At 45.7% G+C, this 143,379-nt stretch overlaps 7 protein-coding genes and 1 non-coding gene across 11 annotated transcripts; 5 read left to right on the top strand and 3 right to left on the bottom strand.

Moving 5' to 3' along the window:
- The first annotated feature begins 31,372 nt into the window (after window positions 1–31,372).
- LOC124661186 lies at window positions 31,373–33,450 on the top strand. Its single transcript, XM_047199044.1, has 4 exons — window positions 31,373–31,852; window positions 31,958–32,039; window positions 32,689–32,903; window positions 33,200–33,450. Exons 1-4 carry the CDS (start codon window positions 31,410–31,412, stop codon window positions 33,318–33,320), a joined length of 861 nt encoding a protein of 286 aa, XP_047055000.1. The 5' UTR covers window positions 31,373–31,409; the 3' UTR covers window positions 33,321–33,450.
- Window positions 33,451–34,209: 759 nt separating this feature from the next.
- Window positions 34,210–37,025, top strand: LOC124661811 (vegetative cell wall protein gp1-like). Its single transcript, XM_047199696.1, has 3 exons — window positions 34,210–35,613; window positions 35,723–35,858; window positions 36,512–37,025. Exons 1-3 carry the CDS (start codon window positions 34,271–34,273, stop codon window positions 36,701–36,703), a joined length of 1,671 nt encoding a protein of 556 aa, XP_047055652.1. The 5' UTR covers window positions 34,210–34,270; the 3' UTR covers window positions 36,704–37,025.
- A 3,987-nt stretch (window positions 37,026–41,012) lies between these two features.
- On the top strand, window positions 41,013–44,580 carry LOC124665828 (putative exosome complex component rrp40). Of its 2 annotated transcripts, none has more exons than XM_047203196.1 (10): window positions 41,013–41,112; window positions 41,213–41,287; window positions 41,389–41,475; window positions 42,109–42,165; window positions 42,459–42,551; window positions 43,247–43,319; window positions 43,470–43,545; window positions 43,628–43,718; window positions 43,829–43,950; window positions 44,250–44,580. In XM_047203196.1, exons 1-9 carry the CDS (start codon window positions 41,065–41,067, stop codon window positions 43,946–43,948), a joined length of 720 nt encoding a protein of 239 aa, XP_047059152.1. In that variant the 5' UTR covers window positions 41,013–41,064; the 3' UTR covers window positions 43,949–43,950; window positions 44,250–44,580. The 2 variants fall into 2 exon arrangements, with proteins under 2 accessions (XP_047059152.1, XP_047059151.1); XM_047203195.1 differs by having other exon boundaries at window positions 44,206–44,264.
- Window positions 44,581–50,858: 6,278 nt separating this feature from the next.
- On the top strand, window positions 50,859–54,840 carry LOC124666036 (AMSH-like ubiquitin thioesterase 2). Of its 3 annotated transcripts, none has more exons than XM_047203382.1 (9): window positions 50,859–51,073; window positions 51,615–51,660; window positions 51,780–52,083; window positions 52,192–52,281; window positions 52,376–52,446; window positions 52,570–52,644; window positions 53,309–53,371; window positions 54,142–54,194; window positions 54,408–54,537. In XM_047203382.1, exons 2-9 carry the CDS (start codon window positions 51,647–51,649, stop codon window positions 54,428–54,430), a joined length of 693 nt encoding a protein of 230 aa, XP_047059338.1. In that variant the 5' UTR covers window positions 50,859–51,073; window positions 51,615–51,646; the 3' UTR covers window positions 54,431–54,537. The 3 variants fall into 3 exon arrangements, with proteins under 3 accessions (XP_047059338.1, XP_047059335.1, XP_047059334.1); XM_047203379.1 differs by having other exon boundaries at window positions 50,863–51,073; window positions 51,615–51,657; window positions 52,376–52,438; window positions 54,408–54,840; XM_047203378.1 differs by having other exon boundaries at window positions 50,864–51,073; window positions 52,376–52,438; window positions 54,408–54,840.
- Window positions 54,841–55,878: 1,038 nt separating this feature from the next.
- Window positions 55,879–55,952, bottom strand: TRNAE-UUC. The gene has a single exon. It is a non-coding gene; the product is annotated as a tRNA-Glu (tRNA).
- A 410-nt stretch (window positions 55,953–56,362) lies between these two features.
- On the top strand, window positions 56,363–60,640 carry LOC124666368 (phosphatidylinositol-glycan biosynthesis class X protein-like). The gene is made up of 4 exons (XM_047203702.1): window positions 56,363–56,510; window positions 56,939–57,305; window positions 57,386–57,540; window positions 60,255–60,640. Exons 1-4 carry the CDS (start codon window positions 56,424–56,426, stop codon window positions 60,507–60,509), a joined length of 864 nt encoding a protein of 287 aa, XP_047059658.1. The 5' UTR covers window positions 56,363–56,423; the 3' UTR covers window positions 60,510–60,640.
- Window positions 60,641–61,164: 524 nt separating this feature from the next.
- LOC124663084 (C-type lectin receptor-like tyrosine-protein kinase At1g52310) lies at window positions 61,165–64,900 on the bottom strand. Its single transcript, XM_047200830.1, has 4 exons — window positions 64,730–64,900; window positions 63,646–64,074; window positions 62,960–63,530; window positions 61,165–62,111 (listed from the first exon to the last, which is right to left on the bottom strand). The coding sequence occupies exons 1-4, from the start codon at window positions 64,812–64,814 to the stop codon at window positions 61,529–61,531; spliced, it is 1,668 nt and encodes a 555-aa protein (XP_047056786.1). The 5' UTR covers window positions 64,815–64,900; the 3' UTR covers window positions 61,165–61,528.
- A 44,494-nt stretch (window positions 64,901–109,394) lies between these two features.
- On the bottom strand, window positions 109,395–110,369 carry LOC124667604. The gene has a single exon (XM_047204863.1). It carries the CDS (start codon window positions 110,239–110,241, stop codon window positions 109,516–109,518), a length of 726 nt encoding a protein of 241 aa, XP_047060819.1. The 5' UTR covers window positions 110,242–110,369; the 3' UTR covers window positions 109,395–109,515.
- Between the last annotated feature and the right edge of the window lie 33,010 nt (window positions 110,370–143,379).

The following is a 143,379-nucleotide window of genomic DNA, read 5'->3' as shown; positions in this document are numbered from 1 at the left end:
CTCCATCGGATCTTTCCGAGTCAGTCCTCCTCTTCCCGCGAGCCGACACCGGAGCCGAACCGGGGAGGAGGTCCACGCGGCGAACATCCGCCGCGCCATCGAGCCGGGGAGGAGTCTAGCCATGACTTCTCCATCTGGTCGGAGGACGACAAGTCCACGACCAGACGGGGAGAGCGACCTCCGCTTCCTCGCCAATGGGGAAACGGAGGAGGAGAGCGATGACGATCGCTTCTCCTGCAACGACTTCACCTCTCCCGAGGAGGAGGAGGAGGAGAAGGAGGAGGAGGAGGAGGAGGACGACACCCTGATGGCGTGTATTTCACACGTTCGTTGGGCAACCCCAAGAGGAAGGTATGATGAGCACAGCAGCAAGTTTTCCCTCAGAAAGAAACCAAGGTTTATCGAACCAGGAGGAGCCAAGAAGCACGTTGAAGGTTGATGGCGGCGGGATGTAGTGCGGCGCAACACCGGAGATTCCGGCGCCAACGTGGAACCCGCACAACACAACCAAGCTACTTTGCCCCAACGAAACAGTGAGGTTGTCAATCTCACCGGCTTGCTGTAACAAAGGATTAACCGTATTGTGTGGAATATGATTGTTTGCAGAGAAAACAATGAGAACAAGTATTGCAGTAGATTGTATTTCAAGTAAAGAGAATTGGACCGGGGTCCACAGTTCACTAGAGGTGTCTCTCCCATAAGACGAACAGACATGTTGGGTGAACAAATTACGGTTGGGCAATTGACAAATAAAGAGAGCATGACAATGCACATACATATCATGATGAGTATAGTGAGATTTAATTGGGCATTACGACAAAGTACATAGACCGCCATCCAACTCGCATCTATGCCTAAAAAGTCCACCTTCAGGTTATCATCCGAACCCCCTCCAGGATTAAGTTGCAAAGCAACAGACAATTGCATTAAGTATGGTGCGTAATGTAATCAACAACTACATCCTTAGACATAGCATCAATGTTTTATCCCTAGTGGCAACAGCACAACACAACCTTAGAACTTTCTGTCACTGTCCCAGGTGTCAATGCAGGCATGAACCCACTATCGAGCATAAATACTCCCTCTTGGAGTTAAAAGCATCTACTTGGCCAGAGCATCTACTAATAACGGAGAGCATGCAAGATCATAAACAACACATAAGCATAACTTTGATAATCAACATAACAAGTATTCTCTATTCATCGGATCCCAACAAACGCAACATATAGAATTACATATAGATGATCTTGATCATGATAGGCAGCTCACAAGATCCGACAATGATAGCACAATGGGGAGAAGACAACCATCTAGCTACTGCTATGGACCCATAGTCCGGGGGTAGACTACTCACTCATCACTCCGGAGGCGACCATGGCGGTGTAGAGTCCTCCGGAGATGATTCCCCTCTCCGGCAGGGTGCCGGAGGCGATCTCCAGGATCCCCCGAGATGGGATCGGCGGCGACGGCGTCTCCGCAATGTTTTCCGTATCGTGGCTCTCGTACTCGGGGGTTTCGTCACGGAGGCTATTTGTAGGCGGAAGGGCAGGTCAAGAGGCGGCACGGGGGCCCACACCACGGCCGGCGCGGCCAAGGGGGGGCCGCGCCGCCCTAGGGTTTGGCGCCCCGTGGCCCCTCTTCGTCTCTCCTTCGGACTTCGGAAGCTTCGTGAGAAAATAGGCCTCTGGGCTTTTATTTCGTCCAATTCGAGAATATTTCTTTACTAGGATTTCGAAACCAAAAACAGCAGAAAACAAAGAATCGGCACTTCGGCATCTTGTTAATAGGTTAGTTCCATAAAATGCACGAATATGACATAAAGTGTGCATAAAACATGTAGATAACATCAATAATGTGGCATGGAACACAAGAAATTATCGATACGTTGGAGACGTATCAGCATCCCCAAGCTTAGTTCTGCTCGTCCCGAGCAGGTAAAACGATAACAAAGATAATTTCTCGAGTGACATGCCATCATAAACTTGATCATACTATTTGTAAAGCATATGTAGTGAATGCAGCGATCAAAACAATGTGTATGACATGAGTAAACAAGTGAATCATAAAGCAAAGACTTTTCATGAATAGCATTTCAAGACAAGCATCAATAAGTCTTGCATAAGAGTTAACTCATAAAGCAATAATTCAAAGTAAAGGTATTGAAGCAACACAAAAGAAGATTAAGTTTCAGCGGTTGCTTTCAACTTGTAACATGTATATCTCATGGATATTGTCAACATAGAGTAATATAATAAGTGCAATAAGCAAGTATGTAAGAATCAATGCACAGTTCACACAAGTGTTTGCTTCTTGAGGTGGAGAGAAATAGGTGAACCGACTCAACATTGAAAGTAAAAGAATGGTCCTCATAGAGGAAAAGCATCGATTGCTATATTTGTGCTAGAGCTTTGATTTTGAAAACATGAAACAATTTTGTCAACGGTAGTAATAAAGCATATGCATCATGTAAATTATATCTTATAAGTTGCAAGCCTCATGCATAGTGTACTAATAGTGCTCGCACCTTGTCCTAATTAGCTTGGACTACCTGGATTATCACCGCAATACATATGCTTTAACCAAGTATCACAAAGGGGTACCTCTATGCCACCTGTACAAAGGTCTAAGGAGAAAGCTCGCATTTGGATTTCTCGCTTTTGATTATTCTCAACTTAGACATCCATACCGGGACAACATAGACAACGAGATAATGGACTCCTCTTTTAATGCTTTAAGCATTCAACAACAATTAATTCTTTTCTCATTAGAGATTTGAGGATGTTTGTCCAAAACTGAAACTTCCACCATGGAACATGGCTTTAGTTAGCGGCCCAATGTTCTTCTCTCACAATATGCATGCTCAAACCATTCAACTCAGTGTAGATCGCCCTTACTTCAGACAAGACGAACATGCATAGCAACTCACATGAAATTCAACAACAAGTTGATGGCGTTCCCAGTAAACATGGTTATCGCACAACAAGCAACTTAATAAGAGATAAAGTGCATAATTACATATTCAATACCACAATAGTTTTTAAGCTATTTGTCCCATGAGCTATATATTGCAAAGGTGAATGATGGAATTTTAAAGGTAGCACTCAAGCAATTTACTTTGGAATGGCTGGAAAATACCATGTAGTAGGTAGGTATGGTGGACACAAATGGCATAGTGGTTGGCTCAAGTATTTTGGATGCATGAGAAGTATTCCCTCTCGATACAAGGTTTAGGCTAGCAAGGTTATTTGAGGCAAACACAAGGATGAACTAGTACAGCAAAACTCACATAAAAGACATATTGAAAGCATTATAATACTCTATACCGTCTTCCTTGTTGTTCAAACTCAAAACTAGAAATTATCTAGACCTTAGAGAAACCAAATATGCAAACCAAATTTTAGCATGCTCTATGTATTTCTTCATTAATGGGTGCAAAGCATATGATGCAAGAGCTTAAACATGAGCACAACAATTGCCAAGTATCACATTACCCAAAACATTTATAGCAATTACTACATGTATCATTTTCCAATTCCAACCATATAACAATTTAACGAAGGAGAAACTTCGCCATGAATACTATGAGTAGAAACCAAGGACATATTTGTCCATATGCTACAGCGGAGTGTGTATCTCTCCCATGAAGTGAATGCTAGGATCCATTTTATTCAAACAAAACAAAAACAAAAACAAAACGACGCTCCAAGAAAAAGCACATAAGATGTGGCCGAATAAAAATGTAGTTTCAGGGGAGGAACCTGATAATTTGTTGATGAAGAAGGGGATGCCTTGGGCATCCCCAAGCTTAGACGCTTGAGTCTTCTTGATATATGCAGGGGTGAACCACCGGGCGCATCCCCAAGCTTAGAGCTTTCACTCTCCTTGATCATGTTGCATCATACTCCTCTCTTGATCCTTGAAAACTTCCTCCACACCAAACTCGAAACAACTCATTAGAGGGTTAGTGCACAATATAAATTGACATATTCAGAGGTGACACAATCATTCTTAACACTTCTGGACATTGCATAATGCTACTGGACATTAGTGGATCAAAGAAATTCATCCAACATAGCGAAAGAGGCAATGCGAAATAAAAGGCAGAATCTGTCAAAACAGAACAGTTCGTATTGACGAATTTTAAAATGGCACCAGACTTGCTCAAATGAAAATGCTCAAATTGAATGAAAGTTGCGTACATATCTGAGGATCATGCACGTAAATTGGCATAATTTTCTGAGCTTCCTGCAGGGCAGTGGGCTCAGATTCGTGACAGCAAAGAAATCTGGAACTGCGCAGTAATCCAAATCTAGTACTTACTTTTCTATCAACGGCTTAACTTGGCACAACAAAACTCAAAACTAAGATAAGGAGAGGTTGCTACAGTAGTAAACAACTTCCAAGACACAAAATAGAAACAAAGTACTGTAGGTAAAAACATGGGTTGTCTCCCATAAGCGCTTTTTTAACGCCTTTCAGCTAGGCGCAAAAGTGTGTATCAAGTATTATCGAAGGGTGGTGCATCAACATTACCTTGGGCCTTACCCTTACCTTTATTATTGTTTTTCTTTCCCTTTGGTTTAGGAAATATACGAGTTTCTCCTGGTATAGAGGTGAATTTCAAAGTGCCTTCTCCAACATCAATGACTGCTCCCAATAGTTTCAGCAGGGATCTTCCGAGTGTGAGTTTTCCTGTTTCAACAACAAGATAATCAATGGATATTGTTCTCCCACAAATAGTTGTATGCACACCTGCGGCTATTCCTTTAGGGATTATAGTAGAGTTATCAATGAGAGTTATCTTTTCTCCTCCTTCCTCAACTCCCCAAAGTTTCAAAGATTTATAAATACTTTCGTGCATAAGGCAAAATTCATACATAATATCACAAGTAGGCATGGAGTGTTCGATCACCGATAAAAATTTTAACTGAAGGATCCCACAATGAGAGTTTAGAGTTCACTAAGACTTGTTCAAGACGATTACGAACGTGGCAATAGTTATCATTCAAGCGAGATGTACTTATCTCCGCAGTATTTAATCTACTATATATGCTAGCGAGGACTGAATCAAAGTTATTAGCTGAATCATATGATGCAACCAACTTCTTTATGGCATTAAAAGCTTGATCCCCATTGCAATGAAGGAAATCTCCTCCCACTAAAGTATCCAAAGCGTATCTATAGCGAACCATAAGACCAAAATAAAAATTACTAAGGAGCAAACTTAGAGTCATTTGAGGTTCAGTTTCACGATAAGAAGTAAAAATTCTAGACCAAGCATCCTTAAAACTCTCCTCATCCCCTTGTTTAAAAGTGAAGACTAATTCTTCAGGCGAAGAAGTAACGGGTTCAGAGCTAGACATGGTAACAAAAGTAACTAAAATTTTTTGTATTTTTAATATAGAGTGCAAGACAATAAAGCAAACTAGATAAAGTAAATGCAAGTAAACTAATTTTTTTGTGTTTTCGATATAGCAAACAAGATAGCAAATAAAGTAAAACTAGCAACTAATTTTTTTTTGTATTTTGATTTAGTGCAGCAAACAAAGTAGTAAATAAAATAAAGCAAGACAAAAACAAAGTAAAGAGATTGAGAAGTGGAGACTCCCCTTGCAGCGTGTCTTGATCTCCCCGACAACGGCGCCGGAAAATATGCTTGATGGCGTGTATTTCACACGTTCGTTGGGCAACCCCAAGAGGAAGGTATGATGAGCACAAGCAGCAAGTTTTCCCTCGTAAAGAAACCAAGGTTTATCGAACCAGGAGGAGCCAAGAAGCACGTTGAAGGTTGATGGCGGCGGGATGTAGTGCGGCGCAACACCGCAGATTCCGGCGCCAACGTGGAACCCGCACAACACAACCAAGCTACTTTGCCCCAACGAAACAAAGTGAGGTTGTCAATCTCACCGGCTTGCTGTAACAAAGGATTAACCGTATTGTGTGGAATATGATTGTTTGCAGAGAAAACAAGAGAACAAGTATTGCAGTAGATTGTATTTCAAGAAAGAGAATTGGACCGGGGTCCACAGCTCACTAGAGGTGTCTCTCCCATAAGACGAACAAGCATGTTGGGTGAACAAATTACAGCTTGGGCAATTGACAAATAAAGAGAGCATGACAATGCACATACATATCATGATGAGTATAGTGAGATTTAATTGGGCATTACGACAAAGTACATAGACCGCCATCCAACTCGCATCTATGCCTAAAAAGTCCACCTTCAGAGTTATCATCCGAACCCCTCCAAGTATTAAGTTGCAAAGCAACAGACAATTGCATTAAGTATGGTGCGTAATGTAATCAACAACTACATCCTTAGACATAGCATCAATGTTTTATCCCTAGTGGCAACAAAGACAACACAACCTTAGAACTTTCTCGTCATCGTCCCAGGTGTCAATGCAGGCATGAACCCACTATCGAGCATAAATACTCCCTCTTGGAGTTAAAAGCATCTACTTGGCCAGCAGCATCTACTAATAACGGAGAGCATGCAAGATCATAAACAACACATAAGCATAACTTTGATAATCAACATAACAAGTATTCTCTATTCATCGGATCCCAACAAACGCAACATATAGAATTACATATAGATGATCTTGATCATGATAGGCAGCTCACAAGATCCGACAATGATAGCACAATGGGGAGAAGACAACCATCTAGCTACCGCTATGGACCCATAGTCCAGGGGTAGACTACTCACTCATCACTCCGGAGGCGACCATGGCGGTGTAGAGTCCTCCGGGAGATGATTCCCCTCTCCGCAGGGTGCCGGAGGCGATCTCCAGGATCCCCCGAGATGGGATCGGCGGCGACGGCGTCTCGCAATGTTTTCCGTATCGTGGCTCTCTGTACCGGGGGTTTCGTCACGGAGGCTATTTGTAGGCGGAAGGGCAGGTCAAGAGGCGGCACAGGGGGCCCACACCACGGGCCGGCGCGGCCAAGGGGGGGCCGCGCCGCCCTAGGGCTTGGCGCCCCGTGGCCCCTCTTCGTCTCTCCTTCGGACTTCCGGAAGCTTCGTGAGAAAATAGGCCTCTCGGGCTTTTATTTCGTCCAATTCCGAGAATATTTCTTTACTAGGATTTCTGAAACCAAAAACAGCAGAAAACAAAGAATCGGCACTTCGGCATCTTGTTAATAGGTTAGTTCCGTAAAATGCACGAATATGACATAAAGTGTGCATAAAACATGTAGATAACATCAATAATGTGGCATGGAACACAAGAAATTATCGATACGTTGGAGACGTATCACACCCCCTCCGACGAGCCGCCGGCCAAGCGCTTCTGCCCCTGGCCGGGGAACCTCAGCGACTTCGACAGCGACGACGACGACGCTGACGAGGAGGACGAGGACAACGAAGGCCCGGTCGGCGGCCGCCGGGCAGCGGCGACGACGAGCCCGCCGGGAGTAGCGCCGACAGCGGCGACGACGGCGACGACGAGGGCAGTGACGGCCCATAGACTAGGACCATTAGCATAGGATCAGTAGTAGTAGATGGGGCAATGTACCCCCTAGTACTTCCTTTTGAGAGCAATCAGCTCTATATGTAAGAAATCTTGCTTATCAATGAAGAACTTATCCCAATTCGATTTTGCCGATTCCTTTGAGCTTAATTTAGCCGACTTCCCCTCATGCTGATTTTGCCGATCTGTTCCCTTAGCCAATGCGTAATGAGCCGATAGCAACACGTCGGTCCTTTACAATTCATCCTTCAATTCTTCAACTGATGACCTTGAGATCTGGTAGACAATGTAGAGTCTTCAAGAGAGCCTTTGAATTCCTCCAACCAGGCCTAATGGTCTTCTTCAAGCGCTCATCATTTTGTGAAGAAGGTTGCGACGAAGGATCAGCCGATGGTATCCCCAATCGGCTCCTAAACAGAGCACCTACCGGGCCTGCTGCCCCCGAGCCTTGCTCAAGGCGAAAATAACAGTGAGGATGCACCAAAGCCGATCACCTTTCTTCCCTCGAAAGCCGATGTATCTCTTCTGACAGCACTGCTGAACTAGCACCAAGGGTTGAAAATCCTTGACAAAAGGGTTCAGGCCCCAGAATCGGCTCAAGGCAGCTGAGGAAGCTCTCATTGTTTTACTCCCTCGAGGGAGCAGAAGGTCCCACAGCTGAACTGGACTTGGTGAAGATCCGTGCTTTGAACACGCAGCCAGTAGATCCTGCGTAGTTATACTAGAGTCGATGGCTGTGCATCGGCTTTGTGTCATAAAAATTTTAAATTTTTACTGGCCGATTTTTCTATCGGCCCCCAATGTTTCACTGCACACAGGTTCATCTGCACCTGTTCATCTGATTAGATGCCCCCCGAGCCGAATCCGCCGGTGATTCGCGGATATCGGCTTTGTGGTTAGCCAAAGCACTGTATTTGCACGTCGGCTCCGCTAGGATTCGTGTTGACTCTCATCCGCCGACGTGACCGCTGCCCAATAGATCAATGTTGAACGTAAGCAGAACCTGTGGTGAGGATAATTTTGGCCGATTGCTGGAATCGGCCTCCATATTGATTGAAGCGCTCAATGAAGGCTCTGTAATGTTCCTTCATAGATCCTTGGGGCCGATCCAAAGGATCGGCCTCGCCACGTTTCTCATTGATTTGTTCTTGCTACTCGGTTAGGCCAGTGGATAAGACCAGCCTAACCCTGCCCTTCGTCACGTCGATGCGCTCGCAGTCGTCCAAATTGATACCTGAGAGTGGCTCTTGGCCTGCTGCTTCCCAAGCGTTCATGCCAGCCGTTGAAATTTCGGCTGAGTCATCGGCCTGGACGACCTCTACCTCATCTCCATCCCACTGTATTATGCATTGGTGCATCGTGGAGGGAATGCAACAGTTGGCGTGGATCCAATCTCTTCCTAGCAGAACAGCATAGGTGCTCTTGCTATCGACGACGAAGAACGTCGTAGGGATAGTTTTCCTTCCTACGGTCAGATCCACGTTCAGAACACCTTGTGCGTCAGACGCTTGGCCGTTGAAATCGCTCAATGTCACGTTGGTCTTGATTAGATCCGAGCTAGAGCGTCCCAACCGACGTAGCATAGAGTATGGCATAATGTTGACTGCCGCTCCGGTGTCCACCGGCATCTTATTGACAGGCCTCCCATCGATATAACCTCGCAAGTACAGGGCCTTCAGATGTCTGTAGCTTCTTTCTCGTGGCTTCTCAAAGATAACCGGCCGTGGGCCGCAGTCAAGTTATGCCACAGGTGCCTCATCTAATCCTGGAGCATTGAACTCTGAAGGAAGGATGAACACCATGTTTGTGCCAGCCGATGTTTCATCATCGGCTTTCCTCTGCTTGGGGCGCCACTCCATCTTTCGTGGACGACCCTCTTCATCCAGGGTTCGCTGAATTTTTGCAGCCAGGTCAGGTCGCGCCTTCCTTAGCGTATGCAGGTATAACCTTTCGGCCTCCTCCAAGCCGCGCAATCGCTGAACCCTGCGCTTTTGGGAACGGCTGAGTCCATCAGGGCACCACCTTGGCCGGTGGTACCTGTCTTCTTCTTCTTCTCCCTCGTCTTCTGAATCCTCGAGATCTTCCAACCGAGGGGACTCCGCGCGTTCGCTTTGTGTTGGGAGAGGCCCTAGACGTTTGAATACGGACACGTTGGCTGCCTCCTTCTTCTTCTGGTTGCATTCTGGGCAATTGCCGATTGTAGGCAATCGGCTCATTCCTGAATCCCAGCAGTGTCTGAAGAAGGGGCAGTCCCAGTGCCTATCCTCGTCGTCTTGCTCCCTTGACTTTTCCTTGGCACGGCGCTCGTACTCCTCCTCTTTGCGATCATGCCGACGATGTCTTCTGGCTTCCCTAGCCAGACGATCTCTTTCGTCTTCATCGCTGGATCGTCGGCGTTGGTCATACTGACTCACATACTTGTTGAGGAGGTGATCAGAGAGGGGTCGCTGATATCTTATGTTCTTCACTTCTCCCTCTGTGACGTAACGCTTGCCATCATGACGGAGCCGATCGCGTGGAGCGGCCTCCTCTGTGTCCTTGCTACGAGAGCAGCCTGCCCTCGTCTCCATCCTTGCCGAGTGGTGCCCGGGTCCTACCATGTTTATACTGAACGAGGACCCTGGCTGGCAACCTTCAGGGTAAGTGCACTCCACCATGTTAACGGCGGGGAAGGGGTGGGTGTCGACCTTCATGGCGTACTGGTTGAAAATCAGACGTCCTTGTTCTATCGCCATTTGGATCTGCTGACGCCACACCCTGCGGTCGTTGGTGGCATGGGAGAGCGAGTTATGCCATTTGCGGTATGGCTTTCCGTTCAGCTCTCTGTACCGTGGGGAATTTGAGACCATCGGGTATCTTCAACTGCTTCTCCTTGAGCAGGAGGTCGAAGATTTGCTCAGTTTTGGTTACGTCAAAATCAAACCCCCTGGGCGGACCTGGTGGCTTAACCCATTTGCAGGACACGGGGGTTGCCCCCCGAGTCCATTCAGCCATTGCTACCTCTTGATCTCCCGCAGAAACTTCGTCTTCCTCTGCCTCGACCAGGACTACGGCACGCTTGAATTTGTCCTGGTATAAGTCCGGGTGGCGCTGTTCATATGCCGACAGTTTCTGAACCATGTGCGCCAGTGAGGGGTAGTCTGCTTGGGAGGCCATGTCCTTGAGCGGCGCTGCCAGGCCCGCTACTGCCAACTCGACTGCTTCCTTTTCAGTCACACGAACCGAATAACATCGGTTCCTAAGATTCCTGAAGCGCTGGATGTATTCTATCACAGTTTCTCCACGCTTATGACGTATTTGTGCTAGATCGGCAAGGCCAGACTCGGAAGCCTCTGAGTGGTACTGCATATGGAACTGTCCTTCCAACTGCTTCCAAGTCCGGATCGAGTCTGGTGGCAACGAGGTGTACCACCCGAAAGCCGATCCCGTGAGGGACTGTGAGAAGAACCTCACGCGTAGTGGATCCGATACTGAGGCCGTTCCTAACTGTGCCAAATATCGGCTCACATGCTCGATGGAGCTGGAACCATCCGATCCACCGAATTTGGAGAAATCGGGGAGCCGATATTTAGGTGGTAGCGGGATCAACTCGTACTCGTCGGGTACGGCTTGGAATAGCCGATTGCCCTCCTTTTCGGCACCATGCCGAACTGGTCTCTCGGCATGGTAATGATCCGATCCGCCGTGCCGGCTACAGGAGTTGAACTCGAAGATTCGCCGGGGTGGCGTACTTAGCCAGCCATGCTTGCTTTTCCAGCTACGAGCCAAGCTGCAGGAGCTGTGCTCCGGAGGTTCGTCGGGGTGGCATATTTAGTTAGCCACGTCTCGCTTCTCAAGATCTGTTGTCGACGTTCCTCCCTGCTTTCCCGAAGTCCCCGATGTTGCGGCCTGGTTTGTGAGCGCCCAGTTACCGCAGTCTGGCACGTATGTGCACATATACCCGTGAGGGATCTCCTTAGGCGCCTCATGCAAGAACTGGCAGTCACTAGGGTCACCACCGATCTTGTAGACGATGAATGCTGGTGAATTCGGCACTTCTGGTGCTGCCAACGCAAATGGCAGCGGTGGACGGGACTGGAGTGGCATCTCTCCTTGGTGTGTCCCGAGAGCTGGTCCTGACGGAGAGTACTAGTGCCTCATGATCTCCTGGATCACCCGGAGAGCGACACGCTCCAAAGTGTTCACCAGGTTCTCAGAGTGGCGGTGCAGCGAGTGAGCCACCAAGTAGTTGATCTCCGACGTAGGGACCCGGTGCGTTCTTCCGACGGGGCGGAGAGGTCTATCCCATCGAGTGCACCATCGGGCGAGAACCCCTTCCACCCGATGCCATGTGAACGGGTTCCGTGGAAAGAGCCGATGAGGTCGGCTTCGAGGATGGCTTTGACCTCGTCATACTTCTTCTTGAGCTCGTCGGTCGGATCCTCGTACGTGATCGGAGTGCCGTCCGCCATCTCGGATGTAGATGGCGATGTGGTTGATGACGAAGCTTGTCCCACCGGGCGTGCCGAGAATGTGTTGCGGTCAAAACCCACCGGCGGGCAGCGACGGGCAACACGAGAGAGCCGGGAACAACTTAGGGCTGCGGCTGGCCCCGGTCCCTCCGAGCGACGGCCCGCAAAGCCTCTGGTACACACGTCCGATGCTGGTGCAGGGCGTGCCACCTGACCTATACCTGGTCAGGAAGGTGATGGAGATGCCTCGCTTAGTTTCCTGCATGGCATACACGTAAACATTAAATACGAGCCTCGATCGGCTCTCAGGTTATCCCGTGAATCGGCTCAAGGAGCCGATCCACCCATGATTCGTACGAGGTGCACGAATATATGGTGGTCCTGCTTGATCAAGATAAAGCTAATGTGATCTACGACGATTTAGGGTTTTCACCGCATAATCGGATCATCCTACTCACGATTGGGCCTCGCGGCCACGCACGGTGATCGTAAGCCGATCCTAGACAAGGCCTAAAAACCAACACGAGGTTGATCCCCGGAACATCCTCGTCTAGGACTAGCAAACGACACCCTACGTGCCGCTGGATCCTCCAACCCTTTGTAAGGCCTAACTATTGCAGATATTAAACTAATCCTTGAAGAACAAGGAGCAACCGTAACGGATCGGATCTACTAAATAATGATCAAGCGGGTGCCGCCCCTACACCTAAGATAGGTGTAAGGGCGGCTAGATATGCAAGGGTTGCACTACGATAGCATATGATACGAAGAACAATGCTAACCCTAACACATCTATGATAACTACGTTGCTCGCCATCAAAAAGGCTTCGAGACGAGCAACGCATGAACAACATGAAGCTTAGTGCTGCCTAGATCGCAAGATGCGATCTAGGCAGCATGATGCTTACCGGTAGAAACCCTCGAGACGAAGGAGTTGGCGATGCGCCGAGATTGATTTGTGGTTGAACGTTGGTTGTTGTTTATTCCATAAACCCTAGATACATATTTATAGTCCAGGGGACTTTCTAACGTGGGAATAATCCCCACCGTGCACGAGACAAACTCTACCTAAACGACAATATTACAGATACACGGGCCAACTAGCCCAAACTTTGCATAACAGGCCGATTCACGTATTTCTTCCATGTATATTCTTCAAATCCATCTTGATCGCGGCCCACCTCTGACTCGGTCAAATTCTGGTGATAACAAGGTGTATACAAGATACAACCAAGAGTTTTGCTAGTCCGTGGAATACTAGATAGGTATACGAACTTCAATTGGATGAAGTAAGTATCGCGGAGTTGGAATCTTTACGAGATGAAATAGTCAAAGAGTTTTTTTTATTTCATCAGAAACAATGAAGATGCTTGCATTTGCAAGAAATTAAGTGGGAGCGCTGAGACATATTTATAATACTTTATGTAGATGACATATCGTTGATTATAAGTGATATAATTATATACTTGATGTGAATAAAAGGTTTCATTGTGAATTAACTTCAATGAAAGGATATGGATTGAAACATACGGATGAATCTCGGTGATCACATGGGTACGTGAGCACGGGTTCCCTATCTGACACGTGTCTAACACCGTTATTTCTGCCGTTTTGTGATCGTAAAATAAAAGAGGGGAAATGATACAATGAGGCGCTGCACGCTCCGCTCAATCGTGCGATGGTGCATGAGGATTCGTGATAGTGCATCACGGGGTCACGACCACTCAGCCTAATCATGTCTACGTTATCCCTTCACGGGTTCCTCCTGGACACTCATTTCCCTTTTCTTATCCTCTCGCTAAATCACCATGGTACTCGGGAGAGGAACGGGGTCGCGGCTCGCGGGATGCTCCGCCAGCCGCCGCCGACGAGCACGAGCAGGCACGTCGCGGGAGGCGCCGCCGCCGACGAGCGCGAGGAGGGCTGCGCCAGGCCACGGTAGACTCCGCCACCTCGCCGCCAACGAGCTAGAGCCGTGAGGAGGAGGCGCGTCGCGGAGAGGACTCCGCAGGCCGCCGTCGACTCCGCCACACCGACGAGCTCGAGGAGAAGGAGGCTTCCGCCTCGAGGGCGGGGACGCCACTGCCGAGCTCTCACCGGCAGGCGCTGCGCCGCGGCGGAGAGACACAAGAGTAGGAGGCCGCAGCCGCCCGACTTGCATCGGGGAGGCGAGTTGCCGCGGAGGTGGTGGAACGCTGCCGCCGAGCTTGCATCGGGGCTGCGCCATATAGGGAAGAGAGGAGGATGTAGAGCGTCGGTGCAGCAGGGGAGGCCGTCGCCACTGAGCAGGCCGCGACGGGGGAGGCTGTAGAGCCACCTAGCACGGAGAAGCAGGGGAGGGTGTCATCGAGCGAGAACGATGCAGTAGGAGAGGCCATCACCAAGCACGCCGGGACGAGTGAGGCCACCACCGGGCATGCGGCCACGGGGGAGATCGTCGCCGCGACCGAGCTGCAGGGGAGGGCGTCGCCACAAGAGTGGGCTCCCCCTCGATTTGGGCAGCCATGGTCACGCCCTACGAGCCTGTTGACTCGATTTGGAGCTCCGCCTCTCCTATAGCCGGGATTTGGGAGATGGGAGAAAGTGGAGGAGTGCGGGTGGTGGTGTGGTGATGGGCATGATTAGAGGATAACGAGGACGGGCCGGCTTTTTAGGCAGAAAAGCTATTCACGCCGTGTAATCTCTGTGAGATAGAAAACGAATCTCAAAGCTGATCCAACGATGCTTAGACCGTGCTCACGTACCCATGTGATTACCAAATTCACTCTCTTGAAACATATTTAGTGTCAAGATCTATGAAGATAGATTGAAACACATAATAAGTTTAAGTCAAAGTACATATAATGGATATTGAAGTAGTTCAATATAGAAATATTAAAGAAGGTGTTCTTTTCATGCGAAGGTTTTACAAGACTTGAGTGTATATGACACTCAATGATTAAAAACACATGAGTGATTTCAGATCACGATTAATATGTACACAATCAGATATCCTATGCTCTAAAGTGTTATGAGCATGTGCCAGAATGATTCATGTGATGATCATTGATCAAACAGTAAAGAATATCCCTGAGTGCTTTAGAAGAACCAAGGATATTAGTTTTGTATGGGGAAATGACAAACAAATCGATGTAAGGTGTTGCACCGATATTAGTTTGGTCACATATAAAAATAAAAATTTCAATCTCAATTAGGCTAAGTGTTGTTTAAAAGGTAGCACAATGAGCTAGAAGTTGTCTATGCTAGATTTAGATGAGTTCTAAATATTGTGACGGATTCTACAAACGAAGGCAGAGTATGTCATTGTTTTGACAATGACTGAGGATGTTTTAAGTCGAGGAGTTCTTTGATAACTTGGTGTAGTTCCGATAGTGTCAGAACTTTGAAGCTATATTGTGTATGACAATATTAGTGATATATTTCAGACCGCGGAATTAAGGTTCCACCAGAAGACCAAACATATTTAATGCCGACTCATTTGGAAAATGAGTGATGCGTGAAGACGCAAATGAATTGCAAAATACATACGTTTCTGAGCATGTCAGATCCGTTGACTAAAACCTCTCCCGTGAGCAAAACATGATAAAGCACCGGAAGGCCAAGGTGTTATATCTTTACAAATGTAAACTAGATTATTGACTCTAGTGCAAGTGGGAGACTCGTTGGAGATATGCCCAAGAGGAAATAATAAAATGGTTATTATAATATATCTTTGTGTTTATGATAAATGTTTGCATACCATGCTATAATTGTATTAACCGAAACATTGATACATGTGTGTTATGTAAACAATAAGGAGTCCCTAGTAAGCCTCTTCTATAACTAGCTTGTTGATTAATAGATGATCATGGTTTCGTGATCATGAACATTGGATGTTATTAATAACAAGGTTATGTCATTAGGTGAATGATATAATGGACATACACCCAAATAAGCGTAGCATAAGATCACGTCATTAAGTTCAGTTTGCTATAAGCTTTCGATACATAGTTACCTAGTCCTTCGACCATGAGATCATGTAAATAACTTATACCAGAAGGGTACTTTGATTACATCAAACACCACTGCGTAAATGGGTGGTTATAAAGGTGGGATTAAGTATTCGGAAAGTATGAGTTGAGGCATATGGATCAAGAGTGGGATTTGTCCATCCCGATGATGGATAGATATACTCTGGGCCCTCTCGGTGGAATGTCGTCTGATTAGCTTGCAAGCATGTGAATGGTTCACAAGAGATGATATGCCACGGTATGAGTAAAGAGTACTTGTCGGAGACGAGGTTGAACGAGGTATAGAGATACCAATGATCAAACCTCGGACAAGTAAAATATCGCGAGACAAAGGGAATCGGTATCGTATGTAAATGGTTCAATCGATCACTAAGTTATCGTTGAATATGTGGGAGCCATTATGGATCTCCAGATCCCGCTATTGGTTATTGGTCGGAGAAGAGTCTCAACCATGTCTGCATAGTTCACGAACCGTAGGGTGACACACTTAAGGTTTGATGTCGTTTTAAGTAGATATGGAATATGAAATGGAGTTCGAAGTTTTGTTCGGAGTCTCGGATAGGATCCAGGACATCACGAGGAGGTCCGGAATGGTCCGGAGAATAAGATTCATATATAGGAAGTCACTTTCCAAGTTTGGAAATGATCCGGTGTATTTATGGAAGGCGCTAGAATGTTCTAGAACCTTCCATATGAAATCACCATGGAAGGTGGAGTCCCGGTTGGACTCCACCAAACCCAACCAGTCAACCAAGTGGGAGAGTGGAGTCCATGGAGGACTCCACCTCCTTGGCCGGCCAAACTAAGGGGGAAAGGGATAGTCCCTGTCCCTCTAGGTTTCGTCCATATGGCAGTTTTGGAGTTGGACTTCAGATTGGTTTTGGGGCAAACCCTATGGGGTTTCCACCTATATAAAGAGGAGGAGAGGGGGGCTGGCCGGCCACATCAAGACCACCATGGCCGGCGCCCTATCTGCTCCCTCTCTCCCAAACCCTAGCACACCTCCCTCCTCATACACCTCCTGTAGCGCTTACGGCGCCACCACCTCCACCACGTTGTCGTGCTGGCGGGATTCCGAGGAGGATCTACTACATCCGCTGCCCGCTGGAACGGGGAGAAGGACGTCGTCATCAACACTGAACGTGTGACCGAGTACGGAGGTGCTGCCCGACTGTGGCACCGTTAAGATCTTCTACGCGCTTTCGAAAGCGGCAAGTGATCGACTACAGCAACAACGAGATCTAATCTTGTAGGCTTTGGAAATCTTTGAGGGTTAGTCTCATGATCTTCTCGTTGCTAGCATCTTCTAGATTGGATCTTGTCTTGTTATTCGTTCTTGCGGTAGGATTTTTTTTGTTTTCTATGCTACGAATCCCATCATTAATATCATCGGAGAATAAATTGCTCAAAGTAGAGAGTTCATTCATATGTTTCATAGAACTTTCATTTTCAGTACCAAAGAAAGGTTCTTTCTCAACAATAGATATGTAAGATAAATCCAGAGAGAAATCATAATCCTTATCCCTAATGTTTATGGGAGATGTGGCAAACTTAGCATCAGGAGACAAATTATATCTAACAGCTCGTCTTGCAAGAAGACTTTTCATAGCACTTGCATCTCTAGTAGCATGACATTCTTCAATGAAGTCATCATCAAGTTCAATATAAGTTTCATCAAGATCATCACTAGGATCTCCTCTATGCTCAAGTGAACTAACATGTGTAATAGTATTTTCAGCATTTTCAATTTGCTTAGCTCTAGCAATTGTAGTATCTAGGAAAGGACCTAACGAATCACTCTTATCAAGCACAGTACAAGAATCATCAAAATCATCAATGTAGTTGACGCCTTTGCCTTCGAGTCCCACGGTAGTTTCTCCTTCGGTGACTTTAAATCCAAGAAGGGGGTTCAAGAGGGAACGAATGAGAACGAGCATACTCAACAAGTTCATTATAGGAAATAGGTGTATCATGCACTAACTATAGCCATAGACCAGAAAGTCGTAGGAAAATGCAAGTTTTCGTAATCATTTCTTCAAAAAGATTTATTTTATTCTGAAAAACTATGTCCGTTAGTCTTCACAGGTTGACTAGAACTTCATGGAGTTCCTTTCCTGCCGCGTTCGCAGTTCCTTCCCGAAACAGGGAGTGAGAAGTCACAATTCAATACACTTTGCAGAGGTGTGTTACTTTATCCATAAGAGAACTTATCCTTGTTACCAACCGGGCGAATCTTTCCCATCCACACTTCCTTGGTGTGACGCCAGGTGTAAGAACCAAGCCAATCACTGCCTTCTCCGCGACCCTGCATACCCACCCTTCTGTCCATCCGCACATCCCTGGTAGACATCTCCCAATCATACGGCTTTACCCACGATGTGCTACGGACAATCCATCATAGACGGTATAGCGCACTCATCCACATGGATGGGGATTTAAAGGATTTCCCAACCGCTGAGTGTTCTCGCAACACACAACTAGGCTCTATCAAGTCCGTTGATATGCAGAAGGAAAAAAAGATACATCTGACTTCCCCAGAGCCATTATAGATCTTATGGTTAACACATAATATACATCGCTAGAATCACTGGACGACATTGGTTATTAATCCTATGTGGATATTTTCCCAGTTGCAATAGAACCTCCACCATCATCTCATACCATGGTTTCATTGCCCACCACATAGTTATATTCATAATTGTAAAGTAATCTTTTGTTTTTCATTGTAGGAGTGATAATCATAGTACTTTGCATATAATTTGATAAAAATAATCAAATGACATGAGCAAGTGATGAACCTGCCTTTCTTGACTGCAAGATTATGCAGACAAGTACTTCGATACGATAACTACAAATTCTGAAATAGCATCATCGTCCGGTAAGGACAATGTTTAAAGAACTGGCAAAGATGCTATAATGCATAGTATGAAATGCAATCGCCCTAAGCATTACCTAACCCCGATGATTTAGGATTAGTGAGTTATAATGACTTCTTTAAGGTGTGTTGCACTTTTAAAGTGGTTTCCCAAACAAGGTTCTTATTAGGGTTTGGTTATCTTAGCATCATAAACAAGTGGTGTAATGCATCATACAATCATACACACAAAGAAATAGTGATTGCATAACATGTAAAGATCAGTTGTCAGTTCTAAGTCCTATAGGGCATGGTTGATGATTACTTGTTATATATTTCAAAAGAATAACTTGTTTATGATGCTAAGATAACCAAACCCTAATAAGAATCTTGCTATCTTCCGTAGCTTGTTCTTCAGGAAATCTGATAAACCTGCATCTTGTGGCATGCCTCCACCTCCTAGCCGCTTCACCTTGTCCCTATCTAATGTATGGAGTGGCTATGTATGTTGGTTTCCTTGTATCATGCTACAAGATGATCAAATGGATGACGGGTGTGGCTCCTTTTATAGGCTTGGAATTGCTCTAGTATGATGACACATAGGTCGGTGACTTTTGTTTTGGTTTGATGAGTAAGATGCTTGGTTGTCATGCACTCATCCATAGCAATCCTTTGAGGATGACGTGGCATAGCTTAGGAGGCAAGCTATGTAGATATTTTCATCCTATGTGGCATCGGCATTATCCTCTCATATGATTTATTTTTGGATATCCAAGTGACATTTGTTACTAAATGTCTTGTGGATGGTTTTATTATTGCGGATGAGGCACTATGTCATATGTGAGCGTCTCCAAATTATAATTGTGTTCAAAATGTTAAATATAAAAGTTATGCCCGAATATTGGATGGTCATGTTTGATTTCACCAAGGCATGATCATATGAGTTTCAAAATACTCATAGTTAATTTTATTCAAATAGTTTGAACTATAATTCATAATGTAAACACATTTAGTTTTGTAATATTACATATATTTAATAAGTTATGATTTAAATAAAAATGTGTGGCTTTTATGCACTTTAGACCTTGTGGTTTACCATATTTGGTAAGAAGTTTAGAAGTGAATTAAATTACACACAAAGGTAGTTGCAAGTGTTGATAAGTTAGAGTTTGATTCTTAAAGAATGTGTTGTTGTAAGGAATATCATGCTGAGATCTTTTATAAGATCTGATAATTGATCCTCACTTAGGGTGTTATTATTATAAATCTAATTCTATTTGATCTAACCCATAGATCAAATCATCTCTATCCAAAACAGGGTTTTAGCAAAGATTACATTGAAGTTTATAGTGTTTGACTTGATGATCTACTTCAGTTTCACCAACTCAAGTAAAATTACAGTTACTGTGTTAAGTTTTATTTGAAAGCGCGAAAATTTCCCGAATTTTCTATGCATGAATGCAATGCACAAATCTCTATTCTCTCTTTTTGTAGCCTCTAAACCTAAGATATTACACGGATCTGAGTAGGCTCATCCTGGAGGTGGTGGCTTCAGGGCATCTCCAGCGGCGCGACGCAAACGGTCGCTGAGCGACCGTTTTCGTCCGTCGTGACCGGAAATGCGTCTGGGGCCTGTTCCAGCGGGGCGACGCAAAGTGACCGGGCCGTCCGCGAAGACGCAAACCTGGCCCAAATATGCGCCAGGTTTGCGTCTCCGCGACGCTCGGCCGTCGCGGAAAATGTCCGCGTTGGGTACATCCGGGCCCGGTCGGCAGTGAGTAGATAAGCAAAATATTTTTTCATTACTATTGATTGGCCAAAAGGACCATCTTTACAGAGATGGTTAGTCGAGTTAACCTAAAACTACAACGGCCGTACCTACTCGCCGTCGCGCGGCCTACACCGGCCACGGTTACTGTTATCACTGGATTTTAGCCAGAGTGGGAGATGGGCCGTGATTGAGATGGGCTTGGAGGATATGCACATAAAGTGTTTCTGAATCGGCCTCGTGCGAGAATTTGGGCTAGATGGCCCGTATATTTGTACATTATGGTAGATCGCATTTTAGTTTAGAATTAAGAGATAGAGTTTGGTTCGTACACAGTTAGGTTTATTCCAAAGATAGAAAGTCCACAGACTATAAATATGCACCTAGGGTTATTGAGAAAGGAGGACGATCACGTTCACAACAAACACAATCTAGGCGCATCGCCACCCCTTGTTTCGAGGGTTTCTTCCGGGTAAGCGTCATGCTGCCTAGATCGCATCTTGCGATCTAGGCGAGATCGACTTATTCGTTGCTTTGTATTGCTCGTACTGAAGCCTTGTTGATGGCGAGCAATACCGTTATCATAGATGTTTTGGGGCTTACATCGATACTTTTCTGATATGTTTGCTTAGTTATGCTGCCCCTAAATATCTAGCTGCCTTTGCACCTATCTTAGGTGTAAGGGCAGCATCTTGCTTGGTCTTTATTTTAGTAGATTTGATCTGTTATGGTTGTTCCTTGTTCTCCAAGGATTAGTTTAATATCCGCATGGTTAGGCCTTGCAAACGGGTTGAACGATCCAGTAGTGCGTGAGGTATGGTTTGCCGATCCAAGAGGGGTTGTTCCGGGAGTCAACTCTGTGTTGGTTTTTAGGCCTCTTCTAGGATTAGTTTTCTGTTATCTTTCGTATCTGCCAGGCTCAACTACGTGTAGGATGTTCCAGTTATGCGGTGAAAGCCCTAGACTGTCGTAGATCGATTTAACTTGGTATTGATCAAGTAGGAACCCCATGTTATCATAGATCCAATACGAACCATGGATCAATCGGCTCTTTGAGCTGATTCACAGGGTAACCTGAGAGCCGATCGAGGCTCGGATTTAATGTTTACGTGTCTGCCATGCAGGAAACTAATCGAAGCAATCCATCACCTTCCTGACCAGGTATAGGTCAGGTGGCACGCCCTCGCAACCGCCAGGACGTGTGCCGGAGCTTTGCGGGCCGTCGCCCGAGGGACCAGGACCCACCAGCAGTTCTGGGAGCCTCCCGGCTCTTCGTGTTGCTCGTCGCTGCTCGCCGGTGGGTTTTGGCAGGCAACACATTCTGGCACGCCCGGTGGGACATTCTACAGCAACTACGTCAACATCTGCAGCTGAGATGGCGGACGGACCAATCCCATACGAAGATCTGCCTGAGGATCACAAGAAGAGATATGATGAGATTAAAGCTGTCTTCGAAGCCGATCTCATCGGCTCTTTCGAGAGAACCCGTAAACATGGCATTAGGTGGAAAGGGTTCTCACCCGAAGGCGTTCTCGATGAAGTAGATCTGTCTCTCCCTTCGCAGGAACGCACCGCAGCTTTGCGCCGGAAGTTAATTACATGGTGGCTCATTCTCTACACCGTCATTCCGAGAGCCTCGGTGAACGCTTTCGAGCGTATTGCGGTTCGCGTGGTTCAGAAATCATGAAGCATCAGTACTCTCCGTCGTGGCCTACCCTAGGGACTCACCAGGGAGAAATACCGTTCCGGCACTGCACCGCAGTCGCCATTTACGCTTGCAGCTCCGAGCCACAGGGTTCACCGGCATACGTCGTCTACAAGGTTGGAGGCAATCCCGGCGATTGCCAACTCCTCGTATGAGCCGCCTAAAGAAATCCCACATGGATACGTGTGCACATACGTGCCGGACCGCATTAATTGGGCGCGCACGAACCAGATTGCAGCAGGAGGGATTTCCGGAGCGGACGCCGATAAACGAAGCGTGGCTAGCTAAATATGCCACCGAAACGAGTCATGAAAGCTCAGCCCCGCAGCTCATACCATGGAACAAATCAGTACAATCTTGAGAGACCGGTTCGGCATCCTCGCCAAAGAGGAGAACAATCGGCTATTCCAAGCCATACCCCAACGAATATGATTTGATTCCGCTGCCACCCAAGTATCGGCTCCCTGAGTTCTCAAAGTTCAATGGATCAGAAGGGTCTAGCTCAATTGAGCGTGTGAGCCGATATTTGGCACAGTTAGGCATGATTTCGGCACCAGACCCGTTACGTGTAAGGTTTTTTGCGCAATCTCTCACAGGACCAGCTTTTGGGTGGTACACCTCGTTGCCACCAGATTCAGTCCGGACGTGGAAGCAACTGGAAGAGCAGTTTCATGTTCAATATCATTCAGAAGCTACCGAGGCTGGCATTGCCGATCTGGCGCAGGTGCGGCAGAAGCGGGGAGAAACGGTGTCGGAATACATTCAGCGTTTCAGGACTGTCAAGAACCGATGTTATTCGGCTCGTTTAACTGAGAAAGAAGCAGTCGATCTGGCAGTGTTGGGCCTCGCAGCGCCGATCAAGGATCTGGCTTTCCAAGTGGAATACAATTCACTGGCGCACATGGTCCAGAAATTAACATTGTATGAGCAGCGCCACCCGAATTGTACCAAGATAAGTTCAAACGCCCGATAGGCCTGGTCGAGACACAAGAAGTTGAGGACTTTGCAGAAGACCAGGAAGTAGCTGTGGCTGAATGGGCTCGGGGGGCAGCTCCCGTGTCCTGCAAATGGGTGAAACAACAAGAGCCAGCAAAAGGGTTTGACTTCGATGTAAGCAAAGCTGAGCGTGATATTCGATTTATTGCTTAAGGAAAAACAGCTGAAGTTACCCGAAGACCATAAAATCCCTACGGCACAAGAAATGAACGGGAGACCGTACTGCAAGTGGCATCACTCGTTCACCCATATCACCAACGACTGCAAAGAATTGCGTCGGCAGATCCAAACGGCGATAGAACAAGGCCATTTGATCCTTGGTCAGTTTGCCATGAAAGTAGACATGCAACCGTTTCCCGGCGTCAACATGGTGGAACACAATCACTCCACGAGGCGTCAGCTGGATTTCTCATTCGATGTTAACATGGCAGGGCCTGTATACCACCATGGCAGGGATAAAGAAGAAATCGGTCACTCTCGTGGCAAGGAAAAGGAAGAGGCCGGCCCACGCGACCGGCCCCGATATGATGACAGACGGCACATCACCGAGGAACAAGTGAGAAACGTGCAGTATCAACGACCGCTCTCCGCGCATCTCCTTAACAAATATGAGCGTCAGTACGACCAACGCCGGCGGTACGACGTAGATGACGAAATATATCGTCGGTCTGATGTAGACAACGGGAAATATCGTCGGTATGATAGAGACGACGAAGGATATGAGCACCGCGCTAAGGGGAAGTCAAGAGAGCAGGAAGACATGGACAGACACTGGGATTGTCCTTTCTTTAAGCACTGCTGGGATTCAGGAATGAGCCAGTTGCCTACAATCGACAACTGCCCGGAATGTAGACAGCAGAAGAAGGACACAGGTGAGGTTTCGGTGTTCAAGCGTCTAGGGCCTCTCCCATCTTAGAATAGACGAGCTGAGTCATCTCGGGGGGAAGATTTCGAGGAGTCAGAAGATGAAGAAGAAGATAGATACCACCGGCCAAGGTGGTGCCCTGATGGACTCAGTCACTCCCAAAAGCGTAGGGTTCAGCGGCTACGTAGCTTGGAGGAAGCCGAGGCGCAATACCTGCACACGTTGAGGAAAGCGCGGCCTGATCTGGCCGTGAAAATTCAGCAAACTTTGGAGGCGAACACTCGTCCACAGAAGAAAGAATAGCGCCCCAAACAAATAAAAGCCGATGCGAAGGCATCGGCTGGCACAAATATGGTGTTCATACTTCCGTCGGAGTTTTATGCTCCAAGAACCGAAGAAGTGCCGGTGAGTACGGTTTGACTGCGGCCCACGGCCAGTTATCTTTGAAAAGCCACGAGAGAAGAGCTACAAACATTTGAAGGCCCTGTACCTAAGAGGTTATATCAATGGGCTGCCTGTCGGCAAGATGTTGGTTGACACGGGAGCGGCAGTCAATATAATGCCATACTCCATGCTACGGCGTTTGGGACGCTCTAATGCAGATCTGATCAAAACCAACGTCACACTAAGCGACTTCAACGGCCAGGCATCAGAAACGCAAGGCGTTCTGAACGTGGATCTAACCGTGGGCCGAAAAACCATCCCTACATCATTCTTCATCGTCGACAAGCAAAAGCACCTACGCCGTCCCGCTAGGGAGGGATTGGATTCACGCCACTCGTCGCATTCCATCCACAATGCACCAATGCCCGATACAGTGGGATGGAGATGAAGTGGAGGTCGTTCATGCGGATGACTCGATCGAGATATCAATAGCTGGCATGAATATTTGGGACGCAGTACGACCAAGAGCCGATCTCTCGGAGTCGGCTTGGACGGCCGTGAGCGCATCGAAGCTACAAAAAACGGGGTGAGGCTGGTCTTATCCACCGGCCCGACGAGTAGCAAGAGCAAAGTCAATGGACGTACGTGGCAAGGCCGATCCCCGCGATCGGCCCCAAAAAATAAAAAGCAATGATCTCACCTCAAGCATGTCACGTAGTCGTAGTAGGGAGACTCCCTCCCGTAGTAGAGCACAAATAAGGTGTAAACCTTCATTGAGCAATGCAATCGAAAAGGAGGCCGATTCCAGCAATCGGCCCAAATTATCCTCACCATACGTTTTGCCTGTGTTCAGCATCGATCTAGCAGGCGACGGAAAGCGTCAGGCTACAAGGACGTAGCAGGTGGAGTCGATGTTCAGGTACAGTTCCTGGAATCGGATGACTGGAGAGCCGATATCTTCAATTACTTGAAAGATTCGGCTCGGGGGGCACCTAAACGGATAAGGTACAAGGCCATGAAGTATGTCCTTATTGGGGATGACATGTTCTACAGGACTTTGGAAGGGTTACTTCTCAGATGTCTGGGACCAGCCGAGTCAAATCGGCTCTTACACGAGGTAACGCATACATGCTCGAGGAGCTGAGCGGGTGAAGTCCCCAGTGGCCGTCAACGGTCAGCATCTCAAGAAAGATTTCCCAAGTATGTGGGATGACGGGCAGTGAAATATGGGGGCCGATGCATGAAATCGGCCAGTAAAAAAATAAAAAGTATACAAAGCAACAAGATCCAAATCACAGCCGATGCACAGACATCGACTTTAGACTACAAAGCCGATGCGCAGCCATCGACTCTAGAGGTACAAACTGGTACGAGCAGGTATCAGGTTACATGGATAGGCTCTACTGAAGGAATGCCTCGAAGGCACAGAGGGCGTCAGCACGGACACGATCCACCTCGGCGATCTCGGCCTCGTCGTCTTCGTCCTCGCCCGTCACTAGCTGTTTGTTCAGGGCGCGTATTTCTGCCAGATCAGTTTTCAGTTGAGCTTTGAGGCCTTCTGCTTCCTCTTGGGAGCGGGCAATACGAGCTTCCTTATCGTGAATAAGCTGCTTGGTTGCCCGGACCCTCTCTTCAAGGTCCTCCAATTCCGTTCGCAAGGTCTCAAGTTCGGCGGTGCTGACAGAGGTGTCAGTTTTGGCATCTAAGGCCGCCTTTTTCTCATTGAGTCGCTGACATTTGTCTGCAATATCGGCTTTCAACGGAAGTTGGGCGTGGCGTAGATCGATTCTTTGACGAGCTAACTTCACCCTTGACCTGTAGGCAGACAGAGTCACAACTGGCCAAAGTTTCACCTGCAACGTTACCGGGAGGTGGTGCTGGATTTCTTCAAGAACACTCTTCACTTCCTCGGGGTCTTCGACCAACATCTCGATCGGGGAGGAAAGCAGGGCTTTGAGACGCTGAAATTGACGTAGGACAGCGCTGGGTCGTGGTTTATCGCATGCCGTAGAAGGAGCTGGTTCGATGGATTCAGGGTCGAACGTTAGCAAGCCCAAGAGGCCACAACCCACGACAAACGAAACAGCGTCGGTATGCAGCGAAAGGAAGGGTAAGCCAAACGAAAGGAGTATACCTCTCCTGAGACCAGGGGGACAGCCGATGATGAGGTAATCGGCTCTTGTGTCTCTGCTGGGGACTTGGCCAAATTGGCGACCTTGTCAACGGCACCTTTAGGGATTACTGGATCCATGCCTGCGGAGGGCATCAGTACTTCCTTGACTCCCCCACTAGAAGTGTCATCAGTCTGCAAAGGAGGTGGTTAGCCGATGCGAGCAGCAATGGATTAGCATGAAAGATGAGCCGGGGAGAGTATGGAGGGTAATTACATTTGAAGCCTCTTGGTTTGATGAAGGGGCTCGCGGTTCCTTTCGAGTCCTCTTGGTGCATCGGCTCTTTGTGCGTAGACCGCCTTGCCCCGCTTTGATTGGAGCTTGGGGGACAACGAGTTCGAGAACCGGCCTTTTCCCGGAAGCCGATGGTGGCAAATCTGGCTGGCTCGCGTGGTGATTTTCCCGCAGTTACCCGAGCTCGAATCCCCTCGACTGGATCATGTTTCCTCGCTGGAGTTGTCTTCGGTGGAGGCCTATAAAAGAAGAGTTAGTAAGCACAAGCATGTTTGCAGAAGCCCATAAGGATAGATGAAATCAGTCAAAGCATGGATCAACGTACGTGCAAGCTCTCTTGACCTGGAGAAGGGCTCCGGCGCTTCAAAGTTTTCCTGGCGGCTACCTTCCTCACCGTCGTTCTCGCCTTAGTTGGGGCTCAGGGGGCAGCTGGCCCGGAAGATACTTTGCTCTTGGAAGCCGATTTTGGTGAAATCGACTGGCTCTGCATCACGACCTTTTTCAAGGGTGGTGAGCTTTTGCAGACGAGGGTCACAGGTTACCATTTGAATTTGGGGAATGTCCGCTTGGATCTGTCTAAATAGGTAACCGAGTCTGGCCTTACTGGCGTTTTATGGTAAAAGACCGATGCGTTGCCATCGGCTCTTTGTGCGTTGACCTACTTTGACAATCAGAAAAATTAGACATAGAAGCATTCTTCATTGATTAAAAGGGGGATTTTACAATAAGAGCCGATTGCTCACAAAAGGAGGATTTGCTGCCTAATGCACTACTACTAGCCCTATTCTAGTAGTCCCTAATCTAGGGGCCGTCGCCGCCCTCGTCGTCGCCGTCCTCGCCGCTATCGGCGCTGCTGCCGGCGATGTCTTCGTCGCTGCTGCTGAAGCCGTCGGCAGGGGCTTCTTCTTCGTCTTCGTCGTCGTCGTCGTCCTCCGACCCGGCGCGGAAGCGCTTCGCCGGCGGGTACTCGTCGGAGGAGGTGTCGTCCTCCGCTTCATCCTCCTCGTCGGAGGAGAGGTCCGCGCCCCAGGAGAAGGCGTCGTCGCCGCTCTCTTCCTCCAACTCCCCGTCAACGAGGAACTGGAGGTTATCCTCCCCGTCGGTCAAGGATTCGTCATCCTCTGACCCGACGGAGAAGTCCCAATCCATCTCGTCCCACCACAGTGGAGCGCGGGCCTCGTATGCCGCTATTGGGTCGTACTCTGGCGTCGGCTCGCTGGAGGAGGAGGATTGGAAGGAGAGACCCGAAGAGGCAGAGGAGGAGTCCATGGTTGCAGAGGAGGGTTTTTTCGATTGCTAATGCGGAACAGGAGAATGAAGAGGCGAACTGCTCGGATGAGGTTAAATAAAGGGGATATAATGAAAGATGATTCAATGCTGTGGCAGTTTCGAGGATGCGGTGCCAAAACTATCAAATCGTGCAATACAGAGAAGTTGAGAAGGCAAGGCATCATGATGGAAGGGCACTGTAGCGGTTCTGCTCTGCAACGCGTAACCCGATGAAGGAAAACAGAGTGGTTTTGGAATTATTATTGCCAAAACAAGGGGGGCATGTGTTATCACCGGATTTTAGCCAGAGTGGGAGATGGGCCGTGATTGAGATGGGCTTGGAGGATACGCACATAAAGTGTTTCTGAATCGGCCTCGTGCGAGAATTTGGGCTAGATGGCCCGTATATTTGTACATTATGGTAGATCGCATTTTAGTTTAGAATTAAGAGATAGAGTTTGGTTCGTACACAGTTAGGTTTATTCCAAAGATAGAAAGTCCACGGACTATAAATATGTACCTAGGGTTATTGAGAAAGGAGGACGATCACGTTCACAACAAACACAATCTAGGCGCATCGCCACCCCTTGTTTCGAGGGTTTCTTCCGGGTAAGCGTCATGCTATCTTGCGATCTAGGCAGTATCAGTTTATTCGTTGTTTTGTGTTGCTCGTACTGAAGCCTTGTTGATGGCGAGCAATACCGTTATCATAGATGTTTTGGGGCTTACATCGATACTTTCTGATATGTTTGCTTAGTTATGCTGCCCCTAAATATCTAGCTGCCTTTGCACCTATCTTAGGTGTAAGGGCAGCATCTTGCTTGGTCTTTATTTTAGTAGATTTGATCTGTTATGGTTGTTCCTTGTTCTCCAAGGATTAGTTTGATATCCGCATGGTTAGGCCTTGCAAACGGGTTGAACGATCCAGTAGTGCGTGAGGTATGGTTTGCCGATCCAAGAGGGGTTGTTCCGGGAGTCAACTCTGTGTTGGTTTTTAGGCCTCTTCTAGGATTAGTTTTCTCGTTATCTTTCGTATCCGCCGGGCTCAACTACGTGTAGGATGTTCCGGCTTATGCGGTGAAAGCCCTAGACTCGTCGTAGATCGATTTAACTTGGTATTGATCAAGTAGGAACCCCATGTTATCATAGATCCAATACGAACCATGGATCAATCGGCTCTTTGAGCTGATTCACGAGGTAACTCGAGAGCCGATCGAGGCTCGGATTTAATGTTTACGTGTCTGCCATGCAGGAAACTAATCGAAGCAACCCATCACCTTCCTGACCAGGTATAGGTCAGGTGGCACGCCCTCGCAACCGCCAGGACGTGTGCCGGAGCTTTGCGGGCCGTCGCCCGAGGGACCAGGACCCACTAGCAGTTCTGGGAGCCTCCCGGCTCTTCGTGTTGCTCGTCGCTGCTCGCCGGTGGGTTTTGGCAGGCAACAGTTACTCGCAGTCGCGCGCCCTACTACTGGCCGCCGGATGGGCCGGCGCCGTCGTCGAAGCGGGAGCGCTTCTTGCACTCACGCCGGCGAACGGACATCTCGTACTGCCGCCTGCGGCGTTCGAGGGCCTCGGCCAGGGAGCTGTCCCACAGGGCCGTCACCGTCGCAAAGGTCACCTTGGTAGCCGCCTGGACCGCCGCCGCCTGGGCCTCCTCCTCCTCTGCCGCCGCCTGGACCGCCGCCGCCGCCCGGGCCTCCTCCTCCTCTGCCGCCGCCTGGACCGCCGCCGCCGCATCCTCCTCCGCCTGGACCGCCGCCTGGATCGCCGCCACGTCGGCGACGAAGCGGGCCCTGTCCCTAGCCGCCGCCGCCACAGCTTCGTCCCTGGCGGCAATGGCGACCTCCGGCCTCCCGGTTCTCCTCGCTCGACCCGCGCGGAGAAGGGGCCCCTACGCCGGAGCGAGTCCAGGTCGGAGCACATTAACCCCCTAGCCATGGCCGTCGCATAGCCGGCGGCTTCCTCCTCCGCCACCCAAGCCTCGGCGGCGCCGGGCGTCCCATGCCGTGGACTCGAAGGACGCGAGCGGAACCCGCCGGTCACCGGCGAACTCGAAGCGCCTGGGCACGGGGGGGTCGTCGTCCGCGATGTCGTGGATGACGGCGTCGGGCGGAGGGGCCGCGATGGCCGCCCGCGCCTCCGCGAGCTCGGCCCCCGGCGTCGGCGAGCTCGGCCATGGCGTTGGCGATCTCCGCCCCGGTCGCCGCGAGGCGCCCTTCCGCGCGCTCTGCCGCCTCCGCCTCCACGACCTCCGCCTCCGCCTCCGCGACCTCCGTGTCCAGCTCGCCGGGCCTCAACGCCGGCGGCGGCTACCTCGTCCTCCTCCTCCTCCGGTGGAGCCGGCGGCACATGTGAACAACGTGCTCCCAACTCATGTGGTCCGCCATGGATGGATGCTAGGGTTTAGCTTGAGGTGTGCCCGTCGCACCCGGCGGTGTCCACCATATATAGCCACGGCGGGGCGGGAAACGGTGTTGGCGCGCGGGCGTTTCCGTGCGCGCGAAACGCCGGCAAAACTTGCCAATGTATTGGGCGCGCGCGGGAGCGATCGTCGTCGCGCGGGAACAGCGTAATCGCCGGCGGCAGTCCTCGACGGGACGTAAAACGCCATTAGCGACCTTGACGCTGTCCCGGGATAAAATATGCGTCCGCACCGCTGGAGCTACCCCGACGCAAACGGTCGCCCTGGGCCACAACGCATCCGCGCGCCGACGCAAACGGACATTTCGGACGTACGAAATGCGTCGGCCCGCTGGAGATGCCTCAGATCTTCGCGGCGGTGAGAGCGGCGGCGGCAGCAGTCTTTTCAGAGGCGGTGTTGGAGACTTCCCGTCTGCCTCGTGGTGGGCTCCGATCCAGAGTTTGGTGAGCTTGGGCAGCAGCGCGTCAACGGCAGCTTCGCCTTCGATCTCGACGCTGGGATCCAGTGGTCTTCGTTGTATTTTTGCTTTGTTTGTGGATCTTTCTGTATGTTCGTCGATCTGACGTAATCTCCTCCTGTCGCAAAAAAAAGTGTTAGATTTTGAATTTTTTCGTGCCTTTGGGAACTTTGAGGCGACCGATTTCATCCAAACAAGCGAGTGCCTACGAGTCGTTGCCTTCTGTCCGTCCACTGGCGAGAGTTGAGCGAGAAAAGGCTGGATATTTCACTCCACTCGTCTCAACCGGCACTGTCCCAAGTCACAAGTCCGGCGGCAAGTACTCGCTCCTCCGGGCATTTGGAAATGCGAACCACCTCCGTCTCCTCCGCTCCGTCCTCTCGGCTCCCCTCCGCGCCACCGTCCCCGCTCCTCTCCTTCCCGTCCCTTCGCCGGCGAGACCTCCTCCTGCTCTCAGCGTCGCCACTTCCCCTCGCGCTCTGCCCAGCGTCCGCCCCGGCGCGCGGGCTGTTCCGCATGCCGCCGCCGGGGCTGGCCAACCGCTACTTCCTGGTGCGCGCGGGCGAGTCGGTGTACGAGGGGCAGGGGCTCCTCCGCACCAACCCCGTCGCCAAGACCTCCGTCGACAACGGCCTCTCCCCCGCCGGCCTCCGCCAGGCCGCGCGCGCCGCGCTCGAGCTCCGCCGCCTCGGCGCGTGCGAGGACGACTGCTGGATATGGCCCTCCATCACGCAGCGCGCCTACCAGGCCGCCGAGATCATCGCTGCCGCCAACAGCATCAACCGCAGGTACCTGTCTCTCTCACTGTCTGTACACCTCGCAGGCTATGTTTCCTGATGATACATGTGTCCACTGATCACCTGTACTGAAATTGTTGGCTACTTTATGTGAAGTAAAATCGTGCCGGAGTATAGCTTCTTGGACGCGCGGGGATTGGGTGCGTACGAGGGGAAGAGGTTAGAAGCATTGCCTGAGGTATTGTTCATCCGATCGATTCAGCTATATGACAAACCATACTTGGAGTATTAGAAGAACAACTGACTTGAGCGATCACAGAGATGCAACATTGTGAATTGTAGATGCTGATACCTTAGTTTCCGGAGATACTTCTTTTCTTGCAACAAAGAAACTTCATAAATTGGAGTGCACTGACCTTGCAGATGTACATTGCATAAACTGTAATATATAAAGGAATATTGGTGAAATACTCTTTGCCACAAAGGCTCTTTGAGGCTACTACCCAATAAGGCAGGACATTGGTTCTAGTATCTGCCTAATGAAGATGCATTTGGAAATATAAATATTTAGAAGCATGGACTAAAAGTAGAACCCCAAATTTAATTGACGCAGCCCTGGAGTGCACTTGCACTGGACATAGTATATGGGTGTGCCAATTAATTTGGGCTAGAGGGAGTATGTGAGTTTGATTTGGAGAAACAGAATGTCCTGACATACTCATTCTATCGTTTTAATCACTAGGCAAGTTTCCATGTCTATTTGAGGTTGCTGGAGCCAGTGAAATTAGTGGTACTTTTGTAAGTAGATGTGCACTAGTGGCTCATCTTCTGCTGGATAATTTTTGTTCCTGTACTGATCGAGTTCTCGTTTCTTATCATTGATTTAGGTGTATGCATCTGATAATATTTCGCCAGACATCAAACCACCTCCTACAAGTGATGGCACACCCAACGAGAGTGTGGCGGACGTATTTGTTCGGGTAACACAGCTGATGTCAATACTAGAGACTCAGTACTCAGGGGATACTGTCGTCATTGTTTCGCCAGATTCAGACAACTTGTCAATTCTTCAAGCTGGGTTGATTGGGCTTGACCTTAGGAGGTAAATACTAAGGCTTCATTTTGCAAGCTATTATCCGAAAGATTTCTTGTAGGCACCGTACTTGCTTCAGATCAGGTGATACTGTCGATACGCGCGGACATTTTTGTTCGAATTTTCTTGACATTTCAAAATGTTTTTCCGGTGGCAGGAGCATATGCTCCCATGTGCCGAATTGAGTTTCTACTTCAGATTATTTGAGTTTTGTTTGCAGCCCACATAAACATACCCTCCATATGTTGTTGCTGATTGAAGGGAAACATATGCTGACTTATGGACTGTTGATGCCACTTATGCAGGCATAGCAGCCTGTTCTTTCAGCCTGGTGAGGTCCGACCTGTTGATCCGGCCAGTATACCTGAATACAAGCAACCACCCTCTAGTGTTTTTAAGTGCACAAATCCACCAAGTTGTAAATAGTTCACTTTCTGCTACCACATGTTTCATATCAGAATATTCCCATGACCTTGTATAGCTCACTGAACTGTATAGCTGAGAATATGTTGTTTGCAGCACATCTGACAACCGGCAAATCAGGCGTTTTCTATCATTGTACTTCGTATATATAGTGAATCCAAATAGCTGTTATTTGGAAAACAAAATTGGAGGGACTATTGTTGCCATTTTTTTATTTTTAAGTAGGCACTAGTGCCTCAGTTCTCTTTTACAAAAAATATCCGTAAGCACTTTGCATTGTGCATGCTCTAAGTCGAACAATATGGTTTCCGTTGTTTGCAATGGACAATGGACAGATTGGTTTGGCTAATTCTCAGTCATATATCTAAATAATAACCTTAATTCTCATTCTTTTTTTGCGGGAAATTCTCATTCAAGTGATGTCATCTTTATGATTTGTATTATATGAACAATTTTGTGTATAGCATAAATTATTATCTTTTAGCTTTCTAAGTGGACTCAAAATTGACGGTTAGGAGGTCAGTGGCATAAAAAAAAAAGAACCAACCCAATAGTTGTATGGTTAGGAGGGGCACCTCAGCATACCATAGTTTAAATCTCAGATTAAAAGGCAGAATATTCTTCAATGGAAGGGGACATTTCCGTCGATAGCGAGACGCTCGTGGCAACTTCATCAACCAGATTAGTTTTTTGGACTTAGTCACTCGAAAATGCTCGTATGGGTAGAGTGTGCATGCGTACGTTTATAGGGATGAGTATATGTATATGTATGTATATGTGAGCGTGTTGTGTCCGTATTGTGTTTTGAAAAAAAGAATGGACTCAAAATCGATTCCGTTGTAGTGGACTCACCCCTTCAACCTGCTGTTGCCTTGCTCTCCAGTCGCCACACTCCCACTAGAGCACAAGAGCCCACACTGGCACGCGTTCCACAGCCAGCAGCTCCCGCAGCCATGGACCAAACGGGCAGCTCCGCTCTAGCCTCCCCAACTCCCTCACCGCCACCGGAGCCGGCGCCCGAAGCACAGGCACCTACTCCGTCTCCCCCTCCCCCAGCGCAGCTTCCGGATTTCGATCCCTCTCGCCTTTCCCCGGATAACCCAACCCCAGCTCCTCCCCTTCCTGCTGCACCTGCAATTACTGCTCCGCCGCCGGATGGCGCCGGCGATTCCTCTCCGGCGTCGTCTCCCTCGCCTCCACAGACCCCAACGCTGCCACCACTTCCCACCACCGATCTTTCCCCTCCCCTCCCTACTGGGAACCAAGCACCAGCACCGCCGCCACCACTTCCCACCACCGATCTTTCCCCTCCCCTCCCTACTGGGAACCAAGCACCAGCACCGCCGCCACCACTTCCCACCACCGATCTTTCTCCTCCCCTCCCTACTGGGAACCAAGCACCAGCACCGCCGCCACCACTTCCCACCACCGATCTTTCCCCTCCCCTCCCTACTGGGAACCAAGCACCAGCACCGCCGCCACCACTTCCCACCACCGATCTTTCCCCTCCCCTCCCTACTGGGAACCAAGCACCAGCACCGCCGCCACCACTTCCCACCACCGATCTTTCTCCTCCCCTCCCTACTGGGAACCAAGCACCAGCACCGCCGCCGCCACTTCCCACCACCGATCTTTCTCCTCCCCTCCCTACTGGGAACAAAGCACCAGCACCGCCGCCACCACTTCCCACCACCGATCTTTCTCCTCCCCTCCCTACTGGGAACCAAGCACCAGCACCGCCGCTGAGGCCCCCTCCTCCTCCTCCGGCCCGACCACCACCACCACCTCCTCCACCAGCGCCGGCGTCCCCGAAAGCCAAATCGGACCAGGAGGCAGATGAATCGGCCGGCGAATCGGAGAACACGACGCTAGCCCTTGCGCTAACCCAGGCCGAAGAAGTGGTGCCGCAGAAGGCGGCGGCCGCGGCCGCGGCTGAATCCCCGGCCGGATCGCCGCAGAAGGAATCAGCCCTGACCATCGCGAAGCTCCTCTCGGCCGAGGACCCCGCAGCGAAGGAGGCGAAGACGGCGACAGACAAGGTAGCGCCTGCTGTGGTCACCGAGCCAGTCGCCGGCGGCGGCGGGGGCGGCGTCGTTGGAGGCGGAGGCGGAGTGGGTTCCAAGAGATGGCTCCTGCGCGGGGTCTCAGGGAAAGGGCGGCGCACGGAGCTGCAGAAGGCTGAGCTAGGGTTTAGGGTTTCAGCAGCCGTCTTCTGCCTGGTCTCGCTCTCCGTCATGTCTGCTGGTACTACTCCGGGCTGGGCTGGCGATTCCTTCCGCCGCTACAACGAGTACAGGTTGCGCTCTGAACTCTGATGCACAGGCTCAAAATTTCCCCGTTCTAGCTACCGCATCTATTGCGCTTGATGCAGGTCGCGTAGATTGATGTGTCTGTGCAAAGTGCAGGTACACGCTTGCTGCGAGCGTGATGGCTTTTACATACTCGGGGTTCCAATTAGTTGCAGAAGTGCACTACCTTGTCACGGGAAGACGCATAATTGGAGGCCCCTGGGGCAACTACTTCAATCTTGCAATGGATCAGGCAAGAATGAGCAAACTCCACTTCTGAATGTGTTGTAGTACTGAATTTCATGGTATTTATTAGGTCTATTTGGTTGTTTGTTTAGTGTACAGAGCATAACGAACCCGTAGCATTATGTCGCGAGTTTGTAACAGTTCAGAGGTTGATTTTGGCAAAACAGTATTAAACCTTTGGGAAGTAAAACAAGCTGCATAGTAGTGGTAACCATTCATTTATCTACGATGTATGTGTTCATAGCTAAGTTTTATTGCTCTGTTCATGATAAGAGATCCTCCAGTTTCAGTGAGCTGTAAATTGTCATCTTAGGAGAACCTTCTGAAAAATGTATGACACGTCAATGCCTCTGCATCTACCAGACACCCGCGCTGACAAAAAAAGGGGCTAATCAAGTTATTACTGATGTCATTTGTGAAGTGAAAAAGATTCACCCCTATGCACTAGATTAGTTTGTACACTTTATATTCTTCAGTTCTTACTCTGTTGCCATTATCTGTATAAACTTGTCGCGGTTGTTCTTTGATTCCTGCTTATAGTCATGGCTCTAACATTCGGTTACGACTTACGTGTACAAATTTAAAGTTGTAGTGTCAGATTAATCAACAAACAACTGCAGTCAAATGAGATAATGTGGTTGATGACTTGTCCTAATGCAGATATTGGCTTACCTGCTTCTGTCAGCCTCTTCAGCGGCGCTTTCCCGCAGTGATGTTTGGGTGTCTAGATTTGGCGTGGATCAGTTCGCCAAACTTATCAACTCCTCAGCCTCAATGGCGTTCCTGGCTTTTATTGCTCTTGGTCTCAGCTCCATCATCTCTGCTCATCGTGTCTTCAGCTCAGTCTCTTAGAGCCTGATGATATGCATTAGCTGATGTAAATATTATGGTCTAGATGTATGTTGGGCATTGGCATACTTGATTTTTCTTTCTTTGTGGCTTGTCACTTGTGCCACTATTATTCTTTGCCAATTGTGTTCCTGGTTGTGTTGCAACAGTACTCGAGACAGGCTCTTTGAGCACTGGTGAATGTACTAATTATAGAAGCTGGTCATTTTTAGCATGGATAATAGCAACTTGAGGACCTAAGATTATGTAATAACACTGTTATGAAGGCATATGAGGGATTAAAATGCATTTTCGGGGGGCGATTGGATGCCAAAAAGTTCCTGTATGTGGTGAAATTGTCCATGTGAATATGTATGTTCAATACGCAGATCAGGTTGGTGCGTAGGCTGCAGTATGAAAGATGGATTTATAAACAGGCACAATACATTGTAGCACCATCTGGAAGGACAGGGATTTGGTGTACATGGGTGCCAGTGGTCCCTCCACTTTCAGTTTTTTGAAAATTTTAAAATCTCAAACTTTTATGTTTTAAAAATTATGGCGTTAAATATGTAGATAGATATGTTCATTAGAAGTGTATGTAAAAAAGTCTCAGTAAAAAATACTTTAAATTTTGGGAATACAAAAAAAACAAATTTCTAACAAAAAGATACACTATTGTAATACTATTTTACTACCATTAACTGTTAGAAATTTGTCTTTTTTATACTGTTCAAAATGCAAAGTATTTTTAACGGGACTTTTTTTGCATAGACCCCACCCGCATATATCTATCTATATATTTAACGTCATAATTTTTTGAGACTTAGAAACGTGAGATTTTAAAATTTTCAAAAATTTAAAAGTGAGGAGAGCACTGGAGTCTATGTGTCAAAGACACTTTCCGCATCTGGAACCTTAAATCTCTTCACCTTTACAGCTTGTTTTGAAGAGTATTCCGTGATGAAGTTTTGTACATAGTTCAAATTAAATAGCAAAACTTCACCAAGAAATATCAATCTTGCAAACTTTGGCTTGGGTTTTGTCATATGTGCCCAAAAAAGAGAGGAAACTGCTCACATGTTTCCTGAACTATCATTTATGTTTCCCAAGGGCATGTACAATGCTAGCCTCTTACAGAGACACTTAGGGGAATTAAAATAAAGATGACGAAAACTGATTAAGGCTAAGCGCCCCCCTGGCTTTTTCGATAAAGGGAATATATTAATATCAAGAGATACCAATTACACCCAGCCTCTGCAACAACGCACCACCCTAATGGCACCACGGATGCACACAGCCAAAAAAAGGAAAAGAAAACTAAGAAACAAAAGTCCCGCTACAGTATCTCGGGCCTAACAACAGCACTACATCCACCGCCATGACAACACCTGAATTACAGACTCTTCAAAAAACGACGCCTCCAAGAAGGAAACAGTGCTCAAACACCGTCGTCGTTCGATCAAAGATCTTGGGTTTTCACCCTGAAGATAGTCCCCGCTCTCAAAACAATGCCTCCACCAAGATCATTGCCAGACACAACCAGTTAAGGCCAGACCTTAGGTTTTCACCTTGAAAGGTAAGACACTGCTAAGCGCCCTAGCTAGCAACGCCAAGCGCTTATTCGATCGCTAGTGTCAATGGCTAAGCGCCTTCTTGTTGAATGCGCGATGCCAGCGAACCTTATCAAGAAAGCTAGAAAGTCTCGTACGAGTCTCCAAGTTGTCCTATTTGTTTAGCGCCCCTAGATAGCGCCTACCGATGGTCAAAGCAGCTCCTGCGAGGAAAAAGAGACCTAGAGCCCGGCGACAAAGTTTGAGTCGACGCAAAGTTCTTTCCTGGGATCGAGTGGGAATAGCGCTCTTAGGGTCCGCGTTGTAGATGCTCTAAAAGAACTATCGTTCATGGTTTTCAGATTCCAAAGCTACCAAATTTGTCAGGTTCATCTCTGTATTTCCTGTATCCGTTTGACTAAGTGTTAATATTCTCCCTGTGTGGTGATACATTCAACACTTCTAATACTCCAGAGCATTGTAGTAACATTCATAGGAATCTATAATATTTAAATTGGAGCAGCCCACTAAGGGTAATTCTCTTAACATGCAAGCATGCCACATCATCAGGTGGGCCTGTATTTTTTTACCAATCAACAAATCAGGTTGAAAAAATTAGTCATCATTATTTTTTCATTCCATCCCTTGCTCCACCTCCATACCAAATTGACTCTCCACTTCCGGCGTACAAAATAATAATTTTCTTAAGCAGTACCCGCTCCACTTCCTCCAATTCTCCACTACAAGGCAAGCACCTCTTGCTCTCCTCCTTGCTCATATCTATTCCAGATTGTTCAGTAATAATTAGTACATGCATTGCAAGAAACCCTGCATGTCTCCTTATCTCTGTCCTTCAACGCCGCGTTTATCCTTCTGGCCGGTCCCAAGAAATATATTTACTAGCGAATCCTCCTCCGCCCTCCCACACAGCCACACCATCTACTGCTAGCACCTCTTCATGCCTTCTTGAACCACACTGATCCTGATCATCATCTGAAGTCTGGAGTTCATCGTGTGGGAGTGTATTGCAAATGATATGAAGGCCCTGTACTCCGCCATCTGCACTCATTCTGAAGCTAGCAGGACTTCTGCTTCTCTCCTCTCGGATGTCTTCATTGGCCGGACGTAGTTCAGTAGTCTGGTACACACTACACAGTAGTCCCTGATGATATGGAACCAACATGCTGAATGTTGCTGCTGAAAACGGCGTGATGTTCTACCCTATTTTGTTGCAGATGGGAGTTGCACCGGTTCAAGTGCCCCCTTATCTATCATATGTACATTGCTACATGTTCATTCTTTTCAGTTAATTATTATTATGATGAAGATCTTTTGTCTCATGTGCGATTTAAGCATGGCTGGCCTTTTGCATGTTGCGGGAACTATATACAGATTGCCTGTTACAAAGTTCTAGGATCTGTTTACTTCTAGGTCTCTTTTTTCTACCACTAAATTTAGAACCTCCACAGGCTTGAATTTACCTATCTTGAGTTATCATTATAACACGTATTTCCTTCTGGTATTTTATATAATTATGTATGCATACAGATCAGAATCGGAACTGAATTGATCAAACTCTCAATGCTGAACTGCAGATGATACATTCGCCGGTGATAGTGCCGTGTCCATTGACAGGCTCCTTTTCTACATAGCAGGTACGAGATCCACACCTTTTCTCCGCACCCTTCCTTCCTTATTTATTTTGTTTGATATTTCCTCATCTGTAGGTTATCTGATTTCAGTTTTTATTTCCATTTCTATTGACAGGTTTAACCCACACCGATTTTGGCCCGACATTCATACGTCCATGGGTCTTGATCTCTCCTCCATGTGAGGCCCTCTCTTTGATTGTATGACAGTTCCACTTGATGTTGTAGGATTTCTTGATTTCTATACGATATTTATGCTGGTTAGTTTTAAATTTAGGTCACTAATTTCTATACGATAATTATGTATAATAGTTCCACCACCTTCTACCATCTACATGAGGTGCAATAGGTATGTCATTCATGCAGAGAACATTTTCCTTGGCATATATAGCTCTGTCTGCCTCTATGTCAGGCATGTAGCTAAGTTTAGTGAGAACATTTTTTTTTGCGAATATGAACAAATCTGATTGGACGAACATGACATTCCACGTGCATCATCATAACCCAAAGCGGTTACATACATGAGTATATGCACAATCGATCAGTGACCTTCAGGTTTGCTTTGTAGGAACAAGGACTACAACTCTGCATGCAGTCTTCAAAATAAAGAAGCAAAGAAATAAAGTAAGTTGTTCCGATTTTGCCTTGGTAATTTTCAAGGTATTCCAACTAGAATGCAGTACATCCCAAATGATGGTTTTGTTCATCTTCTCAGGTTTTTTATTAAGATGAAAACTTGATGTTCTTATTTGGGATCATCGATTCATTTGATACTTAGAAACTTATTGGTGTGTGTCACACTATTATCTAAAATTATACAATATTTGGATAACCTCTAAGTTATTCTACACTATTTTCATATGAGATTTTAACATTTCAGGTGGTCAATTATCAGTTTCTAAAAGATCCCGCTGCAACGCGTAGGTTATCTTCTAGTACGTATAATCTCCAGAGAAGCCATCAGAATTGAACTCCTCGAACATTCAACGCTTCAGCGGTGACCTCGCTGTTTAAAGCAAACTTGGGTACAAAGGCCACCAAACCAAAACAGCGCCAACATTTTGAGGCCCAGGCCCATCTTACTCTTCTAGACGGCACGCACACCGGAACGAAGAAGAGACGCAGCCGCGCCGCGCATACAGCACCTTGCTCCAGCCTCCCCGCCGCCGTCCGTCCCTGAGCAATGGAGTCGAAGAAGCCGCTGCGCTCCGCCTTCGTCGACGACTACGTGGTAAAGCCCCCATCCCATCCTTGGCTATCCCAAGCATCTCGCTCGCTACCTCTGCGGATTTCGGCTAACTCCCCCGCCTCACCTCGCCGTCGGCGCCCAGGTCCCCGGCGACGTCATCCTGGACCTCGCCGATATGACCAACCAGACCATCAAGCTCGGCGCCGGCCTGCGACAGGTAAAAACATCCGCTGTTGTGAAGCAGGAACGGCTGTTCCGCTTGAGATTTAGGGATTAGGGTTTAACAGGGGTTCATTTGGGTCATGTGGCGGCTCGCAGGATTGTGACACTATCCAGGTGACTAGTGCTGGGAGGCTTCGGCTGTCCAAGCCCAACAAGTACTGGGTGGAGAACTCCCAGAAGAGGGTGAGTCCTCTGGTTTGCGCTCATATATGCTTTAACATTGTGGACATTGTTACTCTGTTTCGAGATCCTATATGTGAATTTTATCTTGCTTGGAACATATCCTTGCGATTTGTAGAACATTGCTATGATCAGAATGTGAAACCCTTGATCTGGTAATGCTCACTTTGCGTATTGTAGCTGCCGCGAGCTTTGTTTTCGTGCAGCCATTTTTTTCACACTTCATGGTTGAACTGAAGGATACTTCTGCTGCTATTCCTATGTGCGATCCTTTGCTACCGGTATTACTAAACTAGCGTGTAAGCTTAAAGTGCTACTATTGTCGATTAGCTACGTTGATGCAATGATATTTCTGGTACTGATGCATGCTTCGCATATTGCAACACCGTTCTTGTTGTTTTGGACTTTTTTTTGAATCAAGTTTTGATTCTTCATTGCTTGACCATGTTGGTTTCTCTTCAGCTCTTCCAACCACAGCTAACCATTTTGATGAACTTCAAATCGTTACCTTCATATATCTGCTAAATTGCAGTATGTCTGTATATGAGATTGTGCATAGTACTTTCTTCGGTGTTCACTCTGCTTGCGTTTTGTTTCAATGGCAGCCTCATGCAATGTTTTTTTACCTTTTGGCAGTATATACCTTCTGTAGAAGATACAGTTCTTGGAATTGTAGTTGACACCAAACCAGATGTAAGTCTACATTCACCTTTAGAAGTACTTTCTAGCTTACCTTTAGTCATATGATCTCTCTTATATCCATCTTTATGTAGTTCTGATGATATCTCCCCTGTTTGTACAGTTGAATTATATATTTGAACTCAAAATGAGCGTTCACAAATTTCACCATAGAGGACTAATTAAAAGCTTAATTTTAAATTTTAGATTAATGAATGTGTTCTGCACCTATATGATGTGTTCTACAACTATATGATGTGTTCTCAAGGATTCTTTCCTTTTTTCTGAGCTGAATTTGTTTATTCCAGAACTTCTTGGTGGACATAAAGGGGCCCAGTGTCGCCTTTTTACCAGTTCTTTCATTCGAAGGTGGTACCAGGAGGAACATACCGAAGTTTGAGGTATGCATTGGGTCATCAATGGTTGTCAAATATTTGGGGTCCCATTATAGGTTGTTTTGATGAAGCAGACATTGGTGTTTGGCAATTATTGTTCATCAAAGAAGGAACCATATTATTAGTTATCCACCATTTTTTTTCTGTTAGGCATTGAATATACAATTATCTTGCCTTGAGTAGCTTTTCAGCATATCATTTGTTTGTTGACCCTGTTCATGAAATTTACATGATTTCATGATAATTCATTCATTGGATCAAATTATCTAATACCTTAGTAGATACTAAATATTTACAGGGTTCTTTACAGTTTTTGTCTATCTTGTATGGAGTGAATACATTTTTTATTGGCTCTATGCAAACTATAGTGTTATCATTAAGTTTCTGAAAGTGTTGAATTTTTGTTTGTGACACATTTTCACCATTTTGATCTGTCAATTCACTAGTTTTGTTGACTCTGATCCGTCCTCAGTCGTTTTACTGAAATAGTCAGTAGACCCTGTACTAAATAGCGTTTGTATTGCAATGAATTTGTCAAATTCTGGAGCTGGGTGTTATTCTGAAGTTAGAGAGTATAGTAAATGTGTTCTCAGCTTGGCATGATTCCAACAGTTTGCAGTGTCAGCGCCTAATATTCAGTTTCCTCCCTTTAGCTTGATGTATGGTTATTATATGGACTTACTGTGTGTTTTCTCCTGCAGATTGGTACATTAATATATGCCCGAGTAGTGAAAGCAAATAGCATCATGAATCCAGAGCTTTCATGCATGGATGGTAACTTTTTAAGTTTATAATGCAGTGTCCTTGTGTGTTTTAGAAATTAGAAGTTCAAAAATATATCATATTGTGAATTGTCACTAACACATTGGCTGTGAGATCATGTTTCCTTGGGAATCTTTGCTCATTATGGAGTATCTTTTGCAGCAATTGGCAAAGCCGCTGAATTCGGTCAACTGAAAAATGGTTACACATTTGAAACATCAACTGGCCTGGCAAGAATGTGAGAAGAATGCATGCCATAAATTTTCAGTAATGTAGTAGTGTTAATTTCTCCTTTCCGTACTTATGTTGGTTGCTTATAGGCTCTTAAGCTCCCCAACATGTCCACTTCTAGAAGCCCTTGGGAAGAAATTATCATTTGAGATAGCTGTTGGACTGAACGGTCGAGTATGGGTATGCTTCTGATCTGTACCATTAGTTCGTTTATATTTTCTTCATTACTTGGAAAATACTAATGCATGTTGCGCTTGCTATTTGTCAAATACTCTATTTATATCCTGCAGGTGAATGCTCCGTCGCCAAGTAATATCATTCTTGTATCAGAAGCAATTAAACAGTCGGAATCTTTTAATCGCATACAACAAAGAAGCATGGTGGAAAAACTCCTGGCTAAGCTGGCATGATGGTATGTCAGCACATTTTTTGTTCAAACTTCAAAGTAGAAAGATAACTCCATGGTGCATGTTTCCTTGCTTGTAATGTGGTGTGGCACTCCATTCTCGGTAGTATGTATTGGCAAATATTTACTAACCGGTTCTTTCTCGTTGAAGTGTGCCACAAAGTGCTAAATGCTTTAACTGCTGCAGTTCATACTGAGCCTTCTGTGTTTGCTTTCTCCACAAAGTCAATAATGCATCTTTCTGTTGTTTGATTTTCCCAGTTGTTGACATGGTGCATCCGCTAACTGCGTATGGTGAACATCAGGACGATTCTGCAACCGAAAAGATGGGTAGTCATTATCATGTACCTTAGCAGGGAATAGTAGTTGTAATCGGTGCATTGAAGGAGTTGGCTGTTTTTGATGATGTAGGGCCAAAGTAGCCGGTAGACTGGTAAACATTGGAAACCTGAGTGTGTACTTTGTACTTTCGGATACATGGTTAGTTGGCTTTGTAAAATGTTTGCTGCTAAGTGGAAAGATGGTGATACTTGTATTATATTTCGGATCCGTAGCGTGTGAAACTGTTACACTGAGCACTGCAAGCAAAGATGAGCTGAACTCCTGCTAAATGAGATGACGCGGTGTTTTACATTATTGACACGACAACGTAGTAGAATTGGCTTGTGCTGATCCGGCAATAGACTCTGGATGATACTTGTATCTGACAGCAGGGAGAGCTTCGCTTTAGTTCCCGACGCCACGTTTCCTGGCTTTGTCCGGCGGCGTCTATTCGTGGCAACAGGTGTGGAAAATATTCAGGCATCAGCCTTTAGAACTGTTTTTTATGGGGTCTTTTTGCAACCTTGCTGATATGCTAGCGTCATCATTTGCTTTCTTGTAGGAGTAAGATTGTCCAAACTAATTGATATTCTCCCTTTGACGCCCGTATCGATGTCGTCACAATCTAATTGATATTCTCCCTTGGACGCCCATCGATGTCGTCATCTGCCTGGATATGTAATTCAGTAATAATACATTAATTTGCTGCGGTGGCGGGAGGCTGCTTGTCTCCTTAGGACGTGGTGAGGGCATCTCTATATGTAGTTCAATAATAATACAGTAATTTGATGTTAAGTTGCTATTTTTGTGTAAAAATATGGTTAAATTTAGAAGTATTTGATTTTCAAAAAAGGAAAAAAAATTGCATGTATGCTGATGTAGGGAGTAGTATGGAGCGTGTCGCGTGTCATGCTTGTAATGGCACCTTGATGGCACAAATCCCAGAGCGGACCCATGAAACCCAATTCTAACACCATAAACCCTGAATTTATCAGATGTAACCTCCTTTCACGGAAGAAACAGAACCCTAGCCTCTGTCCTCCTTGGGAATTGATGGGTTACCGCCTCCTTTGCTTGCCACTCCGGTGGATAGGTGGGGATCTCGGACCCACGCTTGGCGCTGTAGAAAGATTGCTAAAGTTAGAGTTGGCATCGTTGTTATGGTGACTATGATGATATTTTGCAGGACAAGAATAAGGTATATCTGCCTCCTGTTCCACCTCGTTGGCGGCTATCTAGGAGATGTCATTGAGGAGGGCGTTGGTTCCATGCAGTGGTGGATCTCGTCCAATCTAACTGTGTGATAGATTTGGTGTTACAAGATTCGAAACAATTCAAGGTTCAAGGTTCAATGATGACGACTTTAGCTTTACGGTGTTTATCCTAGATTTCCCAACTGACATCAACAATGTTAGGCCAGCTCTGGTAAAGGAGCGGCGACAACGGCATGCTTTGGCAGCAATAGCAGTCATTTGGTGGTCCAAAAACTTTGATGTACTAATTTTAATCTTTACTATTAAATGGGAGTTGGTCGTTTGACACTCAACGCACTTTGATGGTCGTCATTGGAAGCATCTGAACCGTTTAATCTAATCTCAACAATCTAACACCATCCAGACATTTTGCCTTGTTCAGCTCAGCCCCCGCTCGACAAAAGAAAGTTGCATACAATCTTTGCCTTCCCGGCTAACAACGGATCTGAATTAAATTGGGACGTGATCTCCGGACGTTTCCATATGTCCATCAATTACTTGCCTTCCTGGCTAAACTCCATAAACTAACCCTCCCTCAAATATCGCCATCAATTAACCGAGCAGCTGCTGCTCCTTCAATTTCATAGTAGCAAATTACTATGCCTCTCTCACCGTGTAGATGAAAAAGAATTTAGAATTTCTCACGCCGACATTGTTCCATCTTCCCCAACTCAACTGACTTCTCTTGATATTTCCCATCTCTCCCGTGAAAATCTGAACCGAGTATGATGGTGTTGGCGGCGGCCTCTCGTGGTATTAGCGGTGTTCATGGTGTGGGCGGCGGTCTCCATGTCGTCGACCGGCCAAGCTGTGCGCGCAGTGGGAGCAGGGACTGACCAGGAGTAGTGCTGCGGGCGGCGGCGCCGTGCAGGGCGAGCGGGGTCGCGTTCCGGTGATGGTGGCGCGTGCGACATCCAACATAGCGTGGGCGGCGACTTAGCGGCGACCATCCTGTGTTGCGCGAGCACGGAGGCGTCCGTGTGTTTCTAGACAAACATGGCCACTAGTAGAAAAGCTCTCATCCGTCTAAGCCATAAATACCGGTTCCCTTACGAACCGGTACTAAAGGGTGCATTAGTACCGGTTGCACTGCCCAGACCTTTAGTACCGGTTCGTAAGGACTCTTAATACCGGTTCGTGACACGAACCGGTACTAAAGGGTTCGCGTCACTGAAAAACCTTTAGTACCGGTTCGTGACACGAACCGATACTAAAGGGTAGACCTTTAGTACCGGTTCGTGACACGAACCGGTACTAAAGGTTTTTCTGCTCCCCCACGCAGCTCCCCCCCCCCCCCCCGTGGATCGCCTTTTTTGACACTGTAAAATAGAAAAGAAAAATGATACTCCCTCCGTTCCTTTATATAGTGCCTATAGATTTTCGTTATTTGTTTCAGAATATAAGGTTTTAGCTTAGCTTTTTTTCAATTACCCCTCCCCGTTCAGCTCCCAAATCGTTCAGCTCCCAAAAATTGTTATGGTAAGTTATAAAGATATGGATTTACCAAATTTTACGTTGATCTCAAATCGTTCAGCAAAGGATCTTGTGTAAAAAATACTCTTGCGCTAATTTCCGTGCCAAAAAACAATAGGCACTATAGAATGGAATAGAGGGAGTAGAAAATTCAAAAAATAAAATGTTTTCAGATTCTTGTATGTTATGCAACCTACTATTAGGAAAAATTAACAAATTTAAATTTTTACTTTTTTTGCAAAAAAGTTTTGAAAAATGGTAAAACCGCAATAACTTTTGCATACGACGTCGAAAAAAAACGTATAATATATCAAAAAAATCCTGGGAAAAAGTTACATCCGATTTCACCCGGGTTTACCCGGTTAGCCAATTTTTAGATTCTCAAAATTCCAAATGAAAATATGAAAGCAGGAAGATTTTAGTTTTTTTTCCAGAAATTTAGAATTTTATATATTTTATTTTTTTTAAAATTAAAATATTAATTATAAGATTTTTTGAGTCCTAACATATTACTATTACTTTTATCAAATTATTTCAAGTTTTAGGTTTTGCAAAAAATATTAAATTTTTAAAAAATAATTAAAAATAATAAAAATTTAAAAAGTTAATTTTATTTATTTATTCAACATTATTATTACATCATTACTTTTGTTTATTAAAAGAATTATTTGGAATTCAAACGATAAAAAGTGTGACATCGACCAACATGTTAATAGGATTGATATGATACTACTATCACATACATGCACGCGAAGCACTTGGAAGTGGAACGGGATGGAATTTGGAAGTTAAGCGTGCTAGTGCGGGAGTAGTGTGAGGATGGGTGACCGACCGGGAAGTTTGACTACGGGTAAGTAATTTGACTAGAGATTAAGTGTAGTTAGAGACTAACGGGAATACTAGTAATTCTGAAAAAAATAAAAAAAGAGACCGTGAAAAAAAGGGTGTGAAAAATAATTAGAAAAAATGGAAAAAAAATTAAACGAAATAGGCTTTAATACCGGTTCGTGTTACGAACCGGTACCAAAGGTCTCCAGCCCCACGGGTTCCTCCGTGCCCACGTGGAGGCACCTTTAGTACCGGTTCGTAAGGAACCGGTACTAAAGGTGAGAGGCTTTTAGTACCGGATAATTAGTACCGGTTCCAAAACCGGTACTAAAGGCCCTTTGGAACCGGTACTTAAGGGGGGGTTTTTCTACTAGTGGGCGTCCAGCATGGTGTGGGCGCCGGACTTCCTGTGCTGGGCGAGCGCGCGACAGCCTCTCTGTGGTGCTGAACGAGCAAGATGGCCTTCATGTCCAGGACAAGCGCGACGGCGTGCCCATGGTGCTGGAAGAGCACAATAGCCGGCATGTTGCTGCGGGCAGCGACCTTACGTGCTGGGTGAGAGTGGCGGCACCAAGCAAAGGTATGGGACGATTACTGAAGAAACGCGAACAATAGGAGAAACATGCGCATGCATGCTACCATGGGTTTGCAGGAGGAGCTGCTGCACTACAACGTTCGTATGCATGAATTTGATCTCTTACAAATCTGTGCAAGCATGGGCATTATTGAAAGGTATTGACTCCTTCATCGCCGTGCACTTTATCCTTAAATATTAAGAAGGGACGGAGTATTAAATGTATTAAATTAAATATTTAAATTGGAATCGACACTATTCCTTTTCGTGTATATATCACTTCCCAGAACAAATCTCAAGAGTCACGACATCTTAATGTTATTGCTCATCTCCATGTTGATCCAATCACGCGGCTGCCTCACCATCCATCTCGCCGAGTCCCTCCCACCGCGGGCCGGTCCTCGATGCCGACAATGTCATGTGAGATGGATCGCTTCCACCAACAAGCCGCCTTCCTCTCGAGGGAGGGTGCATTCTGCCCGGCCCGAACCTAATGTCGCCCTCTCCCCGGGCGGACGGCCCGGAGGCGCGAGTATCACCGTCGTCTACTCTCCTTCTCTCGTTCTCACCAACGACACCGCCGCCTCCCCGCAATCCCACGCACATGAAACGGCCCGCATGCCGCAGCTCAACGCCATGCAAGATTCAGGAGGTCGTCTGTTCCGACTCGGCACGCTCCACAAACACCGTCCCCAAGGATTGATCCGCAGAACCTGTGCTGGAAAATATACCATCACTTTTTGTAGGTTAAACATTTTTTTATCGTCTCGACTCTGCAGCTTGAATTTCCTGGTTATTTAATACAACTGCTTTCAACAAATTTTGGGTTGCACATAAAACAATTTGCATCTTTACTCCACCTTAGAGCACCGCCATTACAGATAGTATATCCTCGAATCGTTGGAACTAAGTTATCCACAGACGGTTGCAGATAAAATATCTTGCCTTCTAAGATTTATGTTCAACTCACATGGACGACGGGGGCGACCAAGGTGGGGCGACGGCGATGGCCGTGGCCGTGGCCAACATGACGGTACGAGCGGGAGGAGCTCGCTGTGGAGCAAGAATGGCGGCGGGGATGTACCGAGGAGCTGGTCACTGATACCGCGCGCTCACGGAGAGAACTGACATTGGCTCCAGGGCCTCCTCTCTAGGGGATTTAGAAATTGGGAGAGATATGGATATATGGGAGAGTCTCGGGGGGAAGGGGGGTCACATGAACAAAAGCTAAGAGGAGAGAGTTAGGAATGATGCTACGACATAGGAGAAATCTGTTTGTGTGCTCTCACCAACTCGCTCTACCTGATGGTGCTGCTCTGCTGGATGGCTGGACGGACGAGGGCTCCTGGTTATCGGCCGCCGGAAGCACCTTTTCTTTGATGTCATGGTACCTACCACCACCTTAAAACTAATTGCATGAATGGATAAGCTGGCGGTCGCTATCCCGCTCGGGGCGCGCTGAACAATACCTTGGAGGATGATGAAGGTACCCACTCAAAACTCCATGATCAGCGGACGGCGAAGAAAATGATGTACTGTACATTATTTAAGTTGTTTTGTTAGGTTTCCTATAGACTAATTTCGTTAACTGTGGTATCTCTCATGTCTACACCATTTGTAGGGCTGAACAGTAACTTTTTGTTTTACTTTATAATCCATGTGGAAAAGAGCCACACAATTATTTTGCTGGTCTACATGCACATGGCAAACTGGAATTGTGCTTATTTTAACAACTTTATCCCGTCAATGTCTGATAATTAATTTCATGCTTTCATCACACTCACGCGTCCTGAGGGCAACTTAGCGGGCCAAAATACTCGAAGGGGAGTGCATAGAGGAGGAATTGGGCGCGCTGGAGTTAGAGACAAGGAGGATGCGTCATGGACAAACCTACAAATTTCCTAGCGATGAAATGGGTATGTAACTTTTAGATTCCAGTGATGAAGATCAAGAGCAAGCCCTGGCACTTCAAGTAAACCAAATATAGATTTTCTTTTCATTTCTATATCCTCCATGTCAGCAATTGTTTTGCTACGTAGATCATATATATATATATGTGCCTGACAAGAAATTGAGAGACCGTAGCAACGCACGGGCATTCAACTAGTGTGTTTAGCATACTTGTGTTTCTCGTTAAGAATTTATAGAATAGATTCGGATATTACTCCCCAAAAAAATTCACAAGCGAACCCATAGGTGAAGCCCGCCTGGGCCGACATGCGTCCCCTGTTCCCAATCTCCCATGCCGCGCGTGGATCGACGGCTCGCAAACGTGACGCCTCCCGATTCCCTACGAAATTGTCCGCCCTCTCCTTCCTGCGCTTCGCACCGGGCAGGTCGGCAGGCGCACACACACGACGCTCTCTTTTCGAGTTTTCCCGTCGGCACCTCCGACCTTTCGTCCTTATCCCAAATTCCTCTCTCGCTTTTAACTCCCTGCTTCCTGCGCGCGCGGCGATGTGTCTGGCATGCACGGCCACTGACGGCGACGTGTGTGTGCACGCAGAATCTCAAGCTGGGCCGCTGATTTCGGTTCGCGTCGGAGGAGAATAACAGCAGCACTGCACACACGCCAATCGCTCGCTCGATTGCCTTTCCCCTCCCCTCTTCTTCCCCTTCGCGCTCCTTCGCACCAGCAGCAGCTCAGGCGGACGGCTCAACTCCTCCAAGATTTCTCCTGGTGAGCGCCCTTTCCCTCCACCCATCCCTAGGAATTTTTCAGACTACGGGTCTTTGGGCAGCTATGTACGGGAGATTAGATTGCGCTTCTGTGATTTATTACCAGCTGGGGAAGATGGGGAATGGTTTACAGTTTACTGTACCCCAAGGTGGTGTCCTGTCTTAGACTGCTAGGTAGTTCGTTGGTTGCTGGTGTGTTGAGCTGAGACGATCTTTAATTCGTCCTGCTAGTGTACGCGCTGTTTGTTTGATCACCGGTGATGGTTAAGTTTTCCCTTCTCTGAGGCAACACCGTACTACCATCATGAAATTGAGGCTTCGGCTAGTGGAGCACCGACGATGTGGGTTACGCATGTGCTTATGGCAGTACCATGTCTATAGATGTTGATCACATCATTCTTTGTTAGGATTGTTTTGAGAATGAAACTGGCGTTGCTGGCGTTATTGAGATCTCCTGAAGCTGATTCGTTTGAAAACGAAACGAAAATAATGTCTTATCTCTGGCTTTTGTGTTTCTAACTGTCTGGTAATTTACATTTCAGGCTGAAATTGGGCCTTCTGAGCGTCACCAGCCATGAGCAACAGGAGGTATACTGTAGTAGTAGTACTAGTAGCATTAGTGTCTTTTCCTTTCTGCATTTCGACTGTAATCCTGCTACTGATCTTGAGTTCATGACATTTTAACATATGATGATGCTGAATGGCAGATTTGAAAACGGCCAGAGAAAATGTGGGACACATTCGGCAACAGGTACAACGATGTATCTAGGTACTGCCGATGTTCAGAAGATCACCCACTGCCAGGTTATTCACCCAACAACGATAGATCACGATGTCGGTGGTTCCTGCGCCGTGAAGCATCACTACCCATCTCCTATTGTTTCTTGGATAGAGGACCTTTCAAGCTTTGGCAGCGCTCCTTTTAGTCATGAAACTGAGTATGTGGATGAGCAGTCAAGACCGTTAGTCGGGCAGTCTTCTGCATCTAGCAATTTGCGTGACATGCAAATAGTACGTTCTGTTTCATTCCTCGTTCCCTTGGCTGAGTGCGTGCTCTTTCTAGGAGTGTGTGAAGACATTGAAGTTTTAGTTAAAACAACTGTTTTCTGTGTCTTTCAGTCAGTGAGATTGACAGATGAATTCATGGAACTCGCGAAGGAGAACACTAGCAATAATCTGGAGACCTGCGGAATTCTCGGTGCTTCATTTGTACGTGCGGTTGGGAGAATTATTTACCAATGTGACACTCATAGTCATGCTATATCCAGATTTGGATCTTGAATTATTGCACGTTCGTTTGTAGAGGGATGGAGCTTACTATGTGACAACGCTGGTCATTCCGAAGCAAGAAGCAACTGCTCACTCAGTATGTCAGTAACTGAATGGTTTGAGAAAATAGTTTATTTATTAACCTACTTTATTGCAGTTAATTTTAATATATATTGTTTTCATTTGTCTTAGTTTCACATGCTGATGATGTGCCTGTTTTTTTTGCAGTGCCAAGCTTCTAATGAGGAGGAGATACATGCTATACTATCAGAGCAATCACTTTACCCTGCAGGGTGGATACATGTATATGTTCAAATATTTCTGTACTTTATCGAATTCAATTACTGGTTCATACTTGTAAATGAACAAACACATACAAGTAACCTGCATGGCCACCGAAGATAGTATGATGAGACAAAACTTGTTGTATCCGTCTCTGCTGCCAATTTAGGTTTTGTAGTTTCACTTGCTTGTCTTCTGACTTAAAAGTAGTGTTTGGCATTATTTTTTTTACAAACTTATAACAGGCTAGATTTTATTATCACAGGAGGTAAATAGCATAGATCTCTGAAGATGATGATATTCAGAATGATTGCATTGACCGTTACTAAATACGTGAATGCAGCCTCAAAGATGCCGTTGCATTCAGTCGATAATTAACACTGTCCTTGTTATTTTCACTACTTAATGATATACCACGATTGTGGCCTTTGTTGCATCCAATATATAACTATTGTAAGAATGGCATAAAGGACAATTGACAGCTTTTATTTTCCCTTATCTTTGAGTACACACACTGAACATAGCATCATGGATCCAGACGGAACATTATTCTTTTACTTAATGTGCGATGCAAAAAAAACTAAATGATGTTAAATAGACTTAATTAGTACATGCTTTATCAGTTCTAGGATGCAGCGATCACCGCAATTTCTGATAATCAACAATTCTTTTTTGTCTTTTCCAGACTCACCCTTCACAAACGTGCTTTCTCTCATCGATCGATTTGCACACTCAGTACTCTTACCAGGTAACTCGATAAGTTCTGTTGACGTTCTGAATTAGGGATATTTGGCCTTATTAATCCTTTTTTTATATAAAAATAATTAATCAGATATCCTCCATGTGCATGTTAAACATTTATTTGCTGAAGCCTCCAATTTTCACTTGAGTAGCTAACACAGATATTTTTAGTTTGTATGCAATAAGTGCATGGGGAGTTCCTGAATTATTAATATGCCTTACCTTATATAATCATAGGACCACTTTAGGGGCATTTAAGCTGCTAGTGCATTAAATGAATTAAATAGAAAGTTTGCTAATGTTAACTCTAACATAAACTATCTTTGTTGCATCTGAACACATGGTCCATCCTTGGCTGCACACTTGTTGAATTCTTGTTACCTGTTAGGACTTAGGACTGAGAGCTGATAGTCCAGTACACATAAGGGCAAAGGAAGGTCATTAGGGGGTTTAGGTAATAGTGATGCTTCAGTTTTTGGGATGTTAAGCTTGGTTAATACCTAGTTACTGAACTTCATAGCAGATCAGCAGAACTGCAGAAGCATGACCAAACTGAGTTAATGCATCTAGTTTTTCTCAGGGAAAGTCAATGCAATTGTGTTTTCCTTCCTTGTTTGTGCTACGAACAATTCAACTTTTCTGAAAGGGGAATTGATGAAAACCTGTCAACCTCAGAATTGCTGGCCTTCTGTAACTCATGCTTGATACAACGATGTATTTTACGTGACCTACTTTGCCAGTTTAATGTTGGTACATGAAAATATGAACTTTATGCAGGTTATGTTACCAGAAGCCGTTGCAATTGTTGCTGCTCCGACAGATCCTACTAGGTAGGTGTTTCTTGCTGAACATTATGGTAGTTAAAAATAAACTATGCATCCACGCATTTTAATTTTCTTATTGTACATAGTTGCTTTCGGTAATACAACCTAGTAGCTAACAATATCTTTTTTTTTTTGAAAGAAACATACCGGTCGGCTAACAGTTACAATACATTGTAGACTGAAATCTGAACATCTTGCTGCTGTTTTCAAATCCTTCAGGAGCTATGGAATATTCAGGTTGACAGACCCAGGAGGAATGGATGTCCTCAGGGAGTGCAGTGAAAGTGGGTTCCATACTCACCGAGAGACAACAGACGGGGGTCCGATATACGAAACCTGCTCCAGGGTGCACTTCAATCCTAATTTGCGTTTTGAGATAGTCGATCTGCGTTCTGGTGCATGAGCAATGTAATGGGGTGTACCTGCTTGTGACTCGTGTGTACTCATGCTTTCGAGCATACTATGTAAATATGACACATATACAATAGATGATAGTTGTTACAGGTTACTGTTTATCAGTTTGATGCCTAGTTGCAAAGTGTGCGTTACACTGACTTGTAGTGTCAACTGAACTTTTAGAATACTACTGTACTAGTACAACTTTATTTTTACAAACTGAACCATATGTATGTTAGAATACTACTGCGCTTTCCTAATTGTGAATGAGTAGAACAAGTAGACGGTTACCAGAATGTGATGCTTTCTGTGGACAAAATGAGATCACCTTCTGAGCAACAATGTGCAACTAGAGTTGATTCCACGAGGCTCTTTCTCAAGCTTCAGTACTAGGAAGTTCTCTTATCAGTTTGTACAAAACGTCTACCAAATAACTGGTGTATCTCCCCATGATGAACTGGCGGTCGTTGGGGACGATGAATCAGGAGAATTTCATGATGAAAATGAGGGCTTTGATGAGTTAGAACAGCTGCTGCTGGAATGAGAAGCTTGTATTAGGCCCTGAATAACTGAAGAACTACTCCTCTGCTCATATCCCTTCTCATACTATTGTGGCGACAAGAAATCGTCATTATATGGCTGACCAGATCTTTGGAAGCATTTTTTGCTGTAGCATTGTCACAAGGAAGACCTTGTATATATTTTTATTTTTTGATGTTTCCATGTAACATATGTCATTATGCTGGGTGTCCTCAGGGCCACCAACATTTGTAAGTGACTTCGCGGAGTGGTGGTTGCTGACGGTGCGGACTGGTCCTCGCCAACTGCATAAGTGCATCTCGTTGATGATCATGCTCAACGCATGGTGGATATGGAAGCATCGAACCAAGGCGTGTGATAGTGGACGAATGCGGGGCTACATGTCTTCGCCAACTAGTCTTCTAGATTTGGTCCTTTGGGTCAAGTTGTATGATGCAGTGTTGGTCCTTGTTTGGACTTGTACTGTAACTTTCTTTCTTTTATCAATGCATCGAAAATTAAGGCTTTTATGTTTTCGCAAAAACATATGTCAAGCGTCCTAATTCAGAGTTTTTTTCATGCATCTATGTACATATGCCACTAAAGAGCTCCATGTATCCTTCACAGTTTATTTCAGGTTTCTGCTGTTTCACGGTTTGTAGATATATTTTCCCAGATCATCGACACCGAAACCCGCACCAAAATAACAACCCAAATACAAAGAGGGCATACCGCGGGACAGAGGGAAGAGCAAAAGAAAAATAGAGCAAAAAAGCTCCATCACCGGGATTTGAACCCGGGTCGCCTGGGTGAAAGCCAGGTATCCTAACCGGGCTGGACGATGATGGATTGCTGAATGTTATGCATCTTTACAACTTTTGTACATGTAAGAACTGCTTTTCTTCTTTATGTTTAAAATTTAAGAATATTTAATTTGGCCTACTCATAGATCTTTATTTGCAATGGGAAATTTGATCATTTGGCGTATGTTACTCCGTATGTTGGTTTATTTATTTATCATTAGCCATATTTCTTGCCCAAATTTTCCACGTGAAATGACCAAATACACCGGTGGCATACTTGTAAATTCTCTCAACACTTCTCTGCCTGTCTGGACCGAACGAACCCAATCGATCGATCAGATCAGATCCCCGACCACGGGCGGCGCGGCCACTCTGGCGACCACGGACAGACACGGGCGGCGCATCTCTCCGGTGACTACTGACTACACACGGGCTTGCGCTGCGCGGCTCCACCGCCAACCAGCCAAACGACGGCGAAGTGACTGAGTGGAGACCGGGCGCGCCGCTGTTGGAACCCATGGCCGTGAGGATCCGGCCGTGCTTGCTCGCCGTGGCGTTCTTCGCCGCCGCTTGGGTCTCCGGTGCGTCTTCAGTGCCTCAGCAGGTGCGTGAGGGTGAACTGGATTTCTTTCTGTAGGATATTTGTTGTCTTTTGGTTCAAAAAAAATGTTCATGGCTGCTGTTGCTTCCATGCTATGGGTAATTCAGATAGAATGCAGAAGAATCAACGGTAAGGTTAGTGGTAAAAATTAATCTATAGATGCTCCGGTCTGATGCTATATTGTTTGTCATCTTGTAATGCAACATATTCACAAAACTCGGTAAGGTTAGACTAAATTTGCTGTCTGTGAGCTCAGTGTTCTGGTTGTAATTAACTCACTGCACATTTTTTTTCACTTCTTTTACGCAAAATTGTTTGCGCATTAGGATATGCCATACATTTAGCTACTACTTTGAATTTTAGTATGCTACCGATTCCTTTCCAGTTTGTTTGATATTTTGCTGACAAGTTTTAATTCCTGTTCTGAAAAGGTAGCCAACAGCCAGAAATCTTTCAATTGCATTCCTTGCTCTAGGACGTATGTTGGTGATGCATATCTCGACGCCTTGACGGGACAGCTTGCTCAACATGGTGACTTAACTGAAGTACCTGAGACTGCTGACTTGTGTAAAGGACTTGATGATGGCCTTGATGTGCCCGTGCTTTCAGAAGTGCATCGGCAACTGGTTGGTGAAGGTTCCCACCGCCGCTTAGTCTATTCTCTGAAATTTGGTAACTGTGAAGATGATGCGGTAAAATTCCTTGATGGCTATGATGCCAACCTGGTGTTAATTGAAAAGCTCCCGAGTGGGGTATTTGCTGACCCATTTGAGCTACAGCACTTTGTTGAGCGGAAAGGTGAAACCGAACTCTGAGCTGGCCAGTTAACTATATCAGCACTCATTAACGTCATGTTTATTTCCTTTTTTGTCTTGCAGTTTTTCTCGATGTTGCTGTTTTTGGAGACACAAACCTTGAACTACCCTCAGCTCTATCCAACCGATCAGCTGTTGAGATTCATTTTGATTTCAAGCCAAGCACAACGATGGGCTGTAACCTTGTAGTAGAGCTTCCTCTCCATGCTAGATACCCGGTAAGTTTCTAATTTTGAAATAAACCATGTGTGGTAACAGACTGTCAACTTGATTTATTTAGTTCATGCGGTCTGTTGATACACATGCTTATTATATAGGAAGTGTTAGTAAGAGAGATATCACTCATGTTTGCCTTATCAATTTGAGATATGAGCTATGTGAATCTTTGAAGTATTCAACAGCGTTTTGGTGGTTACATGCATATTATTGAGCCCTGTTGGGTGTTGAACAATGCATCCTGATAACATAGGAAACACTTATTGCAGGTCAGGTTAGCGACTTGATGCACAAAATGACAAATAATACATGCTTAGCATGATTGTTTGCAGAATATGTAACTAATAAATACTGATTGGAGATCAGCAAAAAGATCTTGCAAATTAGTAATATCTGTTTAGTTTCGCTTTAGGTCACATCTCACTTGTATCCTTTTATTTATGGTACAACATCCTACCATTAAAGGTTTCTAAAAGAGTCGAGATTAATATTTGAAGCTAGTGAATAGTATAGGAGATGGACTACATCTAGCAAACTGAAATTTGTGATGAACCGAACCATGCAAAAACAACTCTTCAACTGTACAGTCAATCAAGAGACCTGGAAATCAGAAAGACAAACCTTAAGATGAATGACGATAACTAAATTGCATAAAATTACTGTTCGTTGTATATTTGTGTGTTTAAAGCTTCCATCGCTGTAGGTTGGATTCAAGATTTTCCCAGACTGGATCCCTGGTTACCTAAATTTTACATGATTTTATGAAATTTCACAAAGTTATGTATCAACAGATTGACTGAAACAAGGGACACTGCATGCTTATGGTGAAAAGGAAAGTTATAGGAGTGTGTTTGATTTAAGTGAACTTTAGATATGTAATGGAATCTTGCACCTCAAATGCTCTTGTCTGCTGGAAAAATTGGTGGTTATTTTCTGCAATAACCAGAGAATAATGAAGAAAGCTAAATCCGTGTCACTTGAAAATTTGGTGGGTATTTGCTGCAGGCATGCCTGAAATGCACATGGTTGTTTATCTTCTGATGCCCCTCATTTGTTCCGGAAGGTCGATGGATTTAAACGGCAGTGGGACTTGTAGTTTTAGATCTATATCTAGTCCTTTTTAGGTCTTATCATGGTCAACTTCTCATATGTAGATTTTTTTTGAAACAAGGCAAAAGATTTGCCATTTTCATTGATTAAGAAGAAAGTTTTTAGATTTAGCATAAACCATTGTAGGGTTTGTTAAAAAAATGTGGATCTTACTATTTGCTCTTTATCATTATGTTTCTGATATAATTCGTAGCAGGCCATTTCGTAAACCCACTCTTAGCAAATTAATAATCATCATCGTGTTTAATATTCTATAAATTAGTCCTATTTTAGATATACCATGTCTTTATGGTCAATTTCACATATGTATGCTTGGTCTAAGCAACTTTCATAAGGGCATCTCCAGCGGCGCGACGCAAACGCGTCCGCTTTGGTCGTAAATGCGTCTGGCACCCTCTCCAGCGGCACGACGCAAAGTGACCGGGCCGTCCGCGGAGACGCAAACCTGGCCCAAATATGCGCCAGGTTTGCGTCTCGGCGGACGCTGCGCGGACGCGCAAAGTGTCCGCCGCGGTCTCCACCGGCCCGCCCGGCAGCGAGCCCGCATGGAGGGCATCGCTTCCGCGGCCATCGCTTCCGCGGTCAGCGCTTCCGCGTCTGCGCCGCAGCCTTCGCCATGAATGCTGCAGCTTCCTGTTCTGCGCGTGCACTGGCGGGCGGCGGCTGGGCTTCTGCGGCGCCTTCAATGGCATCGCTCGTCGTCAGCAGGCGCCGACGCGTCGTCAGCAGGCGCCGACGCGACGTGAGCAGCCGCAGCACAACGACCGCGAGGACGAGGACGACGACGACGAAGCCTACGCCGTGTACGACGACGACGACTACATCGAGGCGCTCGCGTACCATAGCGAGGAGGTGAAGGACGACAGCGAGGACTACGTCGGCCTCGTCTTCCACGAATGGCAGCAGGCCATGGCGGAGGGCCGGAACTTCGAGTTCCCCGACAACATGACGGACGACGAGATGGCCAAGCTCGGCCTCCTCGTCTCCGAGTACGACGCGCCTGTGCAGCCGCCGCTGCCCCGCTACGCCACCGCTGTCATGCCGCCGGGCCTGTCGGCGGATGAAGCCCTTCGACAGCGCTCCCGGACTCGGCGGTGCCTCCTCCACCGGCGCCACAGCCTTGGGCGCTCCCCCACCGCCGCCACGGCCTTATGGCTGGGCTCCTCATCCGCCGCCACGCCCGCAGCCCCGGGCGCCTCCACCGCCGCCTCAGCCCGCAGCCTCCTCAACCTCGAGCACCGCGATCGCGCCCGGCGTACGCTCCCCCGGATGGCTACTGGCCGTGGGACATACCGGAGGTCATCTTGCTCGACAGCGACGAGGAGCAGCACGGCCACGATGCGCAGCAGTAGGCGTTTTAGGTTTTTTTTTAATGTTTTCAAGTATATAAGTTATGTTTCAGTTCAAAAAAATGATTCGTCCTAAAAAAAAATGCGTCGTGCCGCTGGAGCCACCCCCGACGCAAACGGACGCGCGGTCGTTTTCGACCAAAAGGGCCGACGCAAACGGACGCGCGCGGACGCTAAAATGTGTCGCGCTCCTGGAGATGCCCTAACACTTTTGAAGAAACTCCTAGCGGACTACTGACTGCCATTTTTATTTGCAGCCTCTCTATTCCAGCGGTCACGCGACAGTTGAGTTTGGCAGCCCAGACCTGCTTCTCCGTTACCAGAAAAAGTACACCCATCCTGATTCATGCATATGGGTCTTCAAGAATCTCGATGCTGAGCCTGTGGATAAAGCCGTGTGGCGTGTACCCTGTGGAGACGGAGCGCACGCAGGATTTGTATCTAGCCTCACTTTCATTTCGGCCCTTGTTTGCTCCATGTCTGTAGTCCTAGCAGCCTCCCTAATTTCCTGATGCAAGTGCTGAAACTTAACATGAGAGACGATGTACTGGTATCTACTTCAGAAATTGGTGAGAATTGAATTATTCCTAGCAGGGTTTTACAAGTCATTGTGTTATGCGAAAACAGTCACAGTATTTTCATATTCGAGAGGTGATCTGGATCAGAAACTGCACTGTACTGTGATAACAATTTTTGCAGGTCGATTGCCTATGTCGAGAAGGATGTTAGCTATCTCAGACTTGTTCATGAACCACAAGTACCAGCACTGCAGGGTCCAGGGAAACTATGTTCATGAGCCAAAAGGAGAAGGCTGGAGATGCTGGCCATATTCATGGGTTTAGCGAGCCACATACATCATCATTTCGAGCTCCGAGAGAGAAGCTCTCAAGCCAACCTGAGGAGAAAAAACTCACGAGCCGAGGATTCTGGAGCAACTGGAAGCCCCCAAAGCCAAGAAACAGAGGGCCACCCAGCACCACGACAGCGTCAGCGTCCGGCCATGGTGGTGCCAGAAGCACGCAGATCAAGAAGTTGCTGATTCCATTTGAACCCAGCGCTAGCTAGCCATTGAAACCTACGTTCAGTAGGCTAAGGCGAACTGTGCAGTTCAAGAACCTCTTCTACTCCACTAGTTGTTCATGAATACATCTCAAGCCCGATGATCTTAACACAACCTTGTTCTCAACTATAAATATGAAGATCAGCATTCAGGTAACACATAGATAAGCAGCTTTGGCATAGTACAGACATTGAACAATGTTGCTCAGTAAACTGACATATCGAGATCTAAAGTAGAAATTAGCTGAGGTACAAATGGCTAGTGACAACGATGTCAAGAACTTCTAACGGTACTACAAAGCTTAGGCCTCCAGGAATCTAATTCTCTCCCTAAGTACTTGCGCAGAAGGAACCGTCGCGCTTACAGTCACATGAGGCTCTTTGGGTCACTCCGTGCTTCAAGGAATGTCCTACTTAAAAGCTGATGATGAGAAGAACAGCAGTGGTTCTTGACTTCTGATGGCGGATGGTTTCAACAAGGTGTTCGTACCTCCAGTGGTAGCATTGGAGATGTCGCACTGGTGCTGGTCCCGCTTCTCAGTTGCTCAGATGCTGCTGACTTCAGCTCAAGCTGCTGTAGTTGATGGACGACATGGGACATCCTTGGCCGCACCGAGGGGACATGCTGGGTGCAGGCGTAGACAAGGTCGACCACTTTCTGGATCACCCCTATCTCTGGCAAGTCATTGATGAGCGGGTCTAGTAGCTCTAGATGCCGGTGTGATTGGACTAGAGGCGTAGCCCATTCAAATATGGTCTGCCATCCAACAGATTCAACAGACTGTGCTGGTCGACGACCGCTGATGATTTCTAGAAGCAGCACGCCAAAGCTGTAAACATCGCTCTTTGTTGTCAGCTCATTCCTGTAGATGAACTCAGGAGCAAGGTATCCATATGTGGCGGCCTTGACAGTCCTCTCGTGCATTACTTCCCACGGCACAAACTTGGACAGCCCAACTCCCATCAGATGGGAGCAGAATTCCTCATCAAGAAGCACATTGCATGCACGGATATCACGGTGGACTACCTGGGGCTTCACCTTGTCATGCAAAAACCTGGATCGAAAACGGCACCAGTGAGTATGTAATAATGGTAGCAAATTAAATATAAGGCTGTAAGGGCAAGGGTAACACGGAAAAATGTCTTAAAATTAATGTTAACATGCAATTTCAAGTCATCATGTTTTAGCACAACACAAAAACACATTCTCTAAAAAACACACATGCCAATCAATATTGCTGCAATCTATATAAGGCTTTAACAATCATTCTATCAAATCTGAAATTAATAAATTAATGTGAGAGAATTTCCAACAATAGAAGGGTGGAACCCTGTTGACTTATGCAATTACTATGCTTCATTTATAACCTAAGCGCTCCAAATAGTTTCCCACCCATAGAACATTTGCACTGTTACGGTAGAGGTGACACTTAACGAGGACCCAAACATACGATCATATCTCTTAAGCTGCAAATGATAAACAAATACATTGGAACTTCTAATATCTAGTTTGGAATCCATGTGATATACGTATCATGCAACAGAAATAAGTTATCCAAAAAATGGTAATCCAACTGAGAGTTTCAATACCACTTTATAAAGCAGTGTGGACTATTATATGAGACAATTATGTATTTTCTGCATGCACACCAGTCCATACCCAGAACAAGTTTATGCATGATTCTGTGTAAATTTCAGACATTAACTGTCGTTTTGCTCTTTTAGCTAAGCCTAGTTTGGCAAGCACAACAACATGCATCGATATTATGAAAGAAGAATCTGAATTAGCAAAAACACTTGCAGCTTGCTTTACCAATTATTACTCTCAAAATAATTAAGAAATAATGTTTTGAAGAGTGGAACAGATAAGAAACTAAATACATTTAAGTCTAGGATGACTTACGCAATCCCCTGAGCAAGGGTTGTTGCAACTCTCATTCTTGTTGCCCAATCAAGGCTCCTCCCTCCTCTGGGAATATGATGCAGCCACACGTCCAACGGCCCATTGGCGACAAACTCATAGACAATAAAGCGATCACCATGATCATAACAACACCCTTTTACAGCCACTAAATTAAGGTGATAAAGCTTTGCGACTCTACTAATCTCAGAGTAGAAATCCTTCTTCCTCTGTAGGCTGGATCTCTTTAATCTCTTAATTGCCAATTTGGATCCATCTGGCAAGATCCCACTGTAGGTACCACCCGTCTTTGCATTTCCAGGAAGCCGGTTTCCCTCACTGAAGTTCTTTGTGATTGATCGAAGTTCTTCACTGGTGAACACTTTCCAAAGCGGTGGCACTAATGCGGTGGCTGACGTGCCGGAAGCTTCACGCGATCTTTTCCTTTTCTTGCTTCGCCTGAAGACAAGCAGCCAGACCACAACAGCTAGAGTGGTTGAGAGGATCAAGCCACTCACAACAATGAGGACTATGAAATACTCCTTGTGGCAATGATCGTGGTAGCATCTATCCTCTGATACAAAGCAGCGGGTGCGAGACTGTTAGTGCAACTAGATTTGCATACCTTGAAAATAAACTACTCCCCGCAAAAAAAACGACTCCAATAGTATAACCAAAAGAAGACTCACCATGATTGATCATGCAGATCAGTCCATGGGACTCACCACACTTCTTCCCAGCAAGCGCGGCATGCTTACTGGTCACCAAAGCGCACATATCGCCGCTGGTGGCCTGACCGCACCGAGCACCGCTGCAGTTGGCACGCGACGGCTCGCCAGGAAAGACGGCTTCGTTCCAAGAAGACGAGCCATCAGACCATTTCCAGCCCGCGACACTGCTGGTGTTGTAGCGACGCCCTCCAACCCAGCACCCCGAGGAGGAGCCGGCTCCACAGAGAGACTTTGCAAAGTTTAGGTCCTGAGCTGACGAAAGCGTGGCCAGGTGGGCGCTGAAGTTGCGGCAGAGGGCTTCGGATCCGTCCCATGAAAGGGAGTTCGGTATGTGCCTGAAGCATTTGGCATTGTCCGGAGTGATCTGCCAGCCATCGGGGCATGACGCTGCAGGAAATGGGAATTATTGATGTTAATTACCTATTGGGGAACATGACTGGGTTGGCATCTACATTCTAGAGGCAATTCGGACAGTTAGATTGCACGTTGGGGGTGCATCATACAAGTCTGAAATACTATTTACCAAATCTCTCGGGTTTTTTCTTTTTTTGCAAGGCATGAACAACTTATCCTCTCAAGAGGCTTTACCATACTGGGGTTGTAGCTGGCTTGACATCAATAGAATCTAACAGTGCAGGTTTTGTGCGCGATGCAGCACTAAAAATAAACGATTAGGAAACATTATACTGTCTATGGGTGTGCAGGTGCAGCAAAAGGAGAGCACGGTGACACTTCATAGTTGGTCGACCGGTAGCTACAGCATGGTCAGCATATCAAAGAGGGCCTGGAACAAAGCGTCAACGTTTTGCTGTTTCTATGATGGCCGTTGTGAAGCAAAATCACAACGACCAGCAGAGATAGTATCCAGGTAATACCAATCGGGACCATACTGGGACCATACAGACGAGAGGAGAACATCTCGATTCCAAACGGGCCACAAGCAGGAGCCCATTCCTGCGGGAGACATGGATCTATCTATCTATCTAGAGGAGCGAGCGAGGGAAGAGGGGAAGAGAAAATGTAGCAGTGATTGGATACTCACGGGTTTGAGCCAGAGCGGGCGCGGCGGCGGCGAAGAGGAGCAGGGAGGCCAGGGTGAAGACGGCGAGGGCGAGTGCCATGGCCATGGCCGCCGCCTCCCTTGCTCTGCTCTGCTCAGGTCTCGTCGGTCACTAGTGGCGTTTCTTCCTGTTCTGTTCTCACTGGGAGTCTGGGGTGGATGGGGAAGGAGGAGGAGGACAGAGGGGCGGGCCCACCGCCTTGACTACTCGCCATTAATTCTTGTGCCTACCTCTAGTTTTCAACATTTTTTTCGTGCTTTAGAATTTCCGAATATCTACTCTGCAAGAGCATCTCAACTGATGAACTACAATAGGGGAAAACAGAGAAACTTAAACAGAGGACGAGTTACATGTGGTCATTTATCTTCAAACACGTATAATTCGTATTTGAAAATTTAAAAAATCTGAAGCAAAATTCTAGTGGTAGCCAATGATATGTACTCCCTACTACATACATGCAAAATCTCAAAGCGAACCTATTTGTATTCTAGGCTACACAAAAATAACAAAATCTGTAAAATAGTTAGTATTGAGATTTTACACCTTTGTATACATTATTGGCTATCACTACAATTTTTTTATAATTTTCTAAAATTGTGAAATATATTTTAAAATGTTTTTAAAAATAAAGGGCTACATGTAGCTCGACCTCCGTTTAGCCACTCTAAAAATACATGTGATGCGTAAATTATATATTATTAAACGGTGGCTTTTACATCACTATGTAGTTTTTGGTTTACAAGATGAAGTAGGTCACTTGTGCACCACTTCGAACCTTATTTCGACACTTTAAACTTCGAATTCAACAATTCAAAATTCCATTTCACTGAAACTTGACTCCGACGATACATAGATTGGCATACATTTCCTAGACTCCAATGAACACTAATCACCGACTCTAACAAACACTAGACCTCGATTCCGATGAACACTATTCGTTGCACTAACGAACACTAATCCTTGACTCCAACACACTACACACCCTACACTAGATCATCACAGTTGTTGTCGGAGGTGCCAAACCTATTCCAGAAGCATGAGTCCAACGACTCATAGTTCGACGAGACGATGATGGTGGAGGGGCTAGCCTTCGACTCCACATCTTTCTTCTTATATGAGACAAATTATAAGAAAGAATATGGAATACTACTATGAAACAAATTGTCGATGGTTTGGAGGTGGATGTTTCTAACAAGAAGAAAGTAAGATGTTGAATAAAGCCAATTCATGTTGATCTTTCCATTATTCATCCCACTGCACGCGAGATAAACTATAAGATCCCTTGCTTAACAATTAGGAATAAGCCCTACAACACTGTATAGAAGATGCAAACTGAAGTACATAAGGATGCACTCAAATTCCAAGGCCATGATACAACTTTGCATCTCAATGCTTTATGAGACAACTACAGGAGATGCAGCTCCAAGTTTCAGCAATATGCACAATATTGTGCATATTGATGAAAAATGGTTCAACATGACCGAGAAAAACTGGAATTATTACCATGTACGAGAAGCAAAAAAAAGTATTGAAAAAGTTATGTTCCTAACTGCAATTGGTAGACCAAGGTTTGATAGTGCAAAGAATGTTACATTTTCATGAAAAATAGGTGTATGGCGGGTTGTCAAGGACATTCCAGCTGCAAGAAGTGAAAATAGACCAAAAGAGATATTGGAGAAACTTTATCAAAGACAAAAGGGATATCATGAGAGGGTTTCCCATTAACAAGGTTTTGCCAACTATTCAAGTTGTTTGGCCTCTAGAAAATGATGGACCAAAAATTCTCATCCATCAAGACAACTCTAGGCATCCCATTCTTCCTAATGACCAAGCATTCGTAGAAGTTGTAGCCAACATTGGACTGGTCATCAAACTGATTCAACAACCAAAGAACCAGTCCAGATTTGAATGCGCTTGATCCAGGGGTTATCATATCTAAACAATCTTTAACATATACAAGGATCCCTAAAACTCTAGAAGATCTTATTAAAGGTGTGCATGAGGAGTTTGATGAATATGAAGTTTCTAAGTTCAATAGGATTTTCCTAACTCTACATGCATGCATGATTAAAGTAATGAACCATGGAGGGGAATATGGGTATGAAACCCCTCATGTGAACAAAGAGAAATTGGTAATGTTGGGTCCACTACTGACAAAGGGTTAACCTTGTCAATGCCCATGATGATGGACTTGGGTTTCTAGGAAGGAGAACGCTGGTGAATCAACAAACCGGTCAGCTAAACTAGGCAGCCGACGAAAAATATGATCAATGGTAAATCGCTGAGATTGTTTTGTATGAAAACTAGGGTTACAGGGTATTGCATCTGGTTGAATATGTCCCCCTAGGTGAATCCTCCTAGCCCTTATATAGCGGGCTAGGTCTCAGAGTCCACCTCGTGGGTCATTTACATGACGTATGTCGGTTTACCCGATATGGGTCTAGCTTTCCTATTTTACATAGTATCACGATCTTCGGCTTCGTATAGATTTCTTCATGGGCTTCCCCTATTCCTTCCTAGACTTTGCACCATGGACGCCAATGTTGAGTACCCGATATGGTATACACGTGTCAGCTACCTACAACACTTTCTTGTCCTCGTGAAGTTTATGCAAATGCCCTTAAATTGTAGGCAAAGATGTGCACCAAAAATGAGTGTTTGTTGTGAGCATGGTATGTGTTATGTTGTTTGTGTGTTTGAACAAGCTATGTGTACTTGTTGTTTATCTTTTTTCGAGATACTTCTTGTTTATCTGGTTGAACAAGCTACATTGTTTGTGTGTTTGATTATATATTTTAGAACAAGTTGTACCTTTAGTTAATTCAGTTCACTGCAAAATCAACAATAATAAGGTTAACAAAATCAAGTCCTTAGATCCAAGTACTAATAGAGTTTACAACCCTAATCTGACAAGAATGAATCTCTCTCTTCCTCGATGGCGATGGTGATGGCGGATTGAAGGATCTTGCTGTAGGGGATCTTGAAATGGATCTAAGATGGGGTATTCTTCTCTGGGTCTCCTCTGCTCTGTTCTACAGTGTGTGGCGGCGGTTGTGAATGTTTTTACATCTCCGCCTCTTCACAAAATTTGATCTATTTGATAAGGAGGAGGCACACGACACAACTGGCTGATATGGTCACTTTCGACCATACTAGCGGTCCTTAAGTTATTGTGTGTGCCTCATGGAGTTTCTTTAATTTAGGAAGTTTTCTTGATTTGCTCCAAATCACTCATTTGTCTTCATTTTCTTCATAAAGTGTGTAGCGCCTAATAGTAACATGAGAATGCACAGTTTCTTTGTTTTTAAAATATTCTTGAGTTCGATGGCTCAAGGAGGGAGATGCCGACATCAAGTTCTTCCACGCGATAGCCAATTGAAGAAGAACCAATTGAACTTCACCCCTTCGGTTAAAGTGGGTAGTCAAATAGTGATTGATCAAGAGAGGAAAAACGAGGTTTTCACGCAAGCCTTTTCATACTTGCTAGGGAACATCCAAGTAAGAGAGCATAACATTGATTTGCATGCACTGTATATTCCCAGGGCACAGCTACAGGTGTTACAAAATATCTTCTGAGAGGAGGAAGTGTGGAGCACTATCAAACAGTTGCATCTGGATAGGGCACCGGGGCTTGATGGATTTATCAAAGCCTTTTATGAGCACGCATGGGCTGTTATTTCAGGATGGAAATGGGCCGATCTGGACCTAGCCCTGGACCTGGTCCTGCTGGCCCCCAGGCCAATTTACGAGGCCATGGGTCGACCCATTCAGAAAAGTTAGTGGCCTCGTTGATCCAATGGGTATCTTGGGTCGACCCAAATATTAGCCTTCACATATTTCTCTGTTGTATTTAAACTAGACTATTGTCTAAAATATATTCACATTAGTACATGTACAAATCTTAGGTAGCTTATTAGTATAGCAACTGCTATTAGGTAGCTTATTGTATCTTTGTTTTTACGGGAAGTGTACAAAACATCACAACAAAGAGCCAGGGGGACTCGACTGGCTTGATCTCTGTGTATGACCATTCTCTCTGTGTAGCCATGTGAGTTCGTCATCTTGACTTCAACGATGCAATCTGATGCCCGATGCCAAGCTAAAGAGCCAAGTACTTTGCTCGATGATTTGCTCCGGAATATCATTATATTTGGATAAAACTGTTGAATCTGATGCCGCTTTTAGCAAAAATCTTCTTTCTTTCGCAGGAAATAAAATCGAGGAAAAATATCACGCACGTTTCTCACCAAAACAAGGAGCCTGAAACTTTGGAATCACACGAGAGGGGCCACGAGGCCCAAATGAGCACATGTGGCGCACCCCCTCTACTAGGCGTGCCACCCATGCCCTTTAGGGCATGGAGTGTCGTCTCGGCCTCTCCTCTGGCGTAACCCCACATATACCTGAAAAAACTTGGTATCCAGAAGCACGGACACCCTTTTGCAATCTACGTTTCGGGGGTCAGATTGGTACTGCTCTGCACGCCGTAGAGGGGGATTTTGAGGTCTTCTCCACCATCATTGCCACTAACGGCATCACCAACAACCATGTGCTCACTCTCTATCATCATGTGTGAGTAGTTGAGTAGTTCTCTGTAGGCATGTGAGGTGGAAAGAGATTGGGTGAGATTGATCATGTAAATGTATCGAAATTTGAGGTATTTGTCTTGAGGATATTCTTGTATGAGTGTTGGTACACATTTGCTATGTTTAATGCTTGTTGCTAGGGACCAAGTGATATGACTTCAGTACCTGTTGTGCTCAGATTGCCGTGGGAGTTGGAAATCTTTGTGGTGTAACTTCTCTTCAGTTCCCCGGCAACGGCGCCAGAAAATCTTGATGGTGCTCCGGTGATGGCGCCAGACAATCTTGTTACAGTTGTTGTGGAAGCGGTTGGGAAACCCCTGGAGGAAGGTGTGATGAGCACAGCAACAAGTTTTTCCTCAGTATGAAACCAAGGTTCAATCGACCAGTAGGAGAAAGGCGTGACTTCTGAAGGTGTTGTTGGCTGACTAGTGGCAGGGCGCACTACCGACATCAGCAATAACGTGGAACCTGCACACAACACAACCAAAGTACTTTTCCCCAACTTGCAGTGAGGTTGTCAATCTCACTGGTTTGCTGAGCATAAAGGATTAGACGTATCGAGTGGAAAGAGATGTTTGCAGAAAGTAAACAGAACATGATTGCAGTATATGAATTTATCAGCAAAGGAAATAGGACCCGGGTCCACAGTTCACTAGAGGTGTCTCTCCATGAAGATAAATAGCATGTTGGGTGAACAAATTATAGCTGGGCAATTGACAGAATATCGACCAATACATGACAAGATGATTACTATGAGATTTGATATGGGCATTACAACATAATACATAGACCGTAATCCAACTGCGTCTATGACTAATAATCCACCTTCAGGTTATCGTCCGAACCCCTTTCAGTATTAAGTTGCAAGCAACAGAACTATCGCATTAAGCAATGTGTGTAAAGGAAACAATAGAATTACCATCGGATAAAACATTGTTGTTTTCTCCCTAGTAGCAACAACACATCTACAATCCTAGAAGTTAAATGTCACTCTCCCAAAAAACAAGAGGCACGAACCTACTATCGAGCATAAATACCCCCTCTTGGAGTCACAAGTGTCCATTTGGCCAGAGTTTCTACTAGCAATGGAGAGCATGCAAGATAAAAAATAACGTATGACATGAATATATGATCAATATCAACATAGTATACAATATTCATCGGATCCTAGCAAATGCAACATATAGGATTACATAAAGATGATCTTGATCATGTAGGGCAGCTCACATGATTTATACATGAAGCACAAAGTGGAGAAGACAACCATCTAGATACTGCTATGGACCCATAGTACAGGGATGAACTACTCGCGCATCGCTTCGGAGGCGGGCATGGCGATGTAGATGCCTCTAGCGATGATTTCCCCCTCCGGCAGGGTGCCAGGAAGAGTTTCAGAACCCCCGAGATGGGTTCTGCGATGGCGACCGCGATGGAACTTTTCGTGTATGGAGGTGATATGTCTCAAACGTATCTATAAGTTCTTATGTTCCATGCTAGTTTTATGATAATACTCACATGTTTTATATACACTTTATATCATTTTTATGCATTTTCCAGCACTAACCTATTAATAAGATGCCGAAGCGCCAGTTCCTGTTTTCTGATGTTTTTGGTTTCAGAAATCCTACACGGGAAATATTCTCGGAATTGGACGAAACAAAAGCCCACGGTCTTATTTTTCATAGAGCCTTCCAGAAGTCCGAAGAGGAGACGAAGAGGGGCGTCGAGGCGGCCACACCCTAGGGGGGCGCGGCCCCACCCCTGGCCGCGCCGCCCTATGGGGTGGGCCCCTCGAGCGTCCCTCGACTCTGCCCCTTCGCCTATATATTCTCTCCGTCGTGAAAACCCTATTACCGAGAGCCACGATACGAGAAAAGTTCCAGAGACGTCGCCGCCGCCAATCCCATCTCGGGGATTCGAGAGATCGCCTCCGGCACCCTGCCGGAGAGGGAAATCATCACCCGGAGGACTCTACATCACCATGCCCGCCTCCGGACTGATGTGTGAGTAGTTCATCCTTGGACTATGGGTCCATAGCAGTATCTAGATGGTTGTATTCTCCTCTTGTGCTATCATGTTTAGATCTTGTGAGCTACCTATCATGATCAAGATCATCTATTTGTAATGCTACATGTTGTGTTTGTTGGGATCCGATGAATATGGAATACTATGTCAAGTTGATTATTGATCTATCATATATGTGTTGTTTATGATCTTGCATGCTCTCCGTTGCTAGTAGAGGCTCTGGCCAAGTTGATACTTGTAACTCCAAGAGGGGGTATTTATGCTCGATAGTGGGTTCATGCCTCCATTAAATCTGGGACAGTGACAGAAATTTCTAAGGTTATGGATGTGTTGTTTCCACTAGGGATAAAACAACGATGCTTTGTCTAAGGATATTTGTATTGTTTACATTATGCACAATACTTAATGCAATTGTTTGTTGTTTGCAACTTAATACTGAAAGGGGTGCGGATGCTAACCCGAAGGTGGACTTTTTAGGCATAGATGCATGCTGGATAGCGGTCTATGTTCTTTGTCGTAATGCCCTAAGTAAATCTCATATTAGTCATCATGATATGTATGTGCATTGCTATGCCCTCTCTATTTGTCAATTGCCCAACTGTAATTTGTTCACCCAACATGCTATTTATCTTATTGGAGAGACACCACTAGTGAACTGTGGACCCCGGTCCATTCTTTTACATCTGAAATACAATCTATTGCAATCATTGTTCTCTGCTGTTCTTTGCAAACAAACATCATTCTCCACACCATACGTTTAATCCTTTGTTTACAGCAAGCCGGTGAGATTGACAACCTCACTGTTAAGTTGGGGCAAAGTATTTTGATTGTGTTGTGCAGGTTCCTCGTAGGCGTCGGAATCCCTGGTGTTGCGCCGCACTACACTCTGTCATCAACAACCTTCACGTGGCCGTCATCTCCTACTGGTTCGATAACCTTGGTTTCTTTCCGAGGGAAAACTTGCTACTGTGCGCATCACACCTTCCTCTTGGGGTTCCCAACGGACGTGTGCATCACGCGCTATCAAGACTGTTTTCTGGCGCCGTTGCCGGGGATCTAAAGAGAAGTTACACCCCATAGATTGCCAACTCCCACGGCAACAGCTGTTTTCTGGCGCCGTTGCCCGGGAGATCAAGACACGCTTCAAGGGGAGTCTCTCACATCCAATCTCTTTACTTTGTTTATTGTCTTGCTTTACTTTATTTTATTTTATGTTTTGTTTGCTTTCTTTATATCGAAAACACACACAAAATAGTTACTTGCATTTAATTTATTTTGTTATCATGACTAGTCCTGCACTTGTTACTCTGTCACCTGAGGAATTGATCTTTACTTTTAAACAAGGGGATGAGGAGAGTTTTAAGGGAGTTTGGTCTAGAATTTTTTATTCTTATGGTAAAACTGAACCTAAAATGACTCTAAGTCTGCTTCTTAGTAACTTTTATTTTGGGCTTATTCTTCGCTATATGTATGCCTTGGATACTGTAGTGGGAGGAGATTTCCTTCATTGCGATGAGGATCAAGATTTTAATGCCATAAAAAAATTGGTTGCATCATCTAGCTCAGCTAATAATTTTGATCCATCTCTTGCTAGTATTTATAATAGATTAAACACCCTCGAGACGAATATATCTTGGTTAAAAGAAGGGTATAGTATTATTCGTGAGCATTTTGATTATGTCCCAGTAAACTTCGAACATTCAATGTGGGACCTTACTATTAAAGTTGCTATTTGTGGTGAAACTTTTTATGCCCGTTGTGATATTATGTCGGAGTTTTTCCTTATGCCTAAAAGTATTTATGAATCTTTGACACTTTGGGGACTTACTGAAGGAGGAGAAGGAATAACTCTTACTGATAACTCTGTTATAATTCCTAAGGGAATAGTTGAAGGTGTGTTCACAACCATTCTTGGAAGAACGGTATCCACTGATTATCTCGTTATTGAATGTGGGTAGGGACATGGCAAATCACACTTGGAAGATCCCTGCTAAAACTCTTGGGAGCAACCATAGATGTGGGGAAAGGCACTCTAAATTTTACCTCTACACCCAGATGCGGTCATATATTCCCTAAACCAAAGAGTAAGAATAAGAGTAATAAGGGTAGGCGCAAAGCCCCTGGTAATAATGATAATGCTTCCTCTTTTGATAATACTTGATTTACACTTTCTGCGCCTAGCTGAAAGGCGATAAAGAAATGCGCTTATGGGAGACAACCATTATTTTACTTATGCAATTTTTGTTTTATATTTGTGTCTTGGAAGTTGTTACTACTGTAGCAACCTCTCCTTATCTTACTTTATTGCATTGTTGTGCCAAGTAAAATCTTTGATAGTAAGGTTGATACTAGATTTGGATTTCTGCGCAGAAACAGATTTCTAGCTGTCACGAATTTGAGTAGGACTCTCTGTAGGAAACTCAGAAAAATCTGCGAAAATTCATGAGTGATCCTCAGATATGTACGCAACTTTCATTAAATTTGAGCTTCTTCATCTGAGCATGTTAAGTGCCTCTAAAAAAATTCGTCTTTACGAATTGTTCCTCCTTTACTGTGTTGAGTGGATTTCTTTGCTCCATTAACTTTCAGTAGCTTTGGGTAATGTCCAGAAGTGTTAGAAATGATTGTGTCATCTCTGAACATGTGAATTTTTTATTATGCACTAACCCTCTAATGAGATTGTTTTGAGTTTAGTGCGGAGGAAGTTTTCAAGGGTCAAGAGAGGAGGATGATATAATACGATCAAGAAGAGTGAAAAGTCTAAGCTTGGGGATGCCCCCGTGGATCATCCCTGCATATTTCAAGAAGACTCAAGCATCTAATCTTGGGGATTCCCAAGGCATCCCCTTCTTCATCAACAACTTATCAGGTCACCTCTAGTGAAACTATATTTTTATTCCGTCACATCTTATGTGCTTTACTTGGAGCGTCTGTATGTTTTTATTTTTGTTTGTGTTTGAATAAATTCGGATCCTAGCATTCCTTGTGTGGGAGAAAGACACGCTCCGCTGGTTCATATGAACACTGGTGTTCTTAGCTTTACTTTTAATGTTCATGGCGAAGTTTGAAAACCGCTTCGTTCATTGCTATTTGGTTGGAAACGGAAAATGCTTCATATTTAAGCTCTCAAATAGATCATGTTTAAGCTCTTGCATCATGTAGTTTGAACCTATTAGTGGAGAATTACTGTAGAGCTTGTTGAAATTTGGTTTGCATGATTGGTCTCTCTAAAGTCTAGATATTTTCTTGTAAAAGTGTTTGAACAACAAGGAAGACAGTGTAGAGTCTTATAATGCTTGCAATATGTTCTTATGTAAGTTTTGTTGTACCGGTTCATACTTGTGTTTGCTTCAAACAACCTTGCTAACCAAAGCCTTGTACTGAGAGGAAATGATTCTCGTGCATCCAAAACATTGAGCCAAAACTTATGCCATTTGTGTCCACCATAACTACCTACTATGTGGTATTTCTCTGCCATTCCAAAGTAAATTGCTTGAGTGATACCTATAAAATTTCATTCCTTGTCTTTACAATACATAGCTCATAGGAAAGTAGCTTAAAAACTATTGTGGTAAAGAATATGTCGCTTATGTATCTTATTTCTTATAAGTTGCTTGTTGAGCGGTAACCATGTTTCTGGGGACGCCATCAACTATTACACTTTTGTTGAATATCATGTGAGTTGCTATGCATGTTCGTCTTGTCCGAAGTAAGGGTGATTTGTCATGATTAAATGGTTTGAGTATGCATATTGTTAGAGAAGAACATTGGGCCGCCAACCAAAGCCATGTATCATGGTGGAAGTTTCAGCTTGGACATTAATCCTCAATCTCTTATGAGAATATTATCTCGTTGTTGAATGCTTAAGCATTAAAGAGGAGTCCATTATCTGTTTTCTATGTTGTCCCGGCATGGATGTCCTCAAGTTGAGATTTATCAAAAACGAGAAATCAAATGCGATCTATCTCCTTGGACCTTTGTACAGGTGGCATAGAGGTACCCCTTTGTGACACTTGGTTGAAATATATGTAACGCAGTGATAATCCATGGAAATCCGAGCTAATTAGGACAAGGTGCGAGCACTATTAGTATTCGATGCAAGAGGCTTGCAACTTATAGGATGTTTTATGCATAACACATATGAATTATTACTACCGTTGACAAAATTGTTTCCATGTTTTCAAAATAAAAAGCTCTAGCACATAAGTAATCCCTGCTTCCCTCTGCGAAGGGCCTTTCTTTTACTTTATGTCGAGTCAGTTTACCTACTTCTTTCTATCTTAGAAGCAAACACTTGTGTCAACTGTGTGCATTGATTCCTACATACTTGCTTATTTGCACTCATCATATTACTTTGTGTTGACAATTATCCATGAGATATACATGTTGAAGTTGAAAGCAACTATTGAAACTTATATCTTCCTTTGTATTGCTTCATAACCTTCTATTAAGAATTTATTGCTTTATGAGTTTACTCTTATGCAAGACTTATTGATGCTTGTCTTGAAAGTACTATTCATGAAAAGTCTTTCCTATATGATTCAGTTGTTTAGTCATTATCTTTACCATTGCTTTGAATCACTTCATTCATCTCATATGCCTTATAATAGTATTGATCAAGATTATGATAGCAGCATGTCACTTCAGAAATTATCCTTGTTATCGTTTACCTACTCGAGGGCGAGTAGGAACTAAGCTTGGGGATGCTTGATACGTCTCAAACGTATCTATAATTTCTTATGTTCCATGCTAGTTTTATGACAATACTCACATGTTTTATATACACTTTATATCATTTTTATGCATTTTCCGGCACTAACCTATTAACAAGATGCCGAAGCGCCAGTTCCCGTTTTTTGCTGTTTTTGGTTTTAGAAATCCTACACATGAAATATTCTCGGAATTGGACGAAACAAAAGCCCATGGTCTTATTTTCCACGGAGCCTCCCAGAAGTTCGAAGAGGAGACGAAGAGGGGCGTCGAGGCGGCCACACCCTAGGGGGGCGCGACCCCACCCCTGGCCGTGCTGCCCTATGGGGTGGGCCCCTCGAGCGTCCCCCGACTCTGCCCCTTCGCCTATATATTCTCTCCATCGCGAAAACCCTATTACCGAGAGCCACGATACGAGAAAAGTTCCAGAGCCGCCGCCGCCAATCCCATCTCGGGGGAATTCAGGAGATCGCCTCCGGCACCCTGCCGGAGAGGAGAATCATCACCCGGAGGACTCTACATCACCATGCCCGCCTCCGGACTGATGCGTGAGTAGTTCATCCTTGGACTATGGGTCCATAGCAGTAGCTAGATGGTTGTCTTCTCTTCTTGTGCTATCATGTTTAGATCTTGTGAGCTGCCTATCATGATCAAGATCATCTATTTGTAATGCTACATGTTGTGTTTGTTGGGATCCGATGAATATGGAATACTACGTCAAGTTGATTATCAATCTATCATATATGTGTTGTTTATGATCTTGCATGCTCTCCGTTGCTAGTAGAGGCTCTGGTCAAGTTGATACTTGTAACTCCAAGAGGGGGTATTTATGCTCGATAGTGGGTTCATGCCTCCATTGAATCTGGGACAGTGACAGAAATTTCTAAGGTTATGGATGTGCTTTTGCCACTGGGGATAAAACAACGATGCTTTGTCTAAGGATATTTGTATTGTTTACATTACGCACAGTACTTAATGCAATTGTCTGTTGTTTGCAACTTAATACTGGAAGGGGTGCGGATGCTAACCCGAAGGTGGACTTTTTAGGCATAGATGCATGCTTGGATAGCGGTCTATGTTCTTTATCGTAATGCCCTAAGTAAATCTCATATTAGTCATCATGATATGTATGTGCATTGCTATGCCCTCTCTATTTGTCAATTGCCCAACTGTAATTTGTTCATCCAACATGCTATTTATCTTGTTGGAGAGACACCACTAGTGAACTGTGGACCCCGGTCCATTCTTTTACATCTGAAATACAATCTACTGCAATCATTGTTCTCTGCTGTTCTTTGCAAACAAACATCATTCTCCACACCATACGTTTAATCCTTTGTTTACAGCAAGCCGGTGAGATTGACAACCTCACTTGTTAAGTTGGGGCAAAGTATTTTGACTGTGTTGTGCAGGTTCCACGTTGGCGCCGGAATCCCTGGTGTTGCGCCGCACTACACTCCGTCACCAACAACCTTCACGTGGCCTTCATCTCCTACTGGTTTGATAACCTTGGTTTCTTTCTGAGGGAAAACTTGCTGTTGTGCGCATCACACCTTCCTCTTGGGGTTCCCAACGGACGTGTGCATCACGCGCCATCAGGAGGCTCGGGTATCCAGGGTTTTCCCGAGAAGATGTATAAATAGGCGGAGGATTTAGGTCGGTGGGGTGCCTGGTGGGCCTAGAGCACACCTTGGCGCGGGCCCAGGCCAGGCTGCGCCATGGGGTGGTTTGGCCACCCTGTGGTGCCTCTTCGACCCCCCTTTGGACTTCATCTTCGTTTCGGTAAAATATTGACTTCAGCTTTTGTTTCGTCCAATTCCGAGAATATTTCCTATACAACTTTTCTGAAATACAAAAACAGCATAAAATAGGGAACTAACACTGTGGCATCTTGTTAATAGGTTAGTGCCGAAAATCATGTAAAAGTGCAATGAAGTGTAAGCAAAATATATATGGTGTAAAACAAGCATGGAGCATCAAAAATTATAGATACGTTTGAGACGTATCAAGCATCCCCAAGCTTAACTCCTGCTCGTCCTCGAGTAGGTAAGTGATAACAAAAATAATTTTTGAGGTGACATGAAGCCAACACAATCTTGATCAAGCATGTAAAGCATTGTGAGCTGGGATCTAAGTACTCTAACATAGGCATGATAGATATAGTTCTAACAATAGAACTTAGCAACTATGTTATAACATGAAGAGTAACTCAAACAAAGGATCATGAATAATAGTGCATTGAAAGCAACTGTTTGTTTTATGAGCATAGAGTAAACATAACAAAGTGGTACTCAACATGTCCTTTATGGAGTAGCAAAACATAAATGCTAGGATACCTTCAAAGTTCAGAGGGTGACTAGATACAAGTAATTTGAGAGCAAGCAGTAGCACAATCATGAATCAATCAATAATAATTTTGGGACTATGCACATTGCACCAAGAATGACAACTATGCTATCTTAATCGGTGCATAAAGTAGAAGGTGAAGACTCAACATAAAAGTAAAAGAGAGACTCTTTGCAAAGTAAGCAAGATAAACAACTTTTATAAACCTTCCAAAAAGTATGGTACTTATTAGCTTTGAGCTCTCATTGCCCCTATCATAAGCATCTTGAATGGTTAAAGTTAATGTGAGTCAAAAAATGAGCGGGGTGGCGATGTAGATGCCTCCGGCGATGATTTCCCCCTCCGGCAGGGTGCCGGGAAGAGCTTCAGAACCCCCCGAGATGGGTTCTGCGATGGTGGCCGCGATGGAACTTTTCGTGGATGGAGGCTCGGGTATCCAGGGTTTTCCCGAGAAGATTTATAAATAGGCGGATGATTTAGGTCAGTAGGGTTCCTGGTGGGACCAGACCACCCCATGGCGCGGGCCCAGGCCAGGCCGCGCCATGGGGTGGTTTGGCCGCCCTGTGGCGCCTCTTCGACCCCCCTGTGGACTTCGTCTTCATTTCGGTAAAATATTGACTTCGACTTTTGTTTCGTCCGATTCCGAGAATATTTCATGTACAACTTTTCTGAAATACAAAAACAACATAAAACAAGGAACTAGCACTATGGCATCTTGTTAATAGGTTAGTGTCGGAAATCATGTAAAAGTGCAACGAAGTGTATGCAAAACATATATGAATTGGTGTAAAACAAGCATGGAGCATCAAAAATTATAGATACCTTTGAGACATATCAGTACTGAAATTCTATTGTTCCATCATAGATATGATTTTGGTATCTATGTGCAAAGTGTATTGCCTATTATTGTGTTGAACTTGTGAACCCTAAAGTGACAGTTAGGGAAACAATGAGAATATGCGATAGTTTGAGTATAATGTGTGTTCATGAAGTGTTAATACCTTGTTCTGGGATATTCAAAAGGATAAACCTTAATTGCATATAGTTCCAAGTTTGCCCCAGTGAAATGGGCAGGTAGGATAAAAGATGTTATGCAAATTCGCTTGGTTAGTATGCATAACTATATTTGGATCACACACCTACACACAATTAATGCCATGTTATTTGAGTTACATTATATGATCAAATCATTCATGCAACACGCCGCTATCACCTCATGCCTACGTCTTTAGCCATTGAAAGTTACACATCACTACTTCTGGTGAAAACTAGAAATTTGCTGCTATTGTTTACTGCATGTTCTACTGCTTTGAATCAACTGCTATAAATCACAACTTGCTTTGTGAGTTTATTGATATACTGTTATCACCAGAATTTGACCGAGTCAGAGGTGGGCCTCGATGAAGATGGATTTGAAGAATATACAAGGAAGAAACACGTGAATCGGCCTGTTATGCAAAGTTTGGGCTAGTTGGCCCGTGTATCTGTAATATAGTAGGATACGTGTCGGTTAGGTAGAGTTTGTGTCGTGCACGGTGGGGATTATTCCCACGTTAGAAAGTCCCCTGGACTATAAATATGTATCTAGGGTTTATGAAATAAACAACAACCATCGTTCAACACAAATCAATCTAGGCGCATCGCCAACTCCTTCGTCTCGAGGGTTTCTTCCGGGTAAGCATCATGCTGCCTAGATCGCATCTTGCGATCTAGGCGATACAAGTTTATTCGTTACCATGCGTTGCTCGTATCGAAGCTTTTTTGATGGCGAGCAACGTAGTTATCTTAGATGTGTTAGGGTTAGCATTGTTCTTCGTATCATATGTCTGTCGTAGTGCAACCCTTATACATCTAGCCGCCCTTACACCTATCTTAGGTGTAGGGGCGGCACCCGCTTGATCATTATTTAGTAGATCCGATCCGTTACGGTTGCTCCTTGTTCTTCAAGGATTAGTTTAATATCTGCAATAGTTAGGCCTTACAAAGGGTTGGAGGATCCAGCGACGCGTAGGGTGTAGTTTGCTAGCCCTAGACAGGATGTTCCGGGGATCAACCTCGTGTTGGTTTTTAGGCCTTGTCTAGGATTGGCTTACGATCACCGTACGTGACCGCGAGGCCCAATCGTGAGTAGGAAGATCCGATTATGAGGTGAAAACCCTAAATCGTCGTAGATCATTTTAGCTTTATCTTGATCAAGCAGGACCACCATATATTCGTACACCTCGTACGAATCATGGGTGGATCGGCTCCTTGAGCCGATTCACAGGATAACCTGAGAGCCGATCGAGGCTCATATTTAATGTTTACGTGTATGCCATGCGAGGAAACTAAGCGAGGCATCTCCATCACCTTCACGACCAGGTATAGGTCAGGTGGCACGTCCTTGCACCAGCATCGGACGTGCGTGCCGGAGGCTTTGCGGGCCGTCGCTCGGAGGGACCAGGGCCAGCCGCAGCCCTAAGTTGTTCCCGGCTCTACTGTGTTGCCCGTCGCTGCTTGCCGGTGGGTTTCTGACCGCAACACATTCTGGCACGCCCGGTGGGACAATCTTCGACATCAACCACATCGCCATCTACATCTGAGATGGCGGACGGCACCCCGATCACGTACGAGGATCTGACCGACGAGCTCAAGAAGAAGTATGACGAGGTCAAAGCTATCCTCGAGGCCGACCTCATCGGCTCTTTTCACAGAACCCGTTCACATGGCATCAGGTGGAAGGGGTTCTCGCCTGATGGTGCGCTCGATGGGATAGACCTGTCCGCCCCGTCAGAAGAGCGCACCAGGTCCCTGCGTCAGGAGATTAACTACATGGTGGCTCACTCGCTGCACCGCCACTCTGAGAACCTGGTGAACACTTTGGAGCGTGTCGCTCTCCGGGTGATCCAGGAGATCATGAGACACCAGTACTCTCCGTCAGGACCAGCTCTCGGGACATACCAGGGAGAGATGCCACTCCAGTCCCGTCCACCGCTGCCATTTGCGTTGGCAGCACCAGAAGTGCCGAATTCACCGGCATTCGTCGTCTACAAGATCGGTGGTGACCCTAGCGACTGCCAGTTCTTGCATGAGGCGCCTAAGGAGATCCCTCACGGGTACATGTGCACATATGTGCCAGACTGCGGTAACTGGGCACTCACAAACCAGGCCGCGACAGCAGGGACTTCTGGAAAAGCAGGAGGAACGTCAGCGACAGATCTTGAGAAGCAGATGTGGCTAGCTAAATATGCCACCCCGACGAACCTCCAGAGCTCAGCTCCTGCAGTTGGCTCAGAGCTGGAAAAGCAAGCATGGCTGGCTAAGTACGCCACCCCGGCGAATCTTCAGAGTTCGACTCCCGCAGCCAGCACCGCGGATCAAATCAGTACGATCCTGAGAGACCAGTTTGGCATGGTACCGAAAAGGAGGACAATCGGCTATTCCAAGCCGTACCCCGACGAGTACGAATTGGTCCCGCTACCACCCAAATATTGGCTCCCTGATTTCTCCAAATTCAGTGGATCAGATGGTTCCAGCTCCATCGAGCATGTGAGCCGATATTTGGCACAGCTAGGAACGGCCTCAGCGTCGGATCCACTACGCGTGAGGTTCTTCGCACAGTCCCTCACTAGATCGGCTTTCGGGTGGTACACTTCGTTGCCACCGGACTCGATCCGGACTTGGAAGCAGTTGGAAGAACAGTTCCATATGCAGTTTCACTCAGAAGCTTCCGAGGCCGGCATTGCCGATCTAGCTCAAATACGTCGAAGCGTGGAGAAACGGTGTCGAGATACATCCAGCGCTTCGAAATCGAGGAACCGATGTTATTCGGCTCGTGTGACCGAAAAAGAAGCAGTCGAGTTGGCAGTGGTGGGCCTCGCCTCACAAATCAAGGATATGGCCTCCCAAGCAGACTACACTTCACTGGCGCACATGGTTCAGAAACTGTCAGCATATGAACACGCCACCCGGACTTGTACCAGGACAAATTCAAGCGTGCGGTAGTCCTGGTTGAGGCAGATGAAGACGAAGGCTCTGCGGGAGATCAAGAGGTAGCAGTGGCTGAATGGACTCGGGGGCAACCCCCGTGTCCTGCAAATGGGTAAAGCCACCGGGTCCGCCCGGAGGGTTCGATTTTGACGTGACCAAAACCGAGCAAATCTTCGACCTCTTACTCAAGGAGAAGCGAGTTGAAGATACCCGAAGGCCTCAAAATCCCCACGGTACGAGGAGCTGAACGGAAAGCCATACCGCAAATGGCATAACTCGGTCTCCCATGCCACCAACGACTGCGGGGTGTGGCGTCGGCGGATCCAAATGGCGATAGAACAAGGACGTCCGATTTTCAACCGAGTACGCCATGAAGGTCGACACCCACCCCTTCCCCGCCGTTAACATGGTGGAGTGCACTTACCACCGAAGGTTGCCGGCCGGAATCCTCGTTCAGCATCAACATGCTAGGACCCGGGCACCACTCGGCAAGGATGGAGACGAGGGCAGCTGCTCTCGTAGCAAGGACACAGAGGAGGCCGCTCCACGCGATCGGCTCCGTCACGATGGCAAGCGCTACGTCACAGAGGGAGAAGTGAAGAACATAAGATATCAGCGACCCCTCTCTGATCACCTCCTCAATAAGTATGTGAGTCAATATAGCCAACGCCGACGATCCAGCGACGATGATGATAGAGACCGTCTGGCTAGGGACGCCAGGAGACATCGTCGGCATGAACGCGATGAGGAGGAGTACGAGCGCCGTGCCAAGGAAAAGTCGAGGGAGCAGGACGACGAGGATAGGCACTGGGACTGCCCCTTCTTCAGACACTGCTGGGATTCAGGAATGAGCCGATTGCCTACAATCGGCAATTGCCCAGAATGTAACCAGAAGAGGAAGGATGCAGCTAACGTGTCCGTGTTCAAACGTCTAGGGCCTCTCCCACCTCGAAGCAAACACGCTGAGTCCCCTCGGATGGAAGATCTCGAGGATTTGGAAGACGAGGAAGAAGAAGAAGACAGGTACCACCGGCCAAGATGGTGCCCTGATGGACTCAGCCGTTCCCAAAAGCGTAGGGTTCAGCGATTGCGCGGCTTGGAGGAAGCCGAAAGGTTATACCTACACACGCTAAGAAAGGCGCGGCCTGATCTGGCCGCGAAAATTCAGCGAACCCTGGATGAAGAGGGTCGACCACAAAAAATGGTGTGGCGCCCCAAGCAAAGGAAAGCCGATGATGAAACATCGGCTAGCACAAACATGGTGTTCATCCTTCCTTCGGAGTTCAGCGCCCCGGGGTTAGACGAGGCACCTGTGGCACAACTTGACTGCGGCCCACGGCCGGTTATCTTTGAGAAGCCACGAGAAAGAAGTTACAGACATCTGAAGGCCCCGTACTTGCGAGGTTATATCGATGGGAGGCCTGTCAATAAGATGCTTGGTGGACACCGGAGCGGCGAGTCAACATTATGCCATACTCTATGCTACGTCGGTTGGGACGATCTAGCTCGGATCCGATCAAGACCAACGTGACATTGAGCGATTTCAACGGCCAAGCGTCCGACGCACAAGGTGTTACGAACGTGGATCTGACCGTAGGAAGGAAAATTATCCCTACGACGTTCTTCATCGTCGATAGCAAGAGCACCTATGCTGTTCTGCTAGGAAGAGATTGGATCCACGCCAACTGTTGCATTCCCTCCATGATGCACCAATGCGTAATACAGTGGGACGGAGATGAGGTAGAGGTCGTCCAGGCCGATGACTCAGCCGAGATTTCAACGATCGGCATGAATGCTTGGGAAGCGAGCAGGCCAAGAGCCACTCTGGGTATCAATTTGGACGACTGCGAGCGCATCGACGTGACGAAGGGCAGGGTTAGGCTGGTCTTATCCACTGGCCTGACCGTGTAGCAAGAACGAACCAATGAGCAAACGTGGCGAGGCCGATCCGTGGGATCGGCCCCAAAGATATATGAAGGAAAATTACAAAACCTTCATTGAGCGCTTCGATCAATATGGAGGCCGATTCCAGCAATCGGCCAAAATTATCCTCACCACATGTTCTGCTTGGAATCTACTGGGCAGCGGTTTTACGTCGGCTGATGAGTTAGGAAAAATCAACATTGGGCCTACTGGAGTCGACGTGCAAATACGATGCCTTGGCTAAATTACAGAGCCGATATCTGCAGTTCCCTGATAGATTTGGCTCGGGGGGCACCTAATCAGGTGAACATGTGAGGCGAACATGTGCAGATGAACATGTGAGGCGAACATGTGCAGATGAACATGTGTGCAGTGAAATGTTGGGGGCCAATAGAAAAATCGGCCAGTAAAAAAAAATCAGCATCATGATATACAGCCGATGCAAGGACATCGACTTTAGAACTAGGAGACAAAGCCGATGCACAGCCATCGACTCTAGTATAACTACGCAGGATCTACTGGCTATGTGTTCAAAGCGCGGATCTTCACCAAGTCCAGTTCAGCTGTGGGGCCTTCTGCTTCCTCGAGGGAGTAAAACAATGAGAGCTTCCTCAGCTGCCTTGAGCCGATTCTGGTGCCTGAACCTTCTCGTGTTGGGTTTTCAACCCTTTGTGCTAGTTCAGCAGTGCTGTCAGAAGAAATATATCGGCTTTCGAGGGAAGAAAGGTGATCGGCTTTGGTGCATCCTCACCGGTATTCTCGCCTTGAGTAAGGCTCGGGGGGCAGCAGGCCTGGTAGATGCTCTGTTTAGGAGCCGATTGGGGTACCATCGGCTGATCCTTCGTTGCAACCTTCTTCACAAAATGATGAGTGCTCGAAGAAGACCATTGGGCCTGGTTGGAAGAATTCAAAGGCTCTCTTGAAGACTCTACATTATCCACCAGATCTCAAGATCATCAGTTGAAGAATTGGAGGATGGATCGTGGAGGATCGATGCGTTGCTATCGGCCTAGTAAGCATTGGCTAAGGGGACGAATCGGCGAAATCAGTATGAGGAGAAATCGGCTAAATTGGTTCAAGGGAAATCGGCAAAATAAAATTGGGGAAATTCTTCATTGATAAGCAAGATTTCTTACATAAAGAGCTGATTGCTCTCAAAAGGGAGTACTAGGGGATACATTGCCCCGTCTACTACTACTGATCCTATGCTAATGGTCCTAATCTATGGGCCGTCGCTGCCCTCGTCGTCGCCGTCGTCGCCGGCCTGTCGGCGCTACTCCCGGCCGGGCTCGTCGTCGGCTGCTCCGGCGGCCGCCGGCCGGGCCCTCATTGTCCTCATCCTCCTCGTCGGCGTCGTCGTCGTCGTTGTCGAAGTCGGCGAGGTTCCCCGGCCGGGGGCCAGAACCGTTTGGCCGGCGGCTCGTCGGAGGAGGCGTCGTCCTCCTCCTCTTCCTCCTCCTTCTCCTCCTCCTCCTCCTCGGGGGAGGTGAAGTCATCGCAGGAGAAGCGATCGTCATCGCTCTCCTCCTCCGTTTCCCCGTCGGCGAGGAAGCGGAGGTCACTTTTCCCGTCGGTCAAGGACTTGTCGTCCTCAGACCAGACGGAGAAGTCGTGGCTAGACTCCTCCCCGGCTTCGATGGCGCGGCGGGTGTTCGCCGCGTGGACCTCCTCCTGGTTCGGCTCCGGCGTCGGCTCGCGGGAAGAGGAGGACTGGGTGGAAAGATCCGATGAAGCAGAGGAGGAAGAAGACATGGTGGCGCAGGAGGGTTTTTGGAGTGCTAATGCGAAGAGGATGCGGAAGTAAACTGTTCGGAGCGGTTAAATAAAAGGGGATATGGTGGAAATTCAATGCCACAGCAGTTTCCGAGGAAGTGGTGCCTAAAAGAAAAAAAAACTGCCAGGTCACGTGGAGAAGTTGAGAAGGCAAGGCATCATGATGAAGGATACTGCGACGGTTCTTCCACGACATGACCCGACGAAGAAAAAGCAGAGTGATTTTGGAATTATCAATTCCAAAACCAGGGGGGCATGTGTTATCACCAGAATTTGACCGAGTCAGAGGTGGGCCGCGATCAAGATGGATTTGAAGAATATACAAGGAAGAAACACGTGAATCGGCCTGTTATGCAAAGTTTGGGCTAGTTGGCCCGTGTATCTGTAATATAGTAGGATACGTGTCGGTTAGGTAGAGTTTGTCTCGTGCACGGTGGGGATTATTCCCACGTTAGAAAGTCCCTGGACTATAAATATGTATCTAGGGTTTATGAAATAAACAACAACCATCGTTCAACACAAATCAATCTAGGCGCATCGCCAACTCCTTCGTCTCGAGGGTTTCTTCCGGGTAAGCATCATGCTGCCTAGATCGCATCTTGCGATCTAGGAAGTACAAGTTTATTCGTTACCATGCGTTGCTCGTACTGAAGCCTTTTTGATGGCGAGCAACGTAGTTATCTTAGATGTGTTAGGGTTAGCATTGTTCTTCGTATCATATCTCTGTCGTAGTGCAACCCTTATACATCTAGCCGCCCTTACACCTATCTTAGGTGTAGGGGCGGCACCCGCTTGATCATTATTTAGTAGATCCGATCCGTTACGGTTGCTCCTTGTTCTTCAAGGATTAGTTTAATATCTGCAATAGTTAGGCCTTACAAAGGGTTGGAGGATCCAGCGACGCGTAGGGTGTAGTTTGCTAGCCCTAGACGGGATGTTCGGGGATCAACCTCGTGTTGGTTTTTAGGCCTTGTCTAGGATCGGCTTACGATCACCGTACGTGACCGCGAGGCCCAATCGTGAGTAGGATGATCCGATTATGCGGTGAAAACCCTAAATCGTCGTAGATCATTTTAGCTTTATCTTGATCAAGCAGGACCACCATATATTCGTACACCTCGTACGAATCATGGGTGGATCGGCTCCTTGAGCCAATTCACAGGATAACCTGAGAGCCGATCGAGGCTCGTATTTAATGTTTACGTGTATGCCATGCGAGAAACTAAGCGAGGCATCTCCATCACCTTCCCGACTAGGTATAGGTCGGGTGGCACGCCCTTGCACCAGCATCGGACGTGCGTGCCGGAGGCTTTGCGGGCCGTCGCTCGGAGGGACCAGGGCCAGCCGCAGCCCTAAGTTGTTCCCGGCTCTACTGTGTTGCCCGTCGCTGCTCGCCGGTGGGTTTCTGACCGCAACATATACATGTGTGGTTGAGTGTTGTATCTCAATTGTTAAAGTCTTATTTATATTCTTGTGTCCCCCTTGAGTCGAACTATAAATTTGGGTAATACTTCCCATCGAAGATTTCAGCGATCCCTTATACTTGTGGGCATCAGCCAACTACAGAAAAACTACATCAACTTTGATCAAAGTCCAGGAGGGAGATGAGGACAAATCATCATGGAGCTTGGATGTGATCTATCCTAGTTCCCCATACGATACCTAAAACTGCAGTTGGAACTTTGACCTCTCTCGAACGCCTGGTGGCAACCCATGCTAGGCAATGTAATTAACTGTGTGCCGGTATGGTAGCGAGGGTTTATGGAGAGGTCTAGGAGATTAGTGTTAATGAACTGTGTGATTTCTACAAGGGTGGCACACCAACTACTTGTTGCGGAGGCGGCATGGATGCTTGATCAGATCACCAAATGGTTGTGGGGATTTTTTTGGGCCGGCAAGAAAGAGGTTAACGAGGGACGGCGTTTTGGTGGCATGGTACAACATTTGCAAGCCTCGCCATTTCGGATGCTTAGGAGTGAAAGACCTATGCCTCCAGGTCCTTGCTCTGCGTGCTCGCCAGATCTGGCTTCGGCACACTAGGCAAACTAGGTCTTGGCAAGGGTTGTCTGCCCGATAGGACATGGAGGGCTAGCAGGTGATCTGTTCACAGGTGGAGACTGTGCCAAAGCCCTTTTCTGGCGTGACTAATGGATTGGGGCTGCACGGCAGAGGAAATTACTCCAGTCGTTGCGGCACTAGTGAGGACCAGAAGGAAAAATACGCGATTAGTCGTTGATGCCCTAACTGAAGACAGTTGGATTAAGGAGATTCTTGAAAACATGCCTATGGATAGCTCTGAATTTGGGGGCTAAAACAACATGTTAGATGTTATGTCATGGTAGCATTGATTGTAGTATGTACAACCCAATATGGGATTCCTCTGCGCTGTTGAAATGCAAAAATCTTTAGTTGGCTTGCGATTTGGTACAGACTGTTACCTCATATCACAGGGCGAGACACGGGCTACAAGACCATCTAGATGTTTGCTTTATGTGTCTCCAAGAGGAGGGTTGATCACATCTTGGCCCAAAGCTCATATGCAAGGCAGGTTTGGTTTGGATGCTTGAGAAGAGTCGACTTGCAACTCAACAAAATGCAAATGTGGAGCGGTGATGGACTGAAGCACGGAAAAGGGTCCGGAGATCAGATAGAAGAAGGCTAGACATTTCGATCATTTTGGTGGCTTGGAACCTTTGGAAATAGAGGAATGTGAGTGTTACCACCCGCCTTGAGCCCGAGGTCGTCCGTCACTGGCCGCCCTCTACTACTGCCTTTTCTACTGCATAGAAGCCATGGCTATAGAGATAGTGGAGCTTACAAATTGGATGTCTCTAGCCACGACAAGCCATGGGAAGAGTGTGCAGGGTTTGGGGTCACCTTCTCTATAGTGCTACAACAAGACAAATTCATGGTTGGCGGTGCCGAATCAGTGAGACTGGGTCGCCATGGACGATGTTGCATGCAAGTTTTCTCGTGATTTTTTTGTGTGTTGCATACGTGCGCTAAAACTATAACAAACTCGTATGCATTTTGTTGTGAAAGTACATGCGAGAGATGTTACAATGTTATCTAGGCGTTTACTACAAGTTTTGTTTTTCTTAGTTTATTTGATGTTTTTAGTGATTTAAAAATGTAACAAAATTGTATGAGTTCCTTTTTATGAAAGTAGAGGTGAGATGTTGCGATGTTTATAATTTCCTAGAAGTTCTGTTTTCTTAGAATCTTCAAAATGCTGCAAACACATGTTCTTTTATTGCAAGCGTTGAAATAGATGGTTACTGTTGTTGTAAATTAACGTGCGGTGAAAAAAGTTGCTTAACCACTTTTTCGTTGCAAGAAATATATATTTTTAGTTGTTGTAAACGTTAGTGACTTTTGCTTATTTATTGGTGATTTTTGTGTCAACTATCTTTTTTTATTGTCTAACCAGTTATTGTAGCATTTAAAAAAATCACGACGTTTTGGTGCAACAGTATATTTTTTTGCAAGTGGGATGATTGATTTTGTTGCTATACTTGGCATGACTCGGACTTGCGTGCCATATGGTGACATTTTTGCTATAAATATGAGAAACTTCGTGGGGGAAGAAGGGATACACCCTTCCGTTTAAATGAAGAAGCTTAGGATAGAAGGTTGATTTTTTTCAAATACTAGGGGCTCAACTGTAAAAGTCTGTTGTGTCTAATTCTGCCATTGGATGGTGATTAGATGGCCTAGAAGACAATCAGTTTTGGATCTCCAATCGGGCCACCAACGCCTAGCTAATCACCTCTCCCTCCCTCTCTCCCTCTCTCTCTCTCAATTGCCTCATCAATTGTCCCAACAACCGATTCTAAAATCGTGATATTGGTTACAATCAAATCTATCACTGCTCTTCCCCGAAAAAAAAAAAGCCTGTCGCCACTCTCTAGTGTCTTGATTTCAAGTTATTCCACATGTCAACTTTGATCAAAGCACTAGCCCCCTATTTGACACGAATTGGCCAGCCCATACAATACCCAATCTTGTTCATCTTGTTCAAAAAAAAATACAATCCCCAATCATGGCTGCCTCGCGCACGCGCGGCCGGAAAGGACCATGTCGTGGAACCGAAGAGACCTCCGCCGCGCCTTGTGTCGCCACTCGCCACTCTTCTTCCCCGGCCGACCGACTCGACGGATCACGTTCACCGGTTCACGTATGCCTAGTCGGCTTAATTTTTCCCAGCTAGCCTAGCGCGCGCATCATGACGAGGCCACCGCACTGATGCGTACACCAGCTAATGCTCGTAGTGGTAGACTCGTGGTGGCCTTTTGTGCGTCCTAGCTTAGCAAAGATAGCTCATTAGCTTAGCATAGCAGCAATAAGTGTCGTGCCGGTGCTCGCGCTAGCTAGCTTTGCCGTCCGAAAGTGCAACTTCTTTTAACCTTGGGAATCAGGGTCGATGGGTTACATCTGATTTGATTCTTAAAACTGAAATCAAAAGGAATCAAATCGCCCAAACTAAGGTTAGGTATGAGTATTAGTGGTAGTGACCTCATCTGTACGTATGTTTGCTGGTTGGGTTAGGTTAGCAGGTTAGCACGCACAGCGGCAGTCTCAGTCGAGAGCTTGTCCGCGTTGCCCTGCTTGTTTTTTTTTTTTTTTGAGCAAGCGTTGCCCTGCTTGTTGGCCTACTTGACGGATGGATACATGGATGGGAGCCGTGACAACGAAACCCATCAAACCCAGCTCCAAAGAGTGAAATTTGGGGAACTCAAGTACGTAGCACGTAGAGGCGACCGGGTATTTGGATACACCAGCAAAATTCTCTTTTATCATAGGTGCATTCTACTGGTACTGTAATCTTTTCCCAAAAATAAATACTAGTTGTAGTAGTAATATAAAGAAGGAAAATGATCCTATTCCCCCGGGGATAACGCACTTAGAGCATCTCCAGCCGCGTCCCCCAAAGCGTCCCCCAAACCGCGCCGGATTGAGCGTTTGGGGGACGTGTTTTGTTCGTGCCGTCTTTGGGGGACGTCGCTCCCCAGCCGCGTCCCCAAACGCCGCCCCCAAACATTTAAAATACTTTTTTTGGGTATTTTTATTTCAATTTCCACAAACTAATACATAATTGGGAACGTGGTTTACACGAAAACACAGTTAGGCACATGATTTTCCACAAACTAATACATAGTTTGAACCGTCGTGGACACAAATATAAAATTTTGCAAAGAAACTAAACCTAACTAGGTCGTGCATCGAAGGTTTCCTGTGTTCGCTGCTAAGAAAGAACACTCGAGGGCACACCCAGTCACCTAAACTGGAAAATCCAGCGGGAGGATGGTGCCCTTGTTGGTTCTACCGATGAGGCGAACAGACCGAAACCTCCGTGCACGTGTTCACTGCGAAGAAAGAACACTCAGTCGTCCTCCTCGTCGGTGCTGTCGCCGTGGTAGTCCCGGCGGCACCGCGTCTTGTCGAAGACCTTGACGCTCATGTCCCTGTCGCCGAAGTAGGAGAACAGGAGGATGAAGCCGGCTTCGAGGCTGTGGTGCCGCGCGAACTTCTCCCAGCCGATGTTGAGGTACATCTTGCCGCGCACGTCGTAGATCACGTCGACGATCCACCGGTAGTAGCCGCACGCAGTCTCCCGCAGATGCATCGTGCGCGGGCGGTCGTCGCCGGCGACGTAGTCGGCGAAGGAGTCCGGCAGCCTATGGATGCCGCGCGGGTCGCCCTTGAGGACGAGGACGAACTCGAACCGCACGTCCGGCTCCACGTCCATCTCCGACGATGAAGCCGACGGCGTGGGAGGCGACGGCGAGCGTTCAGCTCTGCCGCGGCCACGACCACGACCACAACCACGGCCGCGAGGTCGGCCTCCGCCTCTACCAGACATAGCGTCGAGTCTTGTTGAGATGGTGGCGGCTAGGGTTTGGGAGAGAGGCGCTAGGGTTTGTGTGTGAGAGGGACGATGAGAGGCGGCCCTTTTATAGGCCGGAGGGAGGCGGAGGAGCGGTGGCGCTCATTAACGCCGACACGCAGAGCTAGGCGCGACGGGACGCGTCGCTGCGTCGCTGCGGGAACTGCACCGTCGCTGCGTCGCTGCGGGAACTGCACTGCCAATAACTTCCGTCGTGAGGTAGGCGACGATTAGGTTAAAATTTATTGTGCCGCTGACGAGTCGGCCCCACCACTCCCCGCCTCGCTTTTCGTTGTGTCCGGCGTCCCCGGTGCGTCCCCTGTGGGACGGGGACGGGCTCAGGGCGCCGGACACCGTATCGGGGCGCGCCGGACAAAAATGGCCTTTGGGGGACGCGGTTGGAACGGTTTTTTGGTCCGGCGCGCCCCAAATCCCTTTGGGGGACGCTTTGGGGGACGCGGCTGGAGATGCTCTTACAACCCCAGGTTGCTGGCCGCACGATAGAAGGGTCAAAACCACTCATGCGCACCACGTGGGTGGGGTCCACCCACGTTCACCTATCTCTTGTTGGATAACGTTGCATAGAAAACAAAAAATTTCCTACCGCGAACACGCAATCCAAGCCAAGATGCAATCTAGAAGACGGTAGCAACGAGGGGGTATCGAGTCTCACCCTTGAAGAGATTCCAAAGCCTACAAGAGGAGGCTCTTGTTGCTGCGGTAGACGATCACTTGCCGCTTGCAAAAGCGCGTAGAAGATCTTGATCACGATCGGTTCCGGCGCCACGAACGGGCAGCACCTCCGTACTCGGTCACACGTTCGGTTGTTGATGAAGACGACGTCCACCTCCCGTTCCGGCGGGCAGCGGAAGTAGTAGCTCCTCTTGAATCCGACAGCACGACGGCGTGGTGTCGGTGGCGGTGAAGAAGTCCGGCGGAGCTTCGCTAAGCTACGCGGGAGATAGGGAGGGGGGGGGGGCGGCTAGGGTTTGGGAGGGGGTGGCCGGCCTCAAGGGGGTGCGGCTAACTTGTGGCTTTGTGGTGACCGGCCCTCCCCTATGCCCCTCATTATATAGGTGGAACCCCAAGAGTTAGTCCCCAAGTCTTCGAATAAGACCCGAACCAAAAACCTTCCATATGGAGGGGAAACCTAGCCAAGCTAGGACTCCCACTAGAGGTGGGAGTTCCACCTCCCATATGGGGGGTGGCCGGCCCCTAAGGGGGAGTCCACTTGGGACTCCTCCCCCACTAGGGTTGGCCGGCCATGGAGGTGGAGTCCCATGTGGACTCCACCTTCCTTGGTGGTTTCTTCGGACTTTTCTAGAACCTTCTAGAACCTTCCATAGAACCTTCCGCGACATTTTAATTCACATAAAATGACATCCTATATATGAATCTTATTCTCCGGACCATTCGGAACTCCTCGTGATGTCCGGGATCTCATCCGGGACTCCGAACAAATATTCGAACTCCATTCCATATTCAAGTACTACCATTTCAACATCCAACTTTAAGTGTGTCACCCTACGGTTCGTGAACTATGCGGACATGGTTGAGTACTCACTCCGACCAATAACCAATAGCGGGATCTCGGAGATCCATAATGGCTCCCACATATTCAACGATGACTTTAGTGATCGAATGAACCATTCACATACAATACCAATTCCCTTTGTCACGCGATATTTTACTTGTCCGAGGTTTGATCTTCGGTATCACTCTATACCTTGTTCAACCTCGTCTCCTGACAAGTACTCTTTACTCGTACCGTGGTATGTGGTCTCTTATGAACTCATTCATATGCTTGCAAGATATTAGACGACATTCCACCGAGAGGGCCCAGAGTATATCTATCCGTCATCGGGATGGACAAATCCCACTGTTGATCCATATGCCTCAACTCATACTTTCCGGATACTTAATCCCACCTTTATAGCCACCCATTTACGCAGTGGTGTTTGGTGTAATCAAAGTACCTTTCCGGTATAAGTGATTTACATGATCTCATGGTCATAAGGACTAGGTAACTATGTATCGAAAGCTTATAGCAAATAACTTAATGACGAGATCTTATGCTACGCTTAATTGGGTGTGTCCATTACATCATTCATATAATGATATAACCTTGTTATTAATAACATCCAATGTTCATGATTATGAAACTAATCATCCATTAATCAACAAGCTAGTTTAAGAGGCATACTAGGGACTTCTTTGTTGTCTACATATCACACATGTACTAATGTTTCGGTTAATACAATTATAGCATGATATATAAACATTTATCATAAACATAAAGATATAAATAATAACCACATTATTATTGCCTCTAGGGCATATCTCCTTCAGTCTCCCACTTGCACTAGAGTCAATAATCTAGTTTACATTTGTAAAGATATAAAACCTTGGCCTTCTGGTGCTTTATCATGTATTGCTCACGGGAGAGGTTTTAGTCAACGGATCTGACACGCTCAGAACCGTATGTATTTTGTAATTCATTTGCGTCTCAACGCATCACTCATTTCCAAATGAGTCGGCATTAAATATGTTTGGTCTTCTGGTGGAACCTTAATTCCGCGGTCTGAAATATGTCACTAATATTGTCACACACAATATAGCTTCAAAGTTCGACTCGTCGGAACTACACCAAGTTCTCAAAGAACCTCTTGACTTTAACATCCTTTGTCATTTGTCAAAACAATGACATATTCTGCCTTCTTTTGTAGAATCCGTCACAATATTTAGAACTATTCTAAATCTAGCATAGACAACTTCTAGCTCATTGTGCTACCTTTTAAAACAACACTTAGTCTAATTTGAGATTGAAATTTTATTTTCATATGTGACAAAACAAATATCGGTGCAACATCTTACAGCGATTTGTTTGTCATTTCTCCATACAAAATTATATATATATATATATATTCTTGGTTCTTCTTAAGTACTTCAAGAATATTCTTACTGTTTTTCAATGATCATCTCATGAATCATTCTGGTATATGCTCATAACATTTTAGAGCACATGATATCTGATTGTGTACATATTATTCGTGATCTATAATCACTCATGTGTTTTTACTCATTGAGTGTCAGATACATTCAAGTCTTGTTAAACCTTCACATGACAAGAACATTTTCTTAATATTTCTATATTGAACTACTTCAATATCTATCATATGTACTTTGACTTAAACTTATTTATGTGTTTCAATCTATCTTTATAGATCTTGACACTAAATTTGTTTCGATCCATATCCTTTCATTGAAGTTAATTCTCAATGAAACCTTTTAATCAAGTATATAATTACATCATTTATAACCAACTATATGTCATCTACATAAAGTATTATAAATATGTCTTAGCGCTCCCACTTAATTTCTTGCAAATGCAAGCCTCTTCATCGTCTCTGATGAAATCAAAAAATATTTGACTATTTCATCTGGTGAAGATTCCAACTCCGTGATACTTACTTCATCCAATTGAAGTTTGTATACCTATCTAGTATTCCACGGACCAGCAAAACTCTTGGTTGTATCTTGTATACATACTTATGTTAAGTAGTGTATTTTGCCATCCTACTAGCATATCTCATAAAAGGAAATATGTAGTGATTACTAGAATAATCCACATAGACTATAAGTATTGCTACGGAAGATCTAATCTTATCGTAGTCAACTCTTTGAACTTTGTCGTAAACAATTTTTCGACAAGTCGAGCTTCTTTAATGATATTTCATCCAAGTCTATAGATCCATTTACTTTCAAAAAGTATTCATCTATTATGGATTTCATGGCGTATGGCCATTTTAACGGAGTCAGGGCCCATCATAACTTCTTTGTTTGTAGTTGGTTTATCATTGTTCAAAATCAATCCTTTGTCCATAAATCATTTATTTTGATCACAAAGTAAACCATACCTACAAGGTTCAATATGTAATTCGATCTCCATGGCTAAAACACTTTGTAGTCATGGGAGCCATGATCGTCGTGACCGCTTCCGAAACCAATTCCGATGCTGCGCTACTCTGATCATTATGCTCAGGTTCATAAACCTTATCAAAATATATTGTCCTCCCACTTAAATACTTCACTAGAAACAATTTCTCGGAAATAAGAAACATTGACAAACACTTTTGTCTTTGTCTCGTGGGAAGAATTCCCAATTAATTCTTTGGGATAACCAACAAAGACATTCATCCGATTTTGGTTGTAAACTCTTTGACCAAAATTTAAAGAAAGGACTATTAGGGTTTATACCCATGCCATAACTTGTATGGTGTCATTTCATCGGATCATGATGATGCTCTATTCAGTGTAAAAAGCGGTAGTCACTAAAGCATAATCCACAAAAATATAATGGCATTAATATTTTATCTCATCATTGATCCAACAAGGTTTGGATACGTCTTTTGGAAACTTCATCATCACTATGATACTCCAAGAAACGTGAGTTGTAGAACAACTTCATAACTCTCTTAGATGTTCGCTAAAACTCGTAATTCAAATATTTCCACCATGATCCAATCATAGATATTTGACTTTTCTATTACGATGATTTCCACTTCATGCTGAAATTTATTTGAATCCATTCAAATGTTTCAAACTTCTTCCTTATTGAATATATCCACATATATATACTCAATTCATTGTTGAAAGTTTTCATGAAGTAGAAGAATCTCCCGCACACAACTATGCCCAGTGAACCACATACATCATCATGTATTTTTCCACTAAGTTAGTTGCCCGTTCAACTCTTGGCCTATGAACGGTATTTTAATCATTTTTTTTAGAAAAGATTTTGCAAGCGCCAAATGATTCAAAAATCAAATGACTCCAAAAATCCATTTGCATGGAGTTCCTTCATGCGTTCCTCTCTAACATGACCTAAATGGCGGTTCCACAAACAAGTGGAATTCAAATCATTTGCCTTATGGCATTTTAGCGTCAGTGTTTATGTATGTGTGTTTCATCATTAAGATTTATAATAACTTATCTATCGTACATGGAGTAATGTCATAATTTGAACAACTCATTGTTTTTATTTGACCAGAGCAAAATAACAATTTATTAAGCTCTTTATTATAAATTCTAAGAGTTAGGTAGAATGCCAACGACAAACATAGTAACACTTTATTATGTTCCAGACGTGCATTATTACCATATTCCTTATCAGTCACTTAGGCCATAATATTCTTGTATTGCGTTGTTTTTGTATGACACTTCATACCAACCAATATAGTACTAATACCCAAGAATTTCAAAGTGTGAATTAACTAGGAATACAACCATAACATGTATATCATTTATATACACCTGAGCTAGACTTTCTAGTCTTTTCTTTTCTTTTTGCCAAAATATCTTTTGCGGTTTCTCTTTTAGCTTTCCTCATTATTCAGAAAAACACTTCAACATCATTAACTTCTAGGTTTGTTGGTCAAATACCAATAACCTTGAGGTTCTTACTTTGAAGTTGATCATCATATGACAAGTGTTCCAGATTTCACTATTAGTAACTTTGTAATATGATGAACAATTTCACTCATAATTTTATCCATCATATCATGACGACTTTCCGAGACCATGTCACGTACATGCTAGGCTCGTAAAGTATTAACCTTGGTATTTGCATGTGCAAATCTAGCTTGCACCCGTTGTATACACACGTAGAATCTATCACACCCGATCATCACGTGATGCTTCGAAACGACGAGTCTTAGCAACGGTGCATATTAAGGATGGTCACTTCATGGATATGCGAATATCGTTAGTGCCCCAATAGTTGGAGGATTGTGACGCCTTGCGTCTTCAACCTTCGTACATTCCCATAAAACTTATGAGTTTATGTAGTCTCACCAAATTATATTCTATCATCTTGCAATAAGGTCTTAGATATCACTTATATCTCATACCTTGATTATTTCTGAAAACTAAATTTTCAGCTCCTTACTTTTCAAACAAATTTGAACTTCAAGTTTCACGGAGACAAGATAACTTTAGGTACTAATTGAAACCATAGCTCTTTGAATCAACAATGTGAGGTTTACTAAAAGTTTGCAATAGGACTTAATCAATTCTTGATTCTTTAACAATACGGTACCAATCCGTAAAGTTTCTTGTCAGATTTTAACAGTATTTCTATCTCAATAACAAGACTAGCGCATGGTAGAAAACGGATGCCAATACTACAAAATTAATTCAAAATACTACTCAAACTATGTTTATGATAATTAGTTCATGTTTTAATCTAATTACTAATGAACTCCCACTTAATACAACATCCCTCATAGTTGTTAAGTGGTACACGATCCAAATTCACTACACCAAAAACCGATCATCACGTGAGATGATGTAGCTTCAATGGTGAACATCAACATGTTGATCATATCATCCATATGACTCGTGTTCAACCTTTCGGTTTCCGTTGTCCCGAGGCCATGTCTGTACATGCTAGGCTCGTCAAGCAAACCCAAGTATTCCGCGTGTGCAACATGGCTTACACCCGTTGTATGTGAACGTTGAGTCTATCACATCCGATCATCACGAGATGCTTCGAAACGACGAACTGTTACAACGGTGCATACGAGGGAGAACACTTTATTATCTTGATATTAATGTGAGGGATCATCTTATAATGCTACCGTCGCGATCTAAGCAAAATAAGATGCATAAAGGATTAACATCACATGCAGTTCATATGTGATATGATATGGCCCTTTTGTCTTTGCGCTTTTGATCTTCATCTCCAAAGCACGGACATGATCTCCATCATCTTCGGGCATGATCTCCATCATCGTCGGCGTAGCGTCAAGGTCCATGGCGCTGTCTTCATGATTGTTCACCTCATGTAGCAACTATTACAACTACTTTGAAATACTACTCAACATGAAATTTAAAGACAACCATAAGGCTCCTGCCGGTTGCCACAATACAATAATGATCATCTCATACATATTCATCATCACATTATGGCCATATCACATCACCAAACCCTGCAAAAACAAGTTAGACATCTCTAATTTGGTTTGCATATTTTACGTGGTTTAGGGTTTTCGAGTAAGATCTAATCTACCTACGAACATGAACCACAACGGTGATACTAGTGTTGTCAATAGAAGAGTAAGTTGAATCTTCACTATAGTAGGAGAGACAGACACCCGCAAAGCCTCTTATGCAATACAAGTTGCATGTCGAACGAGGAACAAGTCTCATGAACGCGGTCATGTAAAGTTAGTCCGAGCCGCTTCATCCCACTATGCCACAAAGATGCAAAGTACTCAAACTAAAGATAACAAGAGCATCAACGCCCACAAAACCATTGTGTTCTACTCGTGCAACCATCTATGCATAGACACGGCTCTGATACCACTGTTGGATAACGTTGCATAGAAAACAAAAAATTTCCTACCGCGAACACGCAATCCAAGCCAAGATGCAATCTAGAAGACGGTAGCAACGAGGGGGTATCGAGTCTCACCCTTGAAGAGATTCCAAAGCCTACAAGAGGAGGCTCTTGTTGCTGCGGTAGACGATCACTTGCCGCTTGCAAAGCGCGTAGAAGATCTTGATCACGATCGGTTCCGGCGCCACGAACGGGCAGCACCTCCGTACTCGGTCACACGTTCGGTTGTTGATGAAGACGACGTCCACCTCCCGTTCCAGCGGGCAGCGGAAGTAGTAGCTCCTCTTGAATCCGACAGCACGACGGCGTGGTGTCGGTGGCGGTGAAGAAGTCCGGCGGAGCTTCGCTAAGCTATGCGGGAGATATGGAGGAGAGGGGGGCGGCTAGGGTTTGGGAGGGGGTGGCCGGCCTCAAGGGGGTGCGGCCAACTTGTGGCTTTGTGGTGACCGGCCCCCTCCCCTATGCCCCTCATTATATAGGTGGAACCCCAAGAGTTAGTCCCCAAGTCTTCGAATAAGACCCGAACCAAAAACCTTCCATATGGAGGGAAACCTAGCCAAGCTAGGACTCCCACTAGAGGTGGGAGTTCCACCTCCCATATGGGGGGGTGGCCGGCCCCTAAGGGGAGTCCACTTGGGACTCCTCCCCCACTAGGGTTGGCCGGCCATGGAGGTGGAGTCCCATGTGGACTCCACCTTCCTTGGTGGTTTCTTCTGGACTTTTCTAGAACCTTCTAGAACCTTCCATAGAACCTTCCGCGACATTTTAATTCACATAAAATGACATCCTATATATGAATCTTATTCTCCGGACCATTCCGGAACTCCTCGTGATGTCCGGGATCTCATCCGGGACTCCGAACAAATATTCGAACTCCATTCCATATTCAAGTACTACCATTTCAACATCCAACTTTAAGTGTGTCACCCTACGGTTCGTGAACTATGCGGACATGGTTGAGTACTCACTCCGACCAATAACCAATAGCGGGATCCGGAGATCCATAATGGCTCCCACATATTCAACGATGACTTTAGTGATCGAATGAACCATTCACATACAATACCAATTCCCTTTGTCACGCGATATTTTACTTGTCCGAGGTTTGATCTTCGGTATCACTCTATACCTTGTTCAACCTCGTCTCCGACAAGTACTCTTTACTCGTACCGTGGTATGTGGTCTCTTATGAACTCATTCATATGCTTGCAAGACATTAGACGACATTCCACCGAGAGGGCCCGGAGTATATCTATCCAGTCATCGGGATGGACAAATCCCACTGTTGATCCATATGCCTCAACTCATACTTTCCGGATACTTAATCCCACCTTTATAGCCACCCATTTACGCAGTGGTGTTTGGTGTAATCAAAGTACCTTTCCGGTATAAGTGATTTACATGATCTCATGGTCATAAGGACTAGGTAACTATGTATCGAAAGCTTATAGCAAATAACTTAATGACGAGATCTTATGCTACGCTTAATTGGGTGTGTCCATTACATCATTCATATAATGATATAACCTTGTTATTAATAACATCCAATGTTCATGATTATGAAACTAATCATCCATTAATCAACAAGCTAGTTTAAGAGGCATACTAGGGACTTCTTTGTTGTCTACATATCACACATGTACTAATGTTTCGGTTAATACAATTATAGCATGATATATAAACATTTATCATAAACATAAAGATATAAATAATAACCACATTATTATTGCCTCTAGGGCATATCTCCTTCATCTCTATCCTTTCCTTTTCACACACACGCACGAAGAGGAGCTTACCGCACCGGCGAGCTCTCCGCTGCGCCGCCGTTCGCGCCAAGCCGCCGCGCAGCCGGTCTCCCCGTATGACGGAACCACGGCCCGCCGAACGTCGTCGACTAGGGCCATCGTCTGCCGCGTCCCACCGACCAGGGCCGCCTCGCCGCGCCTTCATCTGTCCTCGCCGTAGTCAGAGATGATGCCGCCACCGGCAACCTCCGCCGCCGGCAAACGAGCTAGGACGCTGGATTATACCTGCCGCCGGCCCGGCTCCAAGCTCGCGCGTGCCGGCCCGGCTCGTCGGACGCCGCCTCCCCCGACCTTCTCCTCCAGCAGCTGCCCTGCGCTCGTCGCCAGCCGCCTCCCGCAGCTCTCCCTCCCTCCCAAGGCTCCACGGCGTGTTGTCGTGCTTCACCTGCCCTGCGCGCGGCCGCCGCCTTCCCCAACCAAATCCTACTGCAGTCGCCGCCTTCCCCCACGTGCGGTCGTCGGTTCCCCTGACTCCCGGCATGTGCAGCCCTCCGGGGTCGACGTCGCCCAAGGTCCTGGACATGGTTGCTGCTGCAAGGCGAGGCGGGGCTTTGCTACAAGGGCGGCCGGGCTTTTGCTACAACAGCCGGCCTGCCTTGCTACCGGTGGTGGGTGGCGCTGCTGAGAGTGGCGGGAGGCACTGGTACAAGGGAGGGATGTGCTAAAAGTGGCTGTAACTAGAGCTACTAGCCCAGGGCGTCGATGCTGCATGTGGTCACCGACGATGTTACCAGCGCCGCCTCCATCTCGCACTCCTCTGCTTCGTTAGGAGTTTTGCTGCCTTAGGCCTGCGGGGTTGCGACCTGTGGAGGCCAGTTTTGCTATTTTAAGGTGTCCGGCATTGCTACCGAAGGAGAGTGGATTTTTTCTACCATAGACATAGGGCGTTGCTACTAGCGGCTTCTCGCGTTGCTCTCCTAGATGAACGGAGTTGCTGCAATCTCGGACGGTGCTGTTGTCGGCTGCAGGCGAGGTCTTCGTTGATGTCTTAGAAGATGTGCAATATATGAAAAAAATTGCTACAATTTATTTGCGGTTTTGCTACATCCGCGTAATATGTTTGCTACGGGGTCTCCGACGAGGTCTCCGGCGAGATTCCGGCGAGCTCAGACTTTTTCTTTTATTTCATGGATGAACCTTTTTTGCTACAAGCGGGTTATTTTTTTGCTGCTTGGAGGTGTTTTTTTGCTACATTTAGTAAAACCAGATCTGACCATCCAAGATGGCCGATCCGACGTCTGGCGACCCGGTGGCTGGGAAATCAGATCCCCCGGGAGACGCCCAGCAGTTTCCTACTACTACGGATTTTCGTGGACATCACTGAAACGGTCTCGACCATAAAAAAGGGAAAGAGTCTCCATTCTGAGTTTCTGACGTTTTAACGTAGGGATGCTCTTCTCTTCACAATATTTTTTGATAAAGAGTATATATTAATATCGCGAAAATATCAATTACACCTAGCTTCTGCAACAACGCATTGTCCTAGCGACATTACGGATACACACAACCTAAAAAAGAAAGAAAAATTACAAAAAACAAAAGTCCCACTACAGTAATCTATTTCTTGAAACAACGCTACTAATACTACCAAGACAAGACCAGAATTTGAACTACTCCCGAAATGACGCTTCCAAGAAAGAAACAGTGTCGTTGTTGTCCGATTATAGATCTTAGGTTTTCACTCTGAAGAAAATCCTCACTCTCAAAACAATACTTTCAACAAGGACACTACCAGGTACAATCAATTAAGATCAAATCTTGGATTTTCATTTTGAGAGGTAAGACTTTAAACTTCTCTTGTATAGTCGCTCCCACTTATATACCACTGCTTGAAATCATGAATCACCAAGCCAACTCCTCATCGCCACCCAAACTCGAACCACCATAGCTAGTGCTGAGATCTCTTCACGACATGAAGATGAAGAATCAACGAGACATCGAGCCATGGAATTATTTATACACTTATTATGAATATTTAAAAAAACTATTGCGACGTCATGGTATCTAATACACTTATTATGAATACACCTTTCGCTGTCACCCAGAGATTTGCCCAAAGTAACACGCTGACACAAAACAAGAGGATTTGGATTCACCGAATCTACAAAATTCTCTCGATATAATCATTATTTGAACATATAGAAACATTGTTGTTAGAACAGCCTAAAAGAACGGCAGCTCTGACTGAAGCATGAAGCAATCAGGCAACCTATAACTATATTCTCTCCTACTATCATACTATTTGAGATGGCAAAGTTCGTTTCAAATACTACTAGATTTAAATGTGCGCCTTGGCGCACGATCCCGTGAAACTCGTGCGAATGCAAACTCAATATAATAACGCTAAAATTAGGTGATATAATGATAATATATTTTGAGGTTTTGCAAAATAAAATTGACAGTACAAAATTCAGATAGAGCACACGAAATTACAAACAGTAATAGTATAGGTTTAGATCAAAACACACTGCTCTTTCATACATAAGGTCCTCTTCCATACATAAGGATGCATGAGAATCTTCAAGTTCCTTCACTATGATATATCCAAACCATCAGAAAGCTCAGTTGGTAGTAATATCTCCTGCACGCGACAATTTGTCCATCCTTCTCATTCAGCTATCCCAGGAGACATTCACGTCCAACCTACAATAGTTGTCCCTCGGCACCCTCCTCTGAAATGATTGCATTGGTTTGTCATGTGCTAGTGAAACACATATGTCCAAAAAAACTCGGTTGCACTCCGCACGTATACAAGTGAAGATTCAAATGAAAAAAGGCTGTAGAACACACCTTATATCAATTAATGCATGTGTGCACACAATGAGCGCCATGGAACATCAAGTATTTGTCGTCTTGACCTTGCATACCCTAGCCAAAGTTGTGAAAAGAACATTTTTGTAGCATGCCACAAGCTTGTTGCTGTGCAGGTCAGCAGATAACTTCTCTCCCAAGTCTCACTCTTGGCGTTATGAGAAGCCTCTGGCTCTCCCGAGTGCCCAGCAAAGATCACCTTCTCCGCCATGGCGCCGCTGAATTTCAAATGGCAGTTTTCACAAATCAGGGTGAGTGCTATTACAAAAATCTGAACTCATCAGGACATGAAAGAAGGCATCGGGGGTCTACTGGCTCGTGAAAGGAGGACACTCAACAAAGAGCGAGGGGAATGGGGACTGGACAGAAAAGCCGAAGCAACCGTGGCCAAATGTTTGAGGCACAAATGTGGGGAGCTGCAACAGCATGTGATGGTGCTCCACCTCTACTGCTTACTCATCCTAGTCGTCTCCTCGGCAGCCACGACACGGGAGGTGCTGCACGACCTCAAGTTCCAAAAAATCTGAAATTGAACCTACATATAGACAATGTTGTGTTCCACCAATGTACAAATTTTCAACTCGAAATACCTTATATTCTGGCCGGTTTTATGTGACAGTGTCAAGCATTTGGCCATGGCTTTTGTTTACAGTCATAGCATAGCACAAGCATACTGGATACTGGCGACACGGTAGTATAAAAGGCCAGCTTGTCATCGGAATACATTCAGCATTATACTTGGAATAATACATACCCGGACGAGTTTTCAAGCATGATAAATGAACTAAAAAATAAAGCTTTTGCTCTGATGAAAAATCTATGTCCGGCAACAACGTTACTTGTCTCATCATTTGTGCGAGAAATCGATGTTCTTGTGGTTAATTTCAAAAACAAAACAGCTAACAAACAATTACAGTAGAAACTTAAGCAACCGATGGAAAATCAGAAAATTGAAGGGACAAGTAAACGATGTCAAACTATCATTTTCCGACATCAGCATTTCATGTCATTTCATCCCACCCCCAAACTGTCCAAAGTTGCAAACTAAGCCAGTAAAAACAGAAACTGAATGAGTTGAAACCAGAGAACCATGTAGCTTGAGTTCAAAAGGCTGCATTTTAGATTAAACCAATAGTTTTAAGATGCATATAGATTATATTCGTTAATCTATTGCTTGTCTAAAGTGCTTGGAAACACACATTGGTATTTGAATGTCATGTAGGCAGGTGCTTTTTTAATTTGACTGGTGTACTTTGCTGGAAAAATGTTTAGCTCAGGATTACACAAAGGAACAACAGATTTTGAAATGAATGTTCATTAAGCTTGATGTAGAGTATGATAAGAAACCAAATGGTAATAACATTAGTTTCTAACTGGTAAGGACAACCTTCTCTCCTTGGATAAATTAGAATCGACCTAAAAAGCTTCATAAAAGGATCACACCAACGGTATTTCTATATGCAATGTACAAACTAAACCATGAATCCCTAGTGTACCTAACACCTCATAAATGCATTAACAGAAATGCTTTCTTTGACATTTTTACAAAAGGCCACCTAAAAAGGAAGAAAGTGATGAAGTCTCTTTCCAGAATAAGGAGTGCACAATACTAAGGGAATAAATAAGAACGTTATACAAAAGAAGATGTTCTCTTTTTTAGACTACACATGAACCAGTTCAGAGAAACAAGCAGGCAACATATATAACATTCTTTGGCGCCACAATATCAAGGAAATATATCGAAGTAGAAGAAAGTTTCGTATTGATTCTGTACTCGTAATGGTTAGTTGGGTGGAGAGGACAATACCTTGCAGTAAAATTCAGAGTGACAACAATCCCAATATATTTTTATAACATCCACATATTGATAAGAAGACCATGGCCTGAAATTATCAATCAAACAATAATGATAAGACAAAACCATCCAAGACAAATTATCCAAAAAGGTCTAAATTCGAACAAAGAGAGAGATTGCAGCAACTATTAATTCAATTGTAGCTTTAATCAGTATAGGTGTTTTCTCAATTTCCTAATATTCAGTTCTACTTGAAAAAAGAACCAACTCAAAAGATAACAAAGCTTCATTGGCATGGCACACATAACTATCGACTACATGGTTTATGAAGATTTGTGCATAGCACGAAAAATGATACCTACCATCCGGTAGATGTTCACGATTCATGCATTAAAAGTAATTCTTGGTTCAGATTTGTATACACCTTTACACATGTTATAATGCTTAACATGCATGAGCTCGGTCTAGGAAAAATTGAAAAGATGCACTAATCGTATGGAATTGAATAAAGAAGGTACAGAAATATAAATAATCAACCTGATCTGGTAGGGAAAATGGCATGCTCTTCATTTACATGGAAAAAGATACAGCACAAATACTATTTGAGTTCAGCAAAGATTAAAATCTCCTAGCGATTCATGAGAATATTAGGAAGCTATAGTGCAAAATCTTCCCAGGAAAATATAGTCTAATTTATAAACGAGTAGGTGCAACATTTTAAAATATATGGTTAACCACAAGACCATCTATCCAAGAAGACAAAAGATGGGCACAGGCATGCACGTGAAGATAGTAAAGCGAGGAACTCATTGCTCGGGCTCCGCATGTGGTAAAATGGTTCTCCATCTATGATAAAAAAATGAAACAAACATATTATTAGCTACAATAATCATTGTCCATAATCTAGCAAAGCATCAAAATCAATAAGTAAAGGAAGGATAACTTTTTGAGACCTGAGATATATTTACAAACTACAATCTTTTTGGTCCACATACATAGAGGACATATATATGTAATCTTTCTCTTTGTGAGTATGCATGTTAGAAACATATTACTATATGTAGATTGGATTGACGCCAGACATGCCCTCGCCGCGGACCAACTCCCGGACTACAGGTGGTTTATAGGTCTATTCCTCAAATGCTACTGATAGGGTTACTTTACCTGATTGTGGCCTCAAACAAGTCCCTGGATCATCTTATTCTAAAGACGCCTACTGCCACCATTTGCGGAGACTCCCGGTTGGTCATAGTCGTTGAGCGACACATAGAATATCACCACCCGGGCATCATCGAGATATTTCCAACATTTGCAGCCCTTGTTCATGCCCTTGGCGTTTACACTAATCAGCTGATATCTGAGTAGCTTTCTTGGGATAAAAAATACTGCAGATATCCAAAGGAGAAATTAGTTCAAAGAAGAGAGCCAAGCATTTCAAATTTGCACAAAAAACCGCTTGCAAGTTTGAGTAAAATTTGCAGGACTATATGCTTAGAAGTATTGGAAGGAAAATAAACTTGGCGTGTACCATATAATCATGTGTTAATAATAAATAAAATCAATCTTGTACTACTAAAATGAATCAAGCATGTGTCAGATCAAATGCAAGGGAAATAGGGAAAACCTCGATCTGTTTGATATCTCCACTCCATCTGACGTTTTATGGTTTGTTACCTAATACAACCTGTAGCAAAATACAAAATGACCAAAACAACACATTCAAGTTTAAATCTTCTAATATGCAGGGGATCAAACCAATCTCATCATTAAAGAGCAAAGTTTCATACATTTCAATTGGTCCGAGGGACAGTTTGAGCAGTGCCAACCAGCAGGGCAAGCTCGGTTGCTCTGTTCATCATGATGCCAAGCCCCATCTTCAACACTGCCCACTGATGTCCTTGATTTTAGAGATAGTAAGGACACAAAATTAGGAAAATTTAAGGGGAAAAGAAGGTAGTATTCAAGCATAATAAATCAACTCACTGTGAAATCAATGTCAAGCATATAGCTGCACACGAATAGTGTCACGGCATCAACCTAAAGTACGGAACAAAAATATCTGACTCCATCTAAAACAAAAACTGCATGTGTCAATCCTTTACATTCATAGCATGTGGCAATGTACATCTTTACCTAACGCCTTTAGAGTCAATGGCTTGTCAAGTGTGCAGCTGAGATTCAAGTTCATGGTGCATCATAGCTGGGGACGTCTCGCTTATGTCGAAACTCCACGAACAGCCGGGGATACCTGCCACAATATTTTGAGTTCTACCTCAGTACATATTACTGCTTCTCAACCTCCTACAAAATCCAAAACAATAAAGCTTGGATTAGCAAGCAATTATCTCATGATATGGATAAATCTAATATACCAATCTAATGATAAGATTTGCACTCGGACGGAGGACAATTTTCTTCTTCTACTGATTACAAGGCAATCTTAGGGAAAAGCTTTATAGAAAAAATCCAGAGAGTGGAGCACAGATTATGGTTTGGCTTAAGGAGATGGTAGGGAAAAATATTAGGAAGCACCAGTAGACATTGAGGTACTTTGATTTACAAAGCATACTTGGATTACTGGTGTCACAAAATCACCAGAATGGAGAAACCGGGAGTACAAATCGAGTGCATGCCTTCATGGGAAATAACCTAATTTGATCTTCTAATTTCACAAGCCATCACAGGCACCACAAGTATCACGCAAATAGAAATCTAGTGGTGGTTCTCGCACGGGACTGAGAAAATAGGTGGGAATCACGTGGAGAGGGAGAGATGAATCTGGCTTGGGTTTCTCTCACCTGAGATTTGAGCGTTATTCACCTCTGATCTCTCACTTCTTGGCTTCATTTGGGTAAGATGGATGTGCAGATCCGCAGATCTCGGCCGTCTTACTCGCAGCCGGCTAGCGGAATGGCGTCGTCGTCCGCGAGATGGAAACCATTGGGGTGGAATAACAAGCTGCTCTTGGAGCGGGCGCCCCGTCTTTGCTCCTCCACCTCTCGTCCCGAAGCACCGCCCCTAGAGCACCCATCTGCTCCACCTCCGGAACGGCGCGAGGAGGTCCAGAACGGGGGCGTAGCGTGACCATGCCGGCGCCGCTCCTCTTGGCCGCCCCGTGCTCCGCCTCTCCGCCGCCGGCCCGGAGCTCGCGGCGCCGTCGACGCCCTCCTCGCGCCACGTCGACGCACGGTTCAAGGGCAAGCCCGCCGTCGCGCCGCCCGCGGTGGCCCGTCACTCGCGCCTTGCTCGCCGCCGCGGAGGAGGTCGCCGAGATGGTGCACTGCTCCTCTCTCTCTCGCATCAACCGCCGGCGCTGCTCAAGGCGGCGAATGGGGAGCGGGGATTGGGGAGAGGAGAAGAGGCGGCTCAAGGCAGGGGAGGCGGGGATTGGGGAGAGGAAGAGAGGCGGGGATTGGGGAGGAGCACACGATGCGGCAACACCGGGCCGGGAGGGCTTTTTAGTGACCCATGGATAAAAAGTGGGTCTGCGGGAGGGCCTCAGCGCCCTGGACAGAACGACGGCCGAGATCGCGCCACGTCAGCTCGATTGGACGGCCGAAAATCCAAAGCGCTGTGAGAGCTCCATGGGGGTGCAGCAATCATACCGTGAGATGCCATTCTAATTTATGAACACACAAAATATATTTCTAGCCCTACGGAAACACAGTATCCACTATGCACACGAAAACAGACAAGGCAGTACGGACAAGAAAGAAGAAGAAAAAGGAAAGAAACGCATTAAAACGGGGGATAGCTCCGCCGTAACCCACTGACGTTGGCGAACAGCCCGACAAGCTCTTGCTTGTACGGCAGATACGATCTCCTCCGGCCAGCAGCGCCGCCGCCTCCCCCTCCTCCTGCTCCTCCACCACCTTTGCTGTAATAGCTCCGTCCACGGTCACCGGCGCTGACAGCTCCGTCCCCTTTCCGGCCGCTCTCGTCCTGGTTGGGAGGCCCAGACCCTGAGCCAGCGCTGAAGAACACGAATTTCTCCTTGCCGTCGCTGTGGCTCCGCCCCACGAAGCGGTCGCTGATGCTGCGCCACCGGAGGACCGACCCCGTGGAGCCGCTCTTCCGGCACACCCGTGGGGACGCCGGAGCGGACTGCCCGGGCGCCCAGAGGCAGTAGCTCTCCGGCGCCACGCCCTCCAGCTCGCCGCCCACTTCGTCCGGCGGCGCCGGCGGTGGTCGTTCCTCCGCGTCCCTCTGCCTCGCACGGAAGTCCCGCTCCTCCAGCAGGAGCCGCCCCAGCGGCAGCCGCACGGTGGCCGTCTCCGGCGCCGGCGCCGGGGGGGACGGGGGCCGGCCGAAGATGGGGTACACGGGCACGATGCACCCTTCCGCCGCGAACGGCAGAGCGGGGAAAGTGAACCCGCCGCCGTCTTCATCTCCCTCATCCTCGTCGACGACGGCGACGTAGTCATCCGAAGATTCCGGGAGGTTATGGTGGTCTCTGTCCTCCATGGCTCTCGCCTCGCCTTTTGCGTTTGAAGGATGGCTAGATAATTTGATCGGTGGCTTTCCTTTTACTTGGCTGGCCTGGGTCGGGGTTCCTTGTTTGTATCGGCCTGAGGCCTGAGCCGGTGGCGGCGGGAAGTGAAGGGAGGGCGATGTGGCATGAGCGCGCGATGGAGATAAGAGGGAGCGCAGCTGGAAGCTGACTGGTGGGCCGTACCAAGCTTTGGAGACCACGCGTCAGTGGGCAGGAACTGAATGGATGGTTGAGGCGGTAGCTTCGATTCTGCGTTTGGTTGGCGGCGTGGGACACGTGTCGCCGCGCAGTAAGGTGTGAGTGAGCCCGTTCTAGAAGTCCGAGAAACACGAAGTGAATGGAAGGGGCGAGGCCTTCATTTCGTTGGCAGAAACGATCCAATCCATTCGGGGCTTCGGGGAACCCAAAAACGAACTCTGTTTACTTTTTGTTGGAGGCTTGGAGCCATACATATCTGATATATCCGAGTTAGGGCATCTTCAACGAACCAGTCGTATTTTAGCATTCGAAAATGTTTGCGTACGTCTGTTTGCGTTGACCGTCGAAATCGATCGCGCGGCCATTTACGTCGGGTGGCTCCAGCAGCAGGACGTATTTTTTTCTCGAATTTCCATTTTTTATAACATGAAAATATAATTTACATAGTTAAAAAAAACCTAAACGTCCGCGCCTACTGGTTCTCCTCGTCGATGTCGATCACGACGAGCTCTGGTACCATCCACGGCCAGTTGGAAACCGGCGGAACGTACGGCGGGCGCGCCGGCGGTGTTGGAGGTGCTGGAGGTGGAGGAGCCCATGCCTATAGCTGTGGCGGAGGCGCCCATGCGTGTGGCGGAGGTGGAGGAGCCCATGCCTGAGGTGGGGCCCCCACGGGTTGTATGGCGGAGGTGGAGGCGGCGGTGGGGTGGCCGAGTCCTGTAGCGCCAGTCGTAGGGCTTCATCCTCCGACAGGCCCGGCGGCATGATGCTGGTGGCGTACCGGGGCAGCGACGGCTGCACAGGTTGGTCGTTCACCGAGACGAGGACGCCGAGCCTCACGATCTCGTCGTCTGTTATGTTGTCCGGGTACTCAAACTCCCGGCCCTCCGCCATGGCCAACTGCCATTCGTGGAAGATGCACGCGACGTAGTCGTCGCTGTCGTCATTGGCCTCCTTGTTGTGGTACGCCACCGCCTCGTTGTAGTCGTCGCCGTGGTCGTGGTCGTCCTGCGTAGGCGTCGGCGCCTAGTCCGCAGGCATCGACGCCTGCATTCTTCTTCGACGAGGCGCCGGTGGACGGTCGAAGGGGAAGTCCCTGTCACCCAAGAAGCCCGCCCTCCTCCTCGGATCCCTCTCGGACACGAGATACACGTGACAGCTGCCGGAGTCCATGTCGTAGGCGGGATCGGCGCGGAGGTCCGGCCGTAGGTACTGCCTCCTTCGCCGGGTCTCGGCGCTCATATTTGGCTCGCACGTAGGCACGGAAGGGACGGGCACCCGGCGGTAGCTGAGTCGCCAGCCGCCAGGCATGTGCACGTCCCCGCAGGCCTCACACGATGTCCAGTTCGTGTGGGGACCCGGCATACCACTGCATGGTGTAGTATGGAAGTCTGACATAACACCAATGAAACACCGTTCCATTAGTATTACATCGCTCAGAGTGGTACAACAGAAACATATGCGGGTCCAAGGCATGTCTATAGAATTACACACAGACTCTGTTACATAAGATCATCACAGCCTCCTAATTTTACAATGAGGTAAGACTGCAAATAAACTCCGGAAGAACGACTCGTAGTCTAGTCTTATCACTAACTCTACTTGTAGAGGTTTTGACTATTTATATAGGCTATGAAGAGATTCTAGCTAAATAGGAGCTAGGTTTAGGAAGCTAGTTCCTTTCTATTGCTAATCTAGGTTTTCTCCTTGTTGGATGTGGTGTCTGACTCTTCTATCAGTTCCTGTCCCCTGAAGTAGTTGTTGACTCCTCGGTCTTCGATTGCACTGTAGATCCTCCTTCGATGCCTCCATATCTAAGCAGGGGATTTAAGAGTCGGATGAGTACGAGCGTACTCAACAAGTTCACTATTAGAAAGAGGTGTTTAATGCACTAGCTACAGCATTAGACCAGAAAGTCTAATACCAATGCAGGTTTTCATAACCATTTCTTCAAAAGGTTGCTTTTATTCAGAAGAACTATGTCCGTCAGCCTTCACCGGTTTACTAGAACTTCATGGAGTTCCTTTCCGGCAGCGTTCGCAGTTCCATAACCCGGAACAGGGAGTGACAGGTCACGATTCATTACACTCTGCAGAGGTGTGTTGCTTTACCCATAAGAGATCTTAACCTTGGTGCCAACCAAGTGATCATTCTCGTCCACACTTTCGTTGGTGTGAGGCCCGGTATAAGGTCTTAGCCAATCATATTCCTCCGCTACCTCGCAAACCCACCCTTTGTTGCAATCCCCGACCCTGGGTCCTCGCCGGTGTACTTATACCAATTAAGGATGGCCCCCGACCACGACAACAGTTCTGGGCTCTAACCAAAACTCCTTCGCCGATAGATGCAACCCATCATAGACCGCATTACCGTGGGGAATTAGAGTGGGATCCCCACCCTCAAGTTGCTCCCGCAAGACACAACTGCTACGGTAAGCGCATCCGTTGATGTACGAGAGGTGAAAATACAATTGACTAGTCCGTCTGAATGGATCGTAGCGAACAAGAGGGGGGGTGAATGGCGCTACGACAAGTTTTAGTCTTTTTCAATTTTTATGCAACGGAAGGTAAAGGTGAGAACTTTAGCAATAGGGGTGATCCTACAATGATTATCGGACAAGTGCAACAAGTAAAGGAATCAACAAGATAACGAGAGTAAGGAGCGAGACAACCGGGGGCGCGGAGACGAGGCGAGGTTTGTTTCCCGCAGTTCCTTCCACAACAGGAAGTACGTCTGCGTTGAGGAGGTGCTAGTCTCACACAAGAGACTAGACGGCCACACCACGAAGGAAGGCCTCACCTTCTTCCTCGAGAGAGCTCCACGAAGGTGCTCTCCCTCTTCCACTAAGACACCGGTCGAGGCGGTGATTCCTTCACAAGGTTGGGGCGAGCTCCACACACAAGGATGCTCCCAACACCCTATGGATCTAGTACATCACCAAGCTAGCCTCCATAGCTGCACATCTCCAATGCTCCACCATAGGAACCCTTCTCCAATGCTCCACCAAAGGAACCCTACCACCAAGATCCACTAAGGAATAGCTAGTATTGGTGAAATCTCTCTTGGTAGAACTATAGATCGGGGTCTCCTCCACCACTCCTCAAAGTTTGAGCAAGATTGGTTGGATGGTGAAGGAGATCCTCAAGGATTAAGCTCAGCAAAAATGGAGGAGAGAGAGAGAGAGAGAGAGAGAGAAGAGAAGAGAATGATGCAGAAGTAATTATTTTCATTCATTTGCGCTCTATATCGATCGGCCTATTTCGTTCATTTCCTAATATCAAGTAACTAATAACTCTCTTGTTCATTTATTTTTCTTTGCCTCGTAGGGTTTGGAGACGGTTCGTAGATGAAAAGGTCGGTGAATTCAAAAAAGAGCTACAATTTAAAAGGTCGATGGGTCGGGACTAGGGATATTCAGCCACAGGGGACCAATCTATGTGGATACTATGTTTGTGAGATGATCCGGAGATACACCTCTGAGCGGGTTCCGTGTGAAAACAATGTCAAGAGGAATAACCTCCGAAAGATGCTTAGTCCAGAAGCTCGCTTCCGACCACTTCAAGAGGAACTAGCTGGATGGTTCGTGAGGAAAGTCATCGATCCTAAAGGAGAACACTATGTAGAGGACGTAGAACTTCTGATGCATTAAATTATGTATGGAAACTTGTTCAAAATTGTATATGCTGGTCATCCGATATTGAATATATATTGTATATTCCTCTTGAATTCTTTTTGGTTCTAATTTCAAATTTGTTTGAAATTGTACATTCATATGCATGTATGTAGTACCGTAAATATGTGAAACTCCTTCAAAATTAAAATAAAACACAAAAGAAATAAAACAATACAAATTAAAAAGAAACCAGGTTTAGGGGGGGGGCTAAAACCCTAAACCCGCTGGCGGCCTTTAGTCGCGGTTGGCCAGAAGAACCGCGACTAAAGGTCCTCCGCCCCGACCATCGCCTGGCGCCCACGTGGACGGGCCTTTAGTCGCGGTTCGTAACCAACCGCGACTAAAGGGGGGGCTTTAGTCCCGCATGTTTAATACCGGTTGCACAACCGGTATTAATGGCTGTTGCCAACCGGGATTAAAGGCCCTTTTTCCACCAGTGTCAAGTTCATCGTTACAAACCAGCTTACATCACGATATAGATATATACATGTTCAACTTGAAGTCCTCATACATGACAACATCCACGATTTTGAAACTTGGTGTTTGCCACTTTCAACCATTCATTTCTACTACCGAAATTTAGGTTCAAAACTCGAATTTGCATACCAAAATCGAAACTCGGTACTTAAGTAGGTACCACAAAAACAAAGTGACAATATGTTGTTGTTGGAGATAGTGCTCTAGAGACAAATAATAATGATATTTATTATATGTCGATTGTTTATAGTTAGTTTCATGTCATGCTATAACCGTATTAAGAGGAAAACATTAATACATGTGTGGTATTGTAAACAAACTGTTATCACCAGAATTTAACCGGATCAGAAGGTGGGCCGTGATTTAAATGGGCTTGGAAGTTATGCACGTAAAACGGTCATGAATCGGCCTTGTACGAGAGTTTGGGCCAAGCGGCCCGTGTATCTGTAAATTATAGTAGATTCCGTGTCGGTTAGGATTGAGACAGAGTTTAGCTCGTGCACGGTTGGGATTATTCCCAAATTAGAAAGTCTACGGACTATAAATATGTATCTAGGGTTATTTGAGAAGAAGGACGATCACGTTCACAACAAATCAATCTAGGCGCATCGCCACCCCTTGTTTCGAGGGTTTCTCCCGGGTAAGCATCATGCTGCCTAGATCGCATTGTGCGATCTAGGCAGTATCGGTTTATTCGTTCTTGGTGTTGCTCGTGCTGAAGCCTTTTTGATGGCGAGCAACACCCTTATCTCAGGTGTTTTGGGGTTGACGTTGATGCTTTCACGATGTACTTGATTAGCTACGCTATCCCTCAATATCTGGCTGCCCTTACACCTATACTAGGTGTAAGGGCAGCATCCTGCTTGTTCTTTAGCTAGTAGATCTAGTCCGTTATAGTTGCTCCTTGTTCTTCAAGGATTGGTTTGATATCCGTATAGTTAGGCCTTATAAACGGGTTGAACGATCCGGTAGCGCGTAAGGCGTGGTTTATGGAGTCCTAAAGGGATTGTTCCGGGGATCAACTTCATGTTGGTTTTTAGGCCTCTTTAGGGCCAGTTTTCCTATCATCTTACGTGTCTGCTAGGCTCAACTACGCATAGGATGTTCCGGGTATGCGGTGAAAACCCTAGACTATCGTAGATTAGTTTAGCTTGTTTTTGATTAAGAAGGATCCCCATGTTAATGTAAAATATAACGTGTTCCATGGGGCAATCGGCTCTTAGAGCCGATCCACAGAGTAACCTAAGAGCCGATCGGGGCTCGTATTTAATGTTTACGTGTTTGCCATGCAGGGAACTAAGTCGAAGCAATCTATCACCTTCCTGACCAGGTATATGTCAACACCCGGATTTTTAAGTCCAGATGCCTATTATGCCATTCCTCGCAATCCCAGGAATATTGTTTTTGCGAGACATAATAGATTGATATCACAGCACATCATTCATTACATACCATAATCGTCTTACAAATAAAGGATCACATGATCCAGTCTCATTACAATAATAGAAGTTCTATTGATCCATTACATAACTCATAGCGGAAGCGAAATAGCATAGTAGTAGTCCATCTATTCCACAGGCAACTGTTGACGTCAGGAGTGATCCTAGTTGTCGTAGACGTCCTGCTGTCCTTCTTCCGGGTTCTGGTACTCCTCTTCATAGCCTGGCCATTTGAATAGCCAGGGACACAGCCATGAGTACTTTAAAGTACTCGCAAACTAATACTAAGGTAAATACTATCAACTATAGTAAGGGGGTTCTAAGCTCTAGTTTCATTTGCATAAAGCCGCTTTATTTCATAAGCACTTTAATAAACCAAAACCTCTTCATTTTCCTAACTCAAGTGGGAACATTAGTGTCATTCCCACAACTCAGGTGTGATTCAAAATCAAAATCACCTTTCAATTCAAGTCACAATTCACCATTCATATTTTTAGAAAATTTCTGATGACGGAACAGTATGGCCTTTCCAACTGTCCATGACCGCGGACGCGGCTATTCGAATAGGTTAAACTTTGCAGAGGTTGTACACTTGTGCCACAACAATTGCAATAGTTCGTCGAGGGTAATCGGCCCTGATTTATCGTACGCAGATACGCGAACTACCAATCCTAACCTTTCATTTACATATTCTAGTATAGGCACCTCTCCCCATGAGCTTGGCCTCCCGGTGAAGACACGCGGTCGGCCTGGGAACTGCACGGGGCTTGGGCCGGACATTCACCTCATTTCACGTCATTTCACATCACTTCACCAGTACGGAGGCAGCCTCGGCATAACCCCTATGACCCTTGTTTAGAGGGAACCCATACTAAAATACATAAGTTTCCAGCTAAGTCTTTGTAACAGACCAACTTTGCTAATCAAATAAATGTTGCTAGTTGTTCATGAGCATGCATGCATTTGCATTAATTTGAGAAAACTTTGCACTAGAATGTTTTGAAACAATGTTGCAAATGTTGTACTTTTGTTCTATTAAAAATTTGATGCAAAAATCCCTCTAAATTTGGGTCAAAATACCCCAAATATCCTAAATCTTGCCCTGTTTTAAAATTCCTAGGAAACCCCAGAAGTACAGGGGGGTTTTCACAAAACCTCCCCTTGTCTTCTTCCCCCACGCACGCAGCCAAGCAGCTGCCTGTCGCTGCCGTGGCCGTGGATGGCACCGGCGGCCTGGATGGCCTCGCCGCCCCCCCCGGCCGCATATAAAGGTCGCCGCCGACCAGGGGAGAATCCCCAATTCGCCTCCCCCTCCTTTTCTCCTCCTCTCTGAGCGCGCGCGGCCCAAACCCTAGGCCCGGCCAGCTCGCCGTCGCCGCCGCTCCGCTCCGTCCCGCGCTCCGCCGACGAGCCGGGAGCTCCGCCTCGACGCCCTCGTTCTCCTCCACCAAGCGGCGGCCGCCGGGAGCCCTCTACCGCGAGAATCGGGCCCCGCCCGAGCCGCCGGCCTCCGCCGCTCGCCGGCGATTCCGGCCTCCCTCGCTTCACCGTCGACACCGGAAGCTTCACGGTGAGCTCCCGAGCATCCTGGTGCTCCTCCCTCGCCGTTTTCCGCCCGTAGCGTCCCGGCGACGTGCGCCCGACCCCGGCCTCCGCGGAAGCTCGCCGCCGGCCGGCTCCGGCGACCTTTAGCGGGCGGCGCCACCACCATATGGTCGCCCGCGTCGAGCTGAGCCGATTGACCCCAAGCGCGCGCCCGATTTCGGCCCGAGCTGGCCGATTGCTGCTCGACCTGAGAGCTCAAGGTCGTGCTGACGTCAGCATGACGTCAGCATGATGCAATAAACCTTTTTCTATTTCTGTTTAATTCCAGTAATTGTTTATTAATTCATATTAATTCAGAAAATGATGAATTTATATATCAAATTGATCAGAAAAACATTTCCTATTCATTTATACATGTTTCATACATGATTGAACCCATTAAATGTGGAGCTTAGTAGAAAACCCTAATACAACCCTCTCATATGGCGGTGTCCGATGCCGACACCCCTTTAATTTGACGATGCACCTAGGGTTGCTCAATTTCGTTAATATGACATGTCATTCATATTGTATGCGCATTGCATTATGCCATGTCGTGAATGTTTGTTTCCCTTTCCGGTATTTGGTTCTTCGCGATAGGATCTGAGCCGGAATCCGACGTCAACGCCACCGAAGAATAGTACTCATCCGCTGAGGGACAAGGCAAGCCCTAACCTGGTTCATCTATGGTTTCGAAATGCTTTTATCTCGTGGTTCCTACATATCGCATACGATTCAATCTGTCTTTTATCGATAGATAGAGTTACCCTATCTCGTTGCATGTCCGACCTTTGTAGCCTCGATACCCCGATCCACTCGCTCCTAGCATAACTAGGTTTGGCATGTGTGCGTCGCGAGAGCCTTTATCTCTTATGCTTAGCCATGCTTAGTTTGTTACGCTACTACTCCGGTCTTCGGACTCGGAGCCTTTACAATGAAATGAAAATAGCATGACAGAGTTGACGTGGTAAGTATAGAGATGTTGATAAACATGATTAAAGGCTCGGACGAGAGGCCACATTGGGATGTGGTGGGTTGTTTCGTTTCGCCGACCCTAGGAACCGAGTTCTCGCCTCTTGAACCAAGACCGAGCGTACAACCACACGAGGCCCTATTATGGTACCCTCTCGACTCACTAACTTGCCTAGTAGATTCCATGAGTCACATAGTTTACGCGTTACCTGGTCATATGCATTGCATTTTGCTTGGGGGTTAAAGGTACATAATAGGCAGGTAAGCGTGGTCGTGGTGGCTGGGGGTTGCGGCCTCTGGGGAAACCCACCTCGGTACACATCGTTAAGGACCGACTTCGGGACTTGACCCGTTACGGCGGAACAATCCTTAGCGCGTGACTCATGGTCTCGGCGACGGCGAAGGTAAAGGTCGTGGTCAACCACCCTCTCGCCGGCTTTCCAAGGAAGAGAGCTTATACGTTGGCACTAAGAGTCGGTTGGCGCGTGTGGGTAAAGTTGTGCACCCCTGCAGGGTTAAATCTTTTCGAAAAGCCGTGTCCACGGTTATGGACGACTTGGGAATGGATTCTGTGATCATAGACAACTTTAATCTGAACGTAAAACTTGGCAAACAATGTGTGTTTACGGATACCTTCTCCGGGTGTTGAGGGGGTAATCCGAGGATAGTGGTTCGAGATGATGAAGATTGGTGGATACAATATGATGATCAATAGAGATAGAGATGTCGCTCTCTTATCCCCTTTCAAAGGTTCTGAGTAGTCGAGCTTCTCTTCTCTCTTATCTTACAAAGGAAAATTGGCTTTACGCAAAAGAAGATCTACCAGAAAGCCCGCATACCCGCTTTGCTAAAAGGTTGTACTAAGTCTTGCCGAGTCCCCGTACTCAGCTTTGCATGCTTTTGTTTCGGATGAAGTCGCTACGTACCGAAGGTGGTTTCTACGTTAACATCGATGGTTAGTTTGGAGTTCCCGTGCAGCACCGAGACTTATGGGCTGGGACGTCGCTTTATGTTATGGCTTCTTAAGCCCTTTGCTATCTTGTTATTTAGAATAACATAATTTGCTTCCGTTGCTTGTTGAATGTTGGGTCGGTGACCTCTCGCGTGTAATAATCTGGATCTTACTCGTTAAGAGTTGTAATATATTCTTTTAAGTCGTAGAGTCACCGTTGTGTTACCGATTCTCTCACTGTAGTCTCTCGAGCTCAAGGTTAGGCTTATGTCCGACGAAGATCTGGTATTTGTCTAACCCTGATCCCGGGGGTGCCACAGGTTTTGGTATCAGAGCAGGACTGCCTGTAGGAAACCCTTCTACTGGTCGATGTTGAGTCTAGTGTTTGCGAAAACTATTTGAAAGCTAAAGTTTATTTGCAAAACTCTGAATAGGATTCTTTTTACTCCTTACCTGGTGCCACTCTATGCTGAGTCATCTTATCTGGTTTTGATTGGAAAAAGGTTTCTCTTCTTTCCTATCAATTCAAATCTCTAGGATACACGGGTTTGGGTTATTTTTTTTCCAGTGCTCCGTATCTGGTTGCTTGTCTCAGAGTTTCCAGAATGCCTCAGTTCAACTGAAGCATTATTCCTTTATTCTTGCTTCAGGTGCTTATCATCCAATTGTTTGCCTTTATGTGACATGGTGATGGTATGTCATCTTTACATTCCATCTTCATGGTTTGTGAGTCGGTTAGTAGTGTGTACATTTTGTATGCTTGTTCAACTACTATGATCGATACGATGATATATCTTCATATCACATGTCTTGTCTTCTCAGCATGCTCATTGCATTCGGTACATGCTACCCTTCTGTTGAATCCTTCCGGTGAATCCGTGTCTCATGGTTTTTGTCTTCTCCTCAGGATGTCAGGCGGTACTAGAAGTGGTGCTGGCCGTGGTCGTGGTCATGGCCGTGGAGATGGCCACGAGGAGAATGCTGACCTTCCTCCTCCTCCTTCTATGGTCCAACTTATGGCCATGTATGAAGCCAATCGCGCAGACAACATTAGGCTTCTCGAAAGGATTGAGCGTAACACAGCTCAGCGTCATGAGGAACAAGTGGGGATCCGAAGCTTCATCCGCCTCACCCCACCAGTGTTCAGTTATTCCACTGAGCCACTTGATGCTGACTACCGGCTCCGCACCATCGAGCGCAAGCTTGAGGTTGCCCACGCTGCTCAAGCAGATTGGGTGAACTTTGCCACCTACCATCTTGAAGGAGCTGCCTGGTTCATGGTGGGAAAATTTCCTGTTGATGCAGCCTCGTTGGTCATGTCGTAACTTGGCCGAGTTCAAAGCTGCTTTCCGTGCATATCATATCCCGGAGGGTCCGATGGATGAGAAAAGAGAAGAGTTTCCGAAGCCGACGCAGGCGGTGGTTCTATCTCGTGATTATCAAGGTAATTTCTATCGTCTTGCCCGCTATGCTCCCGAAGAAACTTCCACCGATGCCAAGAAGCAAGCCTTGTTCCGCAAGGGACCGGATCCCGAACTTCGTCGAGATCTTCATCTCCTGGACTTCCCAACCTGCCAAGATCTTGTCAACAAGGCTATGAAGGCAGAAAGAGGAAAGGTGGAGTATGAGGAAACTCGCAAGCGTCCTCGAGATACTTCTCAGTCTTCTGGATCAGGCAATCAGCGCCGTCGTGTTTTCATTCCATACAGTGCTGTGCCTCGTGCCCCTAATGCACCAAAGTCTTCTGGTTATGCTCCTCGCCCACAAGCTCCAAACAATGCCGGCGGAACAAACTATCGTCCCGCTATGGGTACTCCGAGCGATGGTGCGTGCTTCACTTGTGGTCAACCTGGTCACTACATGAAAGAGTGCCCCCACAATACTTCTGTTCGTGGTGCTCCACCACCAAAGAAGTTTACTAAGCCTCAAGCTGCTGGTCATGGTCGTCTGACCCATGTCACTGCTGAAGAAGCTGAAGCAGATCCAAGCGTCATAATGGGTACGCTTCGAATCAACTCCGTTATAGCTACAGTTCTGTTTGATTCTAGAGCATCGCATTCATTCATATCCCAAGAGTTTGCTCAACTGCATGAGATTCCTTTTGAAGTTATGCCTACCCCTCTTATGGTTCATTCCCCTGGTTCTAGTTGGTATACCGCTATGGTCGATCGTGGGAATAAAATTGAGATTGGATATCTTCTTTTTCCGATTCCCCTCATTTCCCTCAAGTCAACCGACATTGATATCATTTTGGGCATGGATTGGCTAGCTAAATATCAGGCTGTCATTGATTGTGGAGCCAGGTCTCTTACTCTGACCGATCTTTCCGGAAGCTCCATTCTGTATTGGTCTTCGGCAGCAACATCTCCATCAGCAGTACATATTCCTGATGCTGAGTTGTATGCCCTTGATATTTTACCTCCACTTGAAATTTCTGATGTTCCGGTGGTTTGTGACTTCCCTGATGTCTTTCCGGAAGAATTACCTGGCATGCCACCTGATAGAAGTGTGGAGTTTGTCATCGAGCTGGTTCCTGGAACTGCTCCTGTTTCTCGACGTCCTTATCGTATGCCTCGAGAAGAGTTGGTTGAACTGAAGAAGCAGTTGGAAGAGTTAGAAGGGAAAAGATACATCCAACCTAGTACTTCTTCTTGGGGATGTCCCGCACTCTTTGTCAAGAAGAGGGATACCAATGTTCCGCGTCCGGTTGTTGATTACCGGCCGCTCAACGCAGTAACCATCAAGAACAAGTATCCTCTACCTCGAATCAATGATCTTTTTGATCAATTGAGTGGTGCCACAGTCTTTTCCAAGATGGATTTGAGATCAGGCTACCATCAAATCAAAATCCGAACGGAGGACATTCCAAAAACGGCGTTCATGACTCGTTATGGTCTTTACGAGTACACCGTCATGTCCTTTGGCCTCACAAATGCTCCAGCCACTTTTATGCGGCTCATGAACTCGAGTGTTTATGGAGTATCTTGACAAATTCGTCATTATCTACATTGATGATATTCTGGTCTACTCCAAAACCGAAGAAGAACACACCGAACACTTGCGTTTGGTGCCGACCAAGCTTCGTGAACATCGTCTCTATGCCAAGTTTTCTAAATGTGAGTTCCGGCTACAAGAGCTCATCTTCCTAGGCCATGTGATCTCTGCAAAAGGTGTTGCGGTCATTCCGGATAAAGTTCAATCCGTTCTTGACTCGGAAGACTCCTAAGTCAGCCAAAGAGATTCGGAGTTTTCTTGGATTGGCGGGTTATTACCGTCGATACATCGAGAATTTCTCCAAGATCGCCAAACCAATGACCGACCTTCTGAAGAAAGATAAGAAGTTTGAGTGGTCGAAAAGGTCGAAGAAAGTTTTCGGACACCGAAAATAAAGCCGACTACCGCTCCGGTACTTGTCCTTCCGGACACAAGCAAAGACTTTGTCATCTTCTCGTGATGCCTCTCTTCAAGGGCTCGGATGTGTGTTGATGCAAGATGGCCATGTAGTGGCTTATGCCTCTCGACAATTGAAGCCACATGAGCTCAATTATCCAACTCATGATCTAGAGCTTGCAGTCTGTGGTCCATGCTCTTAAGCAATGGCGACCTTACCTTTACGGTAATCGTTGCGAGTTATACTCGGATCATCAAAGTCCGAAGTATCTCTTTACCCAACCGGATCTGAATCTCGAGCGGACAAGATGGTTGGAACTCATCAAAGACTATGATTTGGGTCTTAACTATCAGCCGGCAAAGCCAACGTCGTTGCTGACGCGCTAAGTCGGAAGTCATATTGCAACAATCTGATGCTCAAGCAATGTCAACCTGCCCTCCATGAGGAATTTGCAAGACTCAATCTTGAAGTTGTTCCTCAGGGATTTCTTGCCAACTTAGAGGTGAAATCCTCTCTTGAAGACCAGATCAAAGCCGCTCAGAAGCGTGATCTGGGTATCACTAAGATCAAAGAGAACATTGCTAGCGGAGATGCTAAATGTTTCTCTGTCAATGATCAAGGTGTTGTCTACTTTGGTAACCGCTTGGTGGTGCCGAAGAAAAAGAATCTGAGAGAGCTTATCCTCCGAGAAGCTCATGAGTCTCCTCTTTCTATTCATCCTGGAAGTACAAAGATGTATCAGGATCTTCGCCAAAGGTTCTGGTGGACCCGGATGAAAAGAGAAATTGCTCGCTTTGTAGCTGAATGCGATGTTTGCCGTCGTGTAAAAGCTGAACATCAAAGACCAGCTGGTACTCTTCAACCTCTATCAACTCCTGAATGGAAATGGGATGAAATTGGCATGGATTTCATTACCGGACTTCCCAAAACTCAGAAAGGAAGCAATGCTATATGGGTAATTGTTGATCGTCTATCCAAGGTTGCCCACTTCCTTCCTATCCGAGAAGACATTACTGCTAGCAAGTTGGCAGATCTGTATGTTTCCCGAATAGTCTCTCTTCATGGTGTTCCGAAGAGGATTATCTCTGACCGAGGAAGCCTGTTTACTTCCAAGTTCGGGCCGGTTTCCAACAAGCTATGGGAACTCGTGTTTCCTTCAGCACGGCCTATCATCCTCAAACTGGTGGTCAAACCGAAAGGGTGAATCAAATCCTTGAAGACATGCTCAGGGCCTGTGTTATATCCTTCGGCAAGAATTGGGAAAAGTGCCTCCCATTTGCTGAATTCTCCTATAATAACAGTTTCCAATCTAGCCTGGGCATGGCACCTTTTGAAGCTCTTTATGGACGGAAATGTCGAACCCCTCTGAATTGGTCGAAACCGGTGAAAGACAGCTTCTTTGGACCGGACATGATCAAGGAAGCAGAAGATCAAGTTGGCATTATCCGAGAACGTTTGAAAGCTGCTCAGTCTCGTCAAAAGAGCAATTATGATCGTCATCATCAAGAAGTTTGCTATGAAGTTGGCGAGCAAGCTTATCTTCGAGTCACTCCTTTAAGAGGTGTCCATCGTTTCGGTATAAAAGGCAAACTAGCTCCTCGCTATGTTGGTCCTTTCCGCATCCTTGAAAAACGAGGTACACTTGCCTACAAGTTGGAACTCCCTCCAACTTTTCCTGAAGTTCATGACGTCTTCCATGTCTCCCAACTCAAACGTTGCTTCAAAGATCCCATCCGTGGTGTTGATCACGAAACACTTGATCTCCAAGAGGATCTGACCTATCGAGAGTATCCTGTTCGTATCCTTGATGAAGCTGAGCGTAAAACTCGGCGTCAAACCATCAAATTCCTGAAAGTTCGGTGGTCTCATCACTCCGAGTCGAAGCAACCTGGGAACGAGAAGATCGTCTCCGATCTGAGTACCCTGCCTTCTTTTCTAAAACTTAGGAATCTCGGGGACGAGATTCTTGTAAGGGGGGTAGAGTTGTAACAGACCAACTTTGCTAATCAAATAAATGTTGCTAGTTGTTCATGAGCATGCATGCATTTGCATTAATTTGAGAAAACTTTGCACTAGAATGTTTTGAAACAATGTTGCAAATGTTGTACTTTTGTTCTATTAAAAATTTGATGCAAAAATCCCTCTAAATTTGGGTCAAAATACCCCAAATATCCTAAATCTTGCCCTGTTTTAAAATTCCTAGGAAACCCCAGAAGTACAGGGGGGTTTTCACAAAACCGCCCCTTGTCTTCTTCCCCCACGCACGCAGCCAGGCAGCTGCCTGTCGCTGCCGTGGCCGTGGATGGCACCGGCGGCCTGGATGGCCTCGCCGCCCCCCCGGCCGCATATAAAGGTCGCCGCCGACCAGGGGAGAATCCCCAATTCGCCTCCCCCTCCTTTTCTCCTCCTCTCTGAGCGCGCGCGGCCCAAACCCTAGGCCCGGCCAGCTCGCCGTCGCCGCCGCTCCGCTCCGTCCCGCGCTCCGCCGACGAGCCAGGGAGCTCCGCCTCGACGCCCTCGTTCTCCTCCACCAAGCAGCGGCCGCCGGGGAGCCCTCTACCGCGAGAATCGGGCCCCGCCCGAGCCGCCGGCCTCCGCCGCTCGCCGGCGATTCCGGCCTCCCCTCGCTTCGCCGTCGACACTGGAAGCTTCACGGTGAGCTCCTGAGCATCCTGGTGCTCCTCCCCTCGCCGTTTGCTGCCTGTAGCGTCCCGGCGACGTGCGCCCGACCCCGGCCTCCGCGGAAGCTCGCCGCCGGCCGGCTCCGGCGACCTTTGGCGGGCGGCGCCACCACCATATGGTCGCCCGCGTCGAGCTGAGCCGATTGACCCCAAGCGCGCGCCCGATTTCGGCCCGAGCTGGCCGATTGCTGCTCGACCTGAGAGCTCAAGGTCGTGCTGACGTCAGCATGACGTCAGCATGATGCAATAAACCTTTTTCTATTTCTGTTTAATTCCAGTAATTGTTTATTAATTCATATTAATTCAGAAAATGATGAATTTATATATCAAATTGATCAGAAAAACATTTCCTATTCATTTATACATGTTTCATACATGATTGAACCCATTAAATGTGGAGCTTAGTAGAAAACCCTAATACAACCCTCTCATATGGCGGTGTCCGATGCCGACACCCCTTTAATTTGACGATGCACCTAGGGTTGCTCAATTCTGTTAATATGACATGTCATTCATATTGTATGCGCATTGCATTATGCCATGTCGTGAATGTTTGTTTCCCTTTCCGGTATTTGGTTCTTCGCGATAGGATCTGAGCCGGAATCCGACGTCAACGCCACCGAAGAATAGTACTCATCCGCTGAGGGACAAGGCAAGCCCTAACCTGGTTCATCTATGGTTTCGAAATGCTTTTATCTGTGGTTCCTACATATCGCATACGATTCAACTGTCTTTTATCGATAGATAGAGTTACCCTATCTGTTGCATGTCCGACCTTTGTAGCCTCGATACCCTGATCCACTGCTCCTAGCATAACTAGGTTTGGCATGTGTGCGTCGCGAGAGCCTTTATCTCTTATGCTTAGCCATGCTTAGTTTGTTACGCTACTACTCCGGTCTTCGGACTGGAGCCTTTACAATGAAATGAAAATAGCATGACAGGTTGACGTGGTAAGTATAGAGATGTTGATAAACATGATTAAAGGCTCAGACGAGAGGCCACATTGGGATATGGTGGGTTGTTTCGTTTCTGCCGACCCTAGGAACCGAGTTCTCGCCTCTTGAACCAAGACCGAGCGTACAACCACACGAGGCCCTATTATGGTACCCTCTCGACTCACTAACTTGCCTAGTAGATTCCATGAGTCACATAGTTTGCGCGTTACCCGGTCATATGCATTGCATTTTGCTTGGGGGTTAAAGGTACATAATAGGCGGTAAGCGTGGTCGTGGTGGCCGGGGGTTGCGGCCTGCGGGGAAACCCACCTCGGTACACATCGTTAAGGACCGACTTCGGGACTTGACCCGTTACGGCGGAACAATCCTTAGCGCGTGACTCATGGTCTCGGCGACGACAAAGGTAAAGGTCGTGGTCAACCACCCTCTGCCGGCTTTCCAAGGAAGAGAGCTTATACGTTGGCACTAAGAGTCGGTTGGCGCGTGTGGGTAAAGTTGTGCACCCCTGCAGGGTTAAATCTTTTCGAAAAGCCGTGTCCACGGTTATGGACGACTTGGGAATGGATTCTGTGATCATAGACAACTTTAATCTGAACGTAAAACTTGGCAAACAATGTGTGTTTACGGATACCTTCTCCGGGTGTTGAGGGGTAATCCGAGGATAGTGGTTCGAGATGATGAAGATTGGTGGATACAATATGATGATCAATAGAGATAGAGATGTCGCTCTCTTATCCCCTTTCAAAGGTTCTGAGTAGTCGAGCTTCTCTTCTCTCTTATCTTACAAAGGAAAATTGGCTTTACGCAAAAGAAGATCTACCGTAAAAGCCCGCATACCCGCTTTGCTAAAAGGTTGTACTAAGTCTTGCCGAGTCCCCGTACTCAGCTTTGCATGCTTTTGTTTCGGATGAAGTCGCTACAGCTCGAAGGTGGTTTCTACGTTAACATCGATGGTTAGTTTGGAGTTCCCGAGCAGCGACCTGAGACTTATGGGCTGGGACGTCGCTTTATGTTATGGCTTCTTAAGCCCTTTGCTATCTTGTTATTTAGAATAACATAATTTGCTTCCGTTGCTTGTTGAATGTTGGGTCAGTGACCTCTGCGTGTAATAATCTGGATCTTACTCTGTTAAGAGTTGTAATATATTCTTTTAAGTCGTAGAGTCACTGTTGTGTTACCGATTCTCTCACTGTAGTCTCTCGAGCTCAAGGTTAGGCTTATGTCCGACGAAGATCTGGTATTTGTCTAACCCTGATCCCGGGGGTGCCACAGTCTTACCCAGATTCAGGTATTGTGGGGGTACTTGTAAAATTGGAATGGTATCGCATCCGAACCCAACCATCAGTTTTTGTAAAATTCACCAAATCATTCACCAGTCATATTGACCTTCAAAAGCTTTCAATAGAATGACTCTTCATTCCAAGGTTTTCAAAGTCATTTCATGTCACAAGTTCTCAACTAGAGTAGTCACTTTTAGGGTTTAGCACTAGCATCTAAGTATGAGGGGTGCTAAGTAATTTGCTTTGCTTCTAGGCTAACCTTGATACTTTTGTACTAATCCACTACTAACCAAGTGAAACATAAATCAAGAAATACTTTGATAAATAAAATCAAGTAAAGCTTGGAAAGTAAAAACTTGGGATGGGTTCATAAAGTAAAATGTAATGGTGCCTTGCTCTTGTAGAGCTTTGCACTTTGGAAGAATATAAACTTGCAACCAAAATAGTTTGCATTAGTCTAGCTTGCATTGGTAATAGCTTGCCTTGATTGGTGATGTGATCAAAGTTTTCTTGCTCTTCCTCTTGGTAGAAAACCTCTTCCTCTTGATAGTCTCTGGTACTAGCGTCTATAAACGAATACGAGGATACAATCATCAAACAACACTTAAGTAATATTAATTAGCCTTAATGGCTCACACAATTGATCTAGCATCACTACTTAACATTTATTCACAAATTAAGCTAGGGTTTCCTTGTTTAATAATAGGAAAATAATTCCCTCTCATTGAAGATTTGAAATTAGGGTTTCTCTTTGGGTTGGAGAAATAATTTCCTCTCATTGAATCTTCTTAAGATTTAATCTTCTCAAATAACCAGGGGTGATCACATGTTGACCAGGGTCAACACTTCACACTTATTATTTGAGAAAAGTGATTGAAATGAGATTCATCATCTCATGTGATTTAAGTAACTAGTGTAATTTAAATACTATGTTGATTTAAATTCTACAAGTGAGCAAATATGAGCCTAAGTAAATAAAGGTCAACACATTACTTCATATCACTTGAGAAATGATTTAAATGGGGTGCTACACCTCATAGATTTAAATTCTAAAAATTTGGATAAAGTTTAAATGGGCTAGTATTGACTACATAGACAATATTTTGCTTATAGCCCATGATCATGTACAGAAACCATATCATATTTTTACATATTAAATTAGGGTTTGTTAAATGTGAATTATTGCAATTGGATTCACTTGAAATTCAAAATGGTTGATTTTTAAGATTTATTTGAATACTGAAAAGTCTCTCGTTTTGTTATTTTTGCTATACACAATCTACAAAACATATGAGGTTAAATCCAGTGAGGTTAGCTAGATAATTTCATAATCTTTCTGGAACATTTTGATTTACTAGATTTGGATTTGTAGATTTGAAACTATTCAAAATGTGGCACAGATCAGTATTGAATTTTGCTGAAACGAATTATTTGAATTAAAGCTAACTGGGCTTAGGCGGGAAACATTTGGGCCGAAATGGTTTGAACAGAGGAAGCAAGCCCAGTAACGGCGCGGGCCTGCTGACATGAGGTCCCACGTGTCAGTGGCTTAAACTCGCCGAAGCGGTATCTGGCGATGTCGACCGTTGGATTAGGAGAGGATCGCACAGTCGACCGTCGTCGTCGTCGACGGGGGAGGAGGACGTGCTGCGACGGCGAGGTAGGGGGTCGGCGGCTTGACGGAGCTCCGGCGAGAGGCGGCGCTGGTGCTAGGCGGCGTTGTCGACGAAGGGGAGTCGCCTGGTACCAGTTGCAGCTCCAATGGTGGTCGAATTCGACGTGTTGATCTGCGGCGGACTCCGGCGATCGACGGAGCGATTGGGGCTGTCTGTGGTTTAATCGAAGGGGGCTGGGGTTGAGGAGGTCAAGAAGAGGGAGTGGAGCAAGTTTGGTGTGGATGAGTTGGCCGCGGGAGGTCTCTATTGATAGGTGAGGTGGTGACCGGCGGGTGCTCGTGAGAGGTCATCGACGGCGAGGGCTGTCCATGGCGCGAAGGGGCAAGCTAGGGGGCGCGCGAGGTAGGCGATGACTAGGAGGTGCTAGAGCGCTTGAAGGGACGACAGGGGAAGGACGGGAGCGTGCTGGTCATCGTCGAGAGCTTGCAGTACATGCGCGGCAGATTTTTGATGATGGCGATGGCGACGGTGCACGCGCGAGCCGGCGAGCATGTCTACGGCGTAGAGGAGATGTTGGCGACGCGCTAGGCGAGGTAGGCATGCGAGGGGAGGACGAGGGCGACGAGTCGCGTGGCGCTCCGGCGCGCCCGGTGACATGCCGTGGCGCGCTCACCGCGTGCTCGGCAAGTTTCCGGCGTGTCCGGGCACGCGCGTTCCGGCCAAGTGCTGGTGTCTCTTTGCTTAGGGAAGGTACTAGCATGCTCGGTGGAGTGCGAGAGAGGCTAGTTGGCAAGGTGAGATGGGTAGGGGAGGACCAGAGAGAAAGTGAGGAGAGTGGCCGGCATGGTACTTGACATGGATGATATTTGATCATGGCATCACTTTAACCAGTGCCAAATGGCTTTGTTTGATGCAGAGGAGGTACAGGGGTGATGATCACATATGATCATGCAAGGTTTAGGCAAAAATCCAGTGGATATAAGCATGTAACACAATTTCCAGATTGTGCACACAAGGTGCTCGACACAATGGCCGCATGAAGATTTTGTTTGAAATTTGGAAATCTTTTTGGTGGAGCTCAATCATATAATTAAAGGGTTGGAATGGTGGTGGTTGTATTCAATTTGGAGTGGTTTTGCAAAGTTTCAAATTTGAGGTTGATCTTCACTTTGCTTCACATACACTATTTGTCACATTTATTCTGGTCAACCTAGTCAACTCTAGCCATGGTGGTCAACATGAAAGTTACTCACCTTGACCTGGTCTTGGATGACATGGCTTTGGTTGACCAAGTTTAGTTTGAAGAGAAGTCAAAACCGGGGGTAAAGTAGTGAACATTTTATAAAATGGCAATATGACCATTATCACATGTATGTTGATTTTGAGATTTGCTTTGATTTGATTTTGGTTTCTTTGATGCAATTGTGTTTGTTTATCATATATAAGAGTTTTACAAACAATAGATCAAGCAATGGTGGCCTTTGGTGAAGATTTGCAAAATTGGTCTTATGTGTATGTGAGTAAAATTGGGATTATCTCACCATTTGATTTCTCTCCATTTGATTTGACTTTTCTTGACTCTAATGTGATTCTTATTAGTTTAGAAACATTTTTCAACCATTGAAACCAATTCCAATGGTCTTGCTCAAAGATTTGCAAAAATGGCCATAAACACATAAGAGGTGAAAATCCAAATTTCTTGATTTCTTATTTTATTTTCCTTGGCTTTGTTTGGGCAAGGTCTAGGGTCCATGTTATGTGAGATTAAGTTTAAAGATGGTTTCACACCATTTGGGTAAGGTCTAGATGCTTAGAACAAGATTTGGGAAAAATGGCTAAGTGCCACATATGCATCTATGCATAGGTTGCATTTGAATTTTAATTTGACTTGGCTTGACCCAATTGGGGTTGTGGAGTGTTGAAATGGTATATAGGAGTAATCCCACCATTCACAACAAGTCCTAGGGTCAAGATCCTCAATTTCACAAATTTGTATTTTACTCTCATATGCCTCTATGGCATTTTTAATTTCTTTTTATTTTCTTTGGTTTCAACTTGGAAATGGTTTGAGAAGTACTAGACAAGGTTTATGAAGGTTTTCCAAACCTCTAAAAAAAGTAGAAAGGTCTAGGGTAAAGATTTGTAAAAATAGCCATAGGCACATATACCTGTTTCTTATTTAATTTCCTTTTATTTTATTTTAACTAGGGTGATGAAAAGAGGGGTGAGGTTTAGGGTTTAATATTGTTCAAAGTACTATAACAAGCAATCATGGCAATAGCACAAGAATTAAGCAAGATTACTATGGATCAAACTCAATTGAATAAAAGTTTTTGTTGGTTCCAAAATTTGGAACTAGGGAAGTTCATTTGTTTTATTTTGAAATTTTTGGGATGTTGCAAACCCTTCCCCCTTAAACAAATCTCGTCCCGAGATTTTAAGAAAAGTTAGGTTCCTAAGAGAGATTGAGCATTTTATTTAACAGGAAGACATACTTGGCATGGTCTGGGTTGCTTCCCGAGCTTCAGTGGCAGTCATGTGGTAGAAATGGCCGTTGTTGTTGTTCTGGTTCCTTCTTCCTGCGAATCGGCGCTATTGCTGAGCAGGTGCAGCGGTATTGGCGGCAATCTTGGCAAGCTTCTTCGGGCACTCATTGGAGTAGTGACCCACAACTCCACATTCATAGCAGTTCACAGTTGACTTGTCCTTCGGGGTGACGGGGGTGGCATTGCTTCCAGTTCTCGGGGCAGTATTTGTGTTGTTGTTGTTCCCATTGTTGCTGTTGCTGTGGTGGTTGTTGTTGTTGTTGGGGTGGCTGTTGTTGTTGTTGCCTCCGGTCTTCGGGGGTACTTCGTTGTTGTTGGGGTAGTTGGGGCGATAATTCTGAGCAGGTGGCTTGTTGTTTCTTGGGGTGAATCCTCCAGAGGAGTTGTTGCGGTACTTCTGGTTATGGTGGGGTCCACTCTGGTTCATCATTCTGCGCTTGCGGTTCTCGTTGGCTTGATGCAGCTTCCCTTCCATTTGGATGGCTGAGTCCACGAAGGCTACCAAGTCAGCGAACGGAATGTTCACCAACACAGTTTGCATCTCGTCGTGCAGTCCGTTCAGAAATCTTTCCTTTCTCTTCTCATTGGTGTCGGTCTCATCTGGGGCGTACCTTGACAGAGTAAGAAACCTGTCGCGGTATTCCACCATGGACATCCTTCCTTGCTTGAGTTCGCGGAACTCGTCTCTCATCTTCTTGATCAGTCCTTGGGGCACGTGGTATTTGCTGAACTTCAGCTTGAAGTCTTCCCATGTCATCATCTGTCCCGCATTCATTGCACGGGCACTTGTCCACCGAGCTCGCGGGTCCCGACGGAGTAGTGGGTGGCGAACAATACTTTTTCTGCAGGTTCAACTCCCGCAACTTCAAGGTTGTTCTCCATGGTCTGGAGCCAGTCATCAGCATCGAGGGGCTCTTCAGTCTTGTTGAACATCGGAGGGTTGGTGTGCTGAAAGTTCTTCAGCTTTGACCCAGGGTGATCGTGGTTCCTATGGCCTTGATTGTTCTGAGCTATCTGTTGTAGCGCAGCGATGTTGGCTTGGCGTTCAGCTCTCTCGACTTCTCGGTCTGCCATCATTGTCTGCAGCAGTTGCATCATGGCATCCTGGGTGGCGTTGCGGGTTGGTGGGGCCATCTGAACATTGAGGTAGATGATAAGATAAGAGGGAAATTTCTATGTTTTGTTTTGGTAATGTTTTAAAAAGTTCACAACTTAAAAATTTGAGTAGTGTTGCAGGGGTAACACCGACAACACTTTTTCATTCATACCAAGCATCACATATTACAAAACTAACACACCGGTGGTTTGAAGAACCATTCATCGCTCTACGATACAAGGGGGATCCTGATACAACTCACACCTACGTAAGTGCTGGGGTGATACTACTCTTCAGGGTGGATTCTTCGTCTTCACGGGTGTTGTGCTTGGCGAGAGGCGAGGGCATTGTCCAAATCCCTGCGGGTTTTGTACATCCTGAAGTCCTGATGGGCTACATAGGGGTTCATCTCCACGTGCGGGGGCATGGTCATCGGTCTTCCCATGGGGTCATGTCTTGGGTAGTAGATGAAGCGAGTGTTCTTGATCTTGTTCTCATTTTGTCCGCACAGACGGAAAATTGCTTCTTGCATAGCTCTGACTAGTCCTTCCTTCCAAGTGTTTCCCGTTACAGAAAACCAGATGGTTTCCCATACCGGGGCTCCAAGCTGTCTTCGTAGATCCGTAGAAACTTCCCACCGAGGGGGTTTTCCGGAGTGGTGGTTGAGGGGTATTCCGAAGAACTCGGGGTACGGGTGTCCTAGATATTCCACTAGTTGCTTCAATTCCTTTTCGAACCTTAGTTCTCCTCCGTGACCAAGCTGATAGCACTCCCATTTGTATTCCATCTATGAACAAAGAGGAGGAGTAAATTAGAGAAGTATTCCAGTGTGCAAATTTTTTAGATAATTCTACAAAGAAAAGTAGAGCATGAATTTCTCATTTTGAAAAAGATCTTAAGGATAAGAGTGAGAATAAGTTTTTTTACAAATATTCACCTCTTCGTTTTGAAACTAAGTTTTACAGACGTCCATTCTAACTAGGGTCTCCTAAGGTCAACAATGGCTCTGATACCAACTTGACAACACCCGGATTTTTAAGTCCAGATGCCTATTATGCCATTCCTCGCAATCCCAGGAATATTGTTTTTGCGAGACATAATAGATTGATATCACAGCACATCATTCATTACATACCATAATCATCTTACAAATAAAGGATCACATGATCCAGTCTCATTACAATAATAGAAGTTCTATTGATCCATTACATAACTCATAGCGGAAGCGAAATAGCGTAGTAGTAGTCCATCTATTCCACAGGCAACTGTTGACTTCAGGAGTGATCCTAGTTGTCGTAGACGTCCTGCTGTCCTTCTTCCGGGTTCTGGTACTCCTCTTCATAGCCTGGCCATTTGAATAGCCAGGGACACAGCCATGAGTACTTTAAAGTACTCGTAAACTAATACTAAGGTAAATACTATCAACTATAGTAAGGGGGTTCTAAGCTCTAGTTTCATTTGCATAAAGCCAGTTTTATTTCATAAGCACTTTAATAAACCAAAACCTCTTCATTTTCCTAACTCAAGTGGGAACATTAGTGTCATTCCCACAACTCAGGTGTGATTCAAAATCAAAATCACCTTTCAATTCAAGTCACAATTCACCATTCATATTTTTAGAAAATTTCGATGACGGAACGAGTATGGCCTTTCCAATCGTCCATGACCGCGGACGCGGCTATTCGAATAGGTTAAACTCGCGAGAGGTTGTACACTTGTGCCACAACAATTGCAATAGTTCGTCGGGGTAGCCGGCCCTCGATTTATCGTACGCGATGCGCGAACTACCAATCCTAACCTTTCATTTACATATTCTAGTATAGGCACCTCTCCCCATGAGCTTGGCCTCCCAGTGAAGACACGCGGTCAGCCTGGGAACTGCACGGGGCTTGGGCCGGACATTCACCTTATTTCACGTCATTTCACATCACTTCACCAGTACGGAGGCAGCCTCGACATAACCCCTATGACGCTTGTTTAGAGGGAACCCATACTAAAATACATAAGTTTCCAGCTAAGCCTTACCCAGATTCAGGTATTGTGGGGGTACTTGTAAAATTGGAATGATATCGCATCCGAACCCAACCATCAGTTTTTGTAAAATTCACCAAATCATTCACCAGTCATATTCACCTTCAAAAGCTTTCAATAGAATGACTCTTCATTCCAAGGTTTTCAAAGTCATTTCATGTCACAAGTTCTCAACTAGAGTAGTCACTTTTAGGGTTTAGCACTAGCATCTAAGTATGAGGGGTGCTAAGTAATTTGCTTTGCTTCTAGGCTAACCCTGATACTTTTGTACTAATCCACTACTAACCAAGTGAAACATAAATCAAGAAATACTTTGATAAATAAAATCAAGTAAAGCTTGGAAAGTAAAAACTTGGGATGGGTTCATAAAGTAAAATGTAATGGTGTCTTGCTCTTGTAGAGCTTTGCACTTTGCAAGAATATAAACTTGCAACCAAAATAGTTTGCATTAGTCTAGCTTTCATTGGTAATAGCTTGCCTTGATTGGTGATGTGATCAAAGTTTTCTTGCTCTTCCTCTTGGTAGAAAACCTCTTCCTCTTGATAGTCTCCGGTACTAGCGTCTATAAACGAATACGAGGATACAATCACCAAACAACACTTAAGTCATCTTAATTAGCCTTAATGGCTCACACAATTGATCTAGCATCACTACTTAACATTTATTCACAAATTAAGCTAGGGTTTCCTTGTTTAATAATAGGAAAATAATTTCCTCTCATTGAAGATTTGAAATTAGGGTTTCTCTTTGGGTTGGAGAAATAATTTCCTCTCATTGAATCTTCTTAAGATTTAATCTTCTCAAATAACCAGGGGTGATCACATGTTGACCAGGGTCAACACTTCACACTTATTATTTGAGAAAAGTGATTGAAATGAGATTCATCATCTCATGTGATTTAAGTAACTAGTGTAATTTAAATACTATGTTGATTTAAATTCTACAAGTGAGCAAATATGAGCCTAAGTAAATAAAGGTCAACACATTACTTCATATCACTTGAGAAATGATTTAAATGGGGTGCTACACCTCATAGATTTAAATTCTAAAAATTTGGATAAAGTTTAAATGGGCTAGTATTGACTACATAGACAATATTTTGCTTATAGCCCATGATCATGTACAGAAACCATATCATATTTTTACATAGTAAATTAGGGTTTGTTAAATGTGAATTATTGCAATTGGATTCACTTGAAATTCAAAATGGTTGATTTTTAAGATTTATTTGAATACTGAAAAGTCTCTGTTTTGTTATTTTTGCTATACACAATCTACAAAACATATGAGGTTAAATCCAGTGAGGTTAGCTAGATAATTTCATAATCTTTCTGGAACATTTTGATTTACTAGATTTGGATTTGTAGATTTGAAACTATTCAAAATGTGGCACATATCAGTATTGAATTTTGCTGAAACGAATTATTTGAATTAAAGCTAACTGGGCTTAGGCGGGAAACATTTGGGCCGAAATGGTTTGAACAGAGGAAGCAAGCCCAGTAACGGCGCGGGCCTGCTGACATGAGGTCCCACGCGTCAGTGGCTTAAACTCACCGAAGCGGTATCTGGCGACGTCTGATACGTCTCCAACGTATCGATAATTTCTTATGTTCCATGCCACATTATTGATGTTATCTACATGTTTTATGCACACTTTATGTCATATTCGTGCATTTTCTGGAACTAACCTATTAACAAGATGCCGAAGTGCCGGTTGATGTTTTCTCGCTGTTTTTGGTTTCGGAAATCCTAGTAAAGAAATATTCTCGGAATTGGACGAAATCAACGCCCGGGGTCCTATTTTGCCACGAAGCTTCCGAGAAGACCGAAGAGGAGACGAAGTGGGGCCACGAGGTGGCGACACCATAGGGCGGCGCGGCCCAAGCCCTGGCCGCGCCGACCTAGGGTGTGGGCCCCTCGTGCCCCATCCTGACCTGCCCTTCCGCCTACTTAAAGCCTCCGTCGCGAAACCCCCAGTACCGAGAGCCACGATACGGAAAACCTTGCGAGACGCCGCCGCCGCCAATCCCATCTCGGGGGATTCAGGAGATCACCTCCGGCACCCTGCCGGAGAGGGGATTCATCTCCCGGAGGACTCTACGCCGCCATGGTCACCTCCGGAGTGATGTGTGAGTAGTCTACCCCTGGACTATGGGTCCATAGCGATAGCTAGATGGTTGTCTTCTCCCCATTGTGCTTCATTGTCGGGTCTTGTGAGCTGCATAACATGATCAAGATCATCTATCTGTAATTCTATATGTTGCGTTTGTTGGGATCCGATGAATAGAGAATACTTGTTATGTTGATTATCAAAGTTATGTCTATGTGTTGTTTATGATCTTGCATGCTCTCCGTTATTAGTGGATGCTCGGCCAAGTTGATGCTAGTAACTCCAAGAGGGAGTATTTATGCTCGATAGTGGGTTCATGTCTCCGTGAATGCGGAGGGGTGACAAGAACCTCTAAGGTTATGGATGTGCTTGTTGCCACTAGGGATAAAACATTGGTGCTATGTTCAAGGATGTAGTCACTGATTACATTACGCGCAATACTTAATGCAATTGTCTCGTTGTTAGCAACTTAATACTGGAAGGGGTTCGGATGATAACTCGAAGGTGGACTTTTTAGGCATAGATGCATGCTTGGATAGCGGTCTATGTACTTTGTCGTAATGCCCAATTAAATCTCACAATACTCATCATAATATGTATGTGTATGGTCATACCCTCTTTATTTGTCAATTGCCCAACTGTAATTTGTTCACCCAACATGCTGTTTATCTTATGGGAGAGACACCTCTAGTGGACTGTGGACCCCGGTCCAATTCTCTATACTGAAATACAATCTACTGCAATTATTCTACTGTTTTTCCGCAAACAATCATCATCCACACTATACATCTAATCCTTTGTTACAGCAAGCCGGTGAGATTGACAACCTCACCTGTTTCGTTGGGGCAAAGTACTTTGGTTGTGTTGTGCAGATTCCACGTTGGCGCCGGAATCTCTGGTGTTGCGCCGCACTACATCCCGCTGCCATCAACCTTCAACGTGCTTCTTGGCTCCTACTGGTTCGATAAACCTTGGTTTCATACTGAGGGAAAACTTGCCGCTGTACGCATCACACCTTCCTCTTGGGGTTCCCAACGAACGCGTGTTGTACGCGTATCAAGCTCTTTTTCTGGCACCGTTGCCGGGGAGATCAAGACACGCTGCAAGGGGAGTCTCCACTTCCCAATCTCTTTACTTTGTTTTTGTCTTGCTTAGTTTTATTTACTACTTTGTTTGCTGCATTATATCAAAATACAAAAAAATTAGTTGCTAGCTTTACTTTATTTACTGTCTTGCACTCTATATCAAAAACACAAAAAAATTAGTTACTTGCATTTATTTTATCTAGTTTGCTTTATTTACTACTGCTAAAATGAGTAATCCTGAAGTTGAAGTTCGTTCATTTAAGCAACAAGGGGGAGAATGTTTAAAAGATGCTTGGTATAGAATTAGCGATGCTCATAGTAGGTGCACTAAGAAACACTCCACCACTATCCTGCTCAGGAATTTTTATGTTGGTATCTCTAGCTGGAATAGATATGTTCTTGATTGTCTCGCGGGAGGTAACTTCCTAGGCGCTCCCGCTTTAGAAGCTAGTTGCATTATTGAGAGTTTATTTGGAACACCACCTGCTAATGAAACTAAAATTGAAATCTCTCTTGAGGATGTTATGAAAAAATTGGAGACCATAGAGAAAAAATTTCCGAGTGTCGAAACTAAATTGGAGATGTTACTTGATAAAACTGATGAACTTAATAAATCCTTAGGAGGAATTGATGAAAGAATTAGTGTCCTAGGAACTTGTGTTGTCCATGATGATCAAATCGATAGGATTGGTGAGGTTGAAAAGCTATGGGAACCTTGGGTTCAACCTTTTCATCTATAAAGTTTAGAGAAAAAGCTTATGTGGGTAAGGAGCAAAAGTTTATGTATGTCTCTAAAGTGCCTAAACCAAAGAAATATTATTATAGGCCTAAAATTGACAAAGCCCTTAGTACCACTACAGATGGGGGAGCTTATGATATCGATGCTTCGTCTCTTGATAATACTTGATACACACTTTCTGCGCCTAGCTGAAAGGCGTTAAAGAAAAGCGCTTATGGGAGACAACCCATGGTTTTTACCTACAGTACTTTGTTTTTATTTTGTGTCTTGGAAGTTGTTTACTACTGTAGCAACCTCTCCTTATCTTAGTTTTGTATTTTGTTGTGCCACGTAAAGTCGTTGATAGAAAAGTTCATACTAGATTTGGATTACTGCGCAGTTTCAGATTTCTTTGCTGTCACGAATATGGGCTAAATTCTCTGTAGGTAACTCAGAAAATTATGCCAATTTACGTGAGTGATCCTCAGATATGTACGCAACTTTCATTAAATTTGAGCATTTTCATTTGAGCAAGTCTGGTGCCATTTTAAAATTCGTCAATACGAACTGTTCTGTTTTGACAGATTCTGCCTTTTATTTCGCATTGCCTCTTTTGCTATGTTGGATGAATTTCTTTGATCCATGAATGTCCAGTAGCTTTATGCAATGTCTAGAAGTGTTAAGAATGATTGTGTTACCTCTGAACATGTTATTTTTTATTGTGCACTAACCCTCTAATGAGTTGTTCTAAGTTTGGTGTGGAGGAAGTTTTCAAGGATCAAGAGAGGAGTATGATGCAATATGATCAAGGAGAGTGAAAGCTCTAAGCTTGGGGATGCCCCGGTGGTTCACCCCTGCATATTCTAAGAAGACTCAAGCGTCTAAGCTTGGGGATGCCCAAGGCATCCCCTTCTTCATCGACAACATTATCAGGTTCCTCCCCTGAAACTATCTTTTTATTCCGTCACATCTTATGTGCTTCGCTTGGAGCGTCGGTTTGTTTTTGTTTTTGTTTTGTTTGAATAAAATGGATCCTAGCATTCACTTTATGGGAGAGAGACACGCTCCGCTGTAGCATATGGACAAGTATGTCCTTAGTTTCTACTCATAGTATTCATGGCGAAGTTTCTTCTTCGTTAAATTGTTATATGGTTGGAATTGGAAAATGATACATGTAGTAATTGCTATAAATGTCTTGGGTAATGTGATACTTGGCAATTGTTGTGCTCATGTTTAAGCTCTTGCATCATATACTTTGCACCCATTAATGAAGAAATACATAGAGCATGCTAAAATTTGGTTTGCATATTTGGTCTCTCTAAGGTCTAGATAATTTCTAGTATTGAGTTTGAACAACAAGGAAGACGGTGTAGAGTCTTATAATGTTTACAATATGTCTTTTATGTGAGTTTTGCTGCACCGGTTCATCCTTGTGTTTGTTTCAAATAGCCTTGCTAGCCTAAACATTGTATCGAGAGGGAATACTTCTCATGCATCCAAAATACTTGAGCCAACCACTATGCCATTTGTGTCCACCATACCTACCTACTACATGGTATTTCTCCGCCATTCCAAAGTAAATTGCTTGAGTGCTACCTTTAAAATTCCATCATTCACCTTTGCAATATATAGCTCATGGGACAAATAGCTTAAAAACTATTGTGGTATTGAATATGTACTTATGCATTTTATCTCTTATTAAGTTGCTTGTTGTGCGATAACCATGTTTCTGGGGACGCCATCAACTATTCTTTGTTGAATATCATGTGAGTTGCTATGCATGTTCGTCTTGTCTGAAGTAAGAGAGATCTACCACCTTATGGTTAAGCATGCATATTGTTAGAGAAGAACATTGGGCCGCTAACTAAAGCCATGATCCATGGTGGAAGTTTCAGTTTTGGACATATATCCTCAATCTCATATGAGAAAATTATTAATTGTTGTTACATGCTTATGCATAAAAGAGGAGTCCATTATCTGTTGTCTATGTTGTCCCGGTATGGATGTCTAAGTTGAGAATAATCAAAAGCGAGAAATCCAAAATGCGAGCTTTCTCCTTAGACCTTTGTACAGGCGGCATAGAGGTACCCCATTGTGACACTTGGTTAAAACATGTGCATTGCGATGATCCGGTAGTCCAAGCTAATTAGGACAAGGTGCGGGCACTAATAGTATACTATGCATGAGGCTTGCAACTTGTAAGATATAATTTACATGATACATATGCTTTATTACTACCGTTGACAAAATTGTTTCATGTTTTCAAAATCAAAGCTCTAGCACAAATATAGCAATCGATGCTTTTCCTCTATGGAGGACCATTCTTTTACTTTCAATGTTGAGTCGGTTCACCTATTTCTCTCCACCTCAAGAAGCAAACACTTGTGTGAACTGTGCATTGATTCCTACATACTTGCATATTGCACTTATTATATTACTCTATGTTGACAATATCCATGAGATACACATGTTACAAGTTGAAAGCAACCGCTGAAACTTAATCTTCCTTTGTGTTGCTTCAATACCTTTACTTTGATTTATTGCTTTATGAGTTAACTCTTATGCAAGACTTATTGATGCTTGTCTTGAAGTACTATTCATGAAAAGTCTTTGCTATATGATTCACTTGTTTACTCATGTCATATACATTGTTTTGATCGCTGCATTCGCTACATATGCTTTACAAATAGTATGATCAAGGTTATGATGGCATGTCACTCCAGAAATTATCTTTGTTATCGTTTTACCTGCTCGGGACGAGCGGAACTAAGCTTGGGGATGCTGATACGTCTCCAACGTATCGATAATTTCTTATGTTCCATGCCACATTATTGATGTTATCTACATGTTTTATGCACACTTTATGTCATATTCGTGCATTTTCCGGAACTAACCTATTAACAAGATGCCGAAGTGCCGTTGCTCGTTTTCTGCTGTTTTTGGTTTCAGAAATCCTAGTAAAGAAATATTCTCGGAATTGGACGAAATCAACGCCCGGGGTCCTATTTTGCCACGAAGCTTCCGGAAGACCGAAGAGGAGACGAAGTGGGGCCACGAGGTGGCGACACCATAGGGCGGCGCGGCCCAAGCCCCGGCCGCGCCGACCTAGGGTGTGGGCCCCTCGTGCCCCATCCTTGACCTGCCCTTCCGCCTACTTAAAGCCTCCGTCGCGAAACCCCCAGTACCGAGAGCCACGATACGGAAAACCTTACTGAGACGCCGCCGCCGCCAATCCCATCTCGGGGGATTCTGGAGATCACCTCCGGCACCCTGCCGGAGAGGGGATTCATCTCCCGGAGGACTCTACGCCGCCATGGTCGCCTCCGGAGTGATGTGTGAGTAGTCTACCCCTGGACTATGGGTCCATAGCAGTAGCTAGATGGTTGTCTTCTCCCCATTGTGCTTCATTGTCGGGTCTTGTGAGCTGCATAACATGATCAAGATCATCTATCTCGTAATTCTATATGTTGCGTTTGTTGGGATCCGATGAATAGAGAATACTTGTTATGTTGATTATCAAAGTTATGTCTATGTGTTGTTTATGATCTTGCATGCTCTCCGTTATTAGTGGATGCTCTGGCCAAGTTGATGCTAGTAACTCCAAGAGGGAGTATTTATGCTCGATAGTGGGTTCATGTCTCCGTGAATGCGGAGGGGTGACAAGAACCTCTAAGGTTATGGATGTGCTGTTGCCACTAGGGATAAAACATTGGTGCTATGTTCAAGGATGTAGTCACTGATTACATTACGCGCAATACTTAATGCAATTGTCTGTTGTTAGCAACTTAATACTGGAAGGGGTTCGGATGATAACTCTGAAGGTGGACTTTTTAGGCATAGATGCATGCTGGATAGCGGTCTATGTACTTTGTCGTAATGCCCAATTAAATCTCACAATACTCATCATAATATGTATGTGCATGGTCATGCCCTCTTTATTTGTCAATTGCCCAACTGTAATTTGTTCACCCAACATGCTCGTTTATCTTATGGGAGAGACACCTCTAGTGAACCGTGGACCCCGGTCCAATTCTCTATACTGAAATACAATCTACTGCAATATCTGTTCTACTCGTTTTTCCGCAAACAATCATCATCCACACTATACATCTAATCCTTTGTTACAGCAAGCCGGTGAGATTGACAACCTCACCGTTTCGTTGGGGCAAAGTACTTTGGTTGTGTTGTGCAGGTTCCACGTTGGCGCCGGAATCTCCGGTGTTGCGCCGCACTACATCCCGCCGCCATCAACCTTCAACGTGCTTCTTGGCTCCTACTGGTTCGATAAACCTTGGTTTCATACTG

Source organism: Lolium rigidum, chromosome 6 (assembly GCF_022539505.1).
Source record: "Lolium rigidum isolate FL_2022 chromosome 6, APGP_CSIRO_Lrig_0.1, whole genome shotgun sequence".
Taxonomy (NCBI): domain Eukaryota; kingdom Viridiplantae; phylum Streptophyta; class Magnoliopsida; order Poales; family Poaceae; genus Lolium; species Lolium rigidum.
Note: the sequence above shows the minus strand (reverse complement) of the source record. Positions and strands in the feature narration are given on the sequence as shown.

Excerpts from the sequence above, each read along its gene's own strand:
- LOC124661186 (XM_047199044.1), top strand. The coding sequence starts at position 31,410 with ATGCGAACCACCTCCGTCTCCTCCGCTCCGTCCTCTCGGCTCCCCTCC. Across the intron at positions 31,853-31,957 it reads GCCAACAGCATCAACCGCAG|TAAAATCGTGCCGGAGTATA; the intron begins GTACCTGTCTCT and ends CTTTATGTGAAG. Across the intron at positions 32,904-33,199 it reads ATTGGGCTTGACCTTAGGAG|GCATAGCAGCCTGTTCTTTC; the intron begins GTAAATACTAAG and ends CCACTTATGCAG.
- LOC124661811 (XM_047199696.1), top strand. The coding sequence starts at position 34,271 with ATGGACCAAACGGGCAGCTCCGCTCTAGCCTCCCCAACTCCCTCACCG. Across the intron at positions 35,614-35,722 it reads CGCCGCTACAACGAGTACAG|GTACACGCTTGCTGCGAGCG; the intron begins GTTGCGCTCTGA and ends TGCAAAGTGCAG. Across the intron at positions 35,859-36,511 it reads TCAATCTTGCAATGGATCAG|ATATTGGCTTACCTGCTTCT; the intron begins GCAAGAATGAGC and ends GTCCTAATGCAG.
- LOC124665828 (XM_047203196.1), top strand. The coding sequence starts at position 41,065 with ATGGAGTCGAAGAAGCCGCTGCGCTCCGCCTTCGTCGACGACTACGTG. Across the intron at positions 41,113-41,212 it reads CCTTCGTCGACGACTACGTG|GTCCCCGGCGACGTCATCCT; the intron begins GTAAAGCCCCCA and ends GTCGGCGCCCAG. Across the intron at positions 41,288-41,388 it reads TCGGCGCCGGCCTGCGACAG|GATTGTGACACTATCCAGGT; the intron begins GTAAAAACATCC and ends GGCGGCTCGCAG.
- LOC124666036 (XM_047203378.1), top strand. Across the intron at positions 53,372-54,141 it reads ACACTCAGTACTCTTACCAG|GTTATGTTACCAGAAGCCGT; the intron begins GTAACTCGATAA and ends AACTTTATGCAG. Across the intron at positions 54,195-54,407 it reads GCTCCGACAGATCCTACTAG|GAGCTATGGAATATTCAGGT; the intron begins GTAGGTGTTTCT and ends CAAATCCTTCAG.
- LOC124666368 (XM_047203702.1), top strand. The coding sequence starts at position 56,424 with ATGGCCGTGAGGATCCGGCCGTGCTTGCTCGCCGTGGCGTTCTTCGCC. Across the intron at positions 56,511-56,938 it reads CGTCTTCAGTGCCTCAGCAG|GTAGCCAACAGCCAGAAATC; the intron begins GTGCGTGAGGGT and ends TGTTCTGAAAAG. Across the intron at positions 57,541-60,254 it reads CTCTCCATGCTAGATACCCG|CCTCTCTATTCCAGCGGTCA; the intron begins GTAAGTTTCTAA and ends TTTTATTTGCAG.
- LOC124663084 (XM_047200830.1), bottom strand. The coding sequence starts at position 64,814 with ATGGCCATGGCACTCGCCCTCGCCGTCTTCACCCTGGCCTCCCTGCTC. Across the intron at positions 64,075-64,729 it reads GCCCGCTCTGGCTCAAACCC|CGTCATGCCCCGATGGCTGG; the intron begins GTGAGTATCCAA and ends CATTTCCTGCAG. Across the intron at positions 62,112-62,959 it reads ACCCTTGCTCAGGGGATTGC|GTTTTTGCATGACAAGGTGA; the intron begins GTAAGTCATCCT and ends TTTTCGATCCAG.
- LOC124667604 (XM_047204863.1), bottom strand. The coding sequence starts at position 110,241 with ATGGAGGACAGAGACCACCATAACCTCCCGGAATCTTCGGATGACTAC.